The sequence below is a fragment of the Vanessa cardui genome, chromosome 20 (genome assembly GCF_905220365.1).
Source record: "Vanessa cardui chromosome 20, ilVanCard2.1, whole genome shotgun sequence".
Taxonomy (NCBI): domain Eukaryota; kingdom Metazoa; phylum Arthropoda; class Insecta; order Lepidoptera; family Nymphalidae; genus Vanessa; species Vanessa cardui.
Window position 1 is genome coordinate 5,968,111 of NC_061142.1, and position 144,179 is coordinate 6,112,289.

At 33.3% G+C, this 144,179-nt stretch overlaps 10 protein-coding genes and 3 long non-coding RNA genes across 17 annotated transcripts; 8 read left to right on the forward strand and 5 right to left on the reverse strand.

Annotated features, from left to right (window-relative positions):
- The first annotated feature begins 2,978 nt into the window (after window positions 1–2,978).
- On the forward strand, window positions 2,979–7,924 carry LOC124538365 (CLIP domain-containing serine protease 14D-like). The gene is made up of 7 exons (XM_047115409.1): window positions 2,979–3,198; window positions 5,076–5,230; window positions 5,315–5,564; window positions 6,079–6,181; window positions 6,536–6,723; window positions 6,804–6,908; window positions 7,105–7,924. The coding sequence occupies exons 1-7, from the start codon at window positions 3,120–3,122 to the stop codon at window positions 7,419–7,421; spliced, it is 1,197 nt and encodes a 398-aa protein (XP_046971365.1). The 5' UTR covers window positions 2,979–3,119; the 3' UTR covers window positions 7,422–7,924.
- Window positions 7,925–9,134: 1,210 nt separating this feature from the next.
- LOC124538496 (protein FAM161A) lies at window positions 9,135–16,456 on the reverse strand. The gene is made up of 6 exons (XM_047115574.1): window positions 15,636–16,456; window positions 14,853–15,017; window positions 10,621–10,842; window positions 10,267–10,546; window positions 9,891–10,180; window positions 9,135–9,814 (listed from the first exon to the last, which is right to left on the reverse strand). Exons 1-6 carry the CDS (start codon window positions 16,454–16,456, stop codon window positions 9,442–9,444), a joined length of 2,151 nt encoding a protein of 716 aa, XP_046971530.1. The 3' UTR covers window positions 9,135–9,441.
- A 1,154-nt stretch (window positions 16,457–17,610) lies between these two features.
- On the forward strand, window positions 17,611–41,712 carry LOC124538188 (ubiquinone biosynthesis monooxygenase COQ6, mitochondrial). The gene is made up of 9 exons (XM_047115158.1): window positions 17,611–17,993; window positions 18,083–18,273; window positions 18,942–19,196; window positions 33,442–33,549; window positions 34,513–34,683; window positions 36,120–36,322; window positions 37,171–37,286; window positions 40,242–40,408; window positions 41,631–41,712. The coding sequence occupies exons 1-9, from the start codon at window positions 17,816–17,818 to the stop codon at window positions 41,655–41,657; spliced, it is 1,416 nt and encodes a 471-aa protein (XP_046971114.1). The 5' UTR covers window positions 17,611–17,815; the 3' UTR covers window positions 41,658–41,712.
- LOC124538187 (transient receptor potential channel pyrexia) lies at window positions 19,999–32,046 on the reverse strand. Of its 3 annotated transcripts, none has more exons than XM_047115156.1 (14): window positions 31,490–32,046; window positions 26,240–26,399; window positions 25,513–25,732; window positions 24,682–24,838; window positions 24,347–24,481; window positions 23,945–24,173; window positions 23,410–23,655; window positions 23,061–23,290; window positions 22,540–22,678; window positions 22,272–22,480; window positions 22,003–22,162; window positions 21,608–21,903; window positions 20,954–21,151; window positions 19,999–20,442 (listed from the first exon to the last, which is right to left on the reverse strand). In XM_047115156.1, the coding sequence occupies exons 1-14, from the start codon at window positions 31,517–31,519 to the stop codon at window positions 20,044–20,046; spliced, it is 2,808 nt and encodes a 935-aa protein (XP_046971112.1). In that variant the 5' UTR covers window positions 31,520–32,046; the 3' UTR covers window positions 19,999–20,043. The 3 variants fall into 3 exon arrangements, with proteins under 3 accessions (XP_046971112.1, XP_046971113.1, XP_046971111.1); XM_047115157.1 differs by lacking the exon at window positions 31,490–32,046 and adding an exon at window positions 27,945–28,045 and having other exon boundaries at window positions 22,272–22,465; XM_047115155.1 differs by lacking the exon at window positions 31,490–32,046 and adding an exon at window positions 27,945–28,045.
- Window positions 41,713–43,242: 1,530 nt separating the features above from the next.
- Window positions 43,243–43,636, forward strand: LOC124538193. The gene is made up of 2 exons (XR_006966969.1): window positions 43,243–43,518; window positions 43,602–43,636. It is a non-coding gene; the product is annotated as an uncharacterized LOC124538193 (long non-coding RNA).
- A 4,940-nt stretch (window positions 43,637–48,576) lies between these two features.
- On the forward strand, window positions 48,577–52,267 carry LOC124538192. Of its 2 annotated transcripts, XR_006966968.1 has the most exons (4): window positions 48,577–48,775; window positions 49,280–50,536; window positions 50,632–51,893; window positions 51,971–52,267. It is a non-coding gene; the product is annotated as an uncharacterized LOC124538192 (long non-coding RNA). The 2 variants fall into 2 exon arrangements; XR_006966967.1 differs by having other exon boundaries at window positions 50,632–52,267.
- Window positions 52,268–55,813: 3,546 nt separating this feature from the next.
- LOC124538189 lies at window positions 55,814–60,489 on the forward strand. Its single transcript, XM_047115159.1, has 3 exons — window positions 55,814–56,078; window positions 56,216–56,496; window positions 57,218–60,489. Exons 1-3 carry the CDS (start codon window positions 56,071–56,073, stop codon window positions 57,394–57,396), a joined length of 468 nt encoding a protein of 155 aa, XP_046971115.1. The 5' UTR covers window positions 55,814–56,070; the 3' UTR covers window positions 57,397–60,489.
- Window positions 60,490–60,881: 392 nt separating this feature from the next.
- LOC124538191 lies at window positions 60,882–64,419 on the forward strand. Its single transcript, XR_006966966.1, has 2 exons — window positions 60,882–64,138; window positions 64,288–64,419. It is a non-coding gene; the product is annotated as an uncharacterized LOC124538191 (long non-coding RNA).
- Window positions 64,420–68,521: 4,102 nt separating this feature from the next.
- LOC124538199 (probable glucosamine 6-phosphate N-acetyltransferase) lies at window positions 68,522–70,574 on the forward strand. The gene is made up of 6 exons (XM_047115168.1): window positions 68,522–68,593; window positions 68,685–68,901; window positions 69,520–69,647; window positions 69,728–69,789; window positions 69,863–70,003; window positions 70,076–70,574. Exons 1-6 carry the CDS (start codon window positions 68,570–68,572, stop codon window positions 70,092–70,094), a joined length of 591 nt encoding a protein of 196 aa, XP_046971124.1. The 5' UTR covers window positions 68,522–68,569; the 3' UTR covers window positions 70,095–70,574.
- Window positions 70,575–74,129: 3,555 nt separating this feature from the next.
- LOC124538198 (N-terminal kinase-like protein) lies at window positions 74,130–85,952 on the reverse strand. 2 transcript variants are annotated; one of them, XM_047115167.1, is made up of 13 exons: window positions 85,320–85,952; window positions 84,939–85,168; window positions 83,958–84,134; window positions 83,157–83,385; window positions 81,142–81,285; window positions 79,919–80,100; window positions 78,596–78,824; window positions 78,406–78,493; window positions 78,034–78,195; window positions 77,249–77,383; window positions 76,587–76,711; window positions 75,446–75,668; window positions 74,130–74,489 (listed from the first exon to the last, which is right to left on the reverse strand). In XM_047115167.1, the coding sequence occupies exons 1-13, from the start codon at window positions 85,695–85,697 to the stop codon at window positions 74,338–74,340; spliced, it is 2,454 nt and encodes an 817-aa protein (XP_046971123.1). In that variant the 5' UTR covers window positions 85,698–85,952; the 3' UTR covers window positions 74,130–74,337. The 2 variants fall into 2 exon arrangements, with proteins under 2 accessions (XP_046971123.1, XP_046971122.1); XM_047115166.1 differs by having other exon boundaries at window positions 77,243–77,383.
- A 1,568-nt stretch (window positions 85,953–87,520) lies between these two features.
- Window positions 87,521–88,846, forward strand: LOC124538395 (39S ribosomal protein L11, mitochondrial). Its single transcript, XM_047115441.1, has 4 exons — window positions 87,521–87,779; window positions 87,864–88,053; window positions 88,186–88,352; window positions 88,684–88,846. Exons 1-4 carry the CDS (start codon window positions 87,645–87,647, stop codon window positions 88,780–88,782), a joined length of 591 nt encoding a protein of 196 aa, XP_046971397.1. The 5' UTR covers window positions 87,521–87,644; the 3' UTR covers window positions 88,783–88,846.
- Window positions 88,841–97,516, reverse strand: LOC124538394 (N-acylneuraminate-9-phosphatase). Its single transcript, XM_047115440.1, has 5 exons — window positions 97,294–97,516; window positions 93,287–93,461; window positions 92,712–92,796; window positions 91,287–91,509; window positions 88,841–91,184 (listed from the first exon to the last, which is right to left on the reverse strand). The coding sequence occupies exons 1-5, from the start codon at window positions 97,399–97,401 to the stop codon at window positions 91,017–91,019; spliced, it is 759 nt and encodes a 252-aa protein (XP_046971396.1). The 5' UTR covers window positions 97,402–97,516; the 3' UTR covers window positions 88,841–91,016.
- On the reverse strand, window positions 94,539–97,255 carry LOC124538392 (neurochondrin homolog). Its single transcript, XM_047115439.1, has one exon. The coding sequence runs from the start codon at window positions 96,960–96,962 to the stop codon at window positions 94,749–94,751; it is 2,214 nt and encodes a 737-aa protein (XP_046971395.1). The 5' UTR covers window positions 96,963–97,255; the 3' UTR covers window positions 94,539–94,748.
- Window positions 97,517–144,179: the final 46,663 nt, after the last annotated feature.

Consider the following 144,179-nt stretch of genomic DNA (forward strand, 5'->3'; position numbering starts at 1 on the left):
TACATTAGTTATAGTTTATTACTTGTTTTGATGATTTAAGTTTAAAATCAGAATGGTATGAGACGTTTTGGAACTAAACACGCGCGGTCCGTCCGATCATCATCATTTTAGAGATTTATGATATTACGACTATTTTAGCAATCAAATTAATAAACAATCTTACTTTTATACTTTATAGACACGAACCTACACACCTTCTTTAATAAAATGCAGAAATAAACTCAATAGGTACACTTAAAGACAATCCAAACAAAGGCAATGTTTCCTATTTAATATTGCGTGAATAATATAAGAAAAAATACTAATAATATACCTAATAAGAAAAATATTTTTAAGTAGGCAACTAAAAATATATTAACTTTTTAATCCAGGTGTGTTCGCGAACTAGCTTATCGAACCATAAGAACGTACTTGTTCCTTTGTTTCTCAAATAGACCGGGAGATGATAATGACAAAATATTTGGTCATTTGTACCAGTATGGCGGTTCTTCAGGGGTCTAATTACGTTGAGGCAAAAAGGAAAATGATGGTCATAGCGATCGCACCGGCGGCCCAATCGCGTGGGCTTTCATCGAATGCGTCGGAAAAATAACGAGTGCCGAACGATTTGTTCCACAAAAATGCTTGTATTTTCAGATAGTCAAAAAAAAAAAGAAGTAGGCGGTAGCGTAATGTCATACTTCTCGGGTGTGACTTACAGCTCGCCATACCGATGCGAATACATTAATTTTAATAAAACAATTCAACCATTTGTACCAGGCTAATTTTTGGATAGCTAGTTATCGTCGAGTAACCATTAACGAAAATCACCTTGCCATACTTTTCCGACAGTTCCCAATGGCCGCCATACCACTGCGAAGGAGTAATTTGTTTTTTTGGCCAAACGATTTGTACCAGTATTGCATTTGAATTTTTGGACAGTATTAGGCAAAATGAGACCTTTATTATTTTTCCCATATTTCTAGTAGGGGGAAAAAGTCCTGCCATACTTGAAATACTAATTTAACAAATGACCAAATATTTTGTCATTTCATCTCCCGGTCTATCTTTAAGAAACAACAATAAGTTTGTCATCCTCTCATGTGTTAAATTGCACAAAACTTATGGTCTTCTCGTTTTATACGAATGATTTTGTGTAATCTGACAAACGTTATGACTATCTTATATGATATTAACAATTTGCTTTCAAGGGCTGATATGTATAACAGGTAGCGTATGATGAAGTATGACCAGGGGACCGATTCAACTTATTTAAATCGGGTATAATAAAATTCCGATTATATTCCGATCGATCATTAGTTATAATAAAACCTTTTATAACGGTAATTTTTATCAAACTTAAAATAAATATGTTCCAATCTACATCAAACAAATAATATGGGAAAGCTCTGTTTTTGTTGTTGCCTTTTCTCTTTATATGAACCTTTAGAATGTAATTACTTAGTTCATATGCGCTAATCGCGATTCAAGTATGCAACAGCTCTGTCGCCTAATAAATCAGTGCGAAACGAGACGTTGAGCTGAATACACTTTAAGTTGGGTATAATGGTATAAAGTCTACGCGGGGCTTACTCATCTGATAAATCTAGAAATTTCAAAGAACCAACAACTTACCCACCGCTTAATAAATTTCATCAACAATCATAAATAAAATCCCTATGATCGTAAAGAAATAAAATAAATTCCCCATTCACCAAAATCATGACGACATCACTTTTTTTACGTCACGCGTATGTTATGTATGACGTAAAAATGACGCATCAGAATTCCACCCACAAAACAAACGAAATAACTATATATTTAGGCCCGAAGACGTAGCACCATTCACTTTGCCCAAAAGCTTTTAATTATCGAACTGGCCATTGGCCACTGATTAGTGGACTTACGAGTTACGACTAGTGATATTCTAAAAACCTGAGTAAAGCCTCCACTACACGTTGGACCAGTGCGTCCGGTAAATGTTGCACCAACGAAATTAATAATGTTTTCGAATTCGGCATTAACCGTTTCATTTATCTTTATCTATATATACACCAAATTATACTGACATAAAAAATCATGCAAGGGTTGTGTTATTAATATGGCATAAAAATATTAATAATTACTAACAAGATTAAACATGTAACCGAGTTCACGAGGACACTCCGGGAACTTGGCAGTAAACCGACAAAAATGTTAGACTTCAACCATGATGACACCTATTATATAATAAATAATTGTTTACAAAGCCTATGTATTTGTAAACTGTTTCCAGTCTCCGGACCGTTGTGGTTTGACAAAAATCCATTGACATATTATTACTACGACAAGAAACGGGATTTGATCGGTTCAATTCCTGCTTTGGGTCTAATAAAGGGGTTCTAGATCTACAAAACAAGTTAAGTTATTTAGTATATAATATATAGCGGAAGGAAATTCCTTCTAGTTCGATTGGGTACGAGAAGGGTTTAGCAATTATAATTTGATTGCTTACTGGCTTATATACCGTGTGGCCAAGGGTTCCCGCATCCGGGTTTACAGTACAAGATTCAATTCCAAAACCTTCCATTTCTGTTACTTTTTATTGTGATTTATCTAAAAGTAATCTAAAAATTCATTAGTAGATACTTACCTACTCTTAATAAACTATCTAAATTAAAGCGACCTACTCTTAATTATATCTCCTTAAATTACCATACAAATTGCCTATAATTACCTTATTTATAAATATTTGCCTTATCTATAGTATAAATTTAAATATAAATTTCATCCAATATTTAAATAATAATATACCTTAATTTCGGTCAATACGTATATTGGTGACAATTGCAATAAGCTATCCAACAATCATTATTTAACGCCTAACGCAGAATGAGATCAATGAGAAACGCCAAACCAAAATAATGTATGCTCTTATTGCGTTCATATATATGTATATTTATATTGGCTTTACGTCACGCGAACGTGTGCTGGAGGCTTTATATATAATATTAGCTTTTGACAGATTCAACGATTCAACCAGTCACAATCAGGTCGTCATTTAATCCGCAGTGCAGTGTGTGAGTAGAACGAACTCGGTACGGTAGTGCTATGTGGAAAAATCTACAACAAAACAAAATATTTCGTGAACACAATAGTATATGAAATTATACTACACAATGGATAAAATTATATTGACCTCTTCGTATTTTCTAGTCTTACTAGTCACAGGATACTGTCGTAAGTCGAAATTTATTTAATAATATTTCAATGTTACTTTATTCTCATAGATCAGGTTTTCCTGTTCTCACGTTGTTAGTGCATTATAATATCCACATAAACCAGTAAATATATACGTAATCTTACTCTTTATTTATATTACAATAATTATATTTTTAATATTTTTAATTTGCAAATTATTAATTCAACAAACGGGTTTAATTTTCACAAATATTTAATACATGTTCAGCGTATACCCTTGAATTAGAAAGATATATTAATATACTTCAAAGTAATAGAAGACAAGAAATTGTTAATAAACATTATTTATAAAGGTTATTTTAAACATAAACAAGAATTAATACTTATTTCTAAAGGCCACTTCTACTTATTAAAAATGTTGAAAGGCTAAAGTTCATACATTCAGATTTTAAAGTTGAGCATTGAATATATTCCATAAAACCACTCTGCCGAACAATTACAGTATTGGATGACAACCACTCCAGTGTACTTTAGATTCAGAACTAAATAATTTGGTAACCTTTTTTGTTGTTAAAGATTATTTAAATCAAACTTTCTTATTTTGTTGGGTCCTTTTAATATAGTTAAAGAATTCAGACAAGGCAGTTTGTATATAATACGATATTCCTGAGCCTTAAACTAAGAATAATGTAAAACTAAAAATTAGTACTTAAAATAATGTTTTCGTCATAAGTTCAATGATAATCAAACCATTACCAAATTAGAACATTATATATATATTTTTTATTTTGACATTTTATATATTATATTCAAGTTGGAAACAAAAAAATATCTTAAAAAGAGACAAATTAACAAATTTATATTTTATCTGTCCTCGAAACCACAATCAAAGAGTACCTAACATAAATGCTCAATACACAAACAAATAAAAATAAAACATTTTATACTTTCCTACTACAAACAATCAAGGGCTATTATATAATACATAGACTGAAAATATATGTTATACATATCATTAATAAAGCTACCTAATCGACACAAACTTTATATAAAACCCGAGTCAATGTTGACATGGTATTTTTATAAAGACAATAAAGAATTTTATAACATCAAACCTTTAATTCAAATTCAATGTGAATTTACTATTAAAAAAAATCATATCAAATAAGCGATAATAATTTTATTAATTTGTATTAACGACACTTAGTATTATTAGTATCAATTTTTAACACTCAAATAAACAGTAAAATTCATACAACATTTAAAAAAAAACTGAAAGTCAAACAAAATTCACAGCAAAAATTTTGAAACCATAGTTTTTTTATCAACTTTAAATAATAACAATATATCACTAGCAATTAATCAAATCAAAGAATACCATAAATATTTTATCTATTTGAAAATACATTTTCCACTTGTAATTTTATACTTTATTTATCTTACTATCTTACCTTTATTGGCGAAGCTTTAAGCTTTCCCTGGACTTTTAATTACATTATACAAGAAAATGAAAATATTTTTTTTTGACAAATCCGATCGCTAATGCATTTTCCAACAAATAGAATCATGGGTAAAAGGCAATTATTATCCAATTGAGTAGCGTTCAAGTAAAATTTGGTTACTATATTTCATGTCCTGCCTGTTCTGATACACCAAGGGTTCTTGCATCCCTGTTATGATGTAATATAGCTTGATGCCTCATAAACTTTTTGCTTCATTAAAACTTTTTTAATTTACTGACTTAAAATGTAACATACATATGGAATATGAGATTCAATTTGTACCATTTCAACCAAATTTTAATAATATTTATTTTTATATTCCATATAAATTGTTTTAACTAAAAACAAACAATAACCCATAAATAAAATTAATTTACCTACCTACTAATTTAACAGAAATAATAACTCTTTCAGAAAATATTGAAGTTGGCGAACCTTGCGAAACAAAATTCTATAATGGAACATGTGTCACATTAGCGTCATGCCCTTCAGCTGTGGCTTTAGTACGAATTAGAGATATCAAAACCTTAAGGGTATTATTATGTGGATTCAAAGACAAACAGCCAAAGGTAAAATTAATAATTGTCTATTTATAAAATACACGAAACCGCCATTTAACACATAAAATAAATAATTTAATAAATCAATTTCAGGTTTGCTGTCCTGCATCAGGAAATATTATAACATTCACCAATAAAACCGATGAAACTGCGACAAGTAGACCTAAAAAGCCTTTAACAACGAAACTGGACGAATTGACGACGGCGACTACAGAAACATATTCGGATCCATTTCCAGATCGAAAAGTGTGTGGTCAAGTGAAAGCGACTGATAGAATCATTGGTGGAACTATCGCTGATATTGACGAGTTTCCGTGGTTAGGCCGCATCAGTTACTCAATTGGTTAGTTGTGTTAGAAATACTTCTACTCTATGCTTATATATTTATATTGTAATTATATATTTATTTTATTATTAATTTATTTATAAACTCATACTACTACTAATACATTTATTAATAAACTCATATTTTCGTAGTGTATCCAAATTCATAAAAGTGTGATCGATTTTAGAACGTCATTGGTATGGCTGTTTAAAATAATACAAGTAGTTTTCCCGCGCAAACGGGTTATTAAAAAAACAAAAGAAAGTCGCGCATGGAACGACAATTAGAAATTATTGTAAATTTGATTTGTTAACTTCAGGACAATAATATTTTATAAAAATAAAACCAATTCTAAATAAATATACATTCTCTTGGTGTATTTATTAGTTGAATAACAGAAACAGACAATTTTTGTACTCAGTAATTGTATTTTTTCTTTTTTGTCAGTTTACATTTTCCGAACTTACGATCAGCTGTTAGAAATAATGTCAATCGAATTAACAACATACTTAATTATACATTTAATTTTCAGATGACGAAAACAAATTTATCTTCGCTTGCTCAGCATCTCTTATTACGGACCGTTATCTCGTAACTGCTGCTCATTGCGTCCAAAGTGGAAGAACGTTGGTGCCGTAAGTTCATAATAATTTTTCAATTAAATCTATACATATAATAAAATTGGAGTGTCTGTTTGTAATATGAAATAGCCCTTTTTTACTCAATGCATATGTATACATTGGTATGTATACACGGTACACATACCAAAATATTTTTCGGTCTGTGTGTCTGTCTGTCTGTCTATTTGTTCCGGCTAATCTCTGTAACGGCTGGACCGATTTTGACGAGACTTTCACTGGCAGATAACTGATATAATATGGAGTAACTTCGTTTACAATTTTTTTTTTATATTCAAAGGCGTACAAGGTCGCGGGCACAGCTAGTTTAGTATAATTTTAATGGTTTATTAATACTTCTTATAATTTCAGGGTAAGCGTGCGTTTAGGTGAATGGGACGAACAAACGATAAAAGATTGTAACGATGATTACTGTAACGATTCTCCGCCCGTTGATATCAAAATAAGTAAAATCATCACTTACCCGACCTACAGCAAAGAAAATTTGACGCAGGATGACATAGCTTTGATAGAATTAGAGAAGCCAGTCAACTTTACGAGTAAATATTTTGTCATATCTATCTTATGTATTATTAATTCTATATTCGTAATCTAATCTATTTTTTTTTGTTATTAACAGATTTTATTCAGCCAGTATGTTTACCAACAACCGAATATACCGTGATGCAAGACTATGTCCATGGAAGCTCTTACTGGGTAGCAGGCTGGGGTCTGACAGAATTCGGTAATTAATTAAAAAAAAAAAAAAATCTTTTTTAAATTTCGAATGTTTTCATATACATCCTGGAAGTGCCAAATAGAACCTTAAAACTTTTAGAAAATCGACTATTGCTTACATTAATAGCTTAATTAAAAAACATAACGGTAATCAAAATTATTACAGATAAAAGTAAATGTTATAACTTTCATTTCATTTTCAGGAACCGCATCGCCTATTAAACGTAAAGTGAAGTTGGAGGCTGTACCCTCGGATACTTGTAAGGGAATACTAAAGAACATACCGGAAACATCATTTTCAAAATTGATATGTGCTGGTGGTAGACAGGGAAAGGACAGCTGCAAAGGTGACTCCGGTGGACCACTAGTTAGGGAAGTTATGGAAAATTACCAAGCCAATTGGTACCTGTTTGGCATTACCAGTCTCGGTGCAAACAGATGTGGCACTGAAGGTGTACCTGGTGTGTACACGAGGGTCATCCGATACATGGATTGGATAAGAGAGAACGTTGCTACTTGAGTACAAAATGGACTGTCAAATGATTTGACAGATTTATAACCAATATTTTAGAAAATGACAGGAGTAACAATATAGAAACAATTTTGACCTTGAATTGGAATGATGCTATTGGTCGAGATATTTTTATCATGGTATCAATTATGGAACCAAAAAAAAATTTTTTTAAGCTGAATTATTAAATGTTTCGGTGGGTGCGAATGAAACAACAACAACAACAGCAGCCTGTAAATTCCCACTGCTGGGCTAAAGGCCTCCTCTCCCTTTGAGGAGAAGGTTTGGGAACATATTCCACCACGCTGTTCCAATGCGGGTTGGTGGAATACACATGTGGCAGAATTTCTATGAAATTTGTCACATGCAGGTTTCCTCACGATGTTTTCCTTCACCGTGAAGGCGAATGAAAATGGATGTGAAATTAAAGAGTTTAAAAGTTATTAAGTGGAATAGTGTTGTATTTAAAATATCAATATATTAATCAAGAAGTTTTTCAGTGTATTATATATATATATATATATATATATATATATATATATATATATATATATATATATATATATAATACATTACCTTTGCTCCTGTCATTTGAATATAGTATATATGTAAATAATTTGAGTCCTATTAGATGTAGATGTGACGAATGATAAAATCGAAATTGATATTTGAAAATTATTTCATTTGAAATTGTACACAATGATAGTATAAAATGTCTCATTTTATTATATTGCCTTATTTAGGTAAGATCTGGAAGGGGATAGTGATGTCAATTATTGGTGTCGATGGTGGACAGATAAAGTCATTCAACAGTATTATTTAGGTTAAGTTAGGTTAATATAAATCATGTTATGAATAAATTTAAGCCATTTTATGTAAGATATAAATATAATAATGAAAAAAGTTACCATGGCAATAATAGTTTTTCTAATATATTGTTTTATAAAATAAAAAAATACTATGGGAATTGATTATTTATGTTTTAAATTTTACCCCCTCTAAATGTTTTGGAAGAATTTACTATAAATATAAAGCACAACGCTTCTACGAAAACATTTATTTCATTCATTTCATTATTTCAAACATTCATTTACTCGTTATAAACATTTATAACGAGTTCGTAAACAGTTACACTTCTATATTATTTATTACTAAAGTTGTTTTTGGCTGGTGATTTAACGCTCCGCGATTTTGAACATAGTGATGTGTAACAAGATTTTATCGATATATTTATTTTCATTCCTATGTTTCTAATTTTGTTAATTAGTTTTTACTGTCATATCGATCCGTCAATGAATTTGATCCGTGTTAAACGTATTATGGAAAATAATTGTATTTCATATTGGCAAAAACAATACTTCAATCTTTATTTAATAAAAAAAACAAATTTTAGACGATCTAAAAGTGAACAAAATAATGTTATATGTTAACAACTTGATAATATGATTAAAGACCTTACAGCTTTATAACAATAATAACACTTTGAAATAATGTGAATTATAATATTAGTATAATTATTAGAACCCTAAAAATAATTTAACAATCACACTGACAGTTTTACTCAATACTTACTAGAATTTTTACGTTAATTTTTTTTTTAAATTAAACAAATTAAAAATGAACAATAATTTAGTACAATATACATTATAATCTGTGTTTTACTAACAACAAATTACAACCATAATATATCATTAGATTACATTAAGTGAAGTACGTACAGAATATTCGCCTTAGCCGTCTCAAAAATTTATTAATTAAAGTAACATTGATTAGATAATTAGATAAGAGGTTAGCTGGTGCACATCAATGTGACCAGCGCATTGCCTCTTCCATGTGCTATCGTACCATAGTTACAGTTCATTGTCCTTTTCTTGGGATTAATCCAACATTGGCCCATTTTGCCCAAATCCAAAAATTTGATCAAACATTGGTTTTTGGCCAGGCATTGCGGAAAACGAAGACTCCACTGAACACTAGTTCTAACTCTTGTTTACATCGTTTATTGTATATAGAGGATAATGTAATAATGTTATTCTCTTTCCAAGCTATCTATGGCTTCTTCCCCTTCGTACAATTGTGAACGGTTATTTCTCTTTGTGTTTTCAATTTTGTCCAAATATTTCAATAAATCACCACAAAACTCGGACGATATGCTAGGGTTCGGGAAATGATAGGATTTGCTTTTCCGTGTGGTTCTTTGTTTACTCGGACTTTTTCTTGGTGACAGCTGAATAGAATCGACGGTGGTGGCACCAGACCGTGGTGCGTAATACCTTTCGAATAACATGGGCTGTTGTTGCACTCTACCATACATTAATTCCATTTCATGGAGGAACTCCTCTCTCCTCATTCTTTCCTCATCACGCCTAGTCTGTAGCCGCATCGCGATATCCTGTTCATGGCTATGGACAAAATAAAAATATTGTTTAAAATAAGACCATAATTACAGGAAAGTTGTTTAGAAAATATAATGCTTACTTATTTTTGACTAAATGCCAAGCGGGATTAGCTCGTAATACGCGGTCACGATTCCTCGTTTCAGCTCGTTTGCGCTGGTCAGCTAAGTTTCTAGCAGCTTCTTCTTCAAACTTTCTCCTAACAGCTTCTGCTCTTAATAATGCAGCCAAATTGGATCTCCCTGCAGCGATTCCTTTTAAGTCCAAAGCTGTATATGCTTCAGTTTTATCGAACATTGTATTATTCTTTCCTAAGCTGTCATCACCGCTGCAACAAGAATGTTGGGAAATTTTCTTTGATATATCGTTTATCTAAAACAAAATATAAAGTGGTAAATTCATAAAAAGATTAGAAACTTAAATTAATATAACTCTTTAGCGCCTCTTATTTTGCTAACCTTTTTAGAAGCTCTTTCAGCCGTGTTAAATCGAAAGGGCCGAGGACTTGTCGTTATAAAGTCATCTTTATAGTGTTTCGTTCGTCTTTTATCTTTCGTCGGACTTGTCGATCTATTTTTGTCCGACGAAGAAACTGAGGGTACTGCAGGTGACGGGTCGATGGGGAGATCACTGTGTGCTGCAGGCGTGGATAATCGACTTCGATCACGTAAAGCGGTACTACCTGGCAAACTAGAATTTCGTAGCATTTCCTCTGCGCGTATACGACGATTCATGTTGCTAGAAATAGTAAAATCAAAATTAGCGCCTTCAAAGTTATGCTTAAAACAATTTCACATGTATAAACTACTCACCGAAAGAAAGTATCTTCTTTATTTTTCTCATAAAAGTAATTAGAAAAAAGATTCTTAGGCACAGGACGGGCTCGGAAGCGTTTCTTCTTCTTACATTTTGGTAAAATATTTGCAGTTCTTGCGCACATACCACCCGCACCGGTTTCTTCTTTTTTAGTAAAACTAAATGGTTTCATTTGCGCCCTTAGCTCTGCTTCACTATTTATCTTCGTTATTGCTCGCCTGTTAAACATATAACTTTACTGTAAGATTAAATAATTAGAGTCCAAAATATTGCATACACGTTTTAAGTAATCGGGGTACGAATAGAAAAATGCAAGGCGTTACGGTACTACTAGAGCTGAGATGGCCCAGTGGTTAGAACGCATGCATCTTAACCGATGATTGTGGGTTCAAACCCAGGCAAGCACCGCTATATATATATATGTGCCTAATTTGTGTTTATAATTCATCTCGTGCTCGGCGGTGAAGGAAAACATCGTGAAGAAACCTGCATGTGTCTAATTTCATCGAAATTCTGCCACATGTGCATTCCACCAACCCGCATTGGAACAGCGTGGTGGAATATGTTCCAAACCCTTGTTAATGGAAGAGGAGGCTTATCTCAGCAGTGGGAAATTTACAGGCTGTTACTTTACTTTACGGTACTGTGCAAAAGCGATCTCGTAGCGCCCTTTGGAGAGGGTGCCGCTTTGTTTTTATTGGGTATTCTGGTGTGCTTGTTGTTCTTGGAGCCGACGAGTTCCACATACCCCCACTACACCTAGGGGAATCGCGTAATGCATTTTTAAAGTGTCAAAACAAAACTGATAGCGAAAAGTACATTTAAGATCCCTAAAACCTATCAGCCAAAAGCAATCGATAACTAGAACTTACCTACTTTATAAAACAAAGTATCTTGTAACGTGTCACTAGCGAAGGCCTTATGCTTGCCGGCATGTTTAAATGAGTTATAAGTTTTATTTGTTTGAAATATGACTCACATGTCACATAATTGCATGTCGATGGTACTATGTACTTATGTCAAAACCTTTCAGCAGGCATACAACAACATAAGGGGCGATATTTTATCGCAATTGTATGTATATCGAATCTAATTGTATATAGGTATATAAAGTGTAAAAATAATAATTAATTGAAACTTGAAAATATCCTTTATAAACAGGTACGTTCATAACAAAAATTATAATTTAAAATGAATTGAATGTTATTATCGTAAAGGTTTTTTATCCATAAAATTATAAATACAAACTAAATACTTTACGCGACACAAAAATAATCCTATAATTAGGTTGTACAAATTAATTTAAACGTTCGTCATAAAACATAAAAAATGTTTTATTACATAATATATTCATTTACTTATTAAAACTAAACTAATAGCTTGAACTATATACTATTAAATATACCTAAACATATTTTGGCTAAAATATCACATACACTATGTATCTACATAATATAGACGACCTCTACACATACAACTTTTAAGATAAATATGATAAACGCATGTATGGTAACAGCGCGCTCGTGTGTGTATTATGTCGGTTATATTAAACAAGATTACTGGGTTTTTCCAGATTTGTATGTACAATATTTAAATGTGTTGGAGTTGCAATCAGAATAACAGGATGTGGTCAACCAGACCGATTACATTTTGATTTTTATCGAACGAGTTGATTTACCTGACTCCGTCTCATTTTTTGTATAAGTGAATTATACGAAAATAACTGCTTTTATAAATTTTCCATTCGATTATTAAGTACAATCTATCAGATTAGAACTGGTTCATAAAATTCGAAGCAAAAAAATGATGTAGGAAATAGTGACTTCTAAGCTATTTCTTATGCGAATATGATCTTTACACAAACGTAATAACTTGTAACATCATATGACCTAATATATTAGTCAATTTGACACGTCGATTTACATGCACTTGCTTTCTCGGGTTGAACTGACGCGAGAATCTATATCGTCGAATGGCGGGATAGGGGGCTATTTCTATTGGTTGTGTAAATCGGCAGTAATCGGTTTTATTGAATTTGCCGATGCTACATCTAAGTTGCGTCGTAATATACTAACTTAATACGTATTATGTACGTATACGATTGCATGTCTTAATCTTACAATAATATTACTTTAATGCATTGCTAGTACTAGCCGTCTAATACCTGTTGTACCGAATGATAACAAAATGTATGAGTCATTTAAATTTTAACTGTACGGTGCATTTCGTAGCAGACTGACATAATGACAGATTTATTTATGGATCATGAAAATATGTCTACATAATAAATACTACATGCAGCCAGTCACGTCCCAGCGGTATCGGCCCTATCTTTAGTATATGATTTTTTCAACTGGACATAGCTGGAGAAAGCTGAGGAATAACAAAAAATCAATATTACTAGCGATTAATCGTGACCGTTGATTTTGAGTAAAGAACACTCTGGTATTATTTTACCATTCGATAGCGACGCTAATAAGAATCAAAATGTGAAAAGTAGTACCATAAGGCAAAATAAAGGAAAATGTGAAATTCCTTGTTTGAAATTAAGGTCAATTTCATTTTCAGAATACATTGTTTTACTTGGTGGTTGGGCATTGTGTAAGCCCATCTGGGTAGGCTGACTACTCACTCATCAGACATTCTGCCGCGCGAACAGCAATATTTAGTATTATTGTTTGAAGGATAGATACGTCAGTGTAACTGCAGCCGAAAGGGACATAACATCTTAGCTCCCAAAGTTGCTGATGCTTTGGTGAAATGTATCAGGTGACCCTTTTGCCTATTACAATAATCTTTTCGTAGTATAATTACTTATATAATTAGTAGGTAGTTATAAATTTTCGAAATACCATGATAAAATTTAAATTGTTTCATTTATTAAAGTTGGCCTGATACGAAATGCATTACATAGTACCACATTATGAGTGCGGTAACTTTACGTAACCAAAGTCTTAATGTGGCGCGTGGCCTTTTAATCCATAAAATTCATAAATATGATTTGAGACTTTATAATCGCTATCAAAGTAGAGGGCGATGAGAAAAGCGGGAAAAAAATAGCTATACGAGTTACTTGACCTACTTATATGTGCCTACCTAATTCAAAAAGGATACTTTTGTGGTATTTACTACAAAAGTATCCATTTGAATTATTTATATAGGTAGGAGTACTTGACAAATATAAAAATATACAGTCATTGAGGCGATAGGAGGGACGCTCCCTTCTTTACGTTTGCAAAATAAAAGCTTATTTCATCTAAGTGCCTGGCAAATCCAAACTACGTATACATACGGGTTCCGAAAAGTCACCCGGCCTTTTCCGAGCCATACAAATTCCTGTTTGGTGCGCGCTAGTTCTAAGGCATAGAACTAGCGCGCACTGGTAACTTTTGTCACGGTGACTCTTGTCGAGTCCGTGAATATGTATGGAGGTGCGCGCACGTTACGACGTGACAATTGGGTGACATTTGTGTCTGACGACCGGCAAACAAGCCCGTGACGAAACTGTCAGCGTCTTTACGTTCATTCATAGCAATTCGCGCACTGGTGACAAATTTGTCACTCTCGTCGTCAGTCTTTCGCTATCTGCACTTTGACTGCCGACTTTGGCGCGCGAAATGGCGTCGTGACGTGACAGTGACAAACACTTTAAAGTCACCGTGACAAAAGTTACCAGTGCGCGCTAGTTCTTACAAAAAGTCGCTATGTTTTGCCTTAGAATATTAGATACAGAGTTGCAATATATACACGCATATTTGGCGAAATATTTGTGCCAATTGTATTCTTGTATTTTTTTAACAATAACGATTACAAAAATACTTTGACTTCTCTATTTAATAAAGGGCAGATAATTTGAAAGATTATGTATACATGTTTTATCCCTATTTAACTTACCTTTACCTCCTGAAACAATATACAATCAAATATTGATGTGAAGGTTTCATGCCGCCATATCAAAGACTCTAATTATATTAAAGAGTCTATGATTTCGTAAAACCATACAAATCAAACGTAGGTACCTCTTACGTACCAAATACCTTAATAAAATAAATGATCATAATACGTTAAATGATATTATTACAGAAGTATACAATTACTGCATACTGCAGTCATATGAAAGTGTAAAGTCGATGCATACGAGATCACCAAAATTTTATTCTACCATTTATTTTTAGTTTAATTATATTCTATTAAGGATAATTAATTTAATCTGCAATATATTACCAACCTCATGGCTTGATCCTCTAATATCTTATCGTATAACGGAATACGGGACTCTATGGGAACAGGCTTCACCCGAAACCTTTTCCTCCCCCTTTTTTGATGAAGCATATCTTCTGACAGTGACTTCTGAAGACTTTTAAGTTCATTGACAATGCGGTTTTCTTCATCTCTTTAATCAAACAATACTTTAGTTTTATTTCAATTAAATAATTAGTAAATAAAAATTAAATGAAGAGGCATTTAATTAAAAACCTTACTATAGGAGTGGGGACGACACTGACTTAGTCAGAATCGAACTTGAGACCGTTAAATCATTATGCGGTCCGTATACCGTCTGTAGTCGTTTCGTAAAAGTGTATTTGGTATAATAATACCAAATACACAACAAGTTTTTTTGTTTATTTTTTATTAAATCTATATTAATATTATAAATGGGAATTTACTCTGTCTGTGCGTCTGTCGCTCTTTCACGACCAAAACGCTGAACCGAACTTTATGAAATTTGTAATGAAGTAAAATTGAACCCTAAGAAAGAACATAAACTACTTTTTTGCCTAACACATGATAAAACGCAAGCGAAGCCGCGGGCGACGACTAATTTGTAAATACGTGCCGCAGCCCGCAATACAGTTCCAATTCACGGCGTACGTTGTAAGATATTAATTATTGGGGTTTTCCGATTATAGTGTACTCGTGATTCAGATCAAATTAAATCAATTATTCAATATACAAGCATTACAATTACTTATTGAATGAAAAGTTAAAGCTAATGTAGATTCTAAACTACCTTTCTGTCATTTTGAACGGCTTCGGTATGGTAATACTCTTTCGACGGCGTCGTACACTCGATCCCGTATTTCTTGTTCGAAGAGGACTCGATGGCATACTTTGTGTTCTATACAAATCGTCATCATTCAAATGTCGGTTTCCTTCGAAATACTGCTCAAATTTTTCATCGATTTCGGCATTTTTATTTTCTACTTTATCATCATGCCAGGAAATGGAACATGCGGAATGATTACGTCTAGGTCGGCTCGGTTTAGGATTACCTTTCACCGTTAATGTGTCGTCGCCTTTAGTTGACTCTATTCTATCACTCTTTTCACTTTTTTCTACGACATTTTCAACGTTATCTAATTTTCGGACACCTCTTCTTGGATTTTTTGCTAAATGACTTTTAGAAATATGGCCTATTTTGTCATTGTTTTGACTGTCTGAGATAATTGTTTCATTATAACGTCTTAAATTTGACTCAGGACAAATATCTCTTTCTGATTTGAATATTTTATCGTCAATACAATCATCAATATGTTCAACAGCGATGCCAAGCATCAACTTTTTCTTCTCCCTTAAACTCTTCAGAGTCGAATAAAACTCTCTCTCCGATAAATGATTAATATCATTATAGTCAGGAATACTTCGGTAAAAATCTTTTAATTTTTCAGCATCGATGTCAGCTCCTGTGACTGAACAAGACGTGGATGATTCAATCGAGCACTGTTCCGTTGAATTTTTTTCATTACGTTCGTAGGCAGTTTTTGGCATTTTGCTAATAGGATCAAGTGGAACATTAATACAAGAATTCTTAAACACACTGCAACGATGCATAACGTTTCAATAACATAGTGATTCGTGGAGTATCTGCATTAGAGGAAAACAAAGTATTTGTGTACTACGACTGTTGTCACGGCAACGAAGAGCATACATAAACAGTAAATAAGGTCGTAGGTCAAGTAGCTGAGGAATCTTTCTTTATTACTCATATATTTTCCAAAAATATTCAGTTAACCTAACTATTTTTTTGTTGTTATTATTAGGTTAATATAGCTATTTTTTCTTTTCTTCTCGTCTAGATGTTTTATGATAGACATAGAAAACGTACAAGTGGTAGCCCTGATGGTAATAGTTCACCTTCGCCCCTAAACATTGGCGGCGTAAGAAATATTTATCATTACTTACATCGGGTATCACTAACCTTGGGATTCTGTACTCTGTAGTTACCCAGACGCTAGGAGCGTTGTTAGATAAGACAGCAAAGGACAAAGGATTATATATAGATAGATATTTTGGGAAGTTAATATAAAAGCGTAAAACAATTAACTACAATACAGTATTATCGAAAATAAAACACAAAATAATTGTTTATTATTTTATTAATACAGAACACTTGTGTTTATAATTTTTTTAAAAACTGAGTTTATAATATGCCATACCCTATTATGACATTTCCAAGTCGTTCCCAAGAAAATACCAGGATATAAAAACTATACTCTTACTACAATAAGTTGTTTTATAGATACAATGTGTACTACAATTTGAATCATATTATACACATTACTTGATTCGCACCATTCTCGTATCCCACCAGTTTTTGTCTTCTTTTTTTTTAAAGCAATGAAATAAATTAGACATATAAAATAAAATAATGAGTACGTTTTATTTAATGTTATTTGATCAGTACACGTTATAATGCTACTATATGCTACTACATATTACATTTATATAGAAATAGATGAAACTGATCATCGATACTAAAGTGAATAGTTATTCATTTCTTTCATTCCTTCATGTATTATATCAGTAAATAATAAGATTTGTAATAGAATTAATTCGACAAACATTACCTTAAAAAGGTCGAGACTATGAGATTATTAATAAGATCAATAAACATTTTAATAATTAACAGACTATATACAGTTTATAATATTTGTCAATTTGACAAGTATAATATGACATTTCATATAAATTTAAACCAAAACGTCAAAACCAAATGTAAACCTGAAGTCAATGAAATAAATATTTTGATTATAAATTATTTCTATAATTAATAGTTAATTTACTTCGGTAACCATAAAGGAAAAAAACGTATAATTATGACAAAAAACGTATAAGTTATTCTAAATATCGTAAAAAACAACATTAATCGTATCGATATATCGCTCGACGTACAAAATAAAATTAGAAAAAATGTTTATTGCTAAAAGTATTCAATTAAACAATATATTAGTAACAAGAATAACTAATATTAGATCTTTAGCTTCGTATCGAAAATATAGTAACAATAATGAGCAGAAGTTTAAGGGGAAATACGACGTTATAATAGCTGGTGGAGGAATGGTTGGCTGTGCTTTGGCATGTGCTATGGGTATGTATTCGATTTAATTTTAAAAAAAAAAACACAGTTAATACAGTCTTATTTTCATATTAATCAACAAGCAAAATTCTTCATTTCAGGAAAAAAATCCTTACTTTCTAATTTGAAAGTTCTATTATTAGAAGGTAGTCCGGATAATAAATTTAAACTTAAACCCGAGTATAGCAATAGAGTAGTAGCATTAAATCAAAGTACGAAATCTCTTATGAACTCCTTAGAAGTCTGGCAACATGTAGAAAAAATGAGGCTACAACCAGTGAGGCATATGCAAGTGAGTATTAAACTTATTATTGGTATAAGACAATGCATTTATACTTGTTGTTCCTGTAATTAATTTATTAACCAATTGCTTTAAGGCTAATCACAAATACATGAGTCTGCTGGAGATGACTTAGATGAATTATAGAGTCACAACTAATAAAATGATAGTGTATTAAAATTTCTCATAAAAATTTTATATCAATATTTAGAATGAATAAAAAAATTATCAATCTGACAATAAAAAAATGTGATATTAAAAATAGAACTTAATAAGAGTCTAAAATCAAAAAACTGCAAACATATTTAAGATTATATATTTAGCAAATTGATTTGTACCTAAAAAAATAATTGTGTTTTATATAGGATTTTAAATTAACATGGTTATTTTTATTATTAAAGTTATTAATTCAGACAGTAATTCATTTATTAATTCAGTCTCGTGACCAAGACATTCGTAGACAATGTCGAAATATCGAGCTCCACCGAACAAAAATAAAAAACATGGTAAATATCCTGAAATTAATAACTTTAATAATAATTGTGTTTTATTTTAGAAATTCTTATATTTAATTTCCATAACAAAATACTTTTTTTCTTTTATTTTTAATAAAAGTTTATTTATATGAATTAAAAAATAACAACTTAATTCTCATAATGTCTGTTTTTTTTTATTTTAAGGTATGGGATGCTTGTTCGGATGCCCTAATATCATTTTGCAGTTCTGATATTTTAGACGATGATATATCATACATTGTAGAGAATGATGTATTACTTGAAAGTATTAATAGAGAATTAAAATCATCATCAATTAAAAATGTAGATATTGTTTATGGAGCCAAGGTTGTTGGATATGAGCTATCAAAAGCAGGCCATGAATCAAAGGGACATATTGTCAAAATGCAAAATGGTGATACCTACTCGTGTGATCTATTGGTAAGTGAAAAGACTGATTCTTTATAATTTTAAATCATTTAACTTATTAAGTAAATGTTAAATATATATATCCTTTTAGGGAAGTTACAGTGGCTAAAAATCTTATAGGTAAAAATCTCTTCATTTTTATAGAACAAAAACCGTGTGTGACCTTTTATATTTTTCAAGTAACTATGTAAATATGTGGTCTTTCATTTTGCATATAATCATTATAACTTCTAAGAAAATTTTCAGCCAGGAGCGATTAAAAAATGTTTAGCTGCAAAATATTATATAAATTAACATGTTATTTTGTAAAGTATTAGGGATACTTTTCTTTTAAATTAAAAAAACTTTTCTAATTTTCTAAGAAACAACTAAAGTGATGATAATATGGATTGACTCTTGTTCAGTTTTTGGAACAAAGTTCTTTTAATCTCTCTTCAGTAAAGTGAACTGCCAGAGATCATTACATAAGTGACCATTCCCTACATCTCTTTTTAACATATATGGTTTTATATAAAATTATTTCAACTTATTATATTTAAATTCTCATGGAATAAAGCATTTTTTTTCCATCCAGGTGTCCTAAGACAGCTCTTGTTTTTACTAAGTATATTTTACACATTTTGTTTATATTAAGGTTACTCAAATTCAAACATATCTTAATAATCATAGATTACTGTAAATATTTTATAGACAAATATTAATACAACTAATATATATAAGACATAAATAAATAAATAACTATATTTTTAAATATATTTATTAACAAATGTCAATGACAAAAAAAAAAACATTTTGTTTAATATGATAATAAATTACATTACAAAAATTCAAAGATTGTTAAAAATAATTGTCAAAGCATCTATGGAGGTTGAACATCATCTAATTTTTTTTCAATCAAACTTAATCTAGAATCTGTCGTTTCAATTAATTTATTTATTTTCTTTGTCAAATCTGCTAATTGATTTTTAATATCGACCATACAAATCTCTTGTATAGCATTAATTGTAAAAGACATGGGCCTATTTCGGTTTTCTGCGGATGTCGTTATGTTTTTTTTTCGTCTTTCAACGTTTTGGCTTTCTGATGAGAATCGATCGTAGAGATAACTCTTCCTTTTGACAATTTGTCGTTCGATGTCTTCGTCATCTTTACATTTTCTTATTCGACATTCATAATTATTATTTTTTCGAATGCTTTTCTTAGTATCCTTACGACTTGCCACCATCTTGTAGATTGATGCAATTAATTCTCTGGGTATCTGAAATTTAACCAATGAATCAATTATAATGAAATAATCATTGAACCATTTGAAATCACCAAATCCGTATAATCAGATATTCAAAGATTTTCCGATCAAATGTTCGCCAAATGGCTCTCGTGGTCTCCATGACTCTCGCCTCGATTTCGATTTTCTAATAACTATGCGTACTACAGTTTTCTATTAAAGTATTAATATATATTTATATATTTTGCAACACTAATTTATTTAACTATTTAGATATATCGAAATTAATTTTACTTCTATAGTTATGGTAGTCCGAGACAGCTTTGCGAGTGAACCCTTAATGAATACATAAGTTATTCAAGATTTCTCACGAATGATAACGCTACAATTAAATGTGAAAATTATGTCTTCTGTCTTTATTATTGCTTTGATTTGAATATATAGTAATAAATAAGCTATCTTTATTAAGAAATCATACGTATAAAAAAAGGAACAGCTTTGTAAATATTTGGTATAATTTCCTGATGAATTAATGAACCCTTACCCTGTTCTCTCTTGGATCGTTCGGTCTGATATTCAATGTTCGCAAATGTGATGCCGTCAATAATGCACCCCAACGAAGCACCGCCAAAAGCTGTTGTGGAGCACATGATAGTAGAGTACTGAAGAGCATACTCTCTAAATGCGCAACTAATTGAGTTTGTCGAACCAAACGGTCGAGTCCAGCGCTTTCTTGTAATGCCTAAAAACAGTCGTGTATAATATATATAGTTGTCTAATTATATATTTCTTAATGTCCCTGGGTCATATTAATTAATTGTTGAAATAAAAATTATATTTAGCTTTAATATTTTAGAAGAAAGCCGATTATACATTTCCGATATAACAATATTAATTGATAATTTTCTAGAAATCATAAGAGGTGTAACAGTAACAGTAGCAGCCTCATTTCTAGACTCCAGAAGCTAGCTTATAAACTGTCCTGGTCGCGTCAGATAGCAGTTTCGTCGGATTAAGAGAGTCTAGGAATAAAGTAAACATTTGCCACTATAAAAACACTTGCATAGCAAAAACATCCTAAGAGTTAAGCTATTTTTTGAGATCGTCGGCCGTTTAATGGACATAATCATTTTTTACGGCATTTCTTGGTTTCTTTTTTTGGTGCTATAAATAAAATATTATATATTTTAATCTTTACCTGAATATCGCTTACAGCTAATCCAACCAAAAGATTAGTCAATATTACTGTCACGAGCAACACGAATACCAAAAACATTCCATGAGCGGTCAGCGGATAGTGTATTTGGGAATTCGTGCAATTATTGTAAAATATATCCTCGTATTCCAATTCTCCGGACATCATCATGACCGTCTTGACGAGGCCAGCCGGCAAATGGAATGCTGGGTAATTGCTGAACAGCACACTAAACGCTAGACCAAATGCTATGAGAAGGCAGCTGTAAGCCAATAAAAATGTAGCAAAATTCACCGTCACTGAAAAAAATTGTATATATTTTACAACTAGCAATATTTATCCGATTAGAATCTTTAAATATTTTAAAATATAATATAATACTAGAAGATTTTAGTTACCAGTTGTAAACATTTGAACGTAAAGCCCAAATGTTGGAAAGCGCCCAATTATCATCATCAATTCAAGCCAGCAAAAGAATATCGTTATGGCTGCGACGTCATGTTGCCAATTTGATGTGTTTGCATTCGCTACTCCATTTCCTCGATACCAAGTTGGTATCTGAAAAGTTCAATAAAACATTATAAATCTTTACTAATAATGTAACTACGAAACTACATAGCCCTTTAGTCCCCCATATTCAAACAAATGAGCCTAATTTGAAACTTACCGTGCAAAGAAAAACACCAATAATGATTAGCAATTGCAACCAATTCTCCCACTGTCGAATGTAAGCCGAATAATCCAGACATGCTTGAAATATTTCTTTCGCCAGGAAACATACATTCAGTAGGACGATTAAATACTGTATAGGTCGTAAGTAACTCGGAACATCACAAGTCACATCTTCACATAAGAATAACTCTGGAAAAACAGATACTATCAGAAGATATGTATGAAATTTTACGTTATATGAATTTTGATAAACTGATACATACGTAGTATATATAGACTATACAAAGTTATGAATATCGCGTGATAAACAAAACTTAATACAAAGAATTTTCTTATTCTTCGCCATTTCAAAAAAAGGAATGTCTCTGCTACTGGATGCTTCAAAACATCTTTACGACCGACCTGTTGAACAAATCAAAATTAAAAACAAATAATAATGTGGTTTTTTTTCTGTTTTGAAAGTAATCATTGGCGAAAGACGTAAGTGTTATTTATAAATGTTCCACTGATGGGTAAAGACCTCATCTCTGGAGGAAAAGATTAGGAATTTATTCAATTACGCTATTTCGATGCGAGTTAGACGGTATAGGCTTGGCAAAGTTTAAACCGATATAATTATGCAGTTTCCTCGTGATATTTTTCTTTTTATTTATTAACAAAGTAAAAAAGATATTTTTCTCCATTGCCCAGCACAAAATTAATTATTTAACTACAAATAAGACACATAAAAAATCCATGGTTTTTCTTTCACATTAAATATTTTTTACTAAAAATAATTGTTTACCTCTACAAACGCTAATAGTAACTCAGCCTCTCCCCTCGATAGACAAGGAACCAACGGTCGGAAATCAATGGTGAGTTCACAGTCGACATCACCAATTTCGTGTTCGCTTACATGCACCGCATCATCAAACTTGCATAGATATCGAGGAATGACGTCAGGAACTCGTCGAACGATGAACGATAATGCTGATACACCACCATTTGTACGCAATGTTACGTCACCACCATAATCTGTAACACCCACCACATACTATGTCAATGCGTTACTAACTGTAATCCAAATATAACAATAATCTATAGGAACATGAACTATTTTTGAAATAAATTTCATGTCAGATTCAGCATCTTACCCAAAAGCAGTAAAACACACGCAGAGAACTCGTTTAATGCAGCGATATGGACTGGAGTGTATCCGAAGTTGTCGGGGGCATTTGGATCTGCTCCTACCGATAGCAACATCCGTGCAACATCGCACGCACGGGCTCCTCTGACGATCGCTCCGTGTAACGGTGTTCTGCCATCAACATCTCTCGCGCGCACATCGGCACGTTTAGTGACTAGAAGTTCTACTACTTCAACAGATTGGGCTAATGCCGCTGTAAAAAAAAAATTCGTCGTTTGTATTACTAGATCAAGCAAAAAATTTAATTGTGACTTTGTGAAGGTATTAGTGTCGTGAAAAGCAATATCAAAACGGCGTCTTCAATTCTTTACTTTGACTCGTGTACTGTCTTTGGCAGTATGCGAATTACATAAAAATATTAGCTATCTACAGTTCTTCTCTATATATATTTTAACTGTGCTAAATTTCATAATCTTCCGTCCGCATAATTTTTGTAAAAAGGAGTACAGAGTTTTTGTTTCACGTATTAAAATATTAATTACCAAGATGAAGACTCGTTTGTCCTCTTGAATTAGTACAGTCTATATGTGCTCCGTGTTCAAGAAGTAGACTAGCGCACTCAGCGTGACCGTCCACAGCTGCCAAATGTAGCGCCGTGGCGCGTCCAGGACCTAAAGCAGCTCGAACGTCCGCACCTGCGTCTAATAGTAGCTTCATACACGACGCAGATCCCAAAGACGCAGCGACGTGTAGAGGAGTCTCAGTAAAAACCTAAAACATTGGTCTTTGTTTGTTACGAAGATTATTTCTACAGATATATTTATTATTAATTCGTTCTGATTCATGTTACAAATTTCTCGAATTATACAACTTCAATGCGTTGTTGGACTCGATTGTTTGTTTTAGAACATTGTTTGACAAGAAGCGATTAAGAGCAGACGCACCTGTGGTGTGTCAGGACACGCGCCTGCTTCCAACAGCACATTTACAACTTCCGGCGCGTCACTGAGTACCGCGTAGTGCAAAGGAGAATGTTCGTTTAGTCCTGCATTAACATCTGCCCCGTGTTTTATCAAGGCCTGGAAACAATGATACAAAATATGTAATAAAAAAGAATTGCATAAATATTTATCTCGCAAACGCCCTTTGATGATTGGGTTTAAAATATATGTACAGATATGAATGTAATTAAACATAGCTACCAGCGTTTACTGAATATTAGGATATTGATTCGAATCAAATGTCAATGTTATTGATGATATAGAGTAATGCAATGTACCTTGACGCAAGACAAAGATTTAGCGCTCGCTGCGCAGTGTAAAGGTGTTGCTTTTCTGTCAGTCTTCGAATCCCATATATTTGGATCAGCACCGTGCTCCAATAAGATTTTCACACATTCCTCGTTGTCCACTAAACATCCGAGATGAAGGCATGATCTGCAAATTAAAAAATTTAACAATCGGAACAATCGAAATTTTAGTAAGAGTATTATTGCATGCCCTACCAGTTCTTGGCAGAATCCCCATTTCAAGCAGATACTAGCTTTATTTAGTACTGACGAGATAGTTTTGCAAACGGCAAAGTGCTTTTAAAAGCCAATTTGAACAAAGTATCATTGTTGATTTCATCTATACCGATATTTTAAATGTGAATGTAATTCTCGGTGTTTGCTGCTCACGGCTTGATCACTTAACCCAATTTGATGAAATTTTGTATGAAGCTAGCTTGAACTTCAAGACAGGACATAAATAACTTTTTTTTTTGACTAACAGCTGATGACCAGTCCTTGTGTTGCGAGCATTGCTGCAGAATTATACGAGTCCTACTAAAATTATAAATGCGAAAGTTTGAGAAGATTGATGTATGTGTGTTTTATTACTCTTTCACAATAAAACTACTGAACGGATTTGGATGAAATTTGACAGTAATATAGGTTATACATTAGAATAACATATAGGCTACAATATATAATGATTTAATGAAATATGGTCATAATATAACGATAAATATCAAGTGCCCGTGTGAAGCTAGGACGGGTGGCTAGTTTCTGATATACAATGAAATATACAAAGTCACAGTAACCGCTTACATATAAATCAAATATCTTTACCTCCCGGCGTCATCGCAGCTATTAGGATCGGCACCAACTTTTAACAGTTTCGATAGCAAAGAACTGCGTCCGAACCAACAAGCCCATAGAACAGCCGTACGTATCCTATCGGTATCCGCCTGGGACACAAAGAATATAACGTCTTCATAATGTGCTGTTTCGAGTAGGGTTGATAATTCATCAGCATAAGGTAAATGCCTCAGTGCATATTGTATTTCATCTGTAAACAGATACATATTTTTTTTATTTTAACTTTTACGTCCGTACTCTACTAGAACAATGTATATGAATCTTAGTTTGCTAGAACGCGCTAGTATCAGGATTCACCAGTGCGATATCTATAGTAATAATATAAATGTGAAAGTAACTCTGTTTGTCTCTCTGTCTGTCTGTCGCACTTTCACTACCAAACCAATGAACCGATTTTGATGAAATTTAAGATGAAGCAAATTTGAACCTCACGGAAGGACATAGGCTACTATTTTGTCTAACATATGACAAACAACACCCTTAAACCGAGCGAAACTGCGGTCGACAACTAGTTTAATTATATTTTGATGTTAGATAACCCATTGATTGAGAAAGTTTATAGTCAATAATAAAAAATTACGCTATGATCCCTGGATATGGATAGGGAAGCAATAACGCAGATATAAATTCACGAAGGAGTTAGCTTTTTTAATGAAGTAGATCTGAGAAGTTTAATTTAACATGTGTTACTATTTACCTGACTCCCAAATGTCTTTGGACTTAACTCTCAATCGATCACCAAGATCAGCGGCGTGGGCTGATTCGTCACTTGAAATGTAACCAGCCTCCCCTTCTTCCGAATCCTCAGCGACTTCACAAATATCCTCTCTCCATCGCGTACTACCTTCGCGAAAATCCTATAACAAATATATTATTATTCTGTATCAATTCTATCTTTTTTGTTTTAAATTTTGTAAAAGTTATATCTATATAAAGTTACTCGGTCTGGCGAAACCGCTGATGAATGAACCAAATTTGATGATTTCTTGTATAAAGCAAGCATAAAACCCAAGGGCGTTCATTTAAAAAGGACAAGTCTATGCTAAATATATCCTGTACTCTAGGCTCCTTTTTTATACTTAAATCCTACGACTGCCCCTGCTTTACACACGAAGCTGAGAGCGAAAACTTGTTAAAAATATCAATAATATAAAACATGTGTAAAATAAAGCCGTTATGCGCGTGTGGCATTTATTTTGCTTCCTTTAAACTACACACGGGAATTGTGACGCTTTCACTATCATTCAGCGATTTTAAGGGTCCATATTTGCTATACATTTTAACTGTTATTAAAATAAATATTGCATTAGTTTTGTGTCGTCGTTCATTTTTCATTCATTCATTCGGTGATTGTCGTTGGCAATATTATTAAGAAACGGTTATTTAAATTAATTAAAATTTTAATTGTTCCGATATAACATTATCCTATAATGTAGAGCAATTTTATTATACGTTCAGTTTTTTAAAAGTAAAATTTGATGGTCGGTTTTTAATAGATTCAAACTTGCTGACAGCATGACGAGGAAGAACTCAGGCGTGTGGTTGTTGATTGATATTATTTGTTTGGAGGCAAAACATTTATTGAAACTAGTATTGCCTGTTGAAATACACCATTTTTTTTATTCCTGTAACTTTGAATGTTTTCATCAAACCATTAAGAAATATTATGAAATACAATTTCTAATATTAACATTCTTATAATATGGTATGTCTTAAATCTTAATATTATTAAAAATAAAGTTAAATAAAGTGTATAGTTTATTTCCAAAATAAATCAAAACAGACTCCACGATAAAATATTTTACACCTAAAATGAAAAGTTAACCCAATACTAAAGTTTTAAAGTACCAAATATTTATGTATATTTAGTATTTAAATATAATTTTCTTTATCGAAAAATTATCTTTACAATAATAAATACTTAGTATCACTAATATAGTATTAAATAATTTACTACTTAATTTAATACTTACATATTTATTAAATTAAATAATAACGTCTTAAATAAATATTTTATTAAAAGTATAAAAATGATACTTTATTTAAATCTTTCCATAAAATGGATAATTACTTTAATTGACTTTTATTATTTAATTGTCATCATTTACGATGCCTCGTGCATTACTTGATTAGTCTACAGTAACTAATTGTTACCCAGTTTACAGCCCATAAAAATTTATTGGGATATAAAGTTATTTTGTTCGCACAATTATTCAATAGCTACACAAGAACACTACTTACGATTTGCCTAATTTAAAAATGTTTAAAATACTTGCGTAGGACGATATTATAACACATTGTTGATCCATTCGATTTTTCATATTTAAATAAAAAAAATCATAACATTTTATGTTGCTGTACACACACACACAAAATTAAAATTAATATATAAGATATAAAACCTTTTTGCTCTTTGAATTCTTGGGAGTTTTCACAGAAGGCATTACGCTTTACGGAAACGTGAACGCATATCAAAACAGCTACCGCCCGCGCTTCGCATCAAACTGAAATCTTAGGTTCCCGACTCGTCCCAGCCGGCAAATATTAATAATACAATATTTCTTTAGATAACCAATTATATTAATGTGTAACTTTCGTATTAATTTTAAAACTCGTAGTCGATGAACGTAAATAAAAAGTTTCGTTATGCGTTTGGTATAAATTTTATTGCTTAACACGTGTCCTTGGTGACATTCTTTTTCTATTTTTTGATCGCAGTATTTATATTTTAGCGTTAGATAGTTTGAGGGAACAGATTATATGACGCTTAATTTTTGTGTTAGCTTATACTCGACTTTCATTCTATTTTGATAATTTCACATTTTTTGAGAATAGCCAAGATCGTAATCTTCTCTGAATGCATAGTTTAAACCATTAAATTGTAAGATGTTTTTTATTTGTTATGTCAATATAAAATGTCTGCCTTTTTAAATGAATATTAAAGAGAGAATCGAAAACGAAGGCTCATGGTTAAGATGTTTGTTTCACATTTTAAGTACACTTACGTAAAATTATATTTGCATTATTATATGTATATGAACAGAAAATTGAAAAAAAATTAAAATTGATGAACAAGTGCTCCGTAATAGGTTATGATGGCCCTCCAAAAAAACTTCCGTCTTGCCTCGCGCCTAATGATGGTGTACTAAAAACATCCAAAACCATCATGATAGTAATAGCTTAAACCAAAAAATAAATTCTAAAAATTTATTTTAACTTCGAAAAGAAAGAATTGGAACTATCTCTATTCGAAAATCGTTTAATCCGGGATTCTTAATCATATACACTGATTGCTCAAGCACATATTCATTTTACGGAAATCTTCAGTATGGAACAAATGTGCAAACAATTGGTCCAAAATTATTTTCTATTATTAGTACTTCTTACTGAGTTAGGGTTACCAACGGTGAAATCATTTAGGACTTTATAAGTCTTTATTAATTCAAGAGTATACGTTATTTTATGTAATTTCTAGCTTCGGAGATATTGTAAATATTTATGGAACTACATTTTTTATTAGTAATCTCGCGTCACAGTTTTGCCTGCTTTATAAACAATTTAGATCATTCACTTGCGTGTTGTGTACAATATTTATTTATTGTTTAATATAATAACTGGACTTATAAGAATGTGTAAAAATAATGATTAGCAAAAGCTAGGTCATCTTATAGCGTATTTTGAATGTTTAAGATGGCGTCTTAATCATTTAATAAAATGTCTGGTTTTAAAATGCTAAAGTCGCGTATATTTTAATGTACTCGCGATGAACCAACCCTGTTATATACTGGTACGTGCCACACATTAGCCGTGCTACAGTCTAGTTAGTACCGTAGAAATAGAATTATTAAGTGCAGGTGGCTAAACTATAGCAGGAATTATACTTTTCCAACACGTGTTTTAGTAATAAGTTACGTTTTAAACTTTTAAAATGTTCGCAACATTTTATCCCGCCGCTTTAAAATGTTTTCTACGAAACGAATATATATTTTTAGTTGATCTATACTAAACTGTACTGGTATTATAAATGTGAAAGGATGTCTGTTGGTTTGTCTGTCTGCGACGCTTTTTCGGATAAAACGCTGAACCGAAATTGATGTAATTTGAAATGAAGTAAACTTATAGGCCCAAGGGAGTACTTAGGTTAATTTTTTTTACCTAAAATGTACGTACCATTATAAAGGCGTGTAGCCGCGTTCGAAAACTATAGTTTAGTCAAACAATCACTGGGACAAAAATTTGCTTACCCTATTAATATGTAAGATATTTAATATGCAGTTCTAACATAATAATTACAAATAAAGAAAAATATATGATCTACTACTTCATCGATCATATCTTTTTGCTAGTGATTATGGGACGCTGCACATAAAAGATCTATCATGGTCTAATTTTGAAGACCACCAGACGTAGATGTGCGGTAAATTAAAGATGAATCTTGATTACCATTTAGTACAATTTAACAAATAATTAATTTTTGCTATGTAAGAACAAAACGTGCGCACCTACAGACGTTGTAGGTTACAGTAATAAAATGACAAATAAAAATATATTTCAAAATTACTAAAAGTCTGTTGAATAACCGCGAAATTTCGCGGGCGATCCTCTAGTTGTAATTATTAAATACTCGTAAAACAACTCAAAAAGCCCTTGCCCATTATGATTTTTTTATTATCTATATAGGTACATAGAGACAGATGGATAAAAGAGGATATCGCTCTTTGGTTGTAGTTTTTATTTTTAAACTTTGTTTTATTTATCAAACCTTCACCTAATAACAGATATCCAAAACGACGTGAAAAAATACTTCTTATATTTAAACCAGCGTAGAGTTTACTATATGTTATTGCGATTATAGTCAAACAAACTGAAACTTAATTACTACTGACAACATAAACAAGTATTCAACATTTGTTTTAATAACAACATTAATTGTCCTTGTGTAGATTTTGAGTCTGACCACCTCCTCTAAAAGGTATAAGTTTTTTGATAATAATGTTGCAGATTTTCATACGACACAATGTTTTTGTGATGTGTTCTTTCAACTATTATTTCTTGGGCTTTCTGTAATCCCATTTGAGTAGGTACCACCGATTCATCTTATGTTCTACCGCCAAATAGCAATACTCCGTATTGTTGTGTTCTGGTTTGAGGTGACCCAATGGACCTCTCTAGTGTCATTTACTTCATATAAAAATAAATATATTGTACATATAAAATGAATAACATAAAGTTTTGGTAATTATCCATAAAAATGATTGGTTCTTTAATCATTATCCTATCGCAGCTGCTGTAGGTATTTTACGAGATTGAGGTTAAAAATCTTGTCAAAATTATGAAGATATCGTGGTTATGAATTTTCAGAAAAGTGATTGTTTCACCGTTACAGCACCACTGTTTACGTTACTTGCGGTTCGAGCCTGTTTTAGACTCTGTTTAGACATCCGTCTCGCTGACGAGATTCGTGTGTTTGGATTTTTCTTAACATTTACTTTCGATTTAATTGAGATGTAATGCAGCGAATGTTTTAAATATTCACTTATAAAAACTTTACGAGACGATATAATCTATATGTAATATTATAAATGTGAAAGTAACTCTGTCTGTTGCTCTTTCACGACCAAACCACTGAACCGAATTTGATGAAATTTGGTATGAAGCAAACTTGAACTCCAAGAAAGGACATTTGCTACTTTTTTTGACTAACACATGACAACCAAAACTCTAAAACGCGAGAGAAGCCGCGGGCGATTACTAACCTTTTGATTCAAAAAGGTTTAATATGATTATTTAGTAAATGATTGAATAGTTAAAAATATTCCTGTTCCTTGTAAATGAATTCTAAATTCAAATAATTGAAATTAACAATAAAATAGCCCTAAAAAAAGATTTTTAAATAAATTATTAACACCTAAGATATATCAAAATTAAAATGATAAGTGTCGTTTACCTGATTATTTTCAGTAGTCGTTTCACACATTACTTAAAAGAAATCTTTATTTTTCCTAAACGAACTCACTCGCTATTTCTAAATGTTGTTATATATTGATGAATCCTCAATACCTGCACCTTTGCACCAAAAATTTATATTTATTTAACCCCATTGGCACCAATAACGAGCGCTCCACTTTTAATACACGCGATTCGCCGGAAAACGGCGGAAATTAACATTTTTAAAAAGATTCTTCTCAGAAATCAAAGGAATCGGTTTCGTTTACGGAAAATTTAAATAAGAAGACGCCTCATTATTTAAATTTCTTTTTCCAACTGCGATTTAAATAAATTTTCCACCGTTTCTTTTGTACAGAGAATATTTAGCGGAATTATGTTAAAGAAACTAAAATATCGTTGGTGCAGATAGTTTATGTTATGGAATTAGAAGACAACCAATTCTTCCGACTAACGTATAGAGACTCATATAAATTCTAACATCAGCGAACGCGTTTTGATTCATATTTTCGATATAGGTACACTTAAATATGCTCAAAAATGTTGAGCATCGTTCACCGTTCCACAAAATCTCTAATGCTACTGTTCTGAATAAATGTCTTCCTACGTTGAATGAGAATACAAATCTTATGTTATTTCAATTGATCGGTGTTGCTCGAATGGCATTTGTTTGAAATCGTTGAAACGCTCCGTTTGAGTTTGTTTATTATTTAAATGTATACTATGATTAAAGAATAAGATCGCGGTTAAACGCTATGAAATAATCGGCGTGTGAGTTTTTCGTGCGTAATTTTGTTCTCGATTCATTTCTTGCTCGGCGATAAAAAAACCAGCATCAGGAAAGTTGCATTATGTTCATTCAAGTTCATACGATCACCGACACGAATTAGTTTAGCTTTATGATTTACCACCTGTCTTGGATCAGCACTCGCCTGCCGGTGACACAAACATTTCAAGAAAACCTTTTTGACCTAAGAGTATTGGGATGTTTAACGATTTGATTCATAAAAAACATTGATATTGTATACTTCTAAGAGCTCAATTAATACTGTTAACGGATAATTTAATAGCTGAGAATATACCAACATGAATATAGAAAGTAAGAAAAGTGTTTACAGTTGAGCAAAAATCGACTCTTCATGACATATGTAGCATATTTGGGACTTCTATCAACCTGCTGCAGTACAATTAGCAAAATGCAGCAGTCATACGACTTAAGCTGATATCCTTATATTGCTATTACAGGAAAGGATTAAAAACAAAAGATAAGCATTTCCAACAATTTAAACATTCAACATCTTCTTCTACGCGCTGAGCCATTTCTCTTAGTCAATATGACTCAAATGATATATTACGTTAATAAACCTTATACAATCATATTACAAATGCTCTCAAGCTGTGGAATGCTCTGCTTCAGAGATATATGTTATCTCGGCCGCTTAATATATTTAAATGCCGTCATCTGTATTTGTACGAACACATTTGTATTAATTAGCCGAGTTAAAAAAGGGACATTCTCAATTCGGCTCTATTAAAATATTTAAGTAATTTGCTTTTAGGTATTAAGTTAATGATCATAATATAAACTTTTTATAATTAATTGTCTTATTATCAATGCTTCTATACTTATATTATAAACGCAAAAGTAACTGTATGTCTGTTGCGCATACACGTTGTATGAAGCGAGCTTGAACTCCAAAGGACGGGACAAAGGCTTTTTATGCGTAACAACTGACGACCAACACCAAAAACGCCACCGCATAAAACAAAGACAAAAACTCTTTATTATATTTATGTATATATAAACCATATATAAACCATATATAGCCTTTAAAAATTAATTGACAGTAATACTGCAGTACTGAAAAGCCATTTAGAAAAAGTGTCAAATATCCCTAAAAAAAGATTAATTTTGTCGATTTCAAATAAATATTTAGATTTAATAATTTTCAGATCGGAGCAGATGGCGCCAAGTCAGCGGTTCGCGAAGCTATGGGAGTACAATATCTTTCCTGGAACTACGATCAAATGGGTATTGTTGCCACTCTGCACTTGGCCGAGGTAATAACGCTGACAGCATAAACAAAGATTCTAAATATGAATAGGTACATAATCTGAACCGTTATATGGATCCATCAACGATACTCAAACTATTAGTGAGTTTATATCGAACTACAGTAAATCAATGTGATTAAAATTACTCGAAGATATCAATTTTATGTCATCTTATTCTGAATTTAAATTGTTACAATGTTGAAACACATCAACAAAGGAAAATCTAACCGAATCTCTGTACGGCTCTTTTTCGCCACAATTTACAAATGTCTTCCTCCTTGATTTCTATTATTATTCCTCCATCTTTTGTGTCTTTTCGATTTTGACTTCGTTTCAATTATGCTCCTAATCACTAAATTCCTCACTGAAACTCGAAAATTGGTAGTTTTTAGCAACTTCATTGTTACAACATATTAAGACATATGTCTTAATATACAAAAATGTGAATTAGATAAACACACCCTTAACAATGTTCGCATATATACTTTTTCAGAACACAAGTGAATAAATTGGCGTTAGATATTTTTGCAAGCTGTCCGGGTAGGTAGGTAGGTCTTAGTACATATTGTTTCGGTATTAGTACTGGCACAAAGGACATAACTTCTTAGCTCTCAAAATACGCATCAACGAAATATGGGATGGTTAATATTTATTTCAGCACCAATGTCAATGGGCGGTGGTGGCCGGTATCAGGTGGTATATTGCTCGTCCGACTATCGAATATTTATAAAAAAATATATATATACTAAAAATCTCAATAATAGCTTTATTAAATATTTTCTGTACTGTTATTTTTAAGTTATGAGTTCATTCAAGTAATCTTATTACTCTATTATATTATAATCTAATTTAGTTTAGCTTGGCGTCCTTTTTTTTGCTGAAAAAAATGTTGTACTCTTATAAAATATTTGACAATTAAATTATAACTATTAATGGTACGATTTATGTTAATTCGCATTTTACTTTCAGGAAACAACTAACACGACAGCGTGGCAGCGGTTCCTGCCGACCGGGCCGATAGCATTCCTGCCTCTAAGTTCGACAAAGAGCTCGCTCGTGTGGTCGATGACAAACACACAGGCGAAGGAATTACTGAACTTGCCCGAGGAGAGATTCGTGGATGCCCTTAACGATGCGATGGTCATTATAACTTATTTTTGAAAACTTTTGCCTCAAAATTTATTTATTTATTTTGGAAACATACAGTAACTATTGAATACATAAAAATTTTAACACAAAAAGTATTACTTAAGCCTAAATTGTTTCCTATGTTAAATAGTTCATACAATTTTTACAGTTACAATATAGATGCAAATAATTATTATTAAAATTTAATTAAAATTTTAAATTTAATAATCTTCAAAGCTAATTTGAATTAAATTAGATTAAATCGAACTTTAAAAATAGATAGACATATTAAATAAGGATTTTAGGGTTCCGTACATAATTAGTGACTCTTCGTTACTATGGTTTTTTTAATAAAATAGTTTGCCTGTCCGACCACTGAAAGCATAATAGCTTCCGTTCTACTCAGGGCCTTTTTAAATAGGACACGGGAGGGTTACGCCCTATTTTTTAAACCCCGGGCGTCAGAATTCTTGTACAAAGACCTACCATAAGAAACCTATACTGTTACTGTTTTATCTGTTTGTCTTTTACAGAGCTGAATCTCAATATATAAGTAAAACCTAAATATGTGAGTCGTAAAGAACCCTAAGTATATTATAGGGTTGGCAACTAAGTGATTGCCGATTTCAAAGAAGAAGGAAAATTTGAAATTTTTCCATAAAACGAGTTTTTGATTTATCCAAACATTTTTAATGTATGTGTGCGATACATTGAGTTTCTGTGCAATATCACGACGTGTTGTGCAATCTGAATCGATAATGGCCCTGATATGGGTACCATCGACTTCGACTGGGCAGCCAGATCGTTAAGCATTTTCCGATGAAAAATTACCAGAACGAATTCTGGCAAACCAATTTCGACACTGCCTTTCTTTCAAGGCTCCATTTCCGTATACGGCATATAACTTCTTTAGTGCTTGCGAGGCGTTCTCGCCTTTTCGGAAGTAATACAATAAAATATGTTTGAAGTGCACGTCCTGTTCTTCTATTTTTTAATTGGGATAAAAACAAAACTAAGGCACTAATCGATATATATTTTTTTACTAAATTAAAGTGAGAAGTCTAAACAATTAGAAAAAAATATAGGTTAGGTGCTTTGACCACTTTCACAAAACAAAAAAAGCCTAAAGTCCACCTATCCACAAAATCGGCAATCACTTAGTTGCCAACCCAATATATCATCATAGTAAATAGTAATACTACGTACTGTTGCCGGTTTTATTCTTAGTCTGTCCTGTAACTATAACGGCCCATAACGCAACTTGTTCATTTTGATTTATAGTCGTTATTTAACTCTTCGTATAAAAAAAGTTAAAATACACATTATTTCAATATATTCTCATTATTTTTACATATATAGATATATTTTGACCATGACACAGATAACTAGTATTGGTTGAAATCAATGAAAATTTTACAAAAAATAATATTCCTTTTTATACGTTCCAGTGGAAACAATATCCTCGTAGCAACGTCGTGGACGCATGTACGACTTGGTTGGGTTCGTGGTTGAAGCGGTTCGATCTTCCAGACGGTGCTGAGAGGCAACTGCCTCCGAGCATTCAGTCCATAGTCTCGGGCTCCAGAGCCGCCTTCCCCCTGGGCTTCGGTCACAGCACGAAATATATCGCTCCAGGCGTTGCTCTTATCGGGTAACATAATCAATTATCATAATTTAGAATCATTGGTTTTTATATGTTAACTATTGAATATATGTTTACTTGGTGGTAGAGCTTTGTGCAAGCCCACCTGGGTAGGTACCACCCGCTCATCAGATAATCTACAGCTAAACAACAGTACGCAGTATTGTTGTGTTCCGGTTTGAAGGGTGAGTGAGCCAGTGTAACTACAGGCACAAGGGACATAGCATCTTAGTTCCCAAGATTGGTGGCGCATTGACGATGTAAGGAATAGTTAATATTTCTTACAGCATAATTGTCTATGGGTGATGGTGACCACTTACCATCAGGTGGCCCATATGCTCGTCCGCCAACCTATTCCAAAAAAGAAATACGTGCCTTAATAATTCTTCCATTCACAACAACAACATTAACTGCCTGTAAATTTCCCACTGTTGGCCTTCTCTCCCTTTGAAGAGAAGGTTTGAAGCATATTCCACTACGCAGCTCCAGTGCGGGATGGTGGATTCAGAATATCTTATTTAATAAATTAGAATGATCTGTATTGTTTATGACGACCTCCATGGTCGAGTGGTGTGTGCACCGGTTTTCATGGGTACGCCACTCTGAGGTCCCGGGTTCGATTCCCGGCCAAGTCGATGTAGATTACCATTAGTTTTCTATGTTGTCTTGGGTCTGGGTGTTTGTGGTACCGTCGTTACTTCTGATTTCCATAACACAAGTGCTTCAGCTACTTACATTGGGATCAGAGTAATGTATGTGATGTTGTCTCATTTATTTTTTTTAAAAAATAAGAGTAATAAAAAAGTAATTATAATTATGTTTCTCGATGTTAGCTAATGTCTATTATGGTCTTTTAGCGACGCAGCTCATCGAGTTCATCCCTTGGCTGGGCAGGGAGTCAACCTTGGTTTTGGGGACGTCAAGGATCTGACAAGCTTCCTATCTGATTCTATTTATACCGGACTAGATATCAGTAAGTAATGAAAATGTATGGAATGAGAACTATAAATTTTAATATTTGTAGTTTTTTTTAAGATATATTCAATAGGCTATTTGACAATGCGAAAAATAAATTGTGAATTATTGTAATCAGTGTATATTATGAGTTTAAAAATGGTTATTTACTAACGAAACTTGAAAATAATACTTAATTAATTCAAAAATCACAAGAAAGTGATTTCATCAGTCACTTTCTTGTAAACTTAGCTTTTCTACTATATGTACCACAGAATAAAATACAGCAAAGTGACGTCACCGACCCCTTGCAACGCCATATTGTCCAAGTAGCGTTTTCGCGCGTTATTTGAATATGGAATTTTTAATATGATATTTTTCGGCAAATATGTACTAGAAATAAAAAACTCTCTTATTTACTGGGTTCCTTAACCTCTACTAAATACTATAAAATGGATTTAAAAAACCAGTCAAATAGCCTATTACAAGAAAAAATGTCCATTGTAACTAAGTCCAAAATGCTGCCTGTGTCTGAAGGTGGTCACCACTGCCTAAAGAAACTGTTGCTATAAGAAATATTAATCATTTCTTACATCGCCAATACGCTACCATTATTATAAACTTAACTTGATATGTCCCTTGTGCCTGTAATTGCACCATCTTACTCATCCTTCAAACCGGAACACAACAATACATAATATTGATATATTAGGTTGGGGAAAAAGTCTTTTCGCATATAGTATGTATGAACTTGTAATAAAATCTCTTTGGCTATACCATTTGTATCTGGCTGGTTTTGGTATCATTAAAAAGTTTTAATTTTAAAGAAGGCACTTCCAAATTCAAATTAGGAATTTGTGTGATTTTCATTTGTTTTTGTTGTTGTAAAAATGAGTGAATCTAAAGAAGAAATTCGATACATTTTAAAATTTTACTATAAAAAAGGTAAAATGCAACTCAAGCCGCGAAAAAAAATTGTGATGTTTATGGACCTAATGCAGTATCTGTGAGAGTAGCGCAAGTTTGGTTTAAGCGTTTTCAAGCCGGAAATTTTGATATCAAAGATGCATCTCGCTCTGGTCGCCCTGTTACGGACAAAATTGATGCCATTTTTGAAAAAGTGGAGCAAGATCGGCATATTAGTTGTTACGATGTAGCCGAAGAACTGGCAATTGACCACAAAACGGTTTTGACTCATTTGAATAAAGCTGGGTACACAAAAAAGCTCGATATATGGGTGCCTCATGAACTCACTGAAAGAAACCTAATGAACCGTGTACTCATTTGTGATTCTTTATTACGACGTAATGAAACCGAACCATTTTTGAAGAAGCTGATAACTGGTGATGAAAAGTGGATCACATACGACAAGAACGTGCGAAAAAGATCGTGGTCAAAGGCCGGTCAAGCTTCACAGACTGTGGCAAAACCCGGATTAACTCGCAACAAGGTAATGCTGTGTGTATGGTGGGATTGGAAGGGCATCATTCATTATGAGCTGTTACCGCCCGGCAGGACCATCGATTCAGAACTGTATTGCGAACAATTGATGAGATTGAAGCAAGAAATTAAGAGAAAGCGGCCAGAATTGATCAACAGAAGGGGTGTGGTTTTTCACCATGACAACGCTAGACCTCACACATCTTTAGCCACTCAACAAAAATTACGAGAGTTTGGCTAGGAGGTATTAATGCATCCGCCGTATAGTCCGGACCTTGCACCTTCAGATTTTCATCTGTTTCGGTCTCTGCAGAATTCCTTAGGCAGTGTCAGGTAAACATCACGAGAGGACTGCCAAAACCACTTGTCGCAGTTTTTCGATCAGAAGCCCCAAAATTTTTACAGCAATGGGATCATGTCACTACCAACAAGATGGCAAAAAGTTATGGAACAAAATGGCACCTACATACTTTAGTCAAATGTAAATAAAGTATAAAAAAAACTTTTTGAATTTTTATATAAAATACGAAGAAACTTTTTCCCCAACCTATTATTTGAAGAATATAAGATGTTTTAGTACATACCCATATTATCAAATCCCCACCTCCAAGTAGGTATAAGTACAATCACAAGGGACATAACATCTTAGTTCCCAAGGTGAATAGCGCATTGACGATGTAAGGAATAGTTAATATTTCTTACAGCGTCTTTGTATATGGGTGATTGTGACCACTTAACATCAGGTGGCCCATATGCTAATCCGTAATATGTCCGCCAAAGTCCATAAAAAATATAGTGTGTTGAAAATTGAAAGTAATTAAATTAATGTAAACGATGGAGAAACATTTTCAGCCAAAGGTGTGGTAGCCATTAGATGCAAATGGCTCGTGAAAGAGATAGGTGGAAAGGTTTAGGAGAGGCTTTCGCCGCAGAGGCGACTTCTACTAGCATTTACTAACATTATTGTATTTTGCATTACGTCATTTTTATATACATAAATAGAGATATTAAGATCTGTTAGTTAAATATATTTATATGTACATAGATGAAATCATATAGATATACATATATAAACTTGTGTTATTGCTTAGATTTTTATTTATTTTATTAGTTTTTAAAAGTTGTATAAGTGATATAGTTAAGTCCGAAATGTAAATGTAAGTATCAAGTAAATAATGGCTATTTTTATTTTTTATTTTGAATGATTTTTTTTTTTTTTATGGTATAGGTTGACGGACGAGCATATGGGCCACCTGATGGTAAGTGGTCACCATTACCCATAGACAATGACGCTGTAAGAAATATTAAGTATTCCTTACATCGTCAATGCGCCACCAACCTTGGGAACTAAGATGTTATGTCCCTTGTGCCTGTAGTTACACTGGCTCACACACCCTTCAAACCGGAACACAACAATACCGAGTACTGTTGTTTGGCGGTAGAATAACTGATGAGTGGGTGGTACCTACCCAGACGGGCTTGCACGAAGCCCTACCACCAAGTAAAAATGAATGTAATTTTGTTGCGCTTCCAGCGCATCCAAGCTGGATGGAGAAGTATGAATGTGAGCGGCAGCGACACAACGTGCCGACGCAGCTGGCCGTGGACGCGCTCAGCCGCCTGTACGGCGCCGACCTGCCGCCCCTCGTGCTCGCGCGCAGCCTCGGCCTGCAGCTCACCAACGCCCTACACCCCATCAAGGTCACACAAACAAATCAATACAAACTTTATTTGACGACCTCCGTGGTCGAGTGGTGTGTACACCGGTTTTCATGGGTACGCCACTCTGAGGTCTCGGGTTCGATTCCCGGCCGAGTCGATGTAGATTACCATTAGTTTTCTATGTTGTCTTGGGTCTGGGTGTTTGTGGTACCGTCGTTACTTCTGATAACACAAGTGCTTCCGCTACTTACATTGGGATCAGAGTAATGTATGTGATGTTGTCACATATTTATTCAAGTGGGCGTTTACAAGCACTTTTAGATCGTCAGTTTATAATTAATTGAAGCTACCACCGGTTCGAAAAGTAAATTCTACCGAGAGGAACCGGCAAGAAACTCAGTAGTTACTGTTTTACTGACAGGCTCAGTTACTGACTACTGAAATTATTCGATCGATAATATATAACTCAAATCTGCCTCTATAAAACAAACCATAGAAAAATCCTAATGACTATTAACTTCTGAGGTATTATTTTATTCAAACGCAAAATGTAGGATATTTTTTCAGCAATTTTGGTACGAAATGGGAACTTTCAAGTGTAAACTTATGAAGATGTGATGTTTTTTTATTTTTATATGTAGATGTTGAACTAATTCTATGTATTTTTTTCTAATGAAATTTTAATAAATTGTACAATAGCGGGGCGTGTTACTGCTTGTTTGAATAAAGCACATAAAAAAATGATTTTAACATTATAATACAGTTAGCTTTTGTTAAAATAGCATTTTCTAGACAGCGTACTGAGAATATAAAATATTTTCCAAATATTTATTTTCATAGATAATAATTATTTATCGTTATCTTTTTCTTTTTAAATTTATATTTTTCTATTATTATTATAGAACCTCGCTACACCTACAATCTTCAGGCGTATTGTCAAAGGCGATACATACTAAATCAAAGACAATGAGATTTAGACATAGACAATGTCACAAATTCGTACTAGTTAATTCTTATATTCCTAAAAATTATGAATATAAATAAAATTAAGTTATTGATAGTAATAATCATGACAAGTACAAAATTGGAGCTTTTTTAATAATTATTTTAAACTGTTAGAATTACGCGATTTTTGCGTGAAATGGAATTTGTCATTTATGTACCTTCTGCTTCGGTTTCCAATATCTGCCACAGGGCCATGCGGGAGGAATTTAACCTTCAATAATGCACTATAAATTATAATTATGTATTTTTGTTTCAGAAAATGATAATGTCTCACGCCGCATAGAAATAGTCACGCCTTGAGTATTTAAAGATTGGTGTTATTTAAAAAATGTGAATGTAATGCTGAAAAAAATAAATTCTTCATATTTTTGAATACTTCTTTTATTTTAGTATAACCATTAATATTAAAGAGAATGTACACGTATTTAAAGAAAAAAATTAAAGGATTTTTTTATACTTCAACCGAAAGCTGTTAGTTTACAGTCAAAATTGGTTGAATTAACCAATAGAAATATTTTGTCACATAAGGACATACTATAAGTATTATTATTGCATATCGAGTACTATTTTAACTTTTATATGCAGTAAATCACATTATGACATAACCAGCGTAGATTTTATGTTATTATTATATAATTCGTTTGTTGTTTACCTAAATTTTCTCTTAGCGATATACTTTTTGCGAGGCTTTCCGTTTTCCGTACGTCCGTAAAAAATAAAATATTGATACGGTTGGCAAATTGGCTACCTTATGATAAATGACCACTCACTCATATAGACCCATTGTCTATGGGCACATTGGGACTGTATGAAATAATAACCAACCCTCACATCACCCTGCGGGCTGCGACAATAATCTTTGGAATTAAGATGATTGTATCTTATACTGGCCCAATCACTTTTCATACCAGAAAAGTTAAATAACAATTCAACTTAGTAGTTGACTAAGTTGAATTGTTATTTAACTACTATACTTAAACTACTAGTGACACTGTTTACTAACTATTAGTTACAGAATTCTCAGAGACATAGACCCTACTCTAACATAGCCTTGGGTACTGTGAAACATATAACATACTACTATTACTACTATTCTAATACTTAACTAATCAAAGACAGTAAGATTTACACATTTGTAGCCTATTCCATAGAAGTAGGAAAAGTATGTCTTTATTTATAACAGAACACTATTGCATTTAAACACTCATTTCATTTTAACTTCCAAAATTGCAATAACAGCTTCGTCGACGTTCAAAATGTAATTTTTTAACAAATCCATAGTGAATATCATAGATTAATCAAGCTCTCGACCAATGGTATCGCTTCAATTTGCTATCAAATATTCTTTATTGGTTGGAGTTGAGCATAGATAGGTACCTACTTTTACTAATCGTTATATTCCTAACATTTCATTTATTTGTATTGGTGTTTGGCAGTGGAATATCTAATGAAGCTCATTAATGATTTCATTAACTAATGCTCATTAATTAATGAAGTTAAGGTGATTGATTTGGTGACTTATAAGTTAACATGATTTCCTTAATTTTAATGGAAATACAATTTAACAGAATATTTATTTCCGTGGTCGAGCAATGTGTTTACCTATTTTCATGGGTATCCCACTCTGAGGTGATCCGGGTTCGATTCCCGGCAGAATCGATGTAGAAAAGTTCATTGGTTGCTACTTGCATTGGGATCAGAATAATATATGTGATGTTGTCCATTATATATATTATTAATTGTTTGTTGTCAGTTTGTATGTTTGAATTTCGAGCCACGCCACGCGCTTGTGTTCGTAAAGTCACGTGGTGATATTATTGGTGAACGGCTTGAAGCCCCCTTCATCGATATGTACGAAGTGCGAGTGTGATGCACATACGACTACTGGGTGGGAGATGGCGTGGGTGTGAGCAGGAACACTAGATAATACTATAGTTAGTTTAGTGCACGAAGACGCGCCCCATTTCATCAGTGCTGAGTCGACCACGGCTCCGTATACACGGCTAAGTTCACGTTGCCCCGGATCTTGAACCATCGGGAAACTTGCTCTACTTAAATGTTTTGGTCTACAAACTTTATTTTACCTTACTAACATTATTTTTAAAATGCCTAGAAAAACGGATCGAACTGTTCTTAAAAGCCAGGTATGAGCAAACTCTGAAATTCTAATTATGTTATTTACTCGGTAAATTACAGTCTTTAAAATCAATGGAATTGTATTTTCTAGGCGAGAGATATAATTGGGAAAGTATATGATTTTATGAAAAAAGAAGCAAATAACAATTACGCAGAAAAATTAACCGATGCACGCTGGAGAACCGCACAGGCTGCTGGGGTTTCTGAAAGTACAGTGACTAGAATTTTACGCGAAAGAAAGGTGCATGCAAAGTCGGACACGGCGCAGACAAACAAAACAAACCCTGAAGAAACGAATGAAGCGCCTGTGAAACAAACAAATGACGCAAGCACAAGTACTAACTAAATAGTTAAAAAAATTTAATAAAATGATGATTCGGACTCTTATATTTTCTTTTAATAAATATTTTATTTTTATAAAAAAGTATTTTTATGATCGGTTTTAGGTACATACTCTCCTGCTATAATTATGGTTTAAGTTCTAAGATTATTTATTACCTAAAATAATTAATCAATATATATTTATATGCAAATAATACAATTAACTTACATGCGTATATACATTTGCTATAGACTAACTTGTTGGGTATAACTCAATTCAAAGACAAATGAATTGACAAGAGGGTAGGAATAAAAAATAAACACAGATAACATAATAATACTGGAAGAGCTATTAATAGCTCGGGTTTTATTTGATACTAAATTTTAAGACATAGTATATGAATATGGTGGCTTCAACACTTTTTTTTACATATGTAACTCTCTAAAGTTATAGATTTTACAAATAAAAGCAAAAAATAAATAGTATTTAAAAAAATACATTATTAATATTTTTTAAATAAATACTATTTGAAATCGATGATATGAGTAGAGCATATTTCCAGTTGGTTGCAAATATCTTCATTACTCAACTTAGTGTGCGTGCCCACATAACTGAAGACCTACACGTGTACACTCACGAAGGCGCGCCTCAAGCCCTCAACGTTAAATTATCGGTTTGCATTAGTGTGAGTGCTGCTCGTACTTTAAAGATTGGCTTTGTGTGCGTTAGACAGCATCAAAATATACATATTTAATTTATAATACACCTCTTCCTTACTGAACAGGTCTATACCCCGTGCGTAGTAATTGTACTCACATTCAAGAAATATGTATTGCACACTTTCACTTTAGCGATTGGGAAATGAGTAATAAGCATAATTGTGGAATTGGTTTGAACTGTCTATATTCTTATTCTATTCTATACCTGTAAAACGATTACTTCGCTGTCGAAAAAAAGAATTTAAAGAGCACTATGTACCCAACAAACAGTTCTAATTATTAGAATTTATTAAACAATACAAAAATGGTTTTCTTACTGTTTATACTATTGACAATATTTAAATTATTAACAAATATTGTGTGTTTATTTTAAGATTATACATAACCAACATTTATTATTATACTTATTTTTTTTTTAATAAAATATTTAGCCTCTTTTGAAATATGACATATTAAACATTACTTTAAGTTGCGTTCAAATTTCGTCAAATTATTTGAACGCATATTCATAGCTTTGACGTTCGGTCGACTACCTGACGTCACTGAAAGAATTCTTGGGAATGTTTTTTTCCCCTATACTACACGGTCGACATAACAAAAAATCCCTTAACTCTGCTCATACAATGCCCGAGGGGTTGAGATAGTGGCTCTGTTCTACTCAGCCGGAACCATGTGAAATTCTGTTTTTATAAACGTATTTTTTAACATTTTTAATTTCTATAGAAGATATACAGGTGTCCTAGAAATCAACGTGGAGCCGGCAATGGGCGATAGGCCAATTAATTAATTAATGGGGGTTATCAGATAAATAAGTAAAAATATTGGCTTTTAAAAAAAAATAGAAATTGATCTCTTGTGACAGTCTATCAAGCTTTGTGACCACGAATCTTAGCCATGTTTTGATTTTTTCTGTGTAACTGGTCCCATAATAACCGTTTTATAAATTGTAATCTTAAATCGATACAAAAATGGCTCAGTTTCAGTAAAACATCATTTTATAGCGAAACCATTACGAAAAAATTGTAATCGAATAATTTGTAATCATCTTCACACATATTTATGAGACTGCCTTGTTAAAAAAAAGAATCTACGCTTCCAGGCTCAAGTATTTAAAAAAAATAGTTAAATTCAAAAATCTAAACACTGAATTAATTTATTACTTCAACTTTTGAATTTAGAATAATTACAGATTCAATAAAAACTTACTATTACCACAATTCTATATACTTGAACAGACAACAATATTTGTACATTAATAGTACTGCCATCAGCACCAAAAGATAGTATAGAGACAAACATTGTCTGGATTTAAAATTCCCCACACTTACCAACGGATGAAGTTAAATATAAGCTTGTTAATCGCGTGGGGTTTGGTATATTTATATAATTAAGTACTAGAAATGGGTAGCTATTTTTATTCTAACAATGACATCTCATACCAATATCTTGGCTCGTGTTATTTAACATACTATAGATATATAATTATTATTTAATGTAGTTGTTATTTATTGTGTATGTTATTTAATGTAGCATAGGTAGGTAACTTTCGAAATAGAAAATAAATCATATATTTTCTATATGCATTATATTTACCAGTTTTGGAGTCGCTAAATTTTAATATGGAGCAGAGACGTATAAGTACCAAGTTTCTTTTGGTGTCGTTTTTCCTAGAAATTCTCGTAAATTACGATTTTTTTCCCGAATTATATTTAATACAAACATTCATACATCGATCTATTCGATCGTAATGTGTGTCAGTTTATTTAAATTCATTGTAATATTTCTAAAAAAAAACTGCTAGGTATATGTTTAATTTTGACTTATAATGAATGATGAAAGTTCCATATCATTGCAATTAAATTTTTGTTAGAAAATCAACAAAATACAAGCTAATTTTACTTTTTGTATATGTGTCATTGTTATGTATAAGATATATTTAAATTAAAACGAAAATGTTCATATTTTTTCGTTATCGTTAACCAAACAACAAAAACAGGCCAAATATTTTTGTCTGGTCATTGACATCGAGCGTCGTCCTATGTAGTCGACCATGTTAATAACCTATTAATGCAAATCATAAATTAGATCTGTACAAAATGAAAAAACTTAATAATTAACAACTTCATTTCAGGCCTTCCTAGTTAGTATTTCCTATTTTAGCAATTTTTGAATGTAAGTTCGTTAAACTAAAACATGTGGGAAAGTTCGTTACTTCCTTTAGACACGCTCTCTATGAGGCCGTAGAAACGAGTTCGTTTCAACGTATTATTTTTATTTCCTAAGCGAACGGCGAAGCCCTTCAAAACTCGTTTCTCGACAGCGGCAGTTGGCAGCTGCTAAGATATCGATCGTTCGTTGCGGCGAGGCTAAGGGTGACGTCACAAACAATGGACGTGCGGGCAGCCATCTTGTTTCCTGTAATTAAATTCAAGCCATAATTGACTTTATAAGCATACCGTATATATGGATAATAGATAATAATCCCGTGCAAATCGAATTTATCATGTGACTCAGCTCCCTAGTCAGCTCAGTTGTAAACATGAATCATAATTATTATTATTCATTGTTCTTTTAAGAAATATTCTCATATAACGCAAGAAAATAATTACAAAATTAAATAAAAATGAAAAACAAACCGAAATTATAAGAAATGAATAAAATAACAATTGATTTAAGTGTTATATATTTTAAACATGTAGGTACTTATAACGATTTTAATTATTCACCGAAATAACTGATTTTATTTAATAATTAAGTAATTACAGATTATAAATTATTAAAATAATAATAACTCATTACAGTAACTTCATTTCAGTTACTTATTGTATTATATTTAAGCGATTATTTATTAGCAATAGTACATTATTAAATTGGGTATCATTAAATAATTATATACTAGGTAATTTGTTAAAGAGAATGTTTTTTATGTAAACTAAGGTTATAATGGTTGCTATTTGCTAATGAATACTCATGTCTTTAGAAGTCAATTCGTTTACTGGAAATAGGGACTTGTGTCTAGTTCAAGAATTGTTAAGATTTAATTATTTAATTATCCTATTGTATTAAGAGTTTTGTCTCAAAAGTACCTTGCCTTTGTCTTAAATTTCTAAAACATTTTTTAGAAAATAGTCATTACCTGCGTTTGTATTATGCTTAGGTATTTCGGAGAACAAAATATTGAAATTTTTGTACCTGAACATAGCAGGTATAAGTTGTTTCGTTACCTCTGGATTTTAAACCATAATTCTAAATTGTAACTCTTAATCATCAGAAAGATAAGATATTATCAACGACTACTCACTAAATTCTTACACTTATTCGAAGTAAATATTTATAAATAAATAATTCTGCTTCTGCTACTCTTCCTGAAAGAGAGAGAGAGATAAAATATATCATAATTGATATAAATATATTTTTAACATCCATAACTGTTTTATTCGTCATTGATTAAATATTTCCTCTTATGAAGTTTCTAGCTCGGACTTCCTTTTTCCATTCACCTGACTCATCGAAATCATAATTACTAGGCCAAAACGATACTCAATTTGATACAGCACCTAATTTGTTTCATGCAATTTTATCAAGCAATTTTAAGAAATAACAAAGTAAATTAATAAATATGTTAGTATACTGAGAATGAAATATATAGTTATAAATATCTTTTTATGTAATATTTTTTCTTTGTACACGTTAGCGTCGTTATTTTTCTTTGTTATTCGTATAATAATACTAACGCTTCGTGCTTATAAATTATAATATATTGAGAAAAAGTATAAAGTAGAATATATTACGAATCTTTATAAATTGTATATATATTTACTTATTAAAAAAATAATGATTAAAACCTTAAAATCGGTATATCTAACCTTTTTCTTTATTTTAATTAGTTGTATTTCTGTCTAATTTCTAAAAATAATTACATTGCAATATATATCATATAATAAATTCTTATATAAATATAACAAAGTCACGTTTCTGAAATATATAAGCATAAATACTTGATTAGAGTTTAGTATTGATCGTCATATTGCTGGGAATTGCGTTGGAACGACGCCATTTTGTTCCATAACTGCGCAGTTGCGCGGCCCCAATGGCGTCGGGTATATAAAGCCGCCATGACGTCAGCCCCGCATATCATTGATTTCTCAACGCGGTTCGGTGCGGACGTCGAGTTGTGAAGTGCTTGGAGTTCTACAAATATCTTTAGTGCCTGGTCTGATTCAGGTGTGTAATATTGTCTCATCTCGCAATATTCTAAAGTCCTTTATTACAAAATGGGCTACAGTGCACAAGAAAAATCTGTTGTTGATTTCTGTGAAAGTAAAAGTGAATCTCTCTCTAACTGGGTCCGCAAAGTTAAATGTAAGTCATTAAATGCCAAGACAAAGAGAAAGCGTGACCTGAGAATAATCGCCATTTTAAGCCATTCATTATCCCGTGCTGAAAGTGAACTATTAACCAAACAAAGAGAACGTGCTAGAAGGTGGGCTCAAATGCAAGCAGACCTCGGATTAAATAATAAAGAAGAAGAAGTGGCGAAGCAGCAACGTGAAAAAATCAATAATTTCTGGAAGAATGATCTCAGCGGCCTTGATAATTTTTTCAAAGAATTAGACAATGTTAAACCAATTATGAATCAACAAATATGTGTTACTCAAGTAGGATAATTAGGTAAAGTAAAATTGTAACTGAATCTGTGATATATGTAGGATGTTTTCTAAATTACAGTCCCATTGCGTTTCGCGTGGGTCTGCATCAGACGGCCGCCATCTTGGCTGCCACGGGGCGTGGTCGCTGCTAGCTACGATATGGGTTTGTAACGGTATCATGCATTTATTTAGTTAATTTATATTTATTTAAATTGTTATTTAATATTTCAGTTTTCTATTTAATAATAGTGGATTGGAATTTCAAGTTTTATTCATATTGAATAATAAATTGTAACATATGTTTTAAGTATGGCAAATAAAAATAATTTGAAAAGAATTGGACTGTTGAATTTTATTTCAAATCTTTCTCTTTTGTATATTTGTCCGTATTTCACCCGACATGTATTATTCCATGAGTCATCACCGACTTAATGAAGATCGACGTAGCAGTCGCGATGCTGCCGAGTTCCCGTGAATGCTGCCTTCGGTTACTTCAGTTGCTGTCTCGGAAAGCTGCTAAGTTCGCTTCGGCACGGCATGCGGCCCTGCACCGAAATAGCGACGCGCGAAACACGCTTCCATTCCGGTATCAGCCCACATTAGGTAAAAGTTAGGCAATTGCGTCATGATTTCATCAGTGTTAATCGAAATCGTAGACTCGCAAGCGGGTCTTTTCGTATGTGTGTTCTTTTCGAGTCCCAGATCTTGAACAGCTGGCGGTTCGAGTTGCCAACTGCCCTAAACTACCACGCGGGACGCAGTCTATGGAGCCTGTCTACCGCGCAAAAGCGTTGCCATTAACGCGTACTTCGCTCACATTTGATACTGGCCAAACGAGTTAGATCATTTTGGTGAGTCAACTGTTATAAAGAAAGTCTTGACTGCCCTACTTTTTTATTTTGTTATCTTAGAATTGTCAATGTGAAATAAAGGGCAATGTTGTGCAATAACATTGAATCCAAACAGGCTAGCAACCGTAAGACTTCCTACATTGGCTTATGAAGGCCTGACGTGAGCAGTCCGAGAGTTAACGAGTTCATATGAAGTGTAGGTGCTCGCCATATGTTGTGAACTACATCCGTTACAAAACAGCAACTTTATGCTCCAAATTTACGTCGAACAAAGGTTACGGAAGTAAGAAGTTTCTGGAAATATAAACTTCAACTAGTAGGTCACTTACGACACTGAAAGATATAATTGTCTCAACGTGTGGGCTGATTATCTCCGGGAATATAAAATAGAATATTAACTGAATCACAATCTGTATACAAATAAATTAAACTATCATCATTTTAAATTGATCGAACCATCTAAACGTGGATATTGTATTGTATTGGTAAGTGATCAAGTATCTTGCCCTTGCCCTACTCATTGACTGTATTGACATTAAAACGAGCATTTAAGTAATATAATGTATATGCACTTTCACAGCGATGGTCCGGTTGTCGTGACGGTGACGTCAAGCCTAAATAACTTATCAAGGGGAACCTTCCAAAAGGCTACCACCCAGATACTTGTTTACAACAAGCCGTCACCAACGATCACGGACAAAACGATTATTTTTTTCGAATATAATTATACCTGAATAGGGACTCATACCAGAACGAAAGTATAGCTGTCAGCGGACGAAATTTATTACTTGAAAGCGACTAACCGGTCCCGACTGACGCAAGACTTAGGTAAGTGGTCATTCCCACAATGGGCGTGCTGATTTTGATCACTTCAAATACTACTGAACTGGTTGAATGTACAAATAACGTTAAACGCATACATAATATTTCGTCAGTATTTAACGAGGTCGAACTGAAATATTTGCCGTTGGGCAAGAATATATATAATTATGTAATAACTTACTATTTCATTCAAAAAGATTTTGTAAATAGAATAATGAAAAATAATTAATTGAACGAATGAATTTATAATTGAATATATAATAAAAAGGTTTATGAAGTAGGAAAATGCGTAGGTGTAATCTATGATATATGAAATGCATAAATATTTTGGCGAAAGCTATCGCTGTTTGTGTGTGCCTTTTAAAGTTATCTCCAGGACAATCGGAACTGCCGATCTGAATGGGGGCGTTATTTAAGTCAACCGAGCAAATACGTACACGACACGCGATTGGCGGAACAGTTGCTTCGCCATACAAACTATTTACATAGAAGCAGACTTGGAAGCTGGTAACATTAAACATCTCAACCTATATTCCTTTAATCGCCGCCGGCGATGTTAATGTGCCTTCCAAGTCCAGGTGAAACAGCCTCACCAGTTAGCTGTAGTAACACTTACTGCACCAAATCTTACGCGATGAACATACTACCTTCACGGGCCCTGAGGGAAACACCGATACAAAAGGTACTTAGGTTTTTGTAATATGTAGAGGCTTAGCAAAAAAGACTAGCTCCAAAGCCGTTCGATAGCTGTTTATTTTAGGATGGAAAATATATGAGGACATCTTAGTAAATATAAATAATTATGAAATACCATACATCATGAGATCATTATCCTTAAGCTATATTACTTAAATAACTGATAAGACACTGGAAATCTGAAAAAATCATTTACATTTATGTATAATATTAGCTGTGAACACTTAGCTTGACCTAAAAGCATTATTTTATTTAAAAATGACTGAAATAACCCGAGAGAACATTGAAATAATGTCTCCTAAACGTGGACGAATAAAAATTACGGTGAGTTTTATTTCAAATGACCAATGATGCTGATGATCTTAACATGTAAATCACTCATTCCCGTGTACAATTCACAGCTATCTTCTGGAAGTGCCAGCTAGACTTAGGAGTTCAAAATTTTTACCGAAACCAGGCACCTTCAGCAGATCTTCAAATATTGCTACTATTACATGTTATACTACGTACAAGTACCATAATCAATATGTTAACGAATGAGTTAATATCATAATATACATTAAGAATTACCTTGAAAGCGAAAATCAAATTTAAAATATAAACGCAAAAATTCGTCGGCGAGCTGTTCCTGAGTACGCGCAATGCAGCAGCAAAATATTTAAAATGCTGCAGGTAAGTGGTTTGACAACGAACAAAATTTTAAAAAATCCTTCAGTATATAATATTTACAAATTGAAATAATTAAGTCATTGAGAATTATATAATAGAAGACAGATATATAAGATGCTATATATAATAGCTGCTTAATGCCGTTAAGGCATGTAGGTCACATATTGTTTTTCAGAATTTTCAGATACAATATCTACTTACTACATACAATTAATAAGTCGAGGCAAAATTATAAAATCATATTCGTCGTGAAATTAATCATTAGGTATTCCAAAACAAACGCCCTGGAAATTACGGCCGTTACTCTAAAAAATGTCCTAATTAGTACTTAAAACAAAACAATATATTTTACATTAAAATATTTATGAACGAAGGAAATACAAAGGATTCAAGTAAATAAGGTATATCGTGAATACTTGGCAATTTTTACAAACATAAATAAATGCATGGTTCTTTATTATATCGAATAAATTTTTTTTAGTAAAATTTTCATAAGTTTAGTAGAGATTGACTAGTATTTGAGCAGATTATTTCTTCAAATTATTGTATAACCTCCTTAGATTCACTTATTCATAATCCTTGTACGTTTTCCTTTTGAGTATGTTTAGCTAGATAACTGCCGGTGTGAAGCCTATACACGGTATCTATTTTTGTGACTAAAATGAATATCATGCATGCTGGTACTTAATGATTACATCCAGGCTACTGCCAAAAGTCAAAGCAACATATAAATGTATACATGCATATTTAATCTATAATACCTGCACCTTACATAAATGTAAAGATACAAAATGAGTATGTAAGTAACAGATTAAATAATAAAATTCTAAAAGGTATGTAGCAAGTGAAATAAATTCATTGCTTTTCGTATATATCTATTTTCTTATGCAGTACTGTGATGGATACTCGATTGATGGAAAATAAACTTTAGTTGCTAACTGGATTTGAATGAAGCATTTTGAATAATGTGCTTTCAGGAAACTAAAATTTATAAAGGATCTGCTTATGATGTGATGGCGAGAAACAGTCGAATTGTGTATATTTATATTGCATGGCACATTAATGGTGATGACTGTTCTTTAAGCATTATAATTGAAGCCTGTAAAATGCTATATTGTAATATCAGCCATATGTGTCACTGTAACGCTTTGATTGTAAATGTTTCTTTTGTAACTTTGCGGTGAAATGTATTCTTGTTGATTTCTGATTCTTGCTTGCTCGTGAGTATTGAATGCGTAACACAAGAAAACGCACGCTTGCACAGTAATAACTATTCCTAAATAGTTGTGGTCGAATGAAATGAATATAATATTTCAACAAGTAAATTTTCAAATGTAAGAAAGCAAAGGATAATTATACAAATTTGAACAACAAAAAACAAGTAAGTGTATAATGCCAGCATACATTTTCAAATGCAACAACTTGTTTCAATAACGTATAATAAATTATACAAAACATGTATTTCTTATATAATTTAACGAATAGGGGCCAACTTACAGCACTATAGTAGATTGTGGTGGCAAGTCTAATACAGCTTGAACATTGCATTTGCATTATTGCACCTTTTGGTGGACATGTCTCAAGTGTTGCAGTTGCCGATCTTACCAGATACGAACGAATCTCACGTTAACACACTGCAATTGATTTATTACTTACGTTAGTACACTTCCTACGGAAGAGTCTAAGGATATCAAACTAATTTTAAAATACTAGATAAATCACCAACGACGCCTCGTGTAGCTTTTCGGAAGGCGGAAGGAAGGATTAATTCGTCTCGCTTCTTCATGGCACGTATGGCTAGCCTTTCTGTCTACAGATTATCTACACAGTTAGTGACACGTAACAAGATAAGTCATCGCGCTAGGACATCAATAAACCACTTATGACGACAAGAATTGCAACGGTAGCGGCGTGTTTATGCTCTTTACCTGTCTACACAGATATTATGTTAAATTTCAAGCATGCTAGTTCATGACTCCGCCGGCTTTTAGCCAGCGAAATTTATGGACACTTCAGATGCTGGCACTCTGGGCTTCGGGTGAGCTGCGGTTTAACATCTGAAATCACCACACAACGTTTTTCTGCTGTTGGAGGTGCCACATGCCTATTGCACTAATAAAGCATGATATACTTCCTAGATCCAGTCAAATATTTGTAAATCAACAGATTCTGCAGTATACCTTCGGCGAGCTCTGCTGCTTATTTCTGCTTATTAGCCACAGGTACCGCAGCTGAGCATATTCAATCGCCTAGTTAGCACCTTCACCACGATGCAGCACTAAGCTTCAGTGACTTCTGCGATAGAAGAGGCCGGTCCATCTTCGGCCAACAGGCTCTTCAGTCTACGTGATACCTTAGATGCCGTTGATCCGCGAAGGAGTACATCTTCAGCCGATGCTACACGCTTGCAACAACTTTCGTCAAAGCTAGTGCGACTCATCAACCCAACTGAACCCAAAGCCGACTATCAACGGACTCATCACAAAGGTGAGAGGTGCATTGAGGTGTCACCTCAACCTGCTTACCTCTGCTACTGCAGACCTAACATCTTTCGTCAGCAGGCATACTTGCATAACTGTCGCCTAAACGTCAATCTGCGCACCACTTGTGCTGCTTATAAATCTTTGGTCAAAAGACTACTGAACGTGGTGCTTCGTATATTACACAATAGCATGTGCTCAACTTGCGCAGGTCAAAGTTCTTCAGTCAGCGGGCTCTCTACCACACATGGTGCTTCAAGATCTGGCCATCGGTCGGCCCAGAACAGGGCCCGCGGACTAATTATCTCTGTCAGCAGATTATCCACCTTGCCGGACACCAGTCACACTGGTGTTGCGGGCTGACATACTTCGGCCAGCAGGCTTTCCAGCCTGCCGGACATGGTACATCTGCCTGCGCTGCACTAATGCCGCAGGACGACCTGCGGCAGGCAGACAGTCCAGTCTGTCGTACGTGGTTCTACGGGTGCGAAAAATCAAACCTACGCTACTGATGCCAACTATTGCCTGTCCTTCAAGTCTGTCTGCTAGTCTGCGCACCACGTATCCTGAGCATCTTTGATCAGCAGAATTCCTAGCCTACCGGATATGGTGCTTCAGGTGATCATCAGCCCTGTGCTTCACTTTTGTCGCAGGCTGACCATCTTAGTCAAAGGACACTCGTGGTGCTTCGAGTGCAGCACCTCAGCCTGCGCTCCACTGGTGCTGCAGGCCGGCCGTCTAGATCAACAGCTGTCCAGCCTGTCGAAAATTGTTCTACGTGTGCGCCAAATCTGCCTACACTCCACTCCACTCCACACGCCGCAGACTTTCCGATTTAAATCAGCAGCCTGTCAGACGTGAAGCTTCGGGTTCATCGACGAACCTCGGTCGACAGGTTTTCATGCCTGTCGTTTGAGGAGCTTCGGGTACGAAACAAGCTTCTGCGACAATGGCGCAGCTCTAGCTACCCATCTTCGGTCTGCAGGCTCTCTCTAGCCTGCATGACGTGGTGCTTCGGGATGTGGACGTCAATCTGCTCACCACTTTTGCTGCGGCTGGTCCGCGGTCAGCAGGCTGTTCAGCCTGTATGACGTGATGCTTCGGGCTCCTGTCGCCAGTCTGCGCTCTACTGGTGCTGTGGACTTATCTACGGTCAGCCGACTCTTCAACTAGCCGGACGCTGTACTTCGGGTGGTGGCCGCCAGTCAGCGTTCTACACCAGCACTGGGGATCGGCTATCATCGCTCAGCCGGCCCTCTAGCCTGCGTGACGTGGTGCTTCGAGTTCTGGCCGCCAGTCTGTGCACCACTGGTGTTGCGAACGGGTCATCGGTCAGCAGGCTATCAGCCTGCATGATGTGGTGTTTCGGCATGATCTTCGGTCAGCAGGCTGTCAGCCTGCATTATGTGGTGCTGCGGCCTGATCTTCGGTCAGCAGGCTGTTCAGTCTGCATGTCATTGGTTCTTCGGGTTCCCGCTGCTAGTCTGCGCACCACTGGTGCTGCGGACTGATCTTCGGTCAGCAGGCTGTCAGCCTGCATTATGTGGTGCTGCGGCCTGATCTTCGGTCAGCAGGCTGTTCAGTCTACATGTCATTGGTTCTTCGGGTTCCCGCTGCTAGTCTGCGCACCACTGGTTCTACGGACAGTTCATCGGTCAGCAGGCTGTTCAGTCTGCATGACATTCTTCGGGTTCCCGCCGCCGGTCTGCGCACCACTGGTGCTGCGGACAGTTCATCGGTCAGCAGGCTGTTCAGTCTGCTTGACATTGGTGCTTCGGGTTCCCGCCGCCAGTCTGCGCACTTCTGGTGCTGCGAACTGGTCATCGGTCAGCAGGCTATCAGCCTGCATGATGTGGTGCTTCGGTATGATCTTCGGTCAGCAGGCTGTTCGACCTACAGTGCTACGGACTGATCTTCGGTCAGCAGGTTGTTCGACCTACAGTGCTACGGACTGATCTTCGGTCAGCAGGCTGTTCAGCCTGTATGATGTGGTGCTTCGAGCTCTGATAGCCAGTCTGCGCACCACTGGTACTGCGAACTGATCATCGGTCAGCAGGCTATCAGCCTGCATGATGTGGTGCTTCGGGCTGATCTTCGGTCAGCAGGCTATCAGCCTGCATGATGTGGTGCTTCGGTATGATCTTCGGTCAGCAGGCTGTCAGTCTGCATGATGTGGTGCTACGGCCTGATCTTCGGTCAGCACGCTGTTCAGTCTGCATGACATTGGTTCCTCCGGGTCCCGCCGCCAGTCTGTGCACCACTGGTGCTGCGGACAGTTCATCGGTCAAGCAGGCTGTTTAGGCTGCTTGACATTGGTGCTACGGGTTCCCGCCGCCAGTCTGCGCACCACTGGTGCTGCGGACTGATCTTCGGTCAGCAGGCTGTTCAGTCTGCGTGACATTGGTTCTTCGGGTTCCCGCCGCCAGTCTGCGCACCACTGGTGCTGCGGACTGCTTTTCGGTCAGCACGCTCTCGAGCTTGCATGACGCAGTGCTTCGGGCTCTGGACGCCAGTCTGCGCTCCACTGGTGCTGCGAACTGGTCATCGGTCAGCAGGCTATCAGCCTGCATGATGTGGTGCTGCGAACTGATCTCCGGTCAGCAGGCTGTTCAGTCTGCATGACATTGGTGCTTCGGGTTCCCACCGCCAGTCTGCGCACCACTGGTGCTGCGGACTGATCTTCGATCAGCAGGCTGTTCAGTCTGCATGACATTGGTGCTTCGGGTTACCGCCGCCGGTCTGCGCACCACTGGTGCTGCAGACTGATCTTCGGTCAGCAGGCTGTTCAGTCTGCATGACATTGGTTCTTCGAGTTCCCGCCGCCGGTCTGCGCACCACTGGTGCTGCGGACAGTTCATCGGTCAGCAGGCTGTTCAGTTTGCTTGACATTGGTGCTACGGGTTCCCGCCGCCAGTCTGCGCACCATTGGTGCTGCGGACTGATTTTCGGTCAGCACACTCGAGCTTGCATGACGCAGTGCTTCGGGCTCTGGACGCCAGTCTGCGCTCCACTGGTGCTGTGAGTTGATCATCGGTCAGCAGAGTTTTCAACTCCAACCAGGCGCTGCACTTCGCGTTCGACCAGAACGCCTGTCTGCGATCCACACCGGTAATGCGGATCGATCATCTTCGGTCAGCAGGCTATCTAGCCTGCATGACGTGGTGCTTCGGGTTCTGGCTTCCAATCTGCAGCCCGTTGGTACTGCGGCCTATCACAATCAGCTTGCGCACCACTGCGGACTAATCTTCCGTTTTACAGTCTGCTACATATATACATATAAAGGTGAAGTATGATTAAATCTTCGCCGAATTAACGCATTTTGTTTCAGAAACGATTTTAAATCATTAGACACTAATTAAATATATACATATATTTTATGAGTTGAGTATAACTTAACATTTTAGAGCTTAAAATCACGTAAAGATATATGATGATAGAATATTTTTTATAATATCATACATAACCATGATTGAAAATTCCCAAAAGACAATAATGTATAAATATATATACTGTAAGTATTTGACAATGTTTCTATTCCTTTGACTGATTATTACAAATACACTATAAATTGAGAAAAATATTTTGATATGGCAATTATGTGCAATGAATAACAAAACTTCTTTTGCAGCTAACAATCTCTTTTCTTTCAGACTGACTTACGCTAATTATGTTTTATCAATGTAATTATGTTTTATAAATGTATATATGTATATTAAATGTCTGTAACAATATATTTTGTAATGTGTTTACGATAAGAGTCATACTCAATTAGATTTCATACTGTTTGTAGCTTAAATATTTTTTTTCAGGCCTAAGATGAATGTGAGCGTTGTTATGTTACATATATTTAAAAAAGTGATCATAAGGTCATTTAAACAAAATATTTTAAGTAGTCATGTCATTTTTTACAAATGATAACTTTATTTTCAGCTCTAATCATTTCTTTTTAGATCTTTTAAATTATAACACAATTCAAAAATGCTGAACTTAATAAATAAACAAACAATGACACAAGGGTATATTTATGAAAAAAATTAAAAAGAATTTATGTACGATTGAGTATCAATGTTTTGGCACATTTATATTATGAAAACAAGAAACTCCTAGAAAAGAAATGTTACACATTACTGATATTTTAATTGTAAAAGCCTATCTAGTGATGTCTGTAGGTAGGATTTCCTCTAATGCATATTTCAACAGGTTATTCATCGAAATTAAGTCAATTATGCCAAAGAAGTATAATGAGAATTCAATTTTTCTTTTATATTATACTGACAAGGATTATTGATATCATAATTGTGAAAAATTATACAAATGGCAATGTACATACAAATGGCAATCACAAAAATGGAGACAATTGCTATGGCGAGTTTTCTGCTAAAAAGGTAATAAACCGGTTCACGTTCACCTAATACACTTTTTTTTAGCTTTTCATAATATATTTAATGGAAAAAACACAGCAAAGTTGTATAACTTGATAACATACAGTAAAATTGAATGATTTGTGAAGTTCGTACTAAACGACTATAAATGTCATGTAATGATAAATGCAAAGACAAAATTTTTACAAAAGCCAAACGTCATAGTAAATACAACAAACAAATCAGCCTATCCTCCAAAAAGGTCCTCAACCAGCGTTGTCGACGATAAATGCAATGTTTAAGATGAATCAGATGAAAAAAGTAAAACACAGCCATCCCAAAGTATACTATTACCATCTTCAAAAAAGCTGAGGTGAGAAAAATTATGGATAAGTCTACTAGCACCGCGCAATCACAAAGAAACACGTAGAAAAAAGAATGAAAAACTCCGAAGAAATACATATCGGGCGTTGAAGACATAATGTAATAAGAAAAGAACAGCGATAACAATAAAGATGAATAAAACGACTCTTTTTACAAACATAAATGAAGATGAAGACAAGAAGAAAGACGAATGAAAATCACTAAGACATACATGGGCCGTGAAGACTGAAAATTTGATGACAAGGACAGCGAGAAGAGTGAAGATGAAAGACAACGAGCACCTAACAATCACGACGAAGACAGAAGATTGAAGATCACAAAGACACATATGGGTCGTGAAGATATGAAGACAAGGACAGCGAGAGGAGTGAAGATGGAAACTACGAGCAGCTGGGCATTGAAGACTGAAGATACGACTACATAGGCAGTTAGAAGAGGGAAGATGAATACAACGACCAAATAACAATCACTGTGAAAAAAAAGAATGAAGATCGCCAAGGACAAACAATAGAATAGGCTGTGAAGACTGAAGATGTGAAAACAAGGACAGCGAGAGGGGTGAAGATGAAGACTACGACTACTTAACAATCACGACGAAGATGAAGACAGAAGAAAGAAGAATGGACATCGCGACGACAGACATGGGCCGTGAAGACTGAAGATTTGAAGACAAGGACAGCGAGAGCAGTAAAGATGACAAGTAACTTGGAAGATGAAGACAGAAGAAAGAAGATCACCGGGGACATACAATGGCTGTGAAGACAGAAGATTTGAAGACAAGGACAGCGAGAGTAGTGAAGACGAAGATGACGAAAAACTAGGAAGATGAAGACGGAAGAAAGAAGATCACCGGGGACATACAATGGCTGTGAAGACAGAAGATTTGAAGACAAGGACAGCGAGAGTAGTGAAGATGAAAACGACGAGTAACTTGGAAGATGAAGACAGAAGAAAGAAGATCACCGGGGACATACAATGGCTGTGAAGACAGAAGATTTGAAGACAAGGACAGCGAGAGTAGTGAAGGCGAAGATGACGAGTAACTTGGAAGATGAAGACAGAAGAAAGAAGACTTGAAGACAAGGACAGCGAGAGTAGTGAAGATGAAAACGACAAGTAACTTGGAAGATGAAGACAGAAGAAAGAAGATCACCGGGGACATACAATGGCCCTGAAGACAGAAGATTTGAAGACAAGGACAGCGAGGCAGTGAAGATGAAGACAGAAGAAAGAAGAATGAAGATCACCGGGGACATACATTGGCCGTGAAGACAGACGACTTGAAGACAAGGACAGCGAGAGCAGTAAAGATGAAAATGAAGACAGAAGAATGAAGATCACCGGGGACATACATTGGCCGTGAAGACAGACGACTTGAAGAGAAGGACAGCGAGAGTAGTGAAGATGAAGATAGAAGAAAGAAGAATGAAGATCACCGGGGACATACATTGGCCGTGAAGACAGAGGATTTGAAGACAAGGACAGCGAGAGAAGTGATGATGAAGACAGAAGAAAGAAGAATGAAGATCACCGGGGACATACATTGGCCGTGAAGACAGAGGATTTGAAGACAAGGACAGCAAGAGTAGTGAAGATGAAGACAGAAGAATGAAGATCACCGGGGACGTACATTGGCCGTGAAGACAGACGACTTGAAGACAAGGACAGCGAGAGTAGTGAAGATGAAGACAGAAGAAAGAAGAATGAAGATCACCGGGGACATACATTGGCCGTGAAGACAGACGACTTGAAGACAAGGACAGCGAGAGTAGTGAAGATGAAGACAGAAGAAAGAAGAATGAAGATCACCGGGGACGTACATTGGCCGTGAAGACAGACGACTTGAAGACAAGGACAGCGAGAGTAGTGAAGATGAAGACAGAAGAAAGAAGAATGAAGATCACCGGGGACGTACATTGGCCGTGAAGACAGACGACTTGAAGACAAGGACAGCGAGAGCAGTGAAGATGAAAATGAAGACAGAAGAATGAAGATCACCGGGGACATACATTGGCCGCGAAGACAGACGATTTGAAGACACGGATAGCGCGATTAGTGAAGATGAAAACGACGAGTAATCGGAAGATGAAGACAGATGAAAGAAGATCACTGGGGACATACAATGGCTGTGAAGACAGAAGATTTGAAGACAAGGACAGCGAGAGCAGTGAAGATGAAGACAGAAGAATGAAGATCACCGGGGACATACAATGGCCGTGGAGAGCGAGAGCAGTGAAGATGAAGACGACGAATAACTTCAAGATGAAGACTACGAGTACCTAACAATCACGATGAAGATGGAAGACAGAAGAAAGAACAATAGACATCGAGACGACATAAGAGTCCGTGAAGACTGAATATTTAAAGACAAGAACAGCGAGAGCAGTTAAGACCGAAGAAAGAAGAATGGAGATCACCGGGGACATACGAAGGCCGTGAAGACTAAAGATTTTTGAAGACAAGGACAGCGAGAAGAGTGAATATGAAAACTACGAATACCTAACAATCGCCATGAAGACAGAAGAAAGAAGAATGACCATCGAGACGACATACATGGGCCGTGAAGACTGAAGAATTGAAGATGAGAACAGTGAGAGCAGTGAAGATGAAGACTACGAAAACCTATCAACCACCAATCACCATGAAGACAGAAGAAAGAAAAATGGACATCTAGATGACATACATGGGCCGTGAAGACTGAAGATTTGAAGATAGAACACCGAGAGCAGTGAAGATGAAGACTACGAAAACCTCACAATCACCATGGAGACAGAAGAAAGAAGAATGGACATCGAGACAATATATATTGGCCGTGAAGACTGAAGATTTGAAGACAAGGACAACGAGAGGGGTGAAGATGAAGACGACGTCCAATATGAAGATGAAGGCAGAAGAATGAAAATTATTACGACATACATGGGCCGTTGAGACTGAAGATGTGAAGACAAGGACAGCGACTGCATTGAAGATGAAGACAACGAGAACCTAACAATCATAACGAAGACAGAAGAATGAAGGACATACGTGGCTGGGAAGACTAAAGACAAGGAAAGCGAGAGGAGTGAAGATAAAACTTACGAAAACCTAACAATAACGATGAAGATGAAGAGAGAAGAAAGAAGACATAAGCCGTAAAAACTGAAAGATTTGAAAATGAAAGTTACGAAAGCCTAACAAAAACGATGAAGATGAAAACACGAAGAAAGAAGAATGAAGACCGCGAAGATAAGGGGCTGTGAAGACCAAAGATGTGATGACAAGTGCAGTTTGAAGAGCGAAGATGCAATGACTAAATTACTATCGCAAGACAAAAATTAAGATGAAAACTACAAGCTGTAATAATCACGATGTAAATGAAAACATAGAATAAAGAAGAATGAAAATCACCGAATACATACAATGGCCCTGAAGACTAAAGACAAGAAGAAAAATATGACGAGTCAAATATTGTCTCGTCATACTAGATGAAGACTACAAGAACTCAATAATCACGATGAAGATCATCGAGGACATACAACGGCCGTGAAGACTGAAATTAAGAAGAAAAGTATGACGAGACAATATTTAATATGAAGACTACAAGCACCTAATAATCATGATGAAGAGTAAAGACAGGAGAATGAAGAATGAAATTCACAAAGACAATAAATAACAGGTCTAGAAGAATAAAGATGTGCAGACAAGGACAACGAAAACGTAGAAAATGAAGACTACAAGCAACTAACAATTACAATAAAGATGAAGAAGGAAGAAAGAAAAATGATATTCATGAAGTCAAAGGGGAGTGAAGATTGAAGATATCAAGACCAAGACAGCTAGAAGAGTGAGGAATAAGAAAACGACCACGTAACAACTGCTATGAAGATGAAGACGAAAAATAACTTGAAGATGCAGACAAGAAGAAAGAAGAAGAAAATTACCGAAAATATACATCGGGCCGTGAAGATAAAAAGAAAAGAGGAGAGATCATATAAGATGAAGAATACGACCACATTGCAATCACGATTAGAAGAAGAATTATGATTACAAAGAAACCAGTTGTTGTGAAGTTTGAAGATGCAAGGGGACGGCACAGCCAGAATTGTTTAGATAAAGACCTACGACTACCGATAACAATCACTATGAAAATAAAAATATATATAAAGAAGAACGAAAATCATTGACTAGACTGAAGATTAGTGGAAAAGGAAAATGATAAATTTAAAATTAATATGACAATAATGTAGAATCAATAAATATGCGAAGAATTCAAATCAGAAAAACGAAGAATGAAAAATAAACACCGATCACAAATACTTGGCCTTGAAGACAGAAGAAACATAAAAAATAACATTCAAGATAAGCACTACGACAACCTAACAATCAAGGATAGAAGAATGGAAATCAGAAAAGACATACATGAGCCGTGAAGATTGTGATAAGAAGAAAGGGATAACGTAAACATTAACCACTATGATAACAAGATATGAAGGACAACACTGAAGATAGAAAGAAGAATGAAGATCACTGAGGACACGAATAGGCCGTGAAGACTAAACATACAATATCTAAGATGAAGTCTACGACTATCTAGCCATCAAATTGAAGATGAAAACATTTAGTCAACAACACGACATAAGTTACAAAATGACAAGGAATAAGTTACAAACTGAAAATAATAAATACAAACCAAGAGGTAAGATTTAATTGAGACATGTTATTTAAACGAAATATTCAATAAAATTTAGTGAATAAACAATAAAAAATCTCATACTAATATTATTTAAGCCTAAGATATTTTTATCTTTTCCCTATTTTGTTTATTAAATTTTATTTTTTCTTCAGGTAATACAACTAAGCAAGCAGGAGAAAAGAACACATTTCAAGGCATCTACACTAAGAAGATACATTTTGTATATATAGCTACATACTAGAAGATGTATACATTTTTTTCGGAAATAAAGGAATTTCTAATAATCAATCTTTTATTATACCTTAATACTTAATGTTGAATTTTTTTATTTCGAAATTCGAAAAATATGTTAAACCTAATTCATATAATAAAGTTAGTAGGTAGAAGGAGGTATGGTTTTAAACAATAAAATTGACATTATTAATGTATATTTTTGATAATACAATGTGTATACAAAAGAATATAAAAAGGTATTCCGTCAAAGCTGATATACATACTATTGACACAAGAAATAAGAATAAACTTGTAACCCCTAGTTTCCGTTTGCATACGGTAAAAATAAAAAAAAAATAGTGAAAGAATTAATTCGATAAGTCAATTAGTTTCCGAGTTATAAGTAAAACAAGTTCTAACGCATGAAGCGGGCTGCCGGTGACGGTGTGACGTCATTGTACAACACGCCCAGTCTGGCTCACTCAGTCCGCCCGCGCCGTCGAAATTATACCTAAATACTTTTTAAAATGTCCAATCCAAATACTAGGAAATCATGTGTTGTGCTTAAATGTAAAAATACAACTACCAATTCGCCGGAAAAGTTGTTTTTTTATAGTTCAAAAACATGTTAAAACGCGAAAAAAATTGATAAAAGCTATGAAGCGATTAGATCGATTCCAATAGCGTATTCATGGTATATCTCGTCGCAGTAGGAACTCGATACCATCGAACATGTATTTCTCATCTATATCATCTACAAGAGGATGCTCATGAGGAGCGGAACAAGAAAGGACGACCTACGGTCGACAAAGTAGACGAGACGATGGAGCCAATTTATTCCTTTCTGAAAGAAAACCCCAACTAATGTCAATTTTCTATTAGCGACTTAATGAACCAAAAAAATGGAGATTTCGTTCGTGACGTCAGAACGGCTAAAAAACACAAAAAAGTATGGAGACGACATTCTCATAATAGAAAAATAAATCGTGATTGCATGGTGTGCTTTCCAAATACCGGTTTCAAAATACTCTTTGCGAAATGGTATAAAGAAAAAAAAGGATAATCACGAAGAAAGATTAAGAGTTATTCGTGAATGTGCTGCGATAATCCGTGAAAAAGAAAAACGTGTGACAAAAATGACCACGTGTAATTATTAGTTTTTATAATTATTGTGAATTTGTAGGTTGGAACACACTCTATAAGTTTCATTACAGTAATTTTTCGATACCTTTCACGAGAAAAAAGGAAATAGCGAAAAACTATTTTTTCTCCCAAAATTCGTGAGTTTTTTTATCGAAATCTTGATAACGATGATTGATACATGAAAAATGTATAGGACCTTAATTAAGGAATACTTTTTTTTGCTTTTTGTAAATTTACAATTGTAGATCGTACAAAAAGCAAATAAAAGTATTCCATAAAAAATTCATATCTCGATAGGGTACCGAGTTATGATAAAAAGTGCTGGTGACTTGGTACTAAGCGGTGCGCTTCCCGCGCGGCGCGTTGTGAAATGACGTCACAGCACTCGCGCGGCTGTTAGCAGGACTCGATATTTTTCGCAACTTTGAATGCCTATACAATCAAAACTACATACTAGGTATTTTTAAGTAAAACAAAAACTAGTGTATTTGTATACGTACAGGCTTTACAGAGAAAAAAGATTAATCTCGCTAGAAGCTATCCGAAATGGTGGTTGTATTTAATTATTGACGATTCAAAAACGCTTCATTGTGAAGTTTACTTGAATGAAATTGGTTTGATTTTATGAAAATCATTTTATAATCTTTGGAATAAAAAAGGTTTTTTATGATGGTTTTAATTATTATAATTTAACTTGTTAAATTCCATGTGAGATAATTTTTAACAAATAAAGAAATGTTTACTACGACGCGAAACAATTATAAAAAGTATTAAAAAAAAACAACAGAGATAGAAAACATATTAACTAATTATAACTACTAACTAACTTATGCAATCTACAAAAGAAAACAAAATCAAAACGACGATACTTAGCGTGTCCTAAAAGTGTTGTACCATTCAGCTTCCGAGTTGGTTTGTTGGGTTTCTTCGAGTCCGAACTTCTACCCTGATTAATAATTTTAATAAATTTTGCATCGCATGTTTTTTTTTATTGCAAATCACTTGGAAAGGTGATGTCATTCTAATGATAATGAAAATTATTATTCGAATCAAATTATTATTCTCGAAGTTATCACTGTTTGTAAAAGACAATTTTAATTTGTATATACCCTTGGTAACTTACATAATACTTATCAGAAGGATGATTAATAATAATGTATTGGAGAATATAGGTTCGCACATGAGCTTCAGTTTTTATAACAAAACGCTTGTTATTTCATATTACATAACTACTCTTTTCCCAGTGCAGTTACAAATAATATAAAAGGCTATTTGACTGGTTTTTAAAATCCATTTTATAATATTTAGTAGAGGTTAAGGAACCCAGTAAAAGTTCATTTTTTTCTATTACATTTGCCGAAAAATATCATATTAAAAATTCCATATTTAAATAGCGCGCAAAAACGCTTCTTGGACAATATGGCGCTGCAATGGGTCGGTGACGTCACTTTCCTGTATTTTAATCTGTAGTACAAATAGTAGAAAAGCAAGTTTTACAAGAAAGTGACTTCATAATAAGCCCGGCCAATCAGGAGCGTTTTGTGTCACGTGACAAACATTTGAAAAAATGCGATTTTATTTATGAATTTTTGAATAAACTAAGTATTATTTTCAATTTTCGTTACTAAATAACCATTTTTAAACTCATCATATACACTGATTACAATAATTCACTATTTATTTTTCGCATTGTCAAATAGCCTATTATAGTTGAAACTTTCATTTACCGCTGTTTTTATTAGTATGATATATCTGTCTGTCTGAGATGCGTGTTCTGGGATTGAGTCCAACGGTCTAAACACCAAAAGTCCAAACGTTATTTTGAACAATTTGCATTCGCTTTATTAGCATCTAAATTCTTTCAACATTGAATATCCACATTATGTCCTAAACCTATTCTAGTAAGTATATATGTAGGTCAGTCAGTATTAAGAATGTTTATTTAAAAATACTAAAAAAATATTTGAATAAAAAGAACGACTATACTACATACTTGTTATATAACAAAAATATAAGTAAAGTCAAAGCGCATAGTATTCAATTCTAATAAAATTATACCAATTATTGCATTGATATTAATTATTTAACTAGCCGTATACACAATGGGATATCTCAACGAAACACTAGAAATCTCAATTAGTCTGAAGATTTACTTTTAAATAGAAACAGTGATTAATTTTAAAATTCTATGCAAATCCAAAGTAATTTCATTATAAACACTTTAATGGAATTTTTCAGGTTCATCATATTTAATTTAATTTTATAACAATTCAAAGGCTTATTAAGCGAAATAAAATTACAGTACTTATTTTTTTGCATCATAAATTTGCATAGTATATGCTAGATATATTATGTATGTGATAAATACTTACAAGTTTTTGTGGAATAAAATTATTAAATATTTGAAAGGGGGAAATGCTATTAATATTTGCTGCATACAATAACGAAACGCATTATTATAATTTCAAATATATAACATCTGATATTTAATATCTTTTTAATTAAAATGACCTAGTGAGTTAAATCATTATTAAAATATTTACAGCCTTTTAAAGTTGATATAAATGTACTACGCTATGTATACTAGACATTGTCATTTAAAAATTTATAATAACTATTAAATTTTCATTGAACGCGAATGAAATCATTCATGATAATGTCAAAACATCAAGATTTTGACACAAAGTGTATACATTAAAAATACAAATAAATATTTGTAAACTTAACGTAAAAGTAACATTTATTTAAGTTCATTAGAATAAAAAAATAACCTTGCGACATGTAAATTATTTCTCAGAGTATAGTTTACTATAGTTCATCAAGTAATGGACAATGGACATGGAGTGTTTTCTTATTTGTACTTTCACTTTTTTCAGTGACCAATAGCTGTACTTCAAAAGCTTAAAATCTTGAGATACAGCCAATCAATATATAAAATAGCACCGACTTGTATTAAACTAGTTCTCCATCGTCTGTTCTTACTTTGCCACGACGACTTTGGCAGAGTTAAACACTGTGTAATATTAAACAATGAACTTAAATTAATTTTAAATAGTTAGTGATTTGGATACAGTGAAAATGGGTATGGAGAAATATAGTGAGGTATTTATATATAAATATTTTCTTTATACATGGATTGTAATATATAAACAGTAAGTTAAATTAATTAAAAATATATTAAATAAAACTTCAGGATGATAATTCCGAGTATCTTTACGCACCGGAGATTCTACAAAAGTTGAATTTTAATAAAAGTCCAGCTAAGTTTAATCCGCCAATAAATGCTGCTCAACCTGGTGAAGATTGGATGGTTGTAAGACCCTTACAACGAGCAGATTATAATAAAGGGTTCTTGCAACTGCTCAGTCAGCTAACAAGCACAGGAAATATTTCAAGAAAGCAATTTGATGGTAATCTCAATTATTTTTTAATTATAATAACTGTAATTTTACTTGAACTTATATAATAGAAATATTGTAATATTTTTCATAATAATTAATGCATATAAGTCTTTCATGTGATAATTAATTACATTATATGCCTAAAATAAAGGTTATATTTAAATATGTCATATATAAAGTATGGTCCATATGCCTATTATATTACAGCCATACTAATTAACATTCCTTTACTACTCAAGTATACCTGTTCTTTATTTAACAATTCTAGGTATGCAAAGGATGTGTGGTTTATTTGGTGACCTTCTAAAACCTGTATAGGTGTAGACTGTAGTTTAGTGACATTTACAACTTGTACACTTCCTGTTAATTCAATATACACTACAGATATTTCAATTTAATATCTAATTTCTTTAACCATAAAGGAAAAAAAAAATCTTTGAAATAAGCTAAATATATTTTAGCCATCAAATAGTTTAAAAAATATTTGTTATTATGTTTATTATAAGAATGACTGCCACTTTGCATTTTTTACTAGTAGAATATGAATTTAATGAGCAAGCAACTAGTAACATATATAATTTAAGTATAATCTGTAAATATAAATATGAATCAAAATTTGTATTTCAGAGCGATTTACTCAAATGAAGAGTTCGGGTGGATACTATGTAACAGTTATTGAAGACAAGCGCATTTCGAAAATCATTGGTGCAGCCACTCTTACAATTGAACAAAAATTTATACACAATTGCTCTGTTGTATGTATTATTTAATGAGATAGTTGGAAAACTAAAATGCATTAAAATTACATATGGATAACATCATTAATTATTTTCAGAGAGGCCGCCTAGAAGATGTTGTTGTTAATGATACATACAGAGGCAAACAGCTGGGCAAATTGTTAGTTATTGGTAACTTTTAATTTTTGTTTCCTTATTTGATATAAAAAAATAATCATATATGTTTTTTACAGAATTGTAGTTACAGTGTCACTTCTAGCAGAAGAACTGGGATGCTATAAGATGTCACTAGATTGCAAGGACAAACTCATAAAATTCTATGAAAGCCTTGGCTACAAACTGGAGCCTGGAAACTCTAATGCTATGAATATGCGGTAAGTTTTTACTTTTAATATTTATATATATTTTATTTATTAAACTATTTAAATAATCCTTTTGTTTTACAGTTTTGAGGAACCATCCTGACAATTAGCCGCTGGGACATCCGACCTGCGTTCTAAACTGTAAGTAGGCATGGACAGTCGAGTGGTCATCGCAGCATTACCACTCTCCAAACATCCGTATCATCATTACATTATTATTAGAATAAAAAGTTTTATTTGTAATTGATTTTATTGGCGACATATATGTTTTGTTGTGATAACCGCTTGTTTGTTCATGCTCTTGTAGTTGCAGGGTCAATTTTTTTATCCATCAAAGGTATTTCTTACTGGAGGTCTGCATGGTACGGTAAAATCTGCATTTGATGGAGTTATTAATTGATTTTGGGTGTCTTAGCACATGATTTTGATTAGCTTATAAGATTTTTTTTTGCTCATGTAGTCATATTTTTGTATCATTCATACTTAATTAACATTTGCTTTATATTGTGACTTAATTGCTTCGTAGTTCGATTAGCAGTATACATATATTGATAAATTTCATATTAAATGTTTTTGCATTCAATTTGTGTTTCATTTAACAATCATAATTTTATTTCCCATCATTTAATTAACAATTTTATTAATGTGTTTGACTTGTAGTTGTCCCTATTAATATTTTAATACATATAATTAGAAGATAATTAAATGGATAAATAATGAAAAGTTCCCTCGCGTTAAGGATAACTTATTTTGTAGCTGCTACAGGACCACTTTTGTTTTAATTCTCGTATTTTTTATATTTGAAAACTATTATCATAATGGATACATAAGATCATTATGTTATACACTTTTTGGAAACCGAATATATTTCACTGATTTTAAAGCAGATTTGAGTACCTATATCTCTGTTTTAAAACGGCACATTTTTTGTACCCAACTTCCTCTGTTTCGGTTCATTGGATTTTGATTGAATACAATCCTTGTTTGTTTTGTATTGGATCGGTAGGTGCCGCTGCAATCGGGAAGTAAATAAAATTCTTATATCACTTAGTCAAAGACGAGGCAGGAGCTAATCTTATATAATAGATTAGCGTTTGTTCGTTATTTATCGTTGGTAAAATTTAATTGTGTATACAATGATATTCTAATAAACAGATATGTTATATCCATACTAAACAACAGGAAAAAGTGTGCCACGCCGGGGACCGTTTATTTTAATTTATTTTTACATTTCGTTAAAAGTAAAAAGGATAGATTGATAAAAACAATAAGTAAAAGGGATAACTAGATGTTATAATTACGCAAAAGGCATTACTACGTAATTATGATGTATTATAACGTATTACTAGGTAAAACAACTAGAGGCAAACGTCCCAATTAGGACGTTTTCTAGTCTTCACTTTTTGCGCGTTAATAACATATCTGTTTACTACAACATCATTGTGTGTATATTTATTATTGTTGTATATATAACTGATATATTGTTTTATTTGTTTTTATGTAAACGAACATTTACTAATAAATAAATTAATGTTGTCTCCTTTTCAGGTCTTACAAACAGTGAAGTTATATAACATAATTATCTATAATGGAGTTAGTTATCATAATTAATTACTTTACTTCATACTTTAATAATTTAGAAAGGAATAAATTATTCATAACTTATGCAGCATTTTCATTACATAATCTTTTACGATTTCAGACCTATTGCTAAAAAAACAATCTAACAAGTAAAATTTTTATTCCATGAATTTTTTTTAGGGAATGTATAATAAAAAAACAAATACTGAAAATTATATAATTTAATAATAAATTTTCATAAGCATTGGAAAATGTATAATTTAAATAATATCTTTAATTAGAATAAAGACGAAAACATAGTCGAGATTGTTATAAATCTGCAGTCGATATGCTTGAATCGTTCACACTTGACATTCGGCATGGTTTAGAGATATGGAAGTAAAGTGAAGTGAAAGGCATTGAAATCTTAATAGAGATTTCAATGACAGACCAACCAGTTGCTCGAGACTGACCAAAACTTATGAAACTACATAAAAATGTGCTTCTAAGCCATTAACAGCTGAATCTGTATTCTTGGTATTCGGAATAGACCCGCATATAAATTTGGGAAATCTAAAATAAACGTCTGATTTTTAGATTAATATTTTATAGTAAAGTTACATGTTGTTGTTTATGAAATTTCTTGCTAGCATTCATATTAGCATTTATAAAATAGTTCTATTTTTGATTTTTCAAACAATAGCATTGATTTGTATTCAATGGCCTTCGCTATTGAACGTTAGTTATTCGAGTTTTATAATAATCAGGAAAATAGGCGTGTAGCATAAATAGATATAAATATATTTGTAGAATAGATAACAAACCGACAATTATCAAGATTAAATTGATGATAAATATATTTTTATCAGAATGATAAAATATAGCTGAATAATGATAATAATAGTACCCATGTACAAAATCTAGACACGTCAGCTGTTGACATTATACTCTGATCTTTAATTTCGTGTTTGTCCGAAATTGCCAATAATCTGAACTCAAGATCTTCTTCTTCTATTTTTTTATTATATTGATTTGGTTTGCGAGGCATAGGACAACCAAAATGAAACTATCTTTATTGGTTGTTAATTCAATTTTGTACAGTTGAAAAATTTTGAAAATAACATCATATAATATACAGGATGACTGGTTAATTACTATCAATATTTAAGGAGAATACTCGGTACATGATTCTCATTCGAATTATGTAAAAAAAATAGGTACTTAATTTTTGACCAAATTTCCGTATAAATAAATAAAGTGTGGACACGTTCCCAGCCTTGCCGGCGGCGCCTCAACTAAAAAAAACGGTCATCCACTATTTACTAGCTTGGAATGGTTAAGGCCTAAGACCATACAGTTTAGGTCTTGCTCTTAATTTTCAACTCATAATGTATTGTAATTATTTTTTACAATTTGAAACTTCCATTACATCCCGAGCAAATAATAACAATTATATTATATTATATTTAATTATAATAATAAGTTTCTTGAGCAACTGGTTTATCAACAGTAATTATTGGAAGAGTTAATGGTTCAATACATTTAATTAATAGTGTATTTATCATACATGAGTGCAAAGATCTTATCTAATATTATATATCTGTATTATTTAATAAATGAACATAGTTTACTAGTGATTAATTGCACATATGATATATAAGGTATTCATAGTGTCATATATAATTAATATGTTATGACGTCGAGCTATGTCACACAGTCATAATTTTGTTTCCAAATATATTATTTATTTAGTATATGGATTATTCAAGTGTTCCATATACCATCAATAATGGATGTTGGCATTGTAAGAAGTTAAAATAATTCTTCATATGCCAATATATATTTAAATTTATGTCCATTTTTCCTGGCCTGGAAATTACACTGGCCCACTCATCCTTTAAACTAGGTAGCTTTACCTAGGTTGAATAAAGTATTTGAATTCAGGAAGTATTCAATATTTTACTTAAATTGCAGGTCACGCTCTGTGTTTTATTTTACGCTACACATATTTGTATTTTACCCTATAGGACAGTTTAAATAAACATTTTATGTAGCGAGAACATTATAGCTAGAATAATTGAATATTTAAATTTTATAATAAATAAAAAATATTAAAGACTCGAGAAATTTTCATGTGGAATGTTATTCTTCCCACCCATAAAATTTTTATTTAAAATGACACACACATTACAAACACCTATATATCATATGGTAAGCTAATTTTTACAGCACATGAAACAAAATAGAACTCTATGCCCCGGAGAAAGCATTATCGAGCCTGTCAATTCATAATAATCGACAAAAAAAATACATTAATGAGGCACTATTGTGTTGTACGACTAAAAGTCAGTCACTATATTAAAAAAAAACCTATTCATACGAGTCACTCCACATTAAGTTATAAAAACAAAAGTTTATATAATCTAATTTGTATAATGATAATTTCTATAATGTTTGTTAATGGACACACACACACTTTGATATTTTAAGCATAAGTGTCACCCAATACTTACAAAGACTGATTATTTAACAAAGAGGGAATGCTTTAACAAATAATCGAAGGCTATATCTTAGGCTTATGGTGGCTTCTCAATCACATCCCAAAGACAATTCGTAAGAAACGAATAACTTAATGATTAAAATAACCAGACATCAGTGCGCTGGATTATCAAAACTGTAAAAATTTCCTTTGGACTTCTACTACATATCCTCTACATAGGGCCCTGGATTTATGATGTCTTATACAGTCATGTATGATAAATACATTATTTATGATCTGGGGGTAATTAGAAAGGAGGAGGGGGTGTCGTTATCTTGGTACCAAGTTTCATGGGTCCCTGACCACGTGCACTCCTTCTTGCTTCCATTTCACGTTGCCTTTGTAACTTTCTCTCTTCTCGTTTACGTCTCATTTCGTCCATTTTTGATGCATTGTTTTCTGTAACCAAATATTAAAAACCATGAAAAATATTTCCCATAATAATGAGATGGATAACCCAATAGTGCGAAACGACAATCTTGAACAAAGATTGCTCTTTCAAACTTAGGCATTTATATTGAAAATAGACTGTTGGGATAAATCTGATTATCCACACAAAACATAGAGCCGAGATGGCCCAGTGGTTAGAACGCGTGCATCTTAAGCGATGATTGCGGGTTCAAGCCCAGGCAAGCACCACTGATTATTCATTTGCATAATTTTTGTTTATAATTCATCTCGTGCTCGGCGTTAAAGGAAAGCATCGTGAGCAAACTTGGATATGACTAATTTCACAGAAATTCGACCACATGTGTATTCCACCAAACCTGCATTGGAACAACGTGGTGGAATATGTTCCAAACCTCCTCAAAAGAGTAAGGAGGCCTTAGCCTAGAAGTGGGAAATTTACAGGCTGTTGTGGTTGTTGGACAATAGGCTATTTGACAATGCGAAATATAAATTGTGATTTATTGTAATCAGTGTATATTATGAGCTTAAAAATGGTTATTTACTAACGAAACTTGAAAATAATTATTCAAAAAACAATAAATAAAAATGCATTTTTTCAAACGTTTGTCACGTGACACAAAACGCTCCTGATTGGCCGGGCTTATGATGAAGTCACTTCCTTGTAAACTTTGCTTTTCTACTATATGTACCACAGATTAGAATACAGCAAAGTGACGTCACCGACCCCATTGCAGCGCCATATTCTCCAAGTATCGTTTTCGCGCGCTATTTAAATATGGAATTTTTAATATGTTATTTTTCGGCAAATATGTACTAGAAATAAAAAAAAATCAACCTTCCTTAACCTCTACTAAATAATATAAAACGGATTTTAAAAACCAGTCAAATAGCCTATTGACTACAGTTGATTGGCGCTTATGATGTGTTAGAATATGGTTTATTACCATCAGCGTTTTCCTCGATGGGCTCAAACTCCCCATCCTCCCAGCCACCGAGGGAGTCGTTACTGTTCTGGTGCGCGGCAAGCCGGTGGTCAGTTCGATGCTCGGTCCGGTGGTCGACTCTCGGGCCGCGCACGTACGTCGCGTTTGCATTGTTCACGTTTGGCTCCGTCCACTGAGCGTTGTTCCAGGTCTCTGAGGGACTCGCCAGTTCCGCTTCTGCTGCCTGGGAATTGTTGAATGCAAACATTATATCAAATTCTTTTAGGATTAGCAACCACATACCACGAGTTAGCTCGTAACCTTAACTTTTGCATGTGGTATCAAACGTGAACCTTTATTATTATTATTAATTAAGAGTATATTTTCTTCTTGTTGCTCTTGATCACTACTACATATTATAAAACATAGTCTCCCGACCGTGCCTGCCTGTCTGTATGTTCTCGATAAGCTCCAAAACTACTGAACGCATTTTCATGCGGTTTTCACTAATAGACAGAGGAATTCATTAGGAAGATTTAGTTTTATAATTTATAGAAGTGTTTGTGTAAATAAGTTGAAAATGAACGACAATAGTTAAAAATGTCAGAAAAAAAAAACAACAAAAAAATATAAATATGAAACAAAAACTTATGTCCATCAGTGCAAAGCCGGGACGGGCAACTAGTATGAATATAAGGTATCAAACGTGAACCTTCATAATTATTATTAATAATTAGAAGCATATTTTCATAAGCACTATTTTTTAGTGTATTTTGACATCATGACTTATATTTAAGATGTCGAGATGGCCCAGTCGAGATGGCCCAGTGGCTAGAACGCGTGCATCTTAACCGATGATTGCGGATTCAAATCCAGGCATGCACCGCTTATTCATGTGCTTAATTTCTCTTTATAATTCATCTCGTGCTCAGCGGTGAAGGAAAACATCGTGAGGAAACCTGCATGTGACTAATTTCGTAGAAATTCTGCCACATGTGTATTCTACCAACCCGCATTGGAAAAGCGTGGTGGAATATGTTCCAAACCTTCTCCTCAAACGGAGAGGAGGCCTTTAGCCCAGCAGTGAGAAATTTACAGGCTGTTACTTTACTTTTTTTATACTTATATTTATAGAGTATATTAGAGGTGTCGGTCTACGTACAGGTTGTTCCTGCAGCGTGCCCCACTCCTCGTTGTCCCAGTCGTCCTCGCAGAGCGCGGCGAGGCCGGGCGTGGCGTGCGCGCTGCCGCTACTCGGCGGAGACTTGGCGCTCGCAGCCGTTGTACCTGAACAAAACAAGAGTATTTGAAAAATTGTGACGTTACTATTAATACCATTCAATTAATCGATTACAAAGGGTTAGAGCAACATTTTTTGTGTTAACAAGTTAATTTATTACACAAGTCCAAAAAATATTTAAAAGGGAAAATCTTTTAAGAACTTTCTTTTGCTAATGGATATAACAAAAATAAGGACTTCTATGTTGATTACACTTCTTGGGAATAAACTAATTAACAGTACAAAATTTATGTTTATAACAACATCATAACGGGTTTCCTCGTCATTAAAAATCCATCTAAAGAAAATCTTAAACTATGAATATTTGTGAATTAGCATTACTGATTGTTCCCCAATTCTTATCCGGTAATAAAGGATCCTGAGCGCAGAAGCTAAACTTTTCGAAAAAATGTGCCTAAGAAATTTACAAATTAAGTTTTTGAAAAGTTTAGAATGAATATAGAAAATAAACGCATTGAAAACGTAAATGTTAAACATTTAAAGCAAACAGGATGGAAATGTCAAATAGTCTGATATACCCGCACTGGAATCAATTTCTCCCCACGCCGTCATGTCCCAGTGCTCGGGGTCGTAGTCCGACGCGGACTCGCTGTGCTCGAGTGACGTCATCGACGTTACCGACGACGTCGTAGTGGACATACTGCTCGATGACGGTTGCTCTAAAATAAAAAAAATAAGTTCTTATTCAATGTTATCTTCTAACTTAAATAATTTATGTTTAAAATTTATAAAATAATGTTTTGCTGCAATGAATGAAACTAGAGCCTCTGTGCGGTGTCGGTTGTGCGGTGAGTGCGAGCGGCAGGAGTGGCGGTGGCGGTGGCGGTGGCGGTGGCGGGTGGTACGTACCGAGCGAGCCCGGCTTGGACAGCACGGACTTGGGCGCGTGCTGCACGCGCGCGGTGTCGGAGTGCGAGCGGCAGGAGTGGCGGTGGCGGTGGCGGTGGCGGTGGCGGTGGCGGGTGGTACGTACCGAGCGAGCCCGGCTTGGACAGCACGGACTTGGGCGCGTGCTGCACGCGCGCGGTGTCGGAGTGCGAGCGGCAGGAGTGGCGGTGGCGGTGGCGGTGGCGGGTGGTACGTACCGAGCGAGCCCGGCTTGGACAGCACGGACTTGGGCGCGTGCTGCACGCGCGCGGTGTCGGAGTGCGAGCGGCAGGAGTGGCGGTGGCGGTGGCGGTGGCGGGTGGTACGTACCGAGCGAGCCCGGCTTGGACAGCACGGACTTGGGCGCGTGCTGCACGCGCGCGGTGTCGGAGTGCGAGCGGCAGGAGTGGCGGTGGCGGTGGCGGTGGCGGGTGGTACGTACCGAGCGAGCCCGGCTTGGACAGCACGGACTTGGGCGCGTGCTGCACGCGCGCGGTGTCGGAGTGCGAGCGGTAGAACTTGGCGGTGACGGCGGTGACGGCCCAGCCCGCCCACGTGGCCGCCGCGTTGCTGAGGGACGGTGTCGCTGTGTGGACGTCTGCTTCTGCAAAACATTCATTTATTTCAATTATATAAACATTCAATACCTTTTTAAAAATAAAAATCTGTTTATTTAAAAAACATTCCACTATAATAACTTTGTTCATTGAATAAAAATTATCGACGGGCGGAAATAATTTTGTTAAATTTATAGTCCAAAAAAATCTAGTTCAATATTATTTTAACTCAACAATAATAGAACTATTTTACTTACCCATTCCTTCTTTTAGACTGGGATCTTCGGAAACTTTCTCCAATTTACCGAGGAATCCTTTAATAGTTCTGAAAGCTGCATCACGAACCTAAAAATAAAGAAATATTATTTGATACCAACTCTCATATTGAATATAACACTGATTGGTTGTGGTGGACCAACTCTCCAGCAAATTGGAAGTGAGACTTGCCTGCTTTTCTGGATCAGCTGTCAGCGGGCAAAGTGCGGGAAGCACTCGAATCGCGACTTCAGACAACAGGAAATATTGTTGTGTGGCCGCAAGAGCCAGGACGCCGGCTTGCCTCGCTGGCGGGAAGGCATCTCGGGTAGCTCTTACGAACGCTGATACCAGAACCTTCTGACGAATTTGAGGGTGCAAATGAGCAGCAATTTTTCCTAAGCACACTGTTGTGTTTGTTCTGAAAATAATTATATTGATACCAATGATGTTGTAGTAAACAGATATGTTATTAACGCGCAAAAAGTGAAGACTAGAAAACGTCCTAATTGGGACGGTTGCCTTAAGTTGTTTTACGTAGTAATACGTTATAATACATCATAATTACGTAGTAATACATTTTGCGTAATTAAAACATCTAGTTATACCTTATACTTATTGTTTTTATCAAGCTATCCTTTTTACTTTTAACGAAATGTAAAAATAATCTAAAATAAAAGGTCCCGGCGCGGCACACTTTTTTCTGTTGATTAGTATGGATATAACATATCTGTTTATTAGGGTATCGTTGATTGATACAGATAAAAAATAATGTATAGACAGCCAACCGGCAATATTTGGAGCGATTAATATTAAATTAAATTTTGTGTGATAAGGTCGAGCCCCAACCCAGGAAATCCGTTGCCCAACCCAAAATAACCCATCAGATGTAATTAAATCAAATTTATCAAAAAAATTTCATTCAAGTAAAGACTTTTCATACTACACTTTCTCAATTCAAATTGGTCTTAGGGTATCTGCAATGCAATTAAGAGCTCACAGATCCATTTTTAGTCACACCTTTCTTAGATTCTACAGACCAACAGTAGAAAAAAAATCTAGCTAAGCTAATGCATATCTGGAACCAGTTATAATTATTGGGTATTTATTTACCTTTCATTCCTACATATATTTCAAGCCTAGGTAAATTAAAACTTGATCTTTTTTTATGGTATAGGTTAACAGACGAGCATATGGGCCACATGATGGTAAGTGGTCACCATCACCCATAGACAATGACGCTGTAAGAAATATTAACTATTCCTTAAATTGTCAATGCGCCACCAACCTTGGGAACTAAGACATTATGTCCCTTGTGCCTGTAGTTACACTGGATTACTCACCCTTCAAATTGGAACACAACAATACAGAGTACTGTTGTTTGGCGGTAGAATAACTGATGAGTGGGTGGTACCTACCCAGACGGGCTTGCACAAAGCCCTACCACCAAGGAAAATGGATGGATTTAAAAATAATCTTTTGTGTACATTTTGAGTAAACAGTAAGTAATCTCACCTAATTCCACCTTGATCATCTTTAGATTGCAGCCTAGCAAAATGTCTCAGCACCTCCACATTCAAGTTGTTGTAGTTCAACTTTGGTGCTAAGTGAACTATTGATTTGACAGTCTGTTCTCTAATGATTGCATTCGTGTCCAAGAAACCGTGTACCACTTGGGGAAATATTTGGTCATTTACCTGTAAAAAGCAAAACACATTATCATATTATTACTAAAAAGAATTAAACTATAGTACGACACAAATTAGATGTAGCATCGGAAAATGCAATGGAATAAAAATAAAACCGATCACTGCCGATTTATTATAGAAATAGCTCCCTATCGCGCCATTCGACGCTATTGATCGCTATAGATTCGCGCGTCAGAGGAAGCAGGTGCATGTAAATCGACGCGTCAAATTGACGAATATATTAAGTCATATGATATTACAAGTTATTACGTTTGTGTAAAGATCATATTCGCATCAGAAATAAATTTTGACCATTTGGGATAGCATACTCAATTCGGATGTGATCGGTTTTACGAATTTTGCCGATGCGACATCTAAGTTGTGTCATACTATACATTATTATCATTATCTTCTATCCTCTGACCGAAAGTCTTATTATTGTAGAGTTTATGTCTAAAATATTGTTTCCATCACATTTATATATTTCATTAGATATTTAACAAACTATTAATCAATGACAATTAAAAATCTAATTTCGATTATATGTAAACAATCAATCACCATTAGTTTGATAAGGTAGTTGAATACAATTGTTAGCATATTTATTTTAATATGATTATATTTTATTGTTTTAATGTATTATCAGCATAAATAATTCGATTTAAATAGTTGTTACAATTTGCGTTGATTGTCAACATCCGGTTTTGACTAAATTGTTTTTTTAAAATGGATCGAAACCGGATGTTGCTACAGTCGAAGGAGGGGCGTGTAAACATTAAATACTAGGAGTAAGCCTAGATATGGTCATTCTTACTTTAATCGTCGAACGGGAAGGATCGAAAACCACTTCAGGAGAGATAAAGTATTGATTGTGAGGAGAGTTTTTGTATTATTCCAACACAATGCATTGGCTTTAGCGAAACATTAAAATCATTTTGGCAAAGAGCTGTTGTGACCAAACATTGGTATCACACATTCAACCCCCCTTCAGTCGAAAGCTATTTCCTTTCTAAATAAATTTGATTTTAGATTTAGTACTAATTTACTCACAGTAGAATTTTGTAGATGCATAATAAACTGGTCCAGCTGTTGCAGAAGTCGCGACCTTGTGGTTCGATCGTTGGACGCGAACAACTTCACCACACATGGAACTATTTGCTTTTGGTAATCCGCATCTTCTAATAGTTTTCCTAACTGTAATATATTTTTTAAAATATAATTAACTAATTATTATTATCTTATGTGATACACATTTATCAATATCCTGAATATAATATGGAGATAGTAGTTAGAATGTGATTGGAGTCAGTGTCAGCCAAGGAAACTCTAAATATATCTAGCAAAAAATAATACTTTAAGAAATATGTTTATTAAGAATTAACTTTTATATGTCAATATACTGTGTCAATCAAGGGACTCATATCATTTCTTTCTCTTCATTGTTGAGGCGCGTGCCCGTGGCTGACACCAGCTCCAAATATAACAATCATTGTAACTACATTATATATAGTCGTAAATCGACTTTTAAGTAGTCTAATATTTTTCATTTCATTTTACTTCGGAGAACTCTAAAAAATATTTTGAGTACGTAATTATTTATTTTTTTACTTTTTAGTGCACATTAATTTGTTTCGAAATATTGTTATTTGTTTTCTTCTTTGAAGTCGATTTTTTTTTAATTTTATTTATTGTTTTGTCAAAAAATTCTCATTGATGTAATTTTTTTTTAAATTATTAGGTTGGGGAAAAAGTCTTTTCGCATATAGTATGTATGAACTTGTAATAAAATCTCTTTGGCTATACAATTTGTATCTGGCTGGTTTTGGTATCATTAAAAAGTTTTAATTTTAAAGAAGGCACTTCCAAATTCAAATTAGGAATTTGTGTGATTTTCATTTGTTTTTGTTGTTGTTAAAATGAGTGAATCTAAAGAAGAAATTCGATACATTTTAAAATTTTACTATAAAAAAGGTAAAAATGCAACTCGAGCCGCGAAAAATATTTGTGATGTTTATGGACCTAATGCAGTATCTGTGAGAGTAGCGCAAGTTTGGTTTAAGCGTTTTCAAGCCTCAAAATTTTGATATCAAAGATGCATCTCGCTCTGGTCGCCCTGTTACGGACAAAATTGATGCCATTTTTGAAAAAGTGGAGCAAGGTCGGCATATTAGTAGTTACGATGTAGCTGAAGAACTGGCAATTGACCACAAAACGGTTTTGACTCATTTGAATAAAGCTGGGTACACAAAAAGCTCGATATATGGGTGCCTCAGGAACTCACTGAAAGAAACCTAATGAACCGTGTACTCATTTGTGATTCTTTATTACGACGTAATGAAACCGAACCATTTTTGAAGAAGCTGATAACTGGTGATGAAAAGTGGATTACATACGACAAGAACGTGCGAAAAAGATCGTGGTCAAAGGCCGGTCAAGCTTCACAGACTGTGGCAAAACCCGGATTAACTCGCAACAAGGTAATGCTGTGTGTATGGTGGGATTGGAAGGGCATCATTCATTATGAGCTGTTACCGCCCGGCAGGACCATCCATTCAGAACTGTATTGCGAATAATTGATGAGATTGAAGCAAGAAATTGAGAGAAAGCGGCCAGAATTGATCAACAGAAGGGGTGTGGTTTTTCACCATGACAACGCTAAACCTCACACATCTTTAGCCATTCAAAAAAAATTACGAGAGTTTGGCTGGGAGGTATTAATGCATCCGCCGTATAGTCCTGACCTTGCACCTTCAGATTTTCATTTGTTTCGGTCTCTGCAGAATTGCTTAGGCAGTGTCAGGTTAACATCACGAGAGGACTGCCAAAACCACTTGTCGCAGTTTTTCGATCAGAAGCCCCAAAATTTTTACAGCAATGGGATCATGTCACTACCAACAAGATGGCAAAAAGTTATGGAACAAAATGGCACCTACATACTTTAGTCAAATGTAAATAAACTATAAAAAAAACTTTTTGAATTTTCATATAAAATACGAAGAAACTTTTTCCCCAACCTATTATTATGTAATTAATAGAATAGTCCTTCGCATTAACATACAATGTACCTTAAACATAGGAGCCAATACTGCAGATCCGGCGTCACCGTAATGGAATGCTGTGAGCAATTGTGGTAGAATTTTATGAATGCAGACAGGTTCAGGGAAATTGTCTAAGTAGCTGCTCAAGGTCGAGAAAAATTTCCCCTTTTCAACTTTATCTTTGATTTGAATCTCTTCTAGGAAAAGCATGGTGTCAATGAGATCATTCTTAAAATATCCACCCATTTTCCGACATCTGGAAATGTTAAATTATTCCTTTTAGGAGCCATAATGTTGACCAATAAACAATTAAAAATGTTCATGAGAAATGATAAACATATATATTTTTTACAGTTTATTATTATTTATTTATGAAGATGAAATCATTTAATAAAAAAAATCATCTATTTTACTACCTCAAAATATCAAGGTATAAGTGAGCGAAATAATCTGTTGTAATAGTGTCTATGGGTGCAAGTGATGATTCAGTTGTTACAATTAAATATAAAATATAAATAAAACAAAACCTTAAAACTTATAATATAATATATATTAAATAAAACTATGTAAAATAAACAAACTTTCTGATACATTTAAATATTATGTTTAAAATGCATACTAAGAAAATTTAGTATGTACATTTAGTACCTATATAAATAAGTAAATTTTTCTCTATAATCAAGAAGTTAGAGTAATAAAACCTCTATGTGTGCATTCATTGCATACAGAATATACAAACTTACATATATCTATATACTTGCATCCATATTTTATGAAATTATATTTCCTGTTAATATGTTAGATACATTTGAAAAAGCAAGTTGCTACCTCGTAATGATATCAGCAGGATTGGGTCTTGAAGCAGGATTTGCACTGACTAGCTCACAATATAAGGTACATAGCTGCTTTGGTATCTTATCGACAGTTTTAAGTGCTGGTTGGTTTGTCAATGGTCCATTAAATGCTTCCCATATTAGGCAGCCAAGACCCCACATGTCTGTTGAGCTGTAAAAATATATTTAATGGGTATAGAATTAAATTTTTAAAATTAATTTGTTACTTGTGGTCATTATTATAGAGTCGCTAAAGGAATATATTTTTAAAAGAAATGAAATAAAAATGTTCATTCGTTTTCATCCTTTTCTTCATTTTGAAGAATCATAGACAATTATTTTAATTCTAATGTAATATATAATATAATTTGCTATTATTATCAACAATATTGTATAATTAATAGTATTTCAACATTACTTAAATCATCTTTGTTTTAAATATGAATTCATTTTTAAAAGTGATATGTGGACTCTTTATCAACTTCAATTTAATAACCATATCAAACTGTTTTAAATTAGGTCATGACTAAAAAGTTTATTGAACAAATTACATTTGATTGTTGAAACTGAATTGGACATACATAGTCTACAAATACTACAAATAATAGAATTTCGTAAAGGTGTGTACACAATATCAAAATATGTGTACTAGTTTTATAAATAAATTTGGGAAGTTTACCAACACATATAAATAATATTGTTTTTGATGAATAAGTTTACTTAAAATATATTTTCTATATCTGAAAATTTAGAAAATATAGTTTTTAAAACCTTGTACTAATAACATAATAAGGAAATAGTTATGTTGGGTAATATGTATACAGAAAAAAATAAGGTATGCAAAAGTGCATATCTGTGCAGGCTACAAATACAATTATTGATCTCAATGTCTGTAAAATAATTGTTTTGTAAACAATAAATTACACACTACAATTATTTTTTATTCTAGTTTTTTTTTTTTACAAATGACACTTACCATTTTGTCATAGATTTCAATTTTGTTGGATCTTTTTTCTCTGGTGGGTCATAGATCTCTAGTTTTGGTAATATTTTTATTGGCAAAGGACTTGAATTATCCTGCCCATGAGCTGATAGGAATTCAAATCCTCCGAGTTTCCACTCACCAGCAAGTGTTACAAACACTGAGTATAGACATACATTGTTGTGTTTCATGTTTCCATCATTATTAAAAAATGATAATGCCCTCTAAAAATATATTATATCATTAACCAATGTTGATAATTTGTTAGAAAAATAATTTATAATTAAAGAACGGTAAATTCTTTTGTTAAATCAGTTTTTTAATCATCAGAGATATGTTAAAGTCAAAGCACCATATTGTTTGTGTGTTACTTACAGTAATTTGGAAAATACCCCATGCCAGGAATAAATCCCGTTGCAGACCCTCTAGTTTACTATCTTCTATATTAGTAGCTAAAGGTTCTACATATTCTGTAGCTACATATAAAAATTTTTCAGTTTCACAGCTATCTAAATAATGTAAAAGGCTTGGATGTCTCATAGTCTTTAGTTTCTTCAATGAGGCTTTTGCTATATCGAATTGAGTTTCAGAATTTTTATTAACATCGAATAAAAATATTGACACTTCATCTTGAGTGCCCCTTTTCTTGCCTTTGTGTAATGTCCAAACACTCCTGTCCTCTAGGCCACGCACAGGATCGCCCACTTCGTAAGGAAAGTCCTTAGTGGGATCTCGCGAGAAAAACGACCACATATTGAACAATACTATCTACTGACTATTTACAAATCACGTTCATATTTTCAGTAACAATCACAATGGTACACGTATTTTCATAATACAAAAGCTCTTAAATTTGTATAATATTTTACAATAATGTACAAATTGTCTATGAAGATAAGATCAAGAAAACTATATCATAATTATTAATTAATTATGTTTATAGAATTATTCTTCTTTAAAAATATGACGGCAAAACGAATACAGTGCAATAAGTGAATGACATATCACTTCAAGTATTGCTAGTATTATTGTTCGAAATACGCATGTTATCATCAACGTGTAATTTTATTGAAATTGATTTAGTTTAAGCGTAAAATAAGTCAATTATCTCATTTTCTTAATTAAGTAAGTAATTGCCATATTATATATAATACTAAATAAGTATTATTTATCTAGTGGTTTTAAAGTATATTAAACATCAGTAAATATGATAAAATCATATTTCATATTATAAGGCTTTTTTGGTAGTGAAAAATAAGCTATAAATTTTGATAAAAATTAAAATATTGGTAGAAATATACTAAAACACATGATTTTGAGTCGTAATAGCGCCTTATTAATTTATTATATTGGGTATAAGTTGTAACTTTTAGTTTACTGTATATCACATGATCTCAGATAGGAGCTGCCATGATGTGCGTTAGATAGGCGAAAACTCATATTCCAATGTCTTCTGACACTTTCATAAATATTTTTTCTGGAGATTTAATGCTAGTAATTGTAAATTGCACTTCAACGATAGCGGTCGATATTCATAATTTTCACATAAAACCATAAGTTGATGAGTATCAGTCGTACATACGCAACTATTATTTTTATTAATGTGACGTCACCCAAATGACTGACAGCGTTTCTACGAGAATAAAAAATATTTAAAATTTATTTTTATGGCAAGAAATGTGTTTACTTTGCCGTGGAATACCCTATTGATTAATTATTTGAACACTATTCACTCGGATTGTTTTACTTATTTATATTGGATTGTTTAAACATCTATGATAGGTAATAATTAGATGAGTAGTTCAAAATAAATAAATAAAATAAATATGAGACAACATCACATACATTACACTGATCCCAATGTATGTAGTTAAAGCACTTGTGTTATGGAAAATCAAAAGTAGCGACGGTACTACAAACTTCCAGACGCTAGACAACATAGAAAACTAAATGATAATCTACTCAGCCGGGAATCGAACCCGGGTTCTCGGAATGGCTTACCCCTGAAAATCGGTATACATAGCATTCGACTACTATTCCAAAATGTCTATTGCAAAAAGACTAACGGAAAACAAAACATTTTCACTGTAAAAAAATTTAATCATCCAAACCAATCTCGGGAACAGAGATGCTATGTCCTTTGTCGTATTGTAGTTACACTGGCTCACTCATCCTTCAATTCGGAACACCACAATATTATTTTATTAAGTGTTGCTGTGTTCCAGCTTGATGGTGAGCAACTTGTCGGTGGCATTAGGCATAACGATGAGTAGTACCTACCTGTCCAAACGTGCACAAAAACATTTATTATTCATCCTCCATTGAAAATTCGTTAAAGATCATTATTCATATAGCATGTGTATTGAAATTTCTAAATAATAGAGATATAATTTGAAATTTGTGAAGTAAAGATATTTAATTAGTTTTGTAAAACGATTAAACCTCAAAGCATTTGAATAAATGTAAAATCCTCGTAGTTTTTCTTATATTTTATATATATTTACAAATATTATTATAACTTGTAAGTTTATTATGTACGTTTCATTGAGTATGAAGGAATTTATCTGTCAAACAGCTGTTTTTGACTTTTAAAGAATAATCAAATGTAAACTTTAGAGGTTATGGTACAATATTTCATTACGTTAAAATAACATATTTTAAAATTACATTAATTGTGTAATCAATTTACGTTCGATCAATATGTCTAAATCTGTGTCTCGTTTAAAGTCTATGAAAAAAGTAGCTGATAAAATAGATCATTCGTCAAAATTACGAACTGATATTCCCGCTGGAATGGCAGCAGCGGGTCCTCCGCTAGGACCTATGCTCGGACAGGTAGAGTAATAGAATATTTTCCGTTGTTATTTGATGAAATATGTCATTGAAAAGAACAAAGTTTAATTCAGAATATAATTTTAGCGTAACATAAATATAGCGGCATTTTGCAAGGATTTCAATGAACGAACTGCGAATATAAAACCAGGAATACCATTACCCACTCGAGTCAAGGTTAATCCAGACAGATCGTATCAGTTAGTTATCCACCAGCCTCCAAGTTCATTTTTCCTTAAGCAAGCTGCTGGTGTTACCCGCGGTGCAATGGAACCAAGTAAATATAAGTAGCTCTGGTTAATTTAATTATTAACAATTTATACTATTATTAAAACCATATTATTATAATTATATACTATTTTATTTATTAACATTTTAAATAAGTATAACCTTTTTTTATAAATTTCAGTTCGTGAAATCTGTGGTAAAGTAACATTAAAGCACATTTATGAAATTGCTAAAATCAAGTCTCAAGATCCACCTCTTGAATGGAAATCCCTAAAAGAAATCTGCACTATGTTAATAGCAACAGCAAGGACATGTGGTATTGAAGTTGTTAAAGAACTCAATGCAAAGGTAATTAAATTACACTATTATTTTTCACCTGTTTTAAAGCTGCAGTTGTTGGATTATTAGTTTATTTAAACTAGCTAATCTCCTTTCTTTGGGTTCTAGTTTGCTTCATACCAATTTCATCAAGCAGCCATTGTTTCAGACCCACCTCTTTTCTCGTCTATATATGAAAGTTTAAGAATAGGCCAACCCCTTCCCCCTTGTTTAATATATAAGAGTAGTAAAAGTACATCTCAATAATGCCTCATAAATAGTACAGGAGTATTTCAAATTTCTTTTACTGAACTATAGTTTAAAAGAAAACAGATTTGAACAAGTTGGATTTAATTTATAGGACTATGAGGAGTTTCTACAACACAGGAAGACTGTTGTGGAGGAGCAAAAGAAGCTTTTGCAAGAAAAGAGAGAAGCAAAGATGTTACGAACTGCTTAATAATATTTAAATGTAGACAAATTAGATTTATAGTATTAATAATAATAAAATAAAATGAAAAATTTTGAATGTTTTAATTTAAAAGTTTGCATGGTTTCTTAATATACAAATTGAAACTGGGATACATTGTTAAAAACAAATAAAACAACTTTTTTGCCTAAAAATATGTATTGAATATAAAAAACAATTTTTCCGATAAGTACTATAATTGAATTTAGTTTTGCTTACTATACATGATCTAAAATACTATGCAGATCAGTCTACTTATTGTTTTGCATTTAAAACTAGTCACAACATTCAATAAATAATTTGAAAATTAACAAACTAGCACCTAGCTTATGGCTAATCTATGATATACAGATCTAAAAGCTGACAAAAGAGAATTTGATGTTATTTTATTAAGATCTTTTCTGGTAATACTTTTTCAGACAGCTAATTGATTACAGGTACAAAGATCGCTGTCAATTAGTTGTTTGAGTCAATTATAATTACAATTAACTATACACTCCACCAGTCCATTTATATTTAGAAATAGTTCAGGTATCACATCACACGAAATGTAATTAAGAAGCTAAATTAATGCATAATACAAAAAATATATTTTTTTCGTGTATAAAAATAACTTTTCTTTTAATATTAAATTTATTTTTAATCTTACACTTATCAGTTATAAGAATATTCACAAAAATAATTTCTTTACATCATTAATTTTTTTTATGATACATAAAGATGAAAATTGTAAAAAAAAATTGTGTTGCATTTGCTACACATCATAACACTGACATGGAAACTTGCTTACAACAATATACTTGACATGGTAATTTTGAAAAATTAAATGGCAACACAGAATGAGGCCTTACAAGTATTTTCTTTATTTTTAAATGACTGTCGATAGTAATATAAAAAAAATATTTTCTACTCAATAGATAATATAATATAAGGTATTTTTTTAATGAATTAATCATTTATATTTAGTCATTTTCAATGTAAAATAGAGCAATTTTAAGTACTTACATATAAATATAATATTGTTACATGTCAAGCCATTGTAATCAAGCATTTTTATAGGTGTGTGTAAGATAAAATAATATGCTGCTATTAAAGCTGAAAGTTTTCTTTTGGAGGAACAAAATACCATCTAAAAACTTAGTCCATACTATTGCGAGGTAATTCAAGGATAGTTTGATGTACATTTTTAAAATTAAGTATAAATGGTATGTATTTTGCCCAGACAAAATACGACAAATCCGTAAGATAAAAAAGATATATTTTTAAGATCAAGCAACACCAACATTCTTTTTTAATTTATATATTTAAAAAGTAGATATTTTTTAGTAATAAACATAATATATATTACTTTCAAATGTAATCATATTTTATATAAGTATAACAGTATACTTTGTACTGTGACTGATATTAATTTGTACTTTAAGGTTAATGGTTTTATAATTGTGAAAAGATAACGTGCGCCAATTAGTGACTATTAATAATTACTAAATAAATTTTGTTGTAAGATTTAAACTCATTACGGGACAACTATTGGTTTTACTTATAAATATTGTATAAACGGGGTGATTAGTCAAACATGGCTGTGTATTCCTCATTAAAATGTCGAATTATTAATCTATGCTCAACTAAACGCCCGTAGAACAATTTTTATAAGTTTAGATCTATTCACAAACAAAGGTGCGCCCATACACGTGAATATATCGGCGTTTTAATAAATGATCAATTTGTATTTTTTGCTGTCGCTACTTTAAGTCGCACGCACACTTAGATATCATGTGAGTAACGAGCGTTACTCATACTAATGCACGCCAATGATAAATGAACGCGCGAACAGGCGTGCCTCCGGGTGTGATTAGATCTAGGTAGTATGTATAAATAAATGCCGTAGGAATCAGAAACTTGTCTATGGAAGATATTAAAAATAATGTTGGTGGAATGTTAATCATCACTTAAAAAACATTAAGAATGTGACTAGCCTCTTCTTTAGCAACTAAATTACAAACCTTGGCACAACACAGAGAGGCAAAACAATTTCATCTAAGCTAATATATTTTATGTATTCATTATTATGTAGTATATCACAAATATTGTAGGCAAGGCCAGGCTTATTAGTGTGTTGATTTGGAAAGGGTTATTATGTTGTGGTTTACTAATATTACTAGTACCAATTGGTATCACTAATGTGTCTACTAAAAAAACATTAGGCTGTTTAATTTTTCATACCATCAACAAACAGATGGCTTTGATGGCCTCTTCTTGAGCTTGGGTGAATTTGGTAGAACTTCTGGTAACTCTGTCACTTTCTGTATCTTGAAATCGGGTAGGTCTGATTCCATTTCGTCATACTGTAATGGAATCCATACCGTGCCACCTAATTCTGCTTCTTTACCACCCTGTATAAATAGATAATAGGTATATATAATAAAATAAATAATATTGAATTATTGCGTAGTCAAAGATGTATGAGGAATATGATGTACTCTAGTGGATTTTACCTTTATGTCAGTTTCCAACTTGTCTCCAACCATGATGCACGTGCTCGCTTCAACGTCGAGAAGCTTGCAGGCCTCGAAGAAGATGTTCTGGTCAGGCTTCTCCCACGGCAAGTCCCCGGAGACCAGCACGCAGTCGAAGTATTTGCGAAGTCCCAACCGCTCGATCTTCTGCCACTGAGCGCGCGATGGCCCGTTCGTGATCAAACCGAGTAGATAATCCTCCCTGTGCCATTCATCGACCAGCCTTTCGTTATTTCACGGCGTATACTATGCTGAAACTCAGCACATGATACAACAAATAGGAATAAGTCCTGGACGCGCCTGCACGCTTCTCAGTATAAGCTTCCAATTCTTACTAATTCTTATTATTCATAACATTCACATATTTTGAAAACAATCGTGCAAGAGCATTCAGATGATCAAAGTTGAACCCATTTTGCGTATAATTTCCTTTTTTTTAAAGTACTCACAAATTATACGCAAACGTCCTTAAATCTAATGCCATGTTGAGTTATAGTTATTTCGAACAAAAAACCCGATTCTCTAAATCAAAACAAGCGATTCAACATAGCGCTCTATAGCGTTATTACAATGGAGATATTTTTAATATGATTCAATGATTTACTAACATGACCTATAACCCAAATTATCTCACAAAACGATAAAGTATCTCCATTGTTTTATTAAAATTGTTGAGGCAATAGACATTACCTTCTTGATGTTCTCCCTCACATATTTTACTAATACAATTCAAACCTAAGTGTTGCGCACGCGGCGCCCAGAGTTTAGTCACTCGTTGAGCAACAACTGTTGAAAAACAAGTCATTTATTAGCGACATGCGTTTAAAGCCAGCCCAACATATTGGCAGAGATAAATGACAATGCACATTGAAATAAACGGAGGTTTTATCTCAACAAAAGTTGGAGCTAACTTATATGACAGTTTCAAAAATCAGAACTGTGGTACACAGTATTATGTGGCATGCAACATTTGATTGAGGCGACGTCAAACCGTATTATTTATTATCTATGGTAATGGCATTTATGACGATGACAATGAATAAATGATGAACTTTACCACATAACACCATGCCAATATTAATTACAAAGTTGTTTTAAGATTTTAATCATCAATTTTGTCAATCTTCCAAATGTTATTTCGCACTTCTCAATAAGGAATCTTAAAACAGCTTTTGCGTAAGTGTAGTAGGCAATTACTCCGCATGACTGTATAAGCGTTTGATATACGAGTAGGTGTTTGTAAAACACGCTATTTTTGTTAAATACGTAACAAAGAAATTGCCACCTAAAAATATTATTTATATATTACATCATGGAGAAATATTTCGAACGGCTTCGTATAGGTTATTCTAATAAATATTTCTGCACAATATAAAAATAGCTTTATGGAATTCTCAAACGTACCTTAGAGTTTCTAAAAGATGTATCACATCTGGCGTCAATGCTAAGTACTTAAACCTTAATTTTATCCATTCAGTCGATATATTTTCTGTAACAAGAACATTTATACGTTGATTATCTATGATATTAATAAAATGTTATACCTCATGACTTCTATAAAACGCTAAAACATTTGTTAGGGACATAATTATAAACTTGGGTAAATGTGATGCCTCGACTGTCTTAGACCTTGACATATTTTTCATTTCACATTTTCACAAACTATATTTTGTCCCCCTAGGCTCGGTATCACTTGGCCTAAAGGGAAAAACGCAGAATATTTCAGTTTAAGATCCAGTACATTCGAACATTAAATCTATTAATAGTTTCATTCAAACGATAGATCCTAATAGTAAAATTATAATAGACAAAAAATATAATCTCAAATACCTACTTAAACTGAAACATTTACTTTTTACAGTTTACTAAGTTGTTTATATGAATGTCTCACAATCTATTTTAACGTATGGTTCAGTGTTGAAGTCGTAAAATAAATTGCTTGTCAACTGTTTGTAAAAAAAAAAAAAAATTATACTAACTGGCAATATGCCTATAATTCTTCGGCAAGGAGTTTCGCCATAGGTGCGTGGGCCACTCGTCTATCGCGTAGGACTCATCGTCTGGTTTAGCTCTGAATGCACGCAAGAAGGCCGAAGCACTTTCCGCTGCAATTTCGTGGGATAAACCATAATGATGTTCTAGAATCTCCACGAGCTGCCAAAAACATAAAACGTACGTTTCAAATGAAAATAGTGTATGTGTCAATGGGTTACAAGCACACACGCGTACACAAAATTACAAGCTAAGGAGTAAATATGAAAAAATAAATCTTTACTTAGTATATATTATGACCAAAACAGTAATCGATTTTTTTGCAAACTCGATATCCATATATCTCAGCTATTTGTACTCATTATAATTATGGCAGATTTAAAAAACAAAATCTGCTTTGATGTTTACACTACATACTTATTTCTCAACGGACAAATAAATAATAACTTAATACTAGGTTATTAATTTTTGTAGGAAAGGAATTTCAGGTTTGAATTGGCGGTATTAAAGGTAAATAAAATTTTTCGAAATTCATTCTAGTTTTACTTTAAAAACCCAGTTTCGGCTCGAGGTGCCGTAATTTTTATAATGTGTCGAAAATCCTTTAATAATGAAATCACTGGGTAGCAGTGGCAATTAATTCGAAATAAAAGAAAAAAATGTTACATATTTTGACAAACATCTCAATTTTTTTGTTTAATTTTTCAGATAGGACTTTTGCCCTTTGTTACATCAAGCCAGTCAGTTACATAATTATATAGAATGCTATGTTTGTACTTTGTTATAACATTATCTTTAAAATTATTATTTTATTTTTGTGTTTATAGTAAATTTAAATAGTTGTTATCTATTAATTAATTATAAATATATTTATTTAATGTCAATCAAATGTCATAAATGGAATACATGAGAAAATTTACTTTCAATTTTATCCATTAAGCTGAATGAGAGATGGAATGTGTTGGTTGAAATAAGGAAGTGTCTGTCTAGTCCAGGAATAGTTACGGGGTCAACGTTCTGAACTATTCGTTCAGTTCACTCACCTGTTCCTTGGCACAGCATCATATTTGTAAATTGATACTACTACTGTGTTTGAACATCTAATAAATTAAATGATTACGCCTGTTACTCCTATTGAGTACAAACAGATCACTATAATTATTATAGTTATAAGAAAGCATATGTTTGTGATGTCTGTATACTTTATTTCATATGAATATAAGAAATAAAAAATCAACGGATATGAACACCATTTTTATTAAGATTGTCAATTCTTTCACTTTGTTACAATATAAGATTTATTTATAGTAACAAATAAGTTTTACTTTACATTAGTTATATTTACAGCAGAAGAAGAATGCAATTTGTTAAATAAAAAAACTTAAGTACATTTCAGTATAAAAGTAATTTAGTACAAAAAAAAAGTAAATTTAAAACAAACAGTTTAATTTAATCTCCAAACAATTTTTTGCCCAAATCCATTAATCTGTGGTTCCTGCACATTTTTAAGGCACCACCTTTCTTCAAAACAGGAATAGCACTTTCGTTTGAGTCAACTAATCTACACAAGAAATCTTCAAATGCAGACTTAACATTTGGAGCCAATGTACCAACTTTGACTTTGGCAAGCATTTGAGCTATTCCTTCAGCCCAGCCACTTTCTATGGCAAACTCGGATATCCAAGGTATAGTAGTCAAAACTCCACTTAAAGTTTGCATGCCTAGGAACCACAGGTCTGCAATTTCATTCCAATTTTCCTTATAAGTCATTGAAACAACAAGGGCATTGGGATCATTTGATTCATCAACATTGTAGGCATCCCAAAGGAATCGTATTGTTGACTGAATATACCTACATATGGAGAAGTCATTTTTCTTCACTTTGCTTGCTTGTTGTTTTAGAAGAAGAAGTCCCAATACAGCGAGATGTCCATGAAGGACAAGATTTTCAGGTATATTTTTAAGTTCTGGTAAATTGTTAAAAATAAACTTAAGAAGTGTGTTGAATAACATACTGTTTTCCACAACTTTTGGAGCCAATACTGTCAGATTCATGAAAATATTACAAAGGCTGACCATGGCAGCTCTTGAATCTTTCATATCTTCTAATACTTGAGGATCTAATTCTGGTTCAGGTTGAGTTCTAACCTTCCCTCTTTCAGATTTTGGTACAATCGGTTTCTTATAATGTACAATAGACCAATGAAAGTTCATGGCTTCATAAAGGATATCTTCCTGCTTTAGATTTAGGACAATATCTCTTGCTTTATCTTCCACAACAAGATGGCAAAGTGCTGGTAACATTAATCGCAGCAAATCAATTTGACCCAGTAAAGATATTTCAATATTCATTGGCTCCCCATCACTTTTATTCTTTTCAGCTAGTTTTCTAGCTCTATAAGCATGAAAAGAGTCATTTGCAAGTGTAAATATAAACGGAAGCAATGCATAAATCTGCTCTCTCATTGCTGTAGTTTCTTGGGCAATCCAGGCCACTAAGACTCGTACCATGGCACATATAAAAACTTTTTCAGGGTCGGGAAGCTTATCTCTGTTTTTGTCATTGGATACTTTTGTTAATATAGAAACAACAGCATTGAAAGCTCCTTTAAGACTGGTGTAAACTGATTGTTTTTCTTTTTGCTCCAGGTCTAATTGATCTGTGCCCATGTAGTTAATTGATAATTCCAGCACAATGAAACAAGCGGTAATCAGCTCAGCATTGGCAAAAGCTTGTTTAAAACTTCTGTCCTCAAGTTGCATTCGCACTTCAATAGCACATAATTGTAACAATAAGAGAAAGAATTTTTTAGGGTTCTCCTCGTCATTGAATGTCCATTCAACTCCGAGCAGGTCAATTATATTTGCTGCAAGTTTCAATGCAGGGTCTCTTTGATTTTTACCTATTTTACTTGTTAATATATCATAAAGGGCTTTGTAAATACTTTGTGGCCAAGTTTCTTCTGAGGATCCTGGTATAACGGTTGTTTTGTTACAGCTGTATAATAATGCACTTAATATGGTAGCCAGTTCAAATTTCCTTTCAGATTGGTCTGTTGCAAAATCTAATGCAATTTTGTTTACTAGAGCATGAAAAGGTTTGGGATCACTTCCCCACGCTGCAGGTCCATATCTACTAACTAACTTAACAAGAATGTTAAGTGCTTCATCAGTTTGGAAGCTTTGGTGAGAGTAAATCTCTGACATTTTAGTTATGGCACCGACTTCGATGAGGGCTTTTTGACCCGCTTCATGTTCAGCAATGCACTGCAGACATGTATATGCTTCACTAATAATAATTAGGTTATCATCATAATCGTCATTGTCGGATGTCTGCACAATGTCAAGGAACACGGGTATATTGGCGAGCATCTCAGGATGTGTTGAGAGTTCCGGTTCATTGCAGAAACACGTGAGTATTGACAGGGCAACGGATTTGTATACTGATGGAGGGCAATCATCTTGAATGTTATTTCCAGTTAAGAGCTTCTTTAAAAACTTAAAACCAATAGCTTCGAACAAAGCCTTCTTCGCTAAAGCATTACAATCCTTGCTTTTTACTAGTTTTGTCACCATAAATAAAGCAGCGAATTTTTCAGTGTCACTTTTTGCAGACTTTAAAATGAGTATGCATTTTTTTATTGGCTCGGATATGTCTCCCATTGTAACGAAACACTCGGTGTGCACAGAAAACGCAGTAGATCACACTCTACTGAGAGCGCGGAGCCGTTGAATCGAGCGAACTGTCTACATCACATTTATAATTAGCACGAGTTCTGTTCCAAAATATCTAAATCTGGACGTCGAGCTCACGTTCTCCAACTATGAAAATTCTATTTATAATACACTGGAACGTGAACGTTAAACACGCGGCTGCAGTCGAAGTAAAACGAAAATTTCAACGACGTAGAACCTAATGATGACAGCGCGCGCAGTATTTCGTTCCGACTTCCCATGACCGTGGCAATGTCAAAATATTAAAAAAATTACTCACCTTACTGCAAGCTTTACTGTCTCCTTTCCTAGTTTGGATTAAAGTATTGTCTAAATCGAAGAATATAGCTGAGACATAATTATTATTGTCTTCATAAATTCTATCCATAATTTATTTTACACCCTGATTGCAGGAAAACACCACTACCTCTATTTTACTGTATTGCGTCAAATGATTTTGAACGAAGTACTTGCTCGCTCGCACCCATAGAGATTGTAAATATTCATTTCATAATTCTATTTTTAAGTTATTTTGGTTGGAATCCGTGCCATCTATTATAAATTTTAGTAACTACAAAGGCAACTATAGAATGTTCTCCGACGGTTAATAGCTGTCTTAACTCTTAACTTTTTCGTCTTTTCAGCGTTCAACTACTTTACCTATTGCGTTGATAGATGGCGTTAAAAACAAAACACATTCTACTGCCTAAAATGTATACATTAAATATTACAACAAATTGTTAAACATAAATAATAACTTAGTATATTTTTTGGATTTATTAAACTATACCGTAGATATAATAAAAAAATAAGTAATTAATATATTTAAATGCAATTAATATTATGTATGACTTCAATGATATTCTAATAAATTTACTAGAACATCATGGTATGACCTACTTAAAAATAATTATTTTATATGTGTGTTTGAGTAAAAGGCTTGCTTCAATCTCAATGATTTACTCACCACGTTATTGTTAATATTTTAAGAAAAATTATAAATTAATATAATAAGTTTAACTTAAGAAAGAGATGTTTTCAAGTTAAGTGTATTTTGTTTAATATTTAATCAAGGACTTTAAATATGCTTTTTGTTTTTATCTCAGATCGCCTTGATCGATTAACAGATTTGGTTAAATATTTTTTGATCATGATAAATGGATGGTAACGACATTCTTTCAAGAAATTATAACAATGTTTATGTAAGCCTATCGAAAGTCCTCATTATATATGCTTGAAGAATATGGGTTTTATTACTAAATAACATTAACTAAACGATATTGATTACTTTTATTTCATTTCTATCGTGTTTTATTGGCAGATTGCATTATTTAGCATAACTTCGGATTGCATATCATCATATCGCGACGCCATTACGACCATCAATCGTGATTTATTCATTCTACTGAAAAATGTATTTTCAATATTCATGTAATACATAACAGTAAACTCTAAATTCTTAAAATTATGATAAAATGTCAGACTATAACATTTTAAAATTGTTTCCTTGTGCCAAATAAGCTTAAAGAATATCAAAAGACACAGGGATCAAAAAACAGTGTAAATTCATCTGTTGAATTCAATTGAATTCAATAAATATAATTTAAAATTCTATAAATTAATATGATTCTAATTAAAATTACAATTAATCAATTCAATTTTATTATTTTTAATTTTAATTAGGTTTAAGTTAAACAATTAGTCAAATCATATATACGAATCACTTGATTTTATTGATTTTTGATTGTTTAAAGATATCGATAATCTTTAAACAATCGCAAAAAAAGGGTTTGAAATATTATTTCATGAGTTAGTACATACATTGAAATATAATAAATAGCTACGAGGTAAGTACTTAGTAAGTTAACCCCCAAGGGAGTAGTCGGGGCGGTAAAGAGGGGCTACTAGCCAAAACTGTATAACGGAGCGTTCATACAGATTTCCAATGACTATGGCGGGGAACGAGTCCGTATTAACTGTGCCCCACGGCAATGAAAAGCACAGGAAAGGTTTCAATATCTTTTGAATTATATTAAATTCATGGAAGCTTAAGGTGCTTAATCTTTAAATGAGATATGAATATCTAAGAGATATGAGATATATCTGATTTGGTATGATGAGGATGAGATGCTTAGAGTCGAGATGGCCCAGTGGTTAGAACGCTTGCATCTTAACCGATGATTGCGGGTTCAAATCCAGACAAGTATCGCTGTTTCATGTACTTAATTTGTCTTTATAATTCATCTCGTGCTCAGCGGTAAAGGAAAACATCGTGAGTAAACCTGCATGTGACAAATTTTATAGAAATTCTACACATGTGTATTCCACCAACCCGCATTGGAACAGCGTGGTGGAATATGTTCCAAACCTTCTGCTCGAAGGGAGAGGAGGCCTTTAGCCCAGCAGTGGGAATTTACAGGCTGTTGTTGAGATGCTTAAAACATAAAATAACCCTTAATAAAATTTTAGACAAAACTTACTAACTTAATCAATAAAGAATTTTAGTTTTGAATTTATTACTAGAAATCACTACTTTGCTTGTATGTACATGTTGTACGTCATATCGTAACCTCTAAACTACACAAGGCCTACAAATGTGTAATATGAGACGGGCTGAGATGAGTTACGATCAAGGGACACGTCATACTTTGAACAGCGAAATTCCTCTATATCAACAATGCTTAGGAGGATAATATCCCGGCGCGGATGAGCCTTTTTATTTACGACTTTAATGTTGCCTCTATGAAGCCTTCTTATCCTAACTTAATGTTATTCGGAACAAAAATTATGTTTTCATAAGATCTTTCTGAAGCGTAACTTTGATAAAATACTTATTAATCTCGTTAATCAAATATATTCTGACAAATGTAACGTTTTTGTTAGCATATACAAAATCTATACATATAATAAATTTCGAGTGTATGTTTGTAACATTAAAGTAGCCCTTTTTAACTCAATGCATATGTATACACGGTACATATACCAATGCAATATGTCTGTCTGTCTGTCTGTTTGTTCCGACTAATCTCTGGAACGGCTGGACCTATTTTGACGGGACTTTAACTGGCAGATAACTGATATAATAGGGAGTAACTTAGGCTACAATAATATTTCCTTTTTGTTAAATTCAAACGCGTATATCCTGAGGACACAGCTAGTTATTTATTAGAATAATAATGTAGGTAATACCAATAATAACAAAAAGCGACCAGACTAAATTATACTTTGATATAATCTATATTTTTTAAATTCCGGCATCACATTCCTTATTTGAAGAAAATAAATTCGGCACGAACATACTGTTATAGGGGTGATGCAGTCATAGAAAAAAATCCTACAAAGGGACAAAGAAACGTATGTAAGAAATTTATACGTGGCATCCGTTCGAGGGTTTTTAGATTTCCTGTCACGCACAGACCTCGGCCACAGACCTTATTTGCCAAACATACCAAGTCAATGCCGATTTCTTACGCACACATTTTGTGCGGTCATTACATTCCCAATGCTTGTTTTGTGTTGTTGAGAGGTTTTGGGAATTTTATTTTTGTTTGTACATACAGGTAGGAAATGTAATAAAAAAGTTACAGCTTGGAAATATATTTTAAGCTGCTAAGTAGATGCTTCGGTGCATTTATTATTTGGGATGAAATTTTAGGATATCTTATATATTAATAGCGTAGGCCGGTTTTTGTCTCCGTGATTATGGAACGATAGAGTCTTCATATAAACAGTCGGTCTCATTTTGGAGAGCTCGTAGATGTGCAGAATAATAGTAAGAGTTCTTGATTGTAACTTACAAAATTGTTACAATTAAAAAATAATTAATTTTAGACTGGAAAAATGATACTGGCCGATTAAAATATAAGAAAAAAAAAAGAAAAATTTAAAATTATTAAGTATTATATAACTAATTTAAACTATTTGACATTATAATTGTTTTTGTATGTATTTAAATGTATATGAATGACTTGCAGTTTACAACGAAGTGTAATAAAAAAAAACTGTCATATGTTTCGAAATCGAAATGCAATTTTTTTTTTAATTAAAGCGAAGTTTCTTGCGCGCGTTTCTATAATTTGATCAATCATTTATTTTGGTAAAGAAATTAAATATTTTTACAGAAATTACATCGTAAGTAAATATTATTAGTCATAAAACAAAGAACAAGTTTATATAAGCTTGTTCCTTGTAAATTATTTTGTAACAAAATTAACAGGGTTAGTATTTCTTTTGTGGAACAAAAATAGGACAACGTTATTACAAGGGATCCTACGAATATTTCAAATGTAAAACTAAAATATACATTAATGTTTTTGTATGACGACTACGTACGACTACAATACGTATAACTTTTGGAATAAAAAGATCTTCGTCCAGATTTCGACATTTTAAGTAAAAAATAATTAATGACAATAAATAATTATTATTATCATCATTAACTGTAATTTCAATTTAGAGATTTGAGGATTTTTCGTTACGAGCCGGTGGAAAAATGAGTCAATTTTATGTATTACGGTTAGCTTGTTTAAAGCATATTATTCAACCATTACAACAGGAATAATAGCATTAATTTAATTAGGTATTGAAAACCAATTTGTCAAAAGGAGGAAGTATAAAACCAGAAAGCTAATAAACTTTTAGTTAGTAAACTTTGAAAAAACAGCATTATTTTGTTGGGTTTCTTTTATTTGCAGCTTGATTCACAATAGCTGTTATCAACAGTTGAAGTCCTTTAACTGTATAGCGGCGTCCGTCAATTAACTCACTATGCTCATTAGCAGAACATTTTCATTCAGAGTCCGTAATCTCGTTTCTTTGGTGTTGCCATATAACTAAATGTTCTGTATCACGTGTTGGCCAACATGCTGACTTCGGTCTCACGCAGCTGACTCCCAATTATTGTGATTTCGCCGTATTTAGTATTGACAGCACGTAACCTATTTGCCTAAATTGTCTCCATTTACTTTTTGCCAAGAGTTCGATTAATGTTGTTAGAAGTTTTTGACTTACTTCGAATGTTGTTTATGTTTGAAACGATCGGTGAATTTATGTATAGAAACCAACTACTTTTTGAATAAGAATTATTTTGAAAAAAGTCAGTTCTTAATAAGGCTACAGATTGTAATTGATTAATTATTATTTATATTTTATGCCGGTCATTGAAACGATCATTCATTCAGTCATTCAAATGTTAGTTTTTTTTATTAGAGATAATTCTCCTAACTTATAACGGTAATGATCAAGACTATATTTTAATCCAACTATGACTATTCCTTACAAAAAATAACCTCAGCTTAATCGTAACTGGGGAGGAATTTTAATTATTTATATCAGTAACGACACGACCCAGATTTCATTCTGATTCAATTTTGACCGAAACGAAACTGGATCATTGCGTTTGTAAATTAGGAAAACGGTAACAATTATGTTTGGATTGGATTGCGATAAACTGATAATTTGTTAGTGGAATTGGGGTCATCTTAGCTCCGTAAATTTTTCTTCATCGTCGTACATGAGATCTATACAAATAAGTACAGTCAAGCGTAGAACCCGCCGGATTCGTTTCCTCAACCTCAATTTTCTGAAAAAATAAAATATTTCTTTCTAATTTTGAAAATGAGTTCTAAATTTTTTTTAGAGCTCGAGTCCAAGAGATATTTTAGTATCATTAAACTCTACACAAGTCTCAGGTGAAGTGATGTTTACATTATTTTTTATTTAAAGTACGGTATGAAACTTTTTTCAGCTGTACATAGACGTCGAATAACAACAGGGATGCTCAGGCTCTGACTCGCTTTTCCGCTGTAAATGATCAGATCAGAGCTGTCCGCGTTTTCCGATTAAAATTGCATGCATATTAACTGGCTTTGCTTTTGTAAGTACATTACGGCCGTGAATTGTATGTTAATGAACTTGCAATGAGATTTCGAGCTTTTTGTTGTTTTTTTTTTTGTAAATGCTTAATATAACCGTATAATGAGGTGACGTGAAATTTATGGATACAAGTTCATCGTTGGTACAGTCCTAAGAGCCTGACCGGCCAAAGTTCTTGGGAGAAACTCCGGGTCCGATCAAAAAACTTACTTATCCGAAAATCCTGAATCTGTTCCGAGAGAGGGAGCTTCATATTTCCGTGACTTGGAAACATCTTAATATGTAAAAAATAACAGTAAAGTGACAGCCTGTAAATTTCCCACTGCTGGGATAAGGCCTCCTCTTCCATTAAGGAGAAGGTTTGGAACATATTCCACCACACTGTTCCAATGCGGGTTGGTGGAATACACATGTGGCAGAATTTCTATGAAATTTGTCACATGCAGGTTTCCTCACGATGTTTTCCTTCACCGCCGACCACGAGATAAATTATAAACTCAAATTAAGCACATATATATGGTGGTGCTTGCCTGGGTTTGAACCCGCAATCATCGGTTAAGATGCATGCGTTCTAACCACTGGGCCATCACAGTTCTTAATATGTAACAAAGCCAAAGTACCAATATTATTTGGAAGTACATATATGCTTTAGTACCGTTAGGTGACAAACACATTATAGTAATATACTAAATATAAATATTCTATTCATGGAGAAGTTTAACTCGTAAGTATCAAAATCGCATCATGATCGATCTAAATATTTTCGTTGTAAGGATTTTTAATAATTTTGAAATAACTGTCTTTGCGGACACTTTTAAAATTGAAACACTCTGCTTTCGCTGCTTTTTTATCCTCAACTTCTATCACATATATTTTTGATCGACATCTTAAAATATCTTTAAATAATATTTTTGCTTTAATTGTTCAATATACATCCATATCTATTTCTTATAACATTGTTGAAAACAATATATAAGATACAAAGTGACAGATATATTTTACAATAGGTTTCTTAATCCATCCACTAATGTCTGAGAAAGTGGAAAGACTGTGGAATTAACGATGCGATAAAACTCAGCGCCTTGAACTTTACCGATGTTCTTCCAATGCGACCAAATGAAGTTGATATTCATGTAATTGTTTATGTATTTCAGAAATCTTTCTCAAAGTCCGTTGTGGTTATAGTACTGATATTCGTATTTAATGCAATACATAGTAAATTAATCACGCAGTCTGCAAATATTATAGAATTCCATGAAATTTCATACACACTAAGCTTAGCTGCATCCAGTGATTTAAATGTTTGATTCAGCTACTGAATATAAATCTATTATCGCTACTAAATTATATGTATGTAAACATTAGCTGAATTCATACTTACTTATAATGCATGTCTGCATGTCTTCTTTTTTCCATACTTCCCTATCTGACGTCATCTCACAAGTACCATTCTTAGCAAGCATAACATTTTTCATACAATCCATCCATCGTTTCATGGTCGTTCTCCTCCTCTATATCCATCCACGTTCATGTTCAAAATCTTCCTCACAATATTTTCCTCATTCCTCCGCGTAACATGTGACTATCATAATAGCCGCCTTCTTTCTCCTTCTTGGCTATCGTCGTACTCATTCTTTACTCTACACATTTTATTATGCATCTACTTACGTAAACTAAATAGAAGTGCCTATATTGGCATGATTATGTTGGCATGATTTTCCAAATATAAATAATGAAGTTATCATTAGTCAACTAGAGATCATGTTAGCGACAACTTTTCTATTCTAATCAAAATATATTTGTCTCTGGATCCGCTACCATCACTTTGGAAGGCTCCAGCACCCCAGGGGGCGATATTGCCTCCCTGGGAATCTGCGTATGCTTTGTTTTGCTGTTCCTGCCCAAATGCTCATAGAACCTGAGTATTTTATTACATTATTACAGGTACATTCCTAATAGTAAGATCTGTTTTATGATTAAACTATGTAGTTAAAAGAAACTAAAAAGTCTGTGTAGAAAAATCTGGTAATACAATATGCTGTTCATCTATTGATAAATTTCCATTAATCACAATATAATTTGGTCAAAATTTAACAGAAGAGCATTACAGTCCTTTTCTTAGTTGAAAAAATATATTCTTAAATATATACATAATTTTATTTTGTATAATTTTATTAACTTGGTGGTAGGACTTTGTGCAAGTCTGCTTGGGTAGGTACCACCCACTCATCAGTTATTCTACCGCCAAACAAGAGTACTCAGTATTGTTGTGTTCCGATTTGAAGGGGAGACAAGGGACATAATATCTTAGTTCCCAAGGTTAGTGGGGCATTGACGATTTAAGGAATACTTAATATTTCTTACAGCGTTATTGTCTCTCGGTAATGATGACCACTTACCATCAGGTGGGACATACCCTCGTCCGCGTCCATTTTTAAAAACTTATAAAGCATTGAAATGAAATTTGCTATATTTTATGTTCCATTTTATTTAAACTAAACATTTAATTACACTTCCGCACTACGGACAGGCTTTGAAGTTTTGTCGTTGCTTCATATCTTATAACATTCATAACGTCTTACACAAGAATATCGGCTTTATTGGTACGAGGCAATCTGTTATTAAGGTAGCTGGGTAAACATAGTCATTGTTGTGTAGTCAATCCATCCGACAGCCGACGATTTATACTGGGCAAACATAGCCCGTATCTGCGCCTTGCACCTGCCTTATCCTAGAACGTCGTGTGAATACACCGCGCGGTTCTTCCTAAGCCGATTACTAACGTGATGTAGATGTCCAACTTTCAGGATGTTACTTTGCTGGTACATTTTATAAATGCTTGTTAGACGACTGGCAGTGAAAAATTCACATTTGAAATTTTAATCGCTTTTTCGATTGAAGAAACTTATTTTCGTACGTGATTACTAATTACGTCGTCTTTTGTTTCACACACTTTACTTTAGGCACTCTTTTTGTATACCTATTATAATTGTATAGGTACACAAACATTTTATCGGTATAAATATAGATGTGTTATTGACAAAGTTACAGTGATACTGTTAGTCTAGACGATACTGGCACATTAGTCTGTTTTGGACAAACGACTCCTGCAAACTTTGACCATGAGTTTCTATTCCATTCAGCGTGATTCCTTGTTTTCCTGCTTTATATTTTTATCTTCCTCCTTCGAATTTATATCTACAATTTTCTTTATCAGTTTATAAGGTAATAATAAGTTACTATTAAATCCTAAAGATACTTTTTTGGTATCAGCGTTTGATTAAGTAGCATGCTTTTTATCAATCATCCATTTTTCTGTGCACTGTCTTTGTCCACTACACGTTTTATTTCGAAAATAAATCGTTATTTTATCAGATATTATTTCGGCACATGCAATGTTGTTAATTGATTTTGAAAACTCAAGAGTCTAATTATAGAATACCTTTCAAATCACCCTTTGATCCTTCTGCTGTAAGAAATATTAACTGATCCTCATATCACCAATGTATCACCAACCCTAACTATGTTGTTGTTATGTCCTTAGAGCTGCTAGTTTGGAAGTGGAAAATATGATATGTGGGTAGTAGAGCACCCACCCACTTGGAGGTAGCCCGGACGGGCTTACTAACAGTCCTACCACCAAGTACCTATAATGAATTTTTACTTTGTATCAAAGATTTCGATTAAAAAATTATGTCCACTGTAAAGTATTAAAAACGCTACTTGTATCGCAAGTTCCACCAAAGTCCAGACGACGATTCGATACACATTTTTATTGTTACTTATTATGTAATCAACTAATGTACATTATATAATAAGTAACTATTTATAACAGTAATAATGTAAGTAATAGTAGTAATAATAACTTTATATAATAGTAATAATGTACATATTTATAATTCAAAGTATAATATATGAGAGATTCTTTCCGAATTTTTTGTTCTACAACACGAGTATTTTATATTAAGCATTTAACAATAATTCCTCAAAACAAAGGAAATTTGAATAAATATTTTGTAAAACAGAGACCTCAGCGTTTTAATATATTGTACGTGCTAACTACTGAAAGGTTTTTAATGATTTCGTGACAAAACAGTTCATACTGTTCAGCGTTACTTAATGTCTCTTGTAAAAGTTGCGGTTGACTATACATTTTGTTTAAGTAAAAGATTAGCTACTGAGTTTATTTTCTTCTTAGAAGAACCTACATTCTAACCAAACAGAGTTTCACTACTTAGATATGTTGTCTTACGCTTGGGGCATAGTGTAGATGGAATAGTAAATTTCTTATTATCTATCATAATGATCTGATTGCTGTTCTATATTTAATTTTTTAAATATTTACATAAGTTTACATTATATTAATGAAGTTTATAAATAACTGTCATTAGGATTGGTCTTAAAATTTATTAAAACTGGCAACAAATGTGTCACTTTAAATTCTTCATTAAAAAAAAACACCATAATCTATAATTTTACATTGCTTTTATTACATTTTAAATAATATTCGTCAGTATATGTTATAGGTTCGTACAATGAAAAAGCAACAAATATAACTGACGTTGATTTAAAATAAGCTACGCCGCAGGAGAATCAGTGAAAAATATACTCTGTGCGACGAAAGAGGTAAACAATATTGCTGAATTAAACTTTTTGGGAGTTCTGAACTTTATTAAAAGCGCGACGTTGCAGTTTGCTCTGGGATACGGATGTACTGAACTCGCAGCGTTAGATATTGTGCAATGCAGACGTATGAAAGTTTTCTTACATATAAAACGTCATAAGTTAGCTTGGACCGAAATTATAAAAATTCACCAATATATGTACTTGAAAATAGTTTTTACTTTATTCAAATCAGGAATTTATGTACATAGACGTACATATTTTTTTAGAACTACAAATAATTATACCCTAAAGTAAAAAAAAAGTAAATATAATTATATTTACATTATATAATTTTCTTATTAACAAAATAAGAACATTTAAGTTAATAAGAAAATTATATTTGCGAGGCCGGCAAGTCGTTAGTGTACATATTAGGAGGTTACTTAATGTAAAATAAAATATTTTAGTAATAAGAAAAATATGCATGTACGAATCTCCAAGTTTTTCTAATCCACATTAGATCTTTAAAACATTTGATTTAAATAAATCAAAATTACTTTGATATAAGTTTTACCTAAATACAGGCGACAAACCTAAAAATATAGCACACGACGTATCTTTTCAAAAATGAACCGATATTAAAATATTCAACGATATAGGACTAAGATATCAGAAATTATGAAGAAGTTAATTAAAAAGACAAGTTAACATGTTTGAAACGTAAAGTACTAGGACCTCAGAAATAACGCAGAGCTACAGCACGCAAGGATTTCGCGGTCTGACGCTCGCTCAGCGTGGAAGGCGCAAATAGAGCAATCGCTTAATTGATAGCGTGACTTCTTAACTCGCTTGCAACTTTGATGAATCAGTTGACTGACGTTAACAAGCCGTCGTTTTATAATCTTTACCTTTTTGATGTCAAATAATTAACCTTCACTTATCACTTCTTTATTATTTATTTGCTGTCGAAACGGCCATTGGAGTAGTGGTGCAAAAAGCTCCATCAAAAGTAAAACTCCTCGGCTCATTGCGTCCACTGGTGACAGGGCTGGTTCGTTTTGTGGCCCAGAGGATCGGAATTGCGATTCAATGGGGAAATGCTGCTAGCATTCTTGCCACCATTCCACGCGGTCAAGATTTATACAGTAACCAGTTTTAGTTTATAATATACTTAACAAAATAATATATGAATAGTCTTCACTTCAAGAAATATAAGGAAAATAAATATTCAAATCAAAAACTTTGAGTTTATTTAAAAGCAGTTAAAAGATTCAGCTTAATAAAATGACGCTTTGAAAACCTTTTAATTCATCCTTTTGCCTTCTTGGGGAAAAGGCTCCGGTAAATAAATTTAGACGCGAACACAAATAAAGTATCTCGACGACTTCGAGACTGTTTGGACGGTGAAATTAGTATCATTCATATTAAAAACATTATTTGATACTGTGTTTTTATAAACTATTTACAATTGTATACTTTCATTTCCGAAAAGATCCTTAATTGTAACTTTGAGGTCATACTTTGTTATGTTTAAGCAAAATAATTGAAAATTTTCACTATTAAACTATTTTAATATTTAATGTAAATTTAACAGCTCGTTTGCGATTCAGACGGATTAATATAAGTGACAATGAAAGATTTTTGTATTTAAATCTCCATAAGTATAGTATATTTGAATATTGGAGCTAGCCAGTCTGGGTAGGTAACATCCCCTTATCGGACCCTCAAATAGCAGTAACGAGTATTATTGTCTTGTCAGTGTGATTACAGGTATAAGGGATATAACATCTTAGTTCCTAAGGTCGGTAGCTCATTGACGCTGAGGAATGGTTATTATTTCTTACAGCGCTACTCTCTATGGGCGATGTTGACTTCTTACTATCAGGTGGTCCAATAGCTCGTCGAACTACTACTATAATAGAAAAAAGTCATTGACCTCACTTTTTTTATATATGTGCCAAACGCGCAGGAGGTTCGCCTGATGGAAAGTGACTACCACCGCCAATGGACATCTGCAACACCAGGGGGCTTGCAGCAGGTGCGTTGCCGGAAACGTCTCGTATCCAGGAGAATATAACTTTTGATATCACTACTACAGTGATATTTAATTTTGAACTTTTTACATTGAATTATATCTTTTGATTTACGTTATATAAGAGTTAAGAGCCGAGATGGCCCAGTGGTTAGAACGCGTGCATCTTAACCGATGATTTTGGGTTCAACCAGGTAAGCACTACTATATAATATATGTGCTTAATTTGTGTTTATAATTTATCTCCTGCTCGGCGGTGAAGGAAAACATCGCGGGGAAACCTGTATGTGTCTAAATTTATCGAAATTCTGCCACGTGTGTATTCCAACAACCCACATTGAAACAGCATGGTGGAATATGTTCCAAGCCCTCTCCTTAATGGGAGAGGAGGCCAATTAGCCCAGCAGTGGGAAATTTACAGGCTGTTACTTTACTTTATTGGTTAAAGGTAGAACTGACAAACTGAATTCGTTTTATCATAGATATTGCGTATTTAGCGTTAAATTTTCAAATGTGGACTATGATATAAATTCTATTTTATCAGTAGTATTATGATAGTAAGATTTTATACACTTGATACTAGAATTACGGCATTTAGTATTCCAAAATTGTATGAATATTGTATTATGTTGAAGCAAAGGTAATGAATATCATGCAAATGGCAGTCTCTAATGAAACTCTAGCAATGTATTGCGCTTCAGCTCTCAAGAGACACGAAATTTCATGTCAAGTTGCGCTAATTAACCAATGCACACGATGACTGGGAATTATATTTTAATACACATACTTGTAAGCATGTTTCTATTTTTTATAATATGGTTCTGAAGTGCCAGAACGTTTCTTTTTTTTTGAGTTCGATAACACATTGAAAAGGTTTTGTTGATTGTAATTATAAGGCCAAGCTCAAGGTCAAGCGTAAGAACATTCAACTATATGAAAAATAGTATGGACGAACTTAAAGGTGTGGAGGCCCCGGGGCCACAAAGCAGTGAGGACCCTAGACAAACAGAAGCGTGAACACCCTAATAATTATATTATTATGAAATAATTAGTTTTATTTGTATCGGTAACTTTTAAAATATTAAATGGTAATATTATTATAATTTGACTATATCTCAGTATTTGTTAACTTGCTGAAAACTGTGGCCCCCTCTCATGTGGAGGCCCCAGGGCAGTTGCCCCGGTTGCCCTCCCCTAAATACGGCCCTGGACGAACTTCATTAAAACATAAGTAGCAGTACATAAAACCAATGAACATAGTCGCTTTATAATTTGTTTCTGTCATATAGTATTGTATCCTTTATATAAATACAACCAATAAAAAAACTCAATGCTTTCCGCCAAAAGTGTACAGATAAAAGTAAATTATTTAATTCGAGAACAGATAAAACAGAATATTTACGAAACATAAAAAGCAAGTGTACTTATTGTTATTTTAATTACGTTGTCTTTGCAACCAATGTAAATATAAAATGTTTATATTTAACACAAGGTAGCATAAATGAGTCGAGATGGCCCAGTGGTTAGAACACGTGCATCTTAACCGATGATTGCGGGTTCAAACCCAGGCAAGCACCGCTGTTTCATTTGCTTAATTTGTCTTAATAATTCATCTATGCTCAGCGGTGAAGGAAAACATCGTGAGGAAACCTGCATGTGACAAATTTCATAGAAATTCTGCCACATGTGTATTCCACCAACCCGCATTGGAACAGCGTGGTGGAATATGTTCCAAACCTTCTCCTCAAAAGGAAAGGAGGCCTTTAGCCCAGCAGTGGGAATTTACAGGCTGTTGTTGTTGTTGTAGCATTAATAACATGAATATTATATATTTTATTTAAAAATAAATGTTTGAATAACTAGTACACTCGTGACAAATTTAAAAATTATTTTTAAAATATTTTGAAGCTTCTTAAATTCACTTTCAAAAATTTCACATTCGCAATTGTTTTATTAGTATTTTAAAGGAACCCTTAACTGAATAGTGTTGCCAGGGTGGCAATTAACTCGCGATGTTCATTAGCAAGTTGTTTTCATTCAGCGCTCGTACTGCCGTATCTTTGGCACGGCCGCGCACCCTATTCGGTATCGCGTGTTGGCTAATGCGCTGACATCTTTCATCTTCTCTATTACAGGTTTTATACCTGCATTATAATCAACGGGTAACTACTTACTTTATATTAGAATTAATTTATAAACCTATTCGAGTTGCTTTTATTTTTTAATGATGGCAACACTATGTTATCCTTCTTTGCATCGTTTTGAAAAGTAATACCTAATATAATTATTAATTTTATCTATCGACGGTATGATTCAGTTTTACATATTTTAGATAAAATCAATTTTCAGTCCCAGCGGGATCTAATCGCAAGGAAGACCTAGTATAAGAAAACCCTATCAGACCAAGGAAGATCTACTTGCACAGGACACATACATATAGTGCAAAAGTGTGTACAAACACCAACACGTGCTTTGTCCATTCCCCTCATTCTAATAATTTAAAGTGCAGCGTCACGTGCTATCCGAAGCAGGGAAGTGTAAACATTGTCAACTTATGCGATCTGGTTGTTATTTTCTAATACAACTTTAGTTTTATTCAATGATAAAATTTTATAATTGCCGCGTTTTGCAGGGCTTTGTACCTAGAACGAGTAGATAACTATTTAGGACTATGATACAATATTATAGACTATATATAACATTAAATTTATTATTTTGTCTATTTCATTACCTATTGACACTTGTTGATATTGAATTATTTTGTACATACGTATATATTTACTTTTCATTTTGTCATAACTTTGAGTCGGTATATTATCTTTCTATAACGTACTGAAAATAAAATACGAGATGAAATCTTTTATTACATAAGATCAAAAATTGTGTGTAGTATAAACTTGCTTCTTATTCTCTAAGGATTTTTATTTTTGACATCAAGGTATAATATAGTCGTCCTTCCTGTGGTTACTTTGTCTAACAATGGGCGATAACTGACAGTAACAGCTCGAAGACAAAGAGCTCGCTCCGCACTTTTATAATTTACTCACTTTTCCCTTTGAATTTGTTTTTAACATTTCCCTTTTTTGAATGTCTGTTATCTTGGATGCCTTCCTTACGCTTTTATACCATTCAGGTTTGGTTCGAGGAGCGCCTTAGTTTCACATTTTCTTCGTTAAAAGGAAAATTGTATGCATATTTTCTGGAAAAAAATATACTTACATTTCTTTATGGTATGGTAAGGTATAGAAGTATTTGTAATGATGGTAACATGTAGTGAACTTTGCTTGTTATGTTTTTGATATTTAAGTTTATTTTTAATTAAGTCATATGAACAGATCTTGCATTGATTGGATTGAAAGTTTAAAAAACTAAATAGATTCTTAAGTATCTTTAAATCGTTGTACTGATTCAATTGAACGCCAATTTCTCATCAGCTCGGCATTTATATTCATCAGAAGAGAACCGGTAGGAAACTCAATAGTAACTCACTCATTTAGCTACATAATTCCAATATTAAGTAGTTAAAATATTTTAAGCTTTAATTTACTTCAAATTGAGAAAGTTATGTGTCATGAAATAATAAGTTAGTTGTAATATACTTTGACCAATGTCAAATGACCAAACTATTATCAACTACGACCAATAGATAAAAAGCAAACTTCAATTAAATAATGAGTTCTTGTAAAAAGAAGTTAAGAAATACTTAGAAACAATATAGATTGAGCCATTGACTAATTTTGAGATACATATATAAAAAAAATAAAAATATTTCATTATTGGTACATCAAATTCATTTTAACCATAAATAAAATAAGATAACATGATTAACTTTGTTTAAACGAATAAATTTCCCTCTAATCTGTTCCAATCATAATTAAAGCATCCGATAATGAAAATGAATAGGTTTAATTTTCGAGATAAAGATGAACGGGTATAATCTTCAGCTTATAAAGGCCGGGTTGAGGTGATCAGTCAATCTCGCGGAACCGTCGAACGAACCTGAGAACTGACGGTCGCTCGCTGTAATTAATTACCCATCTTCAATGGCGACAGAACAAAAGACGATTGTTTGCTGTATAGAATCGATGTCGACCCTAAAATCCGGATAATCTTGCCATTGTTCGAAAGAAGTTGAATTTTTATAACGTAAATATTATCCCATCGTGAAATATCGCACTTCAAAAATAATCTTATAGGCCAAAATTTTTCTTTTTTTAAATTTTTTTTTGATAAGATAGATATGAGCTCGATATTTCGACATTATCTAAGAATGTCTTGTTCATAAGAGTGTACAAATGAAAAGAACAGAACATATATATAAATCTTATATATTTTTTCTGTACTGTATTTCTAGTACCGCGCTTGTTTGGATAACCTAAGTCATTGACTAGAAGTTAAACTGTCTTATTGTTTCGCCTCTGTCGAATGTTATATAATAGTTAGTATTGCAATTTAAAGTCAGTCGGCATGGACATATTATTTATATTAGTGTACCACAAATTAGTTAAAATAAAAAAAAAAGCAAACGTTTCCAGACTGGTCTGTTTTGATGAGTAAAGACCATGCACTTATACCTAGCTTATCGTCTAAACGACGCCATTCAAGCAATAACCCCGGAGTCTTTTCGGTGCACTGCTGCAGGAAACCATTTAAACTAAATTGAAAACTAAAAAAAAAACTTGTATTTTTCCTCTAAACTTTGAGATACAATTTGACAAAGATGTCATAGATACCGCTAACTTTTTTTGCTTAAAATATGACTAAGGCAATATATTTTATTCTCAACTAATATTGTATATGCGAAAGTTTGCGATTTAAATTATATTTTGGATAGAACTCCGGAGAGGACATTGGTTACTTTACTTTATTTAATTACCCTCTCGAAGGGTAAAATGGGGGTGATGGTTTGTGATCTATAGGTAAAGTTTTACGAATTTCTGGCGAGTAAAATTGGTTGAGCTATTACATTAATGAATTGCATAATTTTACTTAAACAACGAAAAAAAAATTGTCCGCTCAAAAATATGACGCGCGTAATAAAAATAAAGGGCTGACTATAACAATAATTTTAAATTAGATCGATTTAGGACGATAACGGCTTCAGTTATTATTTCCATAGCGTCGATAAACCTTGTAAATGGTTTTCCAAACGTTTCGGGTGCGCGGCGAGCCTTTTTATTAGGGCATTTGTCAAGATATTCTCCAGCTAAAAGGACTATAATCGAAAATTTTACGTTTGGCTGCCATACGCCTTGTGCCGCTTAGAGGATGATACGCTGACCAGTATTAATCGTTTACGATTTCCTGAACGAACTGTCCCGCTCTGGCGACCAGGAAATTACACTTAACCAACTCCATTTATTTTTAATATGTTACCTTAATAACAATGAAATATTGAAAATATTGTTATTAAGGTATAGTACGACACAAATTAGATGTAACATCGGAAAATGCAATGGAATGAAAATAAAACCGATTACTGTCGATTTACACAACCAATAGAAATAGCTCCCTATCGCGCCATTCGACGCTATTCGTCGCTATAGATTCACGCGTCAGAGAAAGCAAGTGCATGTAAATCGACGCGTTAAATTGACGAATATATTAGGTCATATGATATTATAAGTTATTACGTTTGTGTAAAGATCATATTCACATGAGAAATAAATATTGATAATTTGGGATAGCGTACTTAGTTCGGATGTGATCGGTTTTACGAATTTAGCCGATGCTACATCTAAGTTGTGTCGTACTATAACTATTTCTAAAATAAAATTCCGCAGATATTTTTAACATTGCCGTTTCCTAAATTTAAATCATTTTTAAAAAATACATTGGTAGAAAAAGCATATTATTCGATGCAAGATTTTATAGATGATAAAAAAGCGTTGACGTTCAAGCAGGACATATTAATTTAAATAATTGTATTTAACTAACATGACTTTGTATTTTTTAAATGTTAATAAATAAAATTTTAACAAAAAGAAAAACCGACTTCAAACAAAACACTATTTTAAAACAAATGAATATGCACGAAAAAGTAATAAAAATAATTGCGTATTCAACATATTTTTTAGAGTCTTCCTAAGTTAAATGAAATGAAAAATATTAGACTACTTAAAAGTCGATTAACGATTATATCATGTAGTTATAGTTATTGGTATATTTGGAGCCGGTGTCAGCCACGGTGCCCTTGCCCCAACAATCAAAAGAAAGAAGCGATACGAGCCCCGTGATTGATCCAGTATATTATTGTGTAAAAAGTAATTTGTAAAAAACATATTTGTCAAAGTATTCTCGTATTGTTTTTTGATAGATATACTGTAGGGTTTTATTGGCTGACACCGACTCCAAATATAACAATAATTATAACTACATGATATAATCGTTAATCGACTTTTAAGTAGTCTAATATTTTTCATTTCATTTAACTTAGGAAGACTCTAAAAAATATGTTGAATACGCAATTATTTTTATTACTTTTTCGTGCATATTCATTTGTTTTAAAATAGTGTTTTGTTTGAAGTCGGTTTTTCTTTTTGTTAAAATTTTATTTATTTTTTAATTTTAAGTGAAGCTGATGTTGACTAACTAATTTTGTTTTAATATGGATAGATTAAGCGTTCCGTTTATATGAGTCAGAAACTACTTCGTGGACAATTTCAAAGGAAACTTGCGAATAAAGCAAAAATAGACTTTCGAAAATGCGGATTTAATACGTCACGCGGCGTAAACTACAAGGATCCCTCGAAAGAGCTGTAATCGAACTCAGCAAAAAAACTTTGAAAAAGACCAACTATATTTCGTACATCATATGACATCACATCACATACACAAAATTTGATTAAAGATAGTAAGAAATTCTGCCCCATATCGCACCCTAACTGCGAGCCGTATAGGAGTTCCATCACTACATAGTATAAAACAAAGTCGCTTTCTCTGTCCCTATATCTTTAAATCTACGCAACGGATTTTGATGCGGTTTTTTTTAAAAGATAGTGTGATTCAAGGGGAAGGTTTGTGTATATAAAACATGAACAATATAGTAAAGAAACACTGATAATTTTAGAAGTTTGCGATGTGATGTCGTATATAAACAAATTCTGTAGTATATTTAGTATCAGTATTGCACCCGTGCGAAGCCGGGGTGGGTAGCTAGTTGATTATAATAATCGACTATGATAATTACATAAACATAACCACATTACGGAAGGTGACTCAAATATCCAAATAACCTATAAATAAAAGATTCGACCGAGTATCGCTAACGTGCTCCTCAGAATTGTTCCGTTCCCTTCCGTTCCGTTACTTTGTCATGGATCCTGTGCTCAGAACCTTACCAAACTTTCACTAAATTACCCTTGAAGTATATATTTTATAATAAAAAAAGAATTATCAAAATTGGTTAACATGATTTTCAGTTATTCACCTATTTGTCGCGCATATACATAATGCAAATTTAAGACTTATGTCGTTTTCATATGGATACCATCATCGGAAAAAAATTAAAAAAAAATGGGACCCCACGGGAAGCACTACCTTTCAAACAAAAAAAAAATTATCAAAATCGGTCCACCCAGTAAAAAGTTATGAGGTAACAAACATAAAAAAAAAAAAAAAAAAAAAAAAAAAAAAATACAGACGAATTGATAACCTCCTCCTTTTGGAAGTCGGTTGAAAAAGAGTAACTACTATCTTTCTTGCCGGTTCTTCTCGGTTGAATCTACTTTCAGAACCGGTGGTAGCTTCACGCATTAATTTTAATTGTAAAATGACGATTTAGAAGTGCTTGTAAAAGCCTACTTGAATAAAGTTTATTTTGATTTGATTTGATTTGACTAAATTGCTTACTTGTTATTTTTGTAAAAATAAAATATGTGTATGATATTATTGATTTAAAAAAAAGCGACTTGTAACTATAAAGCTTTTAAACACGGTTACAGAGAATTATGAAAAAACGTTTAAAAAGCGAACGCAAAATTTTCATTACAATGTTCAATCGAACAATGAATGGAATTGTTTTTACTTAGTGGTAGAATTGTGTAACTCTGTTTCGTACAGTACTGCTACATCATTAATTTTATTTAACCGCCCAACAGAAATATTTTATATATCTTCGTTCCGGTTGGAATCATGAGAACAGTTTACGTCCCATGGTCCCTAAATAATAAAAATTAATTGCATGTTTGAACTTTCTTATTTCTTTAGGTTAGTATTTATACAATTTATACCAAATCAAATAAAATCAATTTTATTTAAGTACCACAATGCGTTTTTGCATCGTCGATAATTAAGTACTACCACCGTTTCGCAACCACAGTTACCAAACCGGTTAAGGTATTATTAGAAATAGAATTACGAAATGATATTTTTTAAATACTTCAATGGCGGTCAACAGACATTTTCATTCTATGACAGGCAAATCGCTAAATATTCTGACAGCCAAGCGAATGGACGATTACGGACTGTCAAGTATAAGTTGGCGTTCCTGTCGCAGCACCTGCTACACCCTTTGTCTTGCCACTTTTTTGTTTATTTTACCAATATCTCCCTAGAAAATAATTCTCTACTTCTCATTTTTAATAGATTTTGGCTAAGTTTTCTTAATAAGGGTAAATAAAACAAATAAGATATAAATGAACAAAAAAAATAGTACATACAATAGTAATACAATAGTTTTTGCCACACGCCAACTTACACTTGACGCGCAATATCGCCAACCAGTCGTCCTTATATATCCGGTCACAGTGATGCCATTTGTGATATTAATTTTGTTCTAATAGTATCTTAAATGCAAGTTGCAGTTTACAAGTATCCGACGATAAATATAAGCATGAGACAGCAATAAAGTAGACGGACACGCGGTCATCGGTCAACGGATCAAGTCTGGGGCCAATTTCCGGACGCGGCGGTAGGAAGCCGACCCACACGCCCGCTGCGATTAGCTCGGAGATACTGCACCGGGAAACGTACGTGTTTGCTCTGCGACGTTAGATAAATTGTTCGCTACATGATTGAATTTACTCGATAATTGCGACTTTAAATTTATAATAAATATCAGTACATAGAATATTTATTTATTATTTGTTTATTTTATTAATATTATAGTCCCGAAGTTAAAATAAAATCCAATTAACATAAATAAAAATTTTAACAAAAAGAAAAACCGACTTCAAACAAAACACTATTTTAAAACAAATGAATATGCACTAAAAAGTAATAAAAATAATTGCGTATTCAACATACTTTTTAGAGTCCTCCTAAGTAAAATGAAATGAAAAATATTAGACTACTTAAAAGTCGATTTACGATTATATAAAGTAGTTATAGTTATTGGTATATTTGAAGCCGGTGTCAGCCACGGATCCCTTGCCCCAACAATCAAAAGAAAGAAGCGATACGAGCCCCTTGATTGATCCAGTATATTATTGTATGAAAGGTAATTTGTAAAAAACATATTTCTTAAAGTATGCTCGTACGGTTTTTTGGTAGATTTACTGTAGGGTTTTCTTGGCTGACAAGGGAAGGCAAGGACTGTAGGGTTTTCTTGGGGCAAGGGATTCGTGGCTGACACCGGCTTCATAGTGTTTTGTTTGAAGTCGGTTTTTCTTTTTGTTAAAATTTTTATTTATTTTTTGATTTTAAGTGAAGCTGATGTTGACTAACTAATTTTTCTTAATATGGATAGATTAAGTGTTCCGTTTATATGAGTTAGAAACTACTTCGAGGACAGTTTCAAAGGAAACTTTTGAATAAAGCAAAAATAGACTTTCGAAAACACGGCTTTAATACGTCATGCGACATAAACTACAAGGATCCCTCGAAAGAGCTGTAATCGACCTCAGCAAAAAAACTTTGAAAAAGAGCTAATATATGTCGTACATCATATGACAATATAGTAAAGGAACGCTGCTAATTTTAGAAATTTCTAATGTGATATTATAAATAAATAAATTCTGTTGTGTATTTAGTATCAGTATTGCACTCGTGTGAAGCCGGGGCAGGTTGCTAGTATCCGTACAAAATTATTATCTCTAACATATATGTATATCGTTAAAACGTTACCAACTCTGGGAACTAAACAGTTATATCCCTTGTGCTTGTTTTTATTTTATCTTTTTTCAAACTCAAATAACATTATTCAATATAGAAGTATTACACTTTCTTCGGAAAAGAAAATTCCCTGACCTGAGAAGAACCGGCGAAAGAAACTCACTAGAGTTTTTTTTGTCTCATATATTATATAAACAATTTAATATGAAATGAAATTGCCAGGAGGTGATCGTTTCATTCCCAAGGTGTGCTTTCGATCATGACACTGGCTGAAATATACTTCAAATCGGAACAAAAAATAAGTTACTAGTGTTACTTGTTAGCATATTTATTTTAATATGATCATATTTAATTGTTTTAATGTATTAAAGTATTATCAGCATAAATAATTCGATTTAAATAGTTGTTACAATTTGCGTTGATTGTCAACATCCGGTTTTGACTGAATTGTTTTTAAAATGGATCGAAACCGGATTTTGCTACAGGAGGGGAGGGGCGTGTTAATATTAAATACTAGGAGTAAGCCTAGAGATGGTCATTCCTACTTTAATCGTCGAATTGGAAGGATCGAGAAAAATAATCAATCTTGTATCAGTTTTGATTGTGAACCACTTCAGGAGAGATCCTTATCTCTTTGATTGATTTAACTCATTGATTGTGAGGAGAGTTTTTGTATTATTCTAACATACTGTAGTATAATAAACAATGCTTGAGAGCAGGGTTATACCTACCCAGGCGGACTTACTCAAAGTACTATCAACTATATGTATATTCACGTAATAATCATAGTATTAAATTCACTGGTCCTATGTTTATCCAATAGTCATAATAATAACCATTCATCGTGCTAAACAAATAAATAATTCAAATCTAGATCAAAATTGCGAGGCGTGAAACGCTCTGCGTGTCAATGATTCATCGACATTGGAAATTGCATCGCAATTGAAAAGAATATATTACGTTATGACGTATTGACAGAATATTCAAACTTAAATCTATGGCTTAATTTGATCTCAAATTAATCAAATTGATGTTATTCTAATTTATCTCTATAGCACTTTTGTGTTCTGAATCGCGCTATAATTTGTTTTTTTTTTTATAGTATATAAAGCTGAGCCTATTTAAATAAGAAAGGGTAAATACTAAAAAAGTTATAAAGTAAAATAAGTAAAGTAACGGCCTGTAAATTTCCCACTGCTGGGCTAAGGCCTCCTTTCCTATTGAGGAGAAGGATTGAAACATATTCCACCACGCTGTTCCAATGCGGGTTGGTGGAATGCACATGTGGCAGGATTTCGATGAAATTAGACACATGCAGGTTTCCTCACGATGTTTTCCTTTGCCGCCGAGCACAAGAATTATAAACACAATTAAGCACATATATATATAGTGGTGCTTGCTTGGGTTCGAACCCGCAGTCATCGGTTAAGATGCACGCGTTCTTAACATTGGACCATAACAGCTCCAAAAAAAAAGTTATAGTTAAAGATAAAAAAGCTATTTTCAAATTCACCTCCTATGTTGTTGTATGTATAATGGATGAAATTTTGTATGAAGGTTCGTAATTTTCTTAGTTTGAAGCGTTATACTTATATATCAATATTATATACCCTAGTTAGATCAGTTTTTTAGAACATTCGATAATAATCAGACGGTTTATAAGATTACACAAAGGCTAGTACAATGAGAAAAACTGGTAATGTCGTATGAATTATACAAAAAACCGATTTCAAGTTCAGTATTCAATATTCTCACAAAAGATGAGCTATAGGCCTCAATATTATCAGAATATACTATTAAATTACATGTTTAAATGGCAGTTTTTTTAACTTCCAAAGGCTTTTATATTTGCATCTTAATAGCCTTTCGAAACAATCTTTTAGTACAAAAAACGAATGTAAAAATAGCTAAAGTTAATGTTCGTCTCGTCCAGGGCGTAATTCCACTAACAATTTGTGTAGTTGTTTATTTTCGATCGAAGTTAAATCGAGATCATATCGTAAGCAATAAAAATTAGTAGAATTAGCTCTTAATGACGTTAATTAAGCTGAGATTTATTTTATGAGTAGTCGAAACTGGATCAATCGATCAAGAATTGATGACACATCATAGCTGCTAAAAGTTAGTAGATTTGTCCCAAGCTCCTTTGGCAAATACTTTGTGAAAAGCTATGAAAAAATCTGATTATATTCTATAGGTATCAATTGTAACGTTTTTCGTATTAAGAAGCTGCTCTTTATTTAAACAGGTATTTCATATTTTGAATTATATATAACTAAAAAGTTTTGTACTTAAACTGTTCTTAAATCATGTTTCCATGGTGGTATGAGCCATTTAAAACGTAAATGAAAACGCAATACAAACTGTTTCACATTTTTTTATACAATATTATATTATAACATTGATATTTAATAAACAAAATATAATTAATAAATAAGGTATATGAATCAATACATGATTATAAATGTAGTAAAGCATTAGTGATAGTATTTTGTAGATTTCTAGGCCGGATATATTATTATTTATTAAATAAGTTATCCACGTATGAAATCAAAATCGCTTGTAAGAAAAGATGACAGCTGGTAATAATGGCTAAATCTTGTGAGTGTTGACCGAAAATACGAGTCCAAATCTAGGGTGTCAACACTATGCATTTATTTTATAATTCTTAGATTAAAATATCGTAACTTGAATTATCAATTCATTTCGTTGAAAACGTCATCGGATTAAATTCTGCCTGGCTGTGTTTCCATGCGTTTCTTTCGTTCGGACAAAAGATCGAATAAAATAAATTTTAATTTTAAATATGGAATTGCATAAACACCGTCGATATCATCGTATTTTTATAAAATGCACAGAAATCATTTGTTTCGAGTAGCAATTGACATACCTAATAGGACTTTGTGTAAAAATAGAGCAGAAGAATTGAAGTACTTTGAGAACAACTTCAGTACGGTGCGGGCTCGCTCGAAAATGTTTACTTAGTTTGAGTTCGCAAATGCTACTGATTGCTATTTGCTTGTTTGCTACACAATTTTTTTACTTGAAACAGAATTTAGAAAGCGTATGAGAATTTGCTTTATCAAGACAGATACAAATTGAAATTGAATTTCTCTTTAATCACATTTAAAAAAGATTATGTTCTGACATTTGCAAATGTTGTTTCACTCGAAGATGGTAAATTTAGTTTTTTATAATGTGTTTCTATCTTAAGTATGGTAATTCTTAGTTTAGAGGGCCTAATGGCGAAATCTTGTGAATGTTGACCGAAAACGCGAGCCCAAATCTAGGGTATCAACACTATATATTCATTTGTCAATTCATACGTTAAAATATCGTAACTTGGTAATTCACCTCGTTGAAAACATCGTCGCAAGAAATTCTGCCTGGCTGTGTTTCTTTCGTGTATATGAATACATCCTGAATACATTTGATACTTACAGATTTGCTGATGGAATTGAACAAGATATCCCTTTCATAATAAGTAAGTGATTAAGTTCCTCAAAATATTTTTTATCAAATAATAACTGGCCTAAATAAAAAACTCCCACATTGATAATCTAAATGAAGAAAATTTGGTACAACACGCACAGAGATAAGGGGTAGGACAAAAACGTTTACGTACCGTCTTCCCAAGGCACGGAAGCGTAGTTCCAATTTTAAAATGGAAAAAAAAAATTAAAAACTTAACGGCCTGATTCAGGATTTGAACGCAGAACCTCAGAATCATTCGCATTCTTATAACCAACTATACGAGGCAATTGTATCGCAAGTACAATGAATTTCGCTCGATTAAAAGCCAGCCTTGATTGCGTTTGCAGCTTTTGAAATAGCATCTCATTTATTGAGCGACCAAATGCGAACAATAGCGTCGCTTTTGGAAACGTAATTATGTAATATCATTAACGAAGACAATAACAATGACGTTCGCAATCGAATCAATAACGAATAAATATTGAGAGAGTTTGACGGCCGAAGAGGTGAACGTTATATAATACAGATACAGAGGCGCGGTGCATTGACTGGAAATTTCATACAGAACCAAAACAAAACAGCTGGATAGGGCTGGTGTGCTGCAGTGCGGTTATTTTAAGAATATTTGCGAAAAACACAGGAATCCAACGTATTTACTTAAATCGGTTAGATGAAAATGAAATGTTTTCTAAATTACTTATAATCTTTAACCACGCATCAGTCCCTTATCATGATGCAATCATAACCTTATCATGATGAATATACTTTGAAATCGAAGCTGTGACCATTAGGTAAGTAGCCGATTGTGGCTGAAGTAGCTGATTGCGCAAGATCAACTACTACTTAAATGAATAATATTATTTTTCACAACAGTATGTAATAGTATATACTTCATTAAATAATCAGTTTGTTGTCATAGTAAATATAATTTTAGTTAATCCTAAAAACATACTGTTAATTAACAATATTTTAATTGATAATAAATTATCCTATAATGTTGAATGCAGGAATGAAAACGAATGGGTTTAATTTGAAATAATTATATTGTGAGAGATAGAAGGCTATTAATGTTTTCAACGTGATGAAAAAGATTGCTGAATATTCATGTGCTTAATTTGTGTTTATAATTCATCTCGTGCTTGGCGGTGGAGAAAAACATCGTGATGAAAGCTGCATGTGTCTAATTTCATAGAAATTCTGCTACAAGTGAATTCAGCGTGGTAGAATATGTTCCAAACCTTCTCCTTAGGGGGAGAAGAGGCCTTAGCCCGGCAGTGGAAAATTTACAGGCTTTTGTTGTTACAACAAAAACGTAGTACTGTATCTGTTTATCTATTACATGAAAATATTCCCAATTAAACGTATAAAGAACCTCGTTTTTTCTTAAATATGTCCCATATTAATGAAGTAGAAGCTCTGCGCAGATGACGCAATCAAAATGGTTTTTCTTCCGCCAAATATGAACTCTTATTGTGCACTTAATTAAAGAGGGTCCTTATGATATATAGCGGTGAGAATTCCGCTACAAAAGCTTGACAAAAACAAACATTATTTTTATGGACAATGTTTTTTTCTTGCTAGCTACCATCTACATATTATTTCGCTAGTGAATTTCTTTTTCAACCATACAATTTTGTAATAATATAAGCAGTACCTTTGGTTTCCAATTAATTGTATAACTCGTAATATACGTCACTTACTTATCTTCTATAAAACAACATATATCCGCAAAATTCGTCTAGTCGATATATTTCGATATTAATTCCATAAATTGAAATGACGTGAAGTTCAACGGGCGGCCATATTTGACGTTTACGGATGCGATCATTAATTGTGTTTCAAATAATAATTTCGTTGCAGGGATACGGGATACTCAATGGAAACTTATCCACAATAAATCTATACTAATAAATCTGCCTGTCTGTCTTTCGCTCTTTAACAACTGAACTAAAAGCAACAACAACAACAACAACGACAGCCTGTAAATTCCCACTGAAACAAGGTTTGGAACATATTCCACCGCGTTGTTCCAATGCGGATTGATGGAATACACATGTGGCAGAATTTCTATGAAATTTGTCACATGAAGGTTTCCTCATGATGTTTTCCTTCACCGCTGAGCACGAGATGAATTATAAAGACAAATTAAGCACATGAATCAGCGGTGCTTGCCTGGGTTTGAACCCGCAATCATCGGTTAAGATGCACGCGTTCTAACTACTGGGCCATCTCGACTCTACTAAAAGCACTGTAGCAAAATTTATTTTCAAGGAAGGCTTTTTTGCCTAACACATGACATTCAACCCCCTAAAATACGAGCGAAGACGCGGCCCACAACTAGTTGTTAATAAATGATAAACCGTATTTCTTTACTTTTATTTATTGTACACGAGCGAGGGCGAGTTTTCATCTAGTCTTATAAAACATGGAGATGTGAGTGAACTGAATAGATTTATACTAGCTAATGACACGGGGAATATTATAAATGTGTTTGTAAATACAGGTGCAAGCTAATTGTCTGATCGGATGGTAATCCGACACATTAACGACCTGGGAATACGAAACCATTTTTTGCAGTCGTATAAGCCATTTGGAAAATGAAGCCTAAAATTTATCAATACCATTAATTTTTCTCTCAAATAAATTGGCTGCTCCGAATGTCAAATAATGGTATTTTTATATGAACTCCGCGTGCGTTTAAAAATGTCAAACATTTATGTTTATAAAAAACAATTCGATTGGAAAATCGTTTTTGTTAAGAATAAACTTAAAGTATCAAGATTAAGTAATCGTTATATACGTTATCACTGGAGCAAATGGCACACAAATAGCGAGACTTAGGAGATACCCATGACAAATATAAGCATGAGATGGCTATAAAGTAGAGGAGCGCGCGGCCATCGGTCAGTGGATCAAGTCGGGCGCCAATTTCCGGTCGCGGCGGTAGGAAGTCGCCGTATATCCGATGCTCGAAACCATTAGTTCAGCGATGATACAACGACGCTGATGTATTCGGAAAATCTAAGTGTTAGCTGTGGAGGACGTTGGATAAATTGTTTGAAACAAGACAGGGGAGGGGGGGATTGTTCTAGCCAAAAGATTGTCAACGGAAAATACAATCGTGTTACTTGTATTACCGTTACTGAGACATATAGTCCGAGTGACGACCTCCATGGTTGAGTGGCGTGTACACCGGTTTTCATGGGTACGCCACTCTGAGGTCCCGGGTTCAATTCCCGGCCGAGTCGACGTAGATTACCATTAGTTTTTTATGTTGTCATGGGTCTGGGTGTTTTTGGTACCGTCGTTACTTCTGATTTCCATAATACAAGTGCTTCAGCTACTTACATTGGGATCAGAGTAATGTATGTGATGTTGTCTCATATTTATTTATTTATAGTATCTTAAGTATAAACAGTAAGATGGGTTTATCAATTCAAATCTAAATAATAAATCACTTTAGTTATAACTAATTAGTAACAATTGTTACGATTAATTAGATCGACTCAATGATTTATAGCAAACAGACTAAATATTTTCTTCGAATCCGTATTGATTTGGGCCTAAAATCCAGGCCAGCTCACCCTTTGTGCGTTAAAAGAGAAGTAAAGTTTTTATTTTCTTAGGATTAGTCGTTTCAACTCGTTTCTGTGAAGCAATTCGCTGAGATACGTTTTCATTTGACTGGTTTTATTCTTTTTTGTACTTGTTATAGCATACTAGTAACCCGTCATGGTTTCACGCGCGTACGATAAGCGACTATATAAAACTTTCAGTATGAAGAAAATTATTAAAAGTAAGTCTTGATTTTTTTTCAGCAAAGTTGAAATGCTCGGCTTTTCTTTGTTATATGCATATAACAGAGAACTTATTTGTATATATGTATATACAAATAAATTTTCATCTTGGATCGAAACTGCATGAAAATCCGTAGCTTACATAATATCAAAACATACAGACGCCAGGAAAGGGTTTTTTTTTTATACTATGTGGAAATTATATTACATGTTTAATACATGTTATAGCAATTTTGTTTAGTACCTATATATTAATAGAAGGAATTATTTGATTGTTTACCAGAACATTACGAGGATATCGTTATAATAGAATTTTGTGAAATGTATTATTTTTTCGTAATTTTCGATTGATGATAATATTGCAAACATATATAGTTTTATATAAATGTCTTGATAGGTTGTGGTAGCTGATAAGATTTCTAAATAATAATGGTAAATAAGAGACCAACGGTTACTCACATAGTACATTTATAAGCACTATGACGTTCGGCGAGTGTCAAGTATGATTTTCGTACATTTAAAAAAAAAAACTTGACCCTGCCGTTCAATCTCTACAGTGTCTACTCCATCGCAAGTGACATTGACGAAATAATCTGTGCCTTCTTGGCAGGAATAAAAGCATATTAAAAAAAAAAGTTGACTGGTTTGTTTTACTTAGTAGTGCGACACTTACACACATCTAACGAATTGATATTCTAAATTTAATTAGTAAAAAATAAATAAAAGTTTGGCCATTTTTTTTATTCTATCAAAATTATGGTTGCTTTTCGAAAAAAAAAAACAAGCAATATAGTGCCGAGGCAATTATTATGTTTGAATTTGCATAATTAACGGATTCGTTAATACATGTAGCTAATTGGATAAAATTACCTCTCCTGTTTTTCCAAACTAGTTAATCAGTAATTAGGGAGACATTAATTAATCTAATTTGGATGTGAAATAATCCATTAAAGTATTTTATGAAAATTATTTATGAATAACTTCTTTATTTGTATCGTAAATAACATAAATATCAAACGATGGCAAAATAATACAAAAAACACTCAATTTTGACATATGTCACATCTCTCTTGACATTCAAGTAAGTTTTTTGATAATTTGATGAAAATGGATGCTAATGGGATTTTTATGATAAATAGACAAATTCGCTTGTATACATGATCATTGTAATAAATATACGGTATATTTATTTATTATACGTTTTATTTTATAAATATTGTAGTCTCGAAGTTAAAAATCCAATTCACTAAAATCTCCTGATATCATTCTATGCGCGACTCTTTTGTTTTTTTTTTTTTTTTTTTAATTTATTTTGCGCGGGGAAACATCTCGTATTATTTTTTAAAGCCATAAGAATGATGTTCTCAAATCGATTACACTTTTATGAAATCAGATACAATAACAAAATATGAGTTTAATAAATAGGTATATAATTATAATATAAACGTCATTAGACAAATAAGTATTTATAAAAATCGTAAGAAGCAAAAAACCACTCGTCTTGCTGGCCATCCTGCTTCTTGGCTCGCTTCTCGTCCAATTTAAACCTATTCCATAATATTAACATTTTTTTTTAATGTTATAGGTTGGCGGGCGAGCATATGGGCCACCTGATGGTAAGTGGTCACCATCACCCATAGACAATGACGCTGTAAGAGATATTAACTATTCCTTGCATCGTCAATGTGCCACCAACCTTGGAAACTAAGATGTTATGTCCCTTGTGCCTGTAGTTACACTGGCTCACTCACCCTTCAAACCGGAACACAACAATACTGAGTACTACTGTTTGGCGGTAGAATAACTGATGAGTGGGTGGTACCTACCCAGACGGGCTTGCACAAAGCCCTACCACCAAGTAAAGGTTTAGCGGTAGTTTAATGAATAATCAATCCAGTCTTTTTGGATATCTTTAATTCTAATGTAAATTATAGCCTCACATATATATTATACCTATACATAGTTGGGATTTATAACAGACGTAACTCGAATTGATCACTTCATAAATTGAATGATAATTTCATGAAATATCATTCAATCAGTTTCAGTCAAATGTCCAAATGGTGATGTGGCTTGTTTCGATCAATAAGTCGAAATTGTTTGTTGACAGTCCAACTAAACGGATACGTCGTGATGCGGTTGTACATAAATAATCATATCAACATTGACGAGGATGAGAAATTGTGGAACACGTGTCAAAATGTTGTCATGTGTCAATGTCACTATTTACAAATTTAATTAATGCGTCTTCTGTGTTCTATTCATATGTTCTATTGTTTAAAATTGATATGATGTATATAACAAACATTTTTGATTTTTTCCGTCTAGAAAAGTTAAAGTTTTCGACTTTTCTCTCGTACAATATTCATTTTTGACGTATGGAACTTTCTCTTGAATTTTAATATATTGTTTTTTTTTTAAACAAATTAAAATACGTTATGTACTTTATAGGATCTTAGAGTACAAACGGCGGGAAGCGACTTTATTTTACACTGTGTAGAGATAGGTGCCATCAATTCAGGAAATCCTGAATGTCTTCTCGGCCCTACCAGTTTAGAATTAATAAAATCGCAAATGGAGACATACATATGTATTACTGTATAGAGCAGAAGGGAAGAATTATTATTCCATTTTTTGTAAGCAGGTACATTAAACGTCGATGTTATTAGTGAAAAATTGACAATTTGCTGATAATTAACGACATGGTTAATCCGTGAAATGAGTGTCTCCATGTAATCAATTCTATAATCAGGCAATATATTAACTTCATACCAAAAATGTACAATATTTTTATATTTACATTTCAATTATATATATATTTTTTTAAATTATCATCACATTTAAATTTTATATATATACATATTTTGTACGGTATTAATGAACAAAAAATCGGTTTATTTGAAGTCGTAACTTAAAAACTTTTTATGCTTATTAGGCATAACGATTTGGGTCACAATCTATTATTGATGTGCGCCAGTTAAAGAAAGGCTTTTGACAAACAGTTCACTAAAGCGATCGTTCTATTTTGACGTTTCGTTTATCGAATGCAAATGTTAGTGATATAACCACAGTTACATTTGTATTACCTTAATGTTATGATTGATTGATCTTCAGACATAATGTATAACTATTTAGGTACATCGCATCATCATGACTTTATCTTTAGGTTAATAAATATTTTGTATTAAATTGTTAATGAGCAAAGATGGTTATTATATGATGGTTTTATCGTAGCCATAATTGCGGGTTTTAAATTAGGTAATTTTTTCCATGTGCCTTATCATACATTTAATGTTGGTGTAAAATATAATTAAACTATTATCGGGTTGATATGTAAACTTCGATTTTATTAGAGAGTAACCCCAGCCTCCGATACGGTTGTTATGTCATTTGATTTTATATCATTAATTATATGGTTACATATTATGAATATAACAGATACTATTAAATTTTCTGTATTATATATACAATTGTTATTGTAAGTAATTGATCAATAAATTATATAACTTTAATTTAGATTATTTTATATGGCGTAGCACTCAATACTGGCTACTTAACACTTTTTTTATTTTTAAAAATGATCGAGCAGTCATTTTGAGCAGAGATGGCCCAGTGGTTAGAATACATTCATCTTAACCGATGGTTGCGGGTTCAAATCCAGGCTAGCACCACTAAATATTCATGTACTTAATTTGTGTTTATAATTCATCTCGTATTCGGCGATTAAGGAATACATTATGAGGAAACATGCGTGTGTCTTGTAATGTTCACTTGTAAGGTCGATTTACCAATTACATTAAAGATATATTATATTTAAATATCAGCTAGCTGTGCACACACCGTCTTCACCGCGCGCACATTTTTTATATTCTATTTTCCCGCGCTTTTGTGACGTTTGTCACTCGATATGACAGATGCAGAATAACACAGATAATATATATTTATACAAAAAATAAATCTAATATTAATGATTATGTTATTAAAGATCTGTGTACACTATATGTCTAAAAAATTATGCTACTTCAGGATACTAAGTCAAAAACATTAACGAGAGAAGAGGTTTAGTGCTTCAGTGGGTTTTTTAAAGACATTAATATTACATGTATTAATAACTCTTAACAATACATTTTGCTTGATATTGATTCTTTGGTGGAATATATTATGTAAAATTTTATTACACACAATTCAATTTATCGTATTTGACACATGACATGCGACAGTTTTTGTATGTGTTATGTGTATATTTACATCTCATTCATATAGTTTTTTAGTTTATAAGGCCAAAGCCACAGGCTTAAGTCCTGGATCGGATCATTTGAAGCGATTGTAAAATTCTATCAAGAAAATCTGCATAGTTGCTCAGAGTAAGGAAGTAAGCTGTGATATACTCTCATTCCTCGTAAAGCCAATCCCCCCATTTGTATCGCTTTGCCTCCTCCTCTGATTGTGAGTGAGTGCACTTGAGTTGCACTTGAGTGTACGTATGCCCTTTTTTATCCCCTGGAATGTTTAACCAGTTTTAGCTCTGCATTGGCTAATATTTGTTTCTCAAGGTAATTTAGTTCTACCTTATGTTACCCGACTACGGACTAAATAATATGATTTCACCCGGTACGTACATATATGCATATGTATGTGTATTTATCTGTTCCCGTATAATGTCTAATCTACTTATCATAACAAATGAGGTATCGTTAGAAGCGTCCGTATCGTCCGAAGTAAGGGCTTATGGGGTATTTGACGTCACTCTATATTCAATATGGCGTCCTCTAGTGGCCGAATGTTGTTGAATTTATATAATATACGTTTTGAAACGTGCCATATTTCATAAAAAATATAAAGTATTAATTAACTCATTTCAATATATATAGTTAGCTTTTGCGCGTTGCTTTGCTAGAAATAACTCGATAATTAGGTAAAACTTATGAAATCACAACGTACCTTTCAGAGCGAAATTGACGTAGAAGGATTTCAGCTTTTAAACTTCTCCTATGTTTTACAAAACGATAACATTATATGAATTTCAAAACTTCATTAAAATTATAGATTGTTTGTTATGATACTTACTGTGTAGTGAAAATAGCGATAGTTGGTTTTACATGTAATTATTATTGATGATAATTTGTTAACTTAAAATTGAGTATTCTTACTCAGATAATTCTTACGCATTAGATATTCTACTGCCAAACCGTAATCAGTGGCGGCGTAAAGCGTGGGCGGTGTGGGCCATCGCCCACGGACTCGCGGTGCAAAGGGCCTCGCGCTCGAAATTTGAAAAAAAACAAGGGCCTCGCAAACTCTTGCCCACATTAAGATTCGATCTTGCGCCGTCACTGACCGTAATACTTAGTATTATTATGTTCCCGTTTAAATGAGCTAGTGTAACTGCTGTTACAAGGGACACAACTCTCAAAACTGGTGGTATGAGCCACCAGTCCTTATGATTGGCTAATATTCATGAAGGCGAATTCTATTTTAATATATCCACAATCTTAATCTATTCCTATTTAATTTGAAGAATGTGTAAAGCAATAAGTATGATTTTATTTAAACACTAATGCAAAAATCATATCCAAGTTACAATTTTTTTGAGAATAAGGCTTACTTTGCCGCCATTAAACTTATGCTATCATAATTAAAGGGTTAATGCAATAGCAGAGCATGAGATGAATTATAAATTAAGCACAAGAAGATTCAGCTATAATTTCCATGTTTCACCAACGAGCCTCTTCGGCATCTCGTAACTACATTAGCGATAAATTTTTATTCGTTTAGTTTGTGTGGAATTTGAACAAAGAGATGCAGTTTATTTTGCTATTTCCCTGGAATCCTTTTATATTCCGGGACAAATATCTGAGATAAATTCCGTTATTTTCTTCCAAGATACAAGTTGTAACGAAGGCGTATTACATTTAAGTCTCTCGAATGTTTATATCATATACGTATAACGTTATGTATGTACCATTTATTTATATAAATATACATACGGTAACAGCCTGTAAATTTCCCAATACTCCTCTCCCATTAAGGAGAGGGTTTGGAACATATTCCATCACGCTCTTCCAATGCGGGTTGGTGGAATGCACATGTGGCGAAATTTCGTTGAAATTAGACACATGGAGGTTTCCTCACGATGTTTTCTTTAACCGCCGAGTATGACATGAATTGTAAATGCAAATTAAGCACTTATATATAATGGTGTTTGCCTGTGTTTGAACCCGAAATCATCGGTTAAGATGCACGCGTTCTAACCACTGGGCCATCTCGGGTCTTAAATTTACATATGTAAAGTTATTACTGTATTAAACTTTTTATCCTATTCTATATTATAAGGAAACCGATAGCACACGCTGTTTTGCTTGACCATGTATTATGTACTAAAATATTCTCAGAAATCCGCTTTGCTCCATCTTCTCGAACAGGTTTTATGTATCAATATACATAATACTAATACTTAACCAATATTTTGAAGTTTTTTACTATACTTATTTATCTAATTACGAATTAAAAAATTGTTACGCCACTTATAGTAAAGTGTACTCGAAGAAATCGTCACGTAAGGAAAAAAGCGTTATGCCCCCTCTGGGGGACACTTTCTATTCTAATCGGTTTTATAAATTATTTAAACTGTTTTTTTTTATTGTTTTAATCCAGACGGGCTTTGTAATAGCAATATTAATATTCTAAATATTCACTGTATTTTACATTGGGTAAGTTCTGAGGAATTGTTTGGATTAATCCCGGAACAACGCACAGGCGCTCTATGGAACCATTTTCTGAACCGATATGGGAAACCGACTTGGAAACCTTCAAAAGAAGAGCATGCACCTTTCTTAAAGGCCGGCGATGCATTTGCTAGCCCACTAGACGAAGATGTCCATTGGCGGTGATAATCACTTTCCATCAGGTCAGCATCCCATCCGTTTGGCATCTATACCATAAAAAAAATATTGACTTTTGATGTTATATAATAACATAACTACATCCAAATCTTGATTTCATGGAATCACGGCAAGATGCAGCATTTATTTAAATCGCAATTCCGATTCTCTGGGCGAAAAATGACCCCTTCTTATCATCAGTGGAAGCAGTAAGGCTCGCTGTTACATAATCCGCGTTCAGACATCCTAATTTGACTCTTGGGATCACAAAGCGTCGAAATTCGTCAAATTTGAAATCAACATAATCGAACGCGATTACTTCTGAATCGTAAGATAAAAATAAAACTACTTGAAAAATATTGTTGACCATACACGGATTTTTACATTGTTAGACCTAAAGGGTCATTTCGTAAAAGTAAGAAAAAAGTTACTTTAATATTTTTACGATTAGAAAAATCCACAGAGCGAGAAAAAAATCATAACTAATATAAAACATTATTTATTTGTTATGTACCTGCTTTTTGTTTTGTTTGTTTTTATCTTCTTATTTTTGTTTAGTTTTTGTTATATAAGTGTTGACAACGAATACAGATGTACGGATAAATCCAATGGGTTTTTTGTTACATCGTTCTTAATACATCAGAATATAAAATAAAAATGTTTATTAAATTAAAAATAAATAATTTTCTGTTAGTTGTTTTGATGTTGCAAATAAGACATTTTGACTATTCAACTCGCTTCAATACAAAATGCGTTAGATATTTCCAGCAGACTGTTTACGAAGTAAGAGACCCTGGTGTAGATAACAGTACAATGGTGCCATCCCCGCCCACCGTCGAATATGAACTCGTATTGTGTACTTAATTACACCGGGTGTCTTTGAGATATGGTCGGTACTTATTCTGCCGCAAATATCGTCACACATTAAATATTATTATGGTAGCAATATGATAGCTCTGTATTACTTTATCTTTGAGTTATATTGATAATTTGTAAAGAGAAGCAAAATTTAGTAAGAAAAATCCGCCATTTTCTTACGGCCGTTTTTTGACGTCTGATAGTTGTTTACCGAACTTGTTCTATTTTTAAACAAATTAGTTGTTGTAATGATTACATTCGGAATTAAGAAAATTTTATTTGTTTAAAAAAAGTAATAGTCAAAAATTTCATTTTCACACACAAATATACGAGATTACATAGTAGAGAGTATAGTACTTAAAACCTTTTACATAAGGAAACTACTTCTTCAATATCTATACATAGCTTTTATAAAATTATGAACGTGAAATAAACTTTGTTAGTCTTTTGCAATTTCTCGACTAATCCATTGAACGGTTTTAAGTAAAATTAGCTATGAAGCAAGCTTGAATTCCACGAAAGGACATACGGAACTTTGAACCCCTTCTAGTGAAGTTGGAGATAAAGGCTTTTATATTTCTTCAAAAGTTGAGCACGTGCAAATGGATATGTAGGCTTTCTTGAGAAACGGGTGAAGCCGCGGGCGTTATACAATATTATTATACAACTAGCGACCCGCCCATGATAAGACATCACAGTAGAAACTTCTAAAATTATCAGTGTTTGTTTACTAATACCTGTATTCATATAAAAACTTCATTCTCGAATCACTCTATCTATTAAAAAAATACCGCATTTCAATCCGTTGCGTAGTTTTAAAGATTTAAGCATACATAAAGCGACTTTGTTTTATACTATGTATTGATACATATCTTCGTTATAGTTTTGGCAGCGTTCTCTTTAAACGAGTCTGGATCGACAATTTTCTTTCCGAGTATATCAGAATATTAAGCTACATATCCCAAAAAAACCTCCTATACAGCACATGTCTGACCTCAAAATATAAAGTATTTCTTATATCAATCGGCTAGTCTTTATCATAAAACAGGCAAAATATACAAGTTAAATTTATGTCTTTTTGTAATTGGTATCGATGTGATAGACCGTTTATAAGTATTGCTGAGCAACGGACGTACTTCCATGAAGATTTGAAACTTATTCTACTGCGCTGGTCCAGTGCTGATAGGTGCTCAAACAAAACCGAAATATATTATACCACAAACAACTCAGTAATGCTAGCCTGGGATTGAATGCCAAATCTTTTTCATTACCTTTAATCATCAAACCATTTCGGCCAATTGAAATCATGTCCATTTTAATAAAAGAAAAGAAGCGATAGTAACTGATTTAGTGTATTTGTTCGCATATCATCCAAGCATCCACGAACACTCTGTTAAGGGTCCACAACTACTAAGAAGAAGATTTGAGATTAACAGATAAGGTTAAAGTTAGATTACTTTGATCGGAGTTGCAAAAACCGAGAATATTTATGTCTTCTAAATTGGTGATTAAAAAGTACACTTACGACGCCTACTTGTAGTAAATAATGGTTTGATTTATTATCGTACTAATTAAAAATGAGACTATTCTCATATGAAGTTTGTAAAAATCGTTACCCCCAATTTTACCCCCTCGAGGGATGAATTAAAAATAAAGCATATGTCTTTTCTTTGGATTCTAAACTATCTTCATACCAAATTTAATCTAAATCAGTTGAGTGGTTTAAGTTTGAAGAGGCTGAACAGACAGAGTTATTTTCGCATTTATAATATTAGTTGAAATGTTTATCAACGATTTAATTAATAAAATGATTTGTCCTTACTCTTGTATTATTGTAGTATTATGTAAATTGCCGAGTTACTGCATTGCTTCTTGTTAAATAATATTTATAAACAATTATAAACAGATAATTTCGTTAATAAATAACGTGTTCAATTGTTAAAATATGAGGTATCCGAAAATAGTTGAGGCGCAGCCAAGATAGCTCTGGGCAAGAACTGTAAAGTTTTTGAAGCATGAATCCTGTAATTTTTATTACCCCAACGGGGATTGAACTTGATTGTGCCTTGGGATCTGCATTCTTATAAGCTGGCTAGTATACCAAAAAGTCAAATGTACAAGCCATTATGATTTTTTTTACAAAATAAGACGAATAATTGTCGTATTTTCGTGAAATGTCGAGCGAGAAAATTGAGGCTTTGAGAAGCACTCCGACGAACGGCGCAAGTGTTTGCTCGGCGTGTGTTTACAAATGCTACTGATTGGTTGTTGACTGAACAAAATTTTTATTTCCCTTAGAGACTAGAGACATTGGTTAGGGAGCGATTGGAAAAGAAACATTTCGCTTACATGTGTAATCGATTGTAGGCTATTGGGTTAAAGAAATAACTTTACCAACTGCAAACAAGAATAAGGTCAATCAATATCAATTCGACTGTAAATACGTGTAGCGTATATTTGTTAGTGTGTATTTATATGTTTTAGTTACCTTCGATAACCATAATATTTGTTTTTTATTACGGATCTTCTACTTCCTTGTTACAAAAACTCTTAGAATAATATATTTCGGAGAAATGCAAGCTTAAGGAATGTGTTATATGTCCAACAAAAAAGTACTTTATTGAAATTCGAAATTCAAAAAACTATTTTTTATTTTAACTTAATATTATTTTTTTAACGCTTGTTTTTTTTTAATTCAGCTTTCAAATATGACTTTGCTTTACATCCTACAACTGGAAATTATATTACTTCAAATTCGTATTAAGATGAGTTTTCCTTAGAATTAGTTACTTCCTCTTTGTCATATAAATTCCTTGTGTAATTGTTCATTGTTCTTTAAATTAGAGTGTAATTATTGAGAAACTTTCTAAGAAATACGGTGATAAGTGAATGATTCAATAAAATTATAGCATGTGGTCGGATTTGACCATATTTTGTGTTTTATATAACACAAACACTTTTTTATGGAATAATAAATAAGTCGTATAGATTTTGTTCACGATAGCTCTTACGTTATAAGCACTTTTAGAATACATTTGTCATGATGAAAGTAAGGCAAGAAAAACCGACGAAGAAATTTTGTAGTTACTCTTTTTCTTGCATAAAATGATTTGTTGGTTTTGCCTTGTGCTATTCCGTCTGGGTAGATACTCAGATATTTTACCGCCAAACAGCAGTACTCAATATTGTTGATTTCCTGTTCGAAGTGGTAGAAAGCCGGTGTAACTACATGCACAAACAACTTCGTTCCAACGGTTGTTGGCACATTGGCAATGTAAAGAATTTTTAATATTTCTTACAGCGTCATTGCCTATTGGCATTGGTGACCACTTATCATAAGTTGGCCCATGTGCCAATTCACCTACTTATAAAATATCTTTAATTTCACAGGAAAATCTTCGAATAAATATACAATGTTTCATTCTCTTCATATTACACTACAATAAAATAATAATGTTTGGTTCCATGTTCTCCTATTAAAATATAGATTAAGGGTTGCAGCATTAATATTCATTGACTTAGCTGCGATCACGTTTTACGTTGTTTTACAGCATCAGTTCTGTAAAGAAGTCCCGCCCAGCTCGTATCGACAAGCGACTTAATTCAAATTGAAACATATTGGCTACCTTACCTCACGTGTACAATCCTACACATAACGACCAAAATAAAGTAATAAAAATATCATTAAAATTGTACATGTGTTTTTTCCACTACTAATATTTAAAAAAACATTGCGGTAATATTTTTACATTCGTTTAAAATAAATGAAAGCTTCTTTCATCAATGTTTGTCTTTGAAATATAGCTCTAAGCGAACAGACTGCCTTTGCGTATTTTTTTATTATTTCTTCTTATGGTAACTCATACATGCATGAATGAGTTAGCATAAGAATTACAAAATGTAGTCATCATATAAAAATAAAAAACTCTCGTAAGAACGAGTGTTTTAGTAATTAAACTTGCATTCGTATCCTTTGATTTGATATAAGTAAGCACTGAAAAGTTACTCCGCCATATAGTTTTACATCGAAGTTACTAAATGAGCAATTTTAGTCAATTTTTATAAATCATTAATGACTTGATTATGTAAATAATAAATGACTATTACATTGTGTTTCTAGATATTTATTTGACGGTACAACCAACAAATAATATACGACGAAACAGTAATAGTTAGTTTTGTTATTTTTAGTCACATTGACGATGTAAGGAATGATTTCAAAAATCAAAAATCAAAATCAAAATAAACTTTATTCAAGTAGGCTTTTATAAGCACTTTTGAATCGTCATTTTACAATTAAGTGAAGCTACCACCGGTTCGGAAAGTAGATTCTACCGAGAAGAACCGGCAAGAAACTCAGTAGTTACTCTTTTTTAACATTTAAAAAATACAACGTCATGTTAATTAAATACAATTATTTCAATTAATGTATCCTGCTTGGAAGTCAACAGGTATTAACTCCACGCTTTTTTATCATCTACAAAATCTTGTATCGAATAGTATGCTTTTTCTACCAATGTATTTTTAACAAACGATTTGAATTTACTAAACGGCAAAGTTAAAAATTTCTGCGGAATTTTATTATAGAAACGGATACCTTGCCCCAAGAAGGATCCATTGACTTTGCGGAGTCGGAAACTTGGCGTTATAAGTTTATCCTTACTTCTAGATTAATATTTATAAACGTTTTCTTTTTTATATTTTTATTTCTTACAGCGAGATATAAGTATTTATACTATAACCTATTTGCTTACATTTATCATATAAAGTAAAGTAAAGTAAAGTAACAGCCTGTAAATTTCCCGCTGCTGGAATAAGGCCTCCTCTTCCATTTAGGAGAGGGTTTTGGAACAAATTCCACCACGCTGTTCCAATGCGGGTTGGTGGAATGCCCATGTGGCAGAATTTCGATGAAATTAGACACATGCAGGTTTCCTCACGATGTTTTCCTTCACCGCCGAGCACGAGATGAATTATAAACGCAAATTAAGCACATATATATATGTATAGTGGTGCTTGCCTGGGTTTGAACTCGCAATCAAATAAAAAGACATTTATCATATATAAAGACATTTGCTCGTATCAAATATATTGGAAGTAATTTAGAAATAGTTCCATTAAACATGTATTTGTGTCGAACATCTACAAACAGACATTTGCGAGTACATCGTCATTTTGCATTCCGCGATGCGTGCACTCTATTTCAGTTATTAAATTTCAGTCAGTCATATTTTATTACACTTCCTATTTTGCGAACGGTGTTCACAATTGCGCGTGTTATGAATTTGAAATTATTCTCAACGAGTTTTCAAGTAAATATCACTTAGAGTTGTGGACTGCGAGTACGTTTACTCTGAATTATTTATATTTTATTAACTTTATAGGTTTTAATGTTATATATTTTTTTTCCATTAAATTTTCGTGCTTTGCAACTTTATTAACGTAATAATAATACATCAGTGACGTCATACTTTTCTGAAGTTAGCTATCACTTGCGCTTTTCGATCGAAACACCTACTGAGTCGCTAAGAATTAAGATTCAACGTACCTATGCATTTATATGTATCCTTTTTTATGATCTTAATATCAACATTATTACTTGGTGGTAGGGTTTTTGCAAGTCCGTTTGGGTATTCACTAGAAATCCTAGCGCCAAACAGCAGCAAAATTACAATACTGATTGTATTGTAATGTTTCGGTTTCTATTGCATTGTAACTAAGGCACAAGGGACAACATCAATGTAAGGAACGGTTAATGTTTCATAGGGTGATATTGTCCATGGGTGGTGGTGACTTACCATCAGGTGACCTATTTGTTTTTCCGCCTATTTATTTAATAAAAAAAAAAACAAACTTATATTAGAGACTTAAATTGAAACGATAAAACGTTCAATAAAAAAACAAGAATAGATTTCTAAGAATCACTTAGCTACACGCTTTATCGTTTATTTTTATAGAAAAATGGTTGACCACAGATAAATATATTGATATGTTTCATTATATTTTTACTGTAAATTAATAATGTAGCAATTTTGACAACGAGACTTCTCGGTAAACATATGCTGACATTTAACCTTAGCCTATTTAGAGTATCTACTACAAATAGTACATGAGAAATGTTTATGTTATATAATTTGCAGCATTACCATTGCGTTGCGTGATAACTATAAGATTTCGAAAAACGCACCCCTCGGTGTATAATTTTGACTTCGACTATACTTATAGACGCATGAATTTCAGATTTATGAGGTTTCTCTTACGTTCGGAGAGTCGGAGGAATCACTTGTCTTGTCTTAAAGGTATTGGACCAAAAAAACTATTCCTTATTTTAGGTTATAATCTATCCTAATGTTAAATTTATGGTTGACTAATAAGCGTTCAACATCAAAATATATATTTCAAAAGGTTTCTGTTTACATTTTACTTCAAACGTGTTGCGTTGCAGTATTTTTGACATTTAAATATAAGATCATTACATTAATATGTACGAGTATCATCTACCAGAGACTTTGTTAAATAAATAAAATAAAAATAAAAAAGCCTTTTATTTCTTACTTAAATACAATGTTAGTTTTACTGTTTTGTGTTTACGGTATCTTTTCTATTATAGTTGATTTAATTTACTTTACTTATCTAATTTTTATCGCTAGTTAACCTATTTAATTTAAATTTTACTAATTTATGATATCTTAAATTTAAGCAAGAACCCCTGTTAGGGTAAAGGCCTCCTCCAAGGATTGCCATTGGTCCCTGTTGAGTGCTATTTGGCCCCATTTTGGGCCAGCGATTTTTCTGATATCGTCTTCCCATCGTGTCAGTGGTCTTCCTCTACTCCGATTTCCTAGCGGGCCTTCCCAGAACGTTGCCGTCACGGTCCATCTTTGATCTGTAAGCCGCGCTACGTGACCTGCCCATTTCCATTTTAGTTTTCGAGCGTAGCTCAGGGCATCAGTAGCTTTAGTAATGGATCTTATTTTTGTGTGACGTACCTTGTCAAGTTTTTTTACCTTGAGCATACTTCTCTCCATTCCTCGCTGACAGGTGGTAATTTTGTGCTGAGCTTTGACTGTGAATTTCCAGGTCTGGCATGCGTATGTCAAACACGGTAGAAGGCTAGAGTTCATGATCTTAGTTTTCAAACTTGTGTGCATGTTACTTTTGAAAATTTCTTTTAGACTCCAATATTTATTCCATGTTTGTTGAATTCTTCTTTCTATTTCTTTGTCGTTGTTTTCTTTATGAAAACTTATTGTTTTTCCCAGGTATATATATGTGTCTGTATATTTTAGTGGATTCCCGTTAACTTGTATTAGTTTTTTATAGCTATTTGTCATTGTCATGGTCTTAGTGAGATTGATTTCTAAACCTACGTCGGAGCTTACTGCCTGTAAAGATTCAACCATGTACTGCAGTTGTGAGCTTGTCTCAGACAGTATCACTATGTCATCAGCGAATCTAAGGTGACTTAAAAACGCCCCTTGTATGTATATTCCCTTTTTATTCCAGTTCAGCTTGCTGATGATGGCTTCTAATATGGCAATAAATATTTTCGGAGAGAGCGGATCGCCTTGTCTCACACCTCTCTTTATGGGGAAGCTTGGTCCCAGTGATTCTAACTTTATTTTGCCGACGTTGTTGTTGTATATATTCCTGATGACCTTTATATATACTTGGTTAACACCCTGCTCTTCCATGCTTTCCCATACGCTGTCATGTGATACCGTGTCGAAAGCTTTTTGGTAATCAATAAATGCGAGACTGTTGTTCACGGTACTTCTCTATGATTAGCTCTAAGGTGTGTATATGGTCCACAGTCTTTTTTAGGTTTAGGTTAGGTTTTTTAGGTTGTCTGGCGTCGATCACGGGATTGATTCTTGAGTTTATGATGGCAGCGAAGACTTTATACAAACTCGGTAATAGACTTATCGGTCTATAGTTGCCTATATCTTTTGGGTCACCCTTTTTGTATATTAGAATTATATTAGATTCGGACCATTGTGTGGGTGTTTTAGATGTCTGTAGTATTAAATTGAATAGATGAGCTAGTGGTAAGGCCAATATTTCACGTGCGGCCTTTAATGCTTCGTTCGTGATGTTATCTGAACCTGGGGATTTTTCTATTTTTAACTTTTGTATTGTCTCTATAATTTCATATTCAGTAATCGCTTCGATATTATCTTCGCTATCGTGTCGCGAAGTTGTGTTAGTGCTCTTGTAAGGTGAATTTTTGGTTTGAGTGCTACCACTATATAGATTTTTATAAAAGTCGGTTGCTATAGTGATAATATCATTACGGTTACTTACTTCTTTGTCAGCCTTCTTTAGCCCCTCTATCCAAGTTTTATATACTTTGAGGTCTTTGTGAGCCTTTTTTGTACTACCGGTGAGGTGTATATGTCTTTCTATGATGTCGTTTTTGTGTTTCCCGTAGTCGTATTTTATATATTTGTTTACTAATTTGTAGAGTGCCGCTAGTTCATTTTTCATCGAACGAGATTTGTTTTTGATTTGCTGTAACAATTTTCTTCTTTGTAGTAGTTCCAATGTTCGAGCCGACAATATCTTATGACGATTATGTTCCTTTCCTGTTACTTGGGCTGATTTTAGACTACACTTGATGGCGTTAGTGATGTTGTCATAAAGGGTTTGTACTTTAATACTTTTCTGGAGATAAGATGTTTTTGATAGCAATGTTGACAAAGTTTGCTTGTAATTTGAGATTTCTAGTTCTGTTTTTAGTTAGTTTATTTGTCTGCTAATAAATTTGACTCTACTTTTCTTTTGACTTGATAGTTTCACTGTTGCTCTGATTATCCTGTGGTCTGACGGATAGTTTAAGTTCAAAGTACCAATGTCATGAAATATTCTGGGTTGGTTCGATAGTATGAAATCTATTTCATTTTTATTTTTCCCATTTGGAGATCTCCATGTCCACCTTTTGTTTGGCTTCTTTTTGAAACATGTATTTATTATAGTTAATTTATGTTCTAATGCAAAATCAACAAGCCTCTGTCCTCTTTCGTTTCTCTTACCGAAACCAAATTGTTTTAATACTATATGTTCACCCCTCTTGGGCACACCAATTTTTGCATTAAAGTCTTCCATTAGTATAACGATGTTGTGTGCTGTGTCCAATGCAGAGTTGACTGTTTTGTAGAATTCATCAATTTCGTGCTCGCTTGCCGATTCTGTTGGTGCATATACTTGTATTATGGTGGCCATATAGCCTTGAAAATTCATATTTAGTACTGCTACCCGCTCCGTTAGACCAGTGAAACTTACTATATTGTTTTTGTGCGCTTTGTGTATTATAAAACCAACCCCGTATTTGCCGGGTGTACAGCCTACATAACAGAGTATAAAGCTCTCGTGTTCCTCTATTTTAGAACCTAGTCGCCTCACTTCAGATATTCCTATGACATCGTACTTAATATCTTTTATTGCTTCATCCAGTTCTAATAAACGTTCGTATGACGATAATGTTCTGACATTGTATGTTGCAATATGTACTTGTAAGGACTTTTTATAGTTTTTGCGAGAGACTTTGTTAGTATGCTGAAAAAAGGATTACAATTACATCGAGTCTAATCCC

Bases quoted from the DNA above. Each gene is read 5' to 3' on its own strand.
- LOC124538394 (XM_047115440.1), bottom strand. From the start codon at position 97,401: ATGGATAGAATTTATGAAGACAATAATAATTATGTCTCAGCTATATTC. The intron at 93,462-97,293 runs GTGAGTAATTTT...TGTTTTTGGCAG, and splicing joins ACAGTAAAGCTTGCAGTAAG to CTCGTGGAGATTCTAGAACA. The intron at 91,185-91,286 runs GTAAAATCCACT...CTATTTATACAG, and splicing joins AGTTGGAAACTGACATAAAG to GGTGGTAAAGAAGCAGAATT.
- LOC124538199 (XM_047115168.1), top strand. From the start codon at position 68,570: ATGGGTATGGAGAAATATAGTGAG. The intron at 68,902-69,519 runs GTAATCTCAATT...TTTGTATTTCAG, and splicing joins TTCAAGAAAGCAATTTGATG to AGCGATTTACTCAAATGAAG. The intron at 69,648-69,727 runs GTATGTATTATT...AATTATTTTCAG, and splicing joins TTATACACAATTGCTCTGTT to AGAGGCCGCCTAGAAGATGT.
- LOC124538188 (XM_047115158.1), top strand. From the start codon at position 17,816: ATGTTTATTGCTAAAAGTATTCAATTAAACAATATATTAGTAACAAGA. The intron at 37,287-40,241 runs GTAAGTAATGAA...TTGCGCTTCCAG, and splicing joins TTATACCGGACTAGATATCA to CGCATCCAAGCTGGATGGAG. The intron at 40,409-41,630 runs GTCACACAAACA...TTTTTGTTTCAG, and splicing joins ACGCCCTACACCCCATCAAG to AAAATGATAATGTCTCACGC.
- LOC124538496 (XM_047115574.1), bottom strand. From the start codon at position 16,456: ATGCATCGTTGCAGTGTGTTTAAGAATTCTTGTATTAATGTTCCACTT. The intron at 15,018-15,635 runs GTAGTTTAGAAT...GTTTGATTAAAG, and splicing joins CCGTTCAAAATGACAGAAAG to AGATGAAGAAAACCGCATTG. The intron at 10,181-10,266 runs GTTAGCAAAATA...ATTTTGTTTTAG, and splicing joins CTGAAAGAGCTTCTAAAAAG to ATAAACGATATATCAAAGAA.
- LOC124538189 (XM_047115159.1), top strand. The intron at 56,497-57,217 runs GTTCCCGCCGCC...GCAGTGCTTCGG, and splicing joins GCTTGACATTGGTGCTTCGG to GCTCTGGACGCCAGTCTGCG.
- LOC124538187 (XM_047115155.1), bottom strand. From the start codon at position 27,986: ATGCCTTCTGTGAAAACTCCCAAGAATTCAAAGAGCAAAAAG. The intron at 25,733-26,239 runs GTAAATAGTAAC...ATCTGTTTACAG, and splicing joins CAAAGACATTTGGGAGTCAG to ATGAAATACAATATGCACTG. The intron at 20,443-20,953 runs GTAAGGGTTCAT...GTTAAATTTCAG, and splicing joins ACGATCCAAGAGAGAACAGG to ATACCCAGAGAATTAATTGC.
- LOC124538198 (XM_047115166.1), bottom strand. From the start codon at position 85,697: ATGTGGTCGTTTTTCTCGCGAGATCCCACTAAGGACTTTCCTTACGAA. The intron at 76,712-77,242 runs GTATATCAGACT...TGTTTTGTTCAG, and splicing joins AGAAATTGATTCCAGTGCGG to GTACAACGGCTGCGAGCGCC. The intron at 74,490-75,445 runs GTAATAAACCAT...ATTTGGTTACAG, and splicing joins CATCGAGGAAAACGCTGATG to AAAACAATGCATCAAAAATG.
- LOC124538365 (XM_047115409.1), top strand. From the start codon at position 3,120: ATGAAATTATACTACACAATGGATAAAATTATATTGACCTCTTCGTAT. The intron at 3,199-5,075 runs GTAAGTCGAAAT...TAACTCTTTCAG, and splicing joins ACTAGTCACAGGATACTGTC to AAAATATTGAAGTTGGCGAA. The intron at 6,182-6,535 runs GTAAGTTCATAA...TTATAATTTCAG, and splicing joins AGTGGAAGAACGTTGGTGCC to GGTAAGCGTGCGTTTAGGTG.
- LOC124538395 (XM_047115441.1), top strand. From the start codon at position 87,645: ATGTCTAAATCTGTGTCTCGTTTAAAGTCTATGAAAAAAGTAGCTGAT. The intron at 87,780-87,863 runs GTAGAGTAATAG...ATATAATTTTAG, and splicing joins TAGGACCTATGCTCGGACAG to CGTAACATAAATATAGCGGC. The intron at 88,353-88,683 runs GTAATTAAATTA...TTTAATTTATAG, and splicing joins TTAAAGAACTCAATGCAAAG to GACTATGAGGAGTTTCTACA.
- LOC124538392 (XM_047115439.1), bottom strand. From the start codon at position 96,962: ATGGGAGACATATCCGAGCCAATAAAAAAATGCATACTCATTTTAAAG.